Source organism: Hypanus sabinus, chromosome 31, assembly GCF_030144855.1.
Source record: "Hypanus sabinus isolate sHypSab1 chromosome 31, sHypSab1.hap1, whole genome shotgun sequence".
In the NCBI taxonomy this organism is placed as follows: domain Eukaryota; kingdom Metazoa; phylum Chordata; class Chondrichthyes; order Myliobatiformes; family Dasyatidae; genus Hypanus; species Hypanus sabinus.
Genome location: NC_082736.1, coordinates 9955946 through 10100124, shown reverse-complemented (window position 1 = coordinate 10100124; position 144179 = coordinate 9955946). Strand labels below are relative to the sequence as shown.

Here is a 144179-nt window from a genome sequence, read left to right as displayed (position 1 = left end):
TCTGCAGGGTAAATATTTCACGCAGAGAATAGCTGGTATCCCAAATGAGCTGCCAGAGGAGGTGGTGGAGGCAGAAACAAACAAAGTCTCTGTTGATGAACACTTCCCAGCAACCTGTCGTTACTGTGTTCATCCTGCCCTGGTTTAACTTCCCCGTGCGGGATCATTTGTCGTTTTCCATCTGTATTAATGATCTGCTGGAGAATGTGGTAAACTAGATCGTTATGTTTGCAGATGACACCAAGATTAGGGATGCAGTGTACAGGGAGGAAGGCTAGCAAATTTTGATGTGGGATTCGGACCAGCTTGAAAAATGGGCTGAAAGTGGCAGTTGGAACTTAATGCAGACGAGTATTACTTGTGTACAACAAGTTTAAGGAGAGGTGAGGGTGTGATTAAATTGGATCTGAGGAAAAACTTCCTCTCTCCCCAGAAGGGAACACACTGCCTACAGGGCCGGTGCAGGCTGGTATTTAAGGACCATCTGAATGAGCATTTGGATCACCAGTGCAGGGTAGGAGACAGACCAAGTGCTGAGTTACTGGAGACAGAACCTGGAACACTGAATTTCAGGAGGACTAAGTCTCTATTCATTAAAACTCACCAGGAAGCTGTCATTCGCTGTGTACATCTTGCCTTGGTTTAACCTCCCAAAATAGAGTCAGTGATTTATACAGAACTGAAACCGTCCCTTCGGTAAAACTCATCCACGCTGTCCAAGTTGTCTCCCAACTCGTCCCATCCGCCTACATTCCGCCCCTATCCCTCTCAAACTTTCCTGTCCGTTTAACTGTGCTTTAAATATTGTACTTGGCGCAGAGAGCCGGTGCGGTGAGGCGCTGACAGACACTCACTGTTCCGTGGGCAGGAAGAGCAGAGGCCGATTCCCACAGTGGAGACCGAGTCCACTTCACCGCAGACCCGCCATCGCTGTTCGTTTCCCGGGCAACGTCGTCTCTGCAGGAATGCACTCCATGACGTCAGTGCGCAACAGGTCGGCTTCTCGTATGTCACGTGATCGTGAGTCAATCAGTGGAGCCGCAGGGAAACTTTCGAACATTGTGAATAGAATGAGTATAGAGGGGAATATCCAGGAACGGTGACACCCCCACCCCCAATCCCACGGTAATTGACTGTGTTTCAAACTGCAATAATCACATTTTAATTTGACACCTACACGGGAAAATCTGCAGAATTTGACGCTCTACGGTCTTGTAAATACTTGATGTTTGCATTTCGTATATTTTTTTGTAAACAATCGTTTGCTGTTTTGGGGAAAACCCAACAAACACTGTCACAGTCAAAGTAAGTGATTATCAACATATGCATATGTCACTTTACACTACCTTAATATTCATTTCCTCTCAGGGATATACAGGAAAATATATACAATGGAATTTATGAAAACTATAAACAGTAAAGACTGACAGTCAACAAATGAGCCAAATAAAACAGATTGTGCAAATAATAAAAAATAATAATACTGAGAACATGAGTGGCAGAATACTTGAAAGTGTCTCTGTAGTTTATGGAATCAGTTCACTGAAGTTTTCCACACTGTTTCAACAGCAGGACTAATAACTCCTAAGGGTAATAACTCTTCCTGAAGATGGTGGTGTGGGTCGTAAGGCTCCTGTACGTCCTTCCCAATGGCAGCAGCGAGAAAAGAGCATGAAGTAGAGGAAGGCTGCCCTTGATGATGGATGTTGATTTCCTGTAGCAGCACACCATGAAAATGAACTCAATGATGGGAGGGCTTTGCCTGTGATGAACTGGGCTGTATCCACTATTTTATGTAGGCAATTTCTGTTCCTGGGTTTTGGTGTTTCCATATCAGGCCGTGCTGCAACCAGTCAGGATACTGTCCACCGTGCATCCATATAAGTTATATCAAAGTTTTGGATGTTATGTCGATTATACACAAACTTCTAAGTAGAGTCACTGCCGCACCTTCTTTATAGTGGCACTTACTGTCCGTCCCAGGACAGATCCTCTGAAATGATAATGACAGGGAATTGAAAGTAACCGACTCTCTACTCCAGTACCCTGATGATGACTGGCTCATGGCCCTCCTGTTTCCTCCTCTTGCAGAGAAGGATCAGCACTTTGTTTTGCGGATGTTGAGTCAGAGCTTGTAGTCGTGACTCCATTCAACCAGATCCTCCATCTCCCTCCTGATGGGAAATTTGTCACCACCTTTGAATCATTCAGCAACAGTGGTGTCATCTGCAAACATAAATATGGCCTTGGAGTTGTACTTAGCCACACCATCACCAAGCACCAGGCACACAGCCTTGTGGTTCACCAATGCTGATGGTCACTGTGGAGGTGGTGTTGACTTTGAATGTGAAGTCCTTAACCATGGCAGGGGTATAGATATTACAACTGTGGGAGAAGACTACATTAAAATCGGCAAAATATTAGACAGAAAATTACAACCCATTTCCAGAAAAGTTGGGATATTTTCCAAAATACAATAAAAACAATAATCTGTGATATGTTAATTCACGTTACCTTTAAATAAAACTTTAACTGACAAATGTACAATCAAACGATTTTCAATAGTTTTACTGACCAACTTAATTTTATTTTGTAAATATGCACAAATTTAGAATGTGATGGCTGCAACACACTCAACAAAAGTTGGGACAGAGGCATGTTTACCATTGTGTTACATCGCCTTTCCTTCTAATAACACTTTTTAATCATTTTGGAACTGAGGATACTAATTGTGTCAAATACCAAAGGACAGGTATTTAAAGTGAGAAGTTGTGGGTTCAAAGGGCATGTGAGAGGTAGGATTTTGACCCAGAGAGTGATGGATGACTGGAATGCAGTGTTCGTAACAGCTCTTAACAGATTTTTACTTACCAAATGGTTACCTGCTGTCTCCTGGACAGCTATGTTGGAATATGCATCTCAGACTTTCACAAATATCTTCCTGTGAATTGACAATAAACAAAGAACAGTGAATTCAGCTTGCAGCTCTGTTATCTCAGACGATTGACATTGTTGCACATGGAAGAATTCCTCAGCATGTTTTCCAGAGTGCTTTTGCACTGAAAAGGGTTCAGGTATGAGGACAGGTGCAATAAAATAGTTGAGAGAATGACACACTCCAATCCTCATGGAGGGATCAGAAATTAAGTGAGGGAGCTATTTTAAGTCCCTGGGTGTCAGTATATCCGAGGACCTAACCTGGACCCAACACATTGATGCAGCTATAAGGAAGGTATGTCGTCGGCTATATTTTAATAGGAATTTGAGGAGAATTGGAAGGTCACCAAAAACGCTATGCTTTTTTGGAAGCTTGACAAAGTTTGACATATTTTCTGAAAGACTGACAAATTTCTACAGATGTATGTTAGAAAGTATATTGACTGGTTTTATCGTGGCCTGATATGGAAGCATCGATGCCATTCTACGGGAGAGCCTGTAAGAAGGAGTACATTTGGCCCAGTCCGTCATTGGTAAACCAAACCCACTAATCCCTCCTCCCTAAGCCATGTCCAAATCCCTCCATCTTCATGTATCAGATCACCTCTCAGTCTCTGGAACTGCAGTGAAAACAACTATTTGATCACGCCTGTGGTGATAGTACACACCCTTTAAATGAGGCAGCATCTTGGTAAACATATTCTGAACCCTGTCGAAAGCCTCCACATCCTTCCAAGTGTGGGGTGACCAGAACTGTATGCAGTCTTCGAGACATGGCTCAACAAGAGTTTTACCAAGTTGGAACATGATTTTGAACTCAATACCTCGACTAATAAATGAAAGCATTCTGTAAGCCTTTCTGAACCAACATATCAACCTGTGTAGCAACTTTAAACTAGCAATGAACGAGGATGTCATGATCTCTCTGCTCAACAACACTCTAAAGGACCTTGCCCATAACGGTGTTCTGTCTCTTTGCATTTGCCCTACTGAGATGCAATTCCTCACATTTATCTGGGTCAAATTCCGTCTGCCAATTCTCAGGCTATATCTGCAACTGATCTATATTTTGTTGAATTTATTGCCACTCCCTTCTAATATCCACAGCTCCGTCAATCCTGGTATCGTTTACTAATTTACTACCGAACCCATCTACATTTTCATCCAGGCCATCTATATACATTACAAGCAGCAGAGATCGCAGAATAGATCCCTGTGAAACTTCACTAACCGAAGACCTCCAGCTACAAAAATTCCATTCAAACACTCCTTCTGTCTTTTATTGCGAAAGCCAGACAGCCAATTCCCTGCCGACCACATGTATCTGAATCTTCCGGATTACCCTCCCAAAGACAAAGACTTTGCCCAGCGCCTGACAATAGTCAATGTAGATACATGCACTGCCTACCCTTATCAAACTCTGTCCTGACCTTCGGAAAAATAGTTAACTATTTCATGCATCTATGACGTTATTTACTGAGTATAATTAAAATGACCTTATCAAACAAAATTAAAGTAAAAATTAAAGCTTGACAATAATTATTTCAGAAAGAATCAAAGACTCGGAAAGTTCAGATTTTCTCAGAAAGAACTTGACGTTGCTGTCTTTGAGCTGCTGTATCAGATTTTGTTCGGTTGTCCCCCTATGTATCGTGAGCCAGGGAGAGGAGACACCTGTAGTGGAGTATTCTGCAATGATGTAAATAGTTTCTATTTGGATAAACATTTTTGCCAAGAGTAATCAATGCACGGTGACCATGAACAAACAGTTCCTAACTCAGTGTATTCAACTGGGGATCGTAAGTCTTCACTGTCCTTGGGATCAATTCCACATATTTAACCATCAAATTTAACAGTATTGCTGCCAGGAGAAGTAAAAACCAAGATACACTTAAACCTCATCCATAACATGGACTCAAAATTGGCACCATCCACTGCAATCTGCGCAAACAGCCAATAGTTATGTATCTTATTCCTCACTCTGTTCTTAAAGAGTGGAGTGACATTTGTGATTTCCCAGTCCCCTGGAGCAATAACTGACTAATTATTCTTGCACTATTAATCCCTCCACATTCTCATCAGCCTGCGTTTGCTATACCCTTGGGTCATGTCCACCCACCTTCAAGAATTTCGACTCTCCAACTCTTTGTATGCACTATAATATTTACAATCACAATCAGGTGTATATATATTACTAAAAAGTTAAATAAGTAAGAAATCCGATGACAGATGGGAAGAGGCTATTCCTGAACCATTGAGTGTGTGCCTACAGGTTCCTGTACCTCCTCCGTGATGGTAGCAATGGGAAGAGGGCATGTCCTGGGTGGTGGCAGTCCTTCCTGATGGATGCTGCCTTTTTGAGGCAGCGCTCCTCAAAGATGTTCTGGATGCTATTATTTCATCCATACTTTTCTTTACTTCTATTGTAATTACTCAGCACATTATTCTACATCTTCTTCTGCATTATTATAGTTTTACCTTGTCCTACCTCATTGCACTTTGTAATCATCTGATCTGATTTGTCTCAACGGTATACATGCAAAGATTTTCACTCTATTGCGGTCCATATGGCAATAATAAAAACTTCCCATTTCCAATCTGTTGAACCGACTTCCCTGCTATTTAGTTAAAAAACTCTGTCTTCAGCCCGAGCTATGTGATTTGTCAGGACCTCAGTCCTAGCATGTTTCAGATGGAACCTGTCCAATCAAATCATATCCATCCCTCCCCAAAAGTGGAACCAAAGTAGCATGAATCTAAGCACTCTTCACTTCCTCCAGTCTTTCAGCCACACTTTCAACTCACCAAACTAATTGATCCTGTAACAAGCAGCATGCACTTTACATAACAATGCAGAGATTATTAACCTTTGATTCTGATTTTTATATTTATTTCTTAGCTGCTTAGCAGTCGCTTTTCCTTGTATATCCTACATCGTTGGTACTCTACCTGGACCAGGACCACTGTTTTTATTTTCGGTCCCACCAAATTCCTCTGCAGTTCAGATTTGATGCCCCAAATCTATTATTTACTTATTTATTGAGATGCAAAATGGAACAGGGACTTCCAGCCCTTCAAGCTGTGACACCTAGTAAACCATGATACAAGCTATGTAATCACAGGACAATTTGTAATGACCAATTCCCAAGCCTGTTGGTCCTTGAACTGTGAAAAGAAACTCGATCAGTCGGGAATATCCCAAGCTTTCCACACAGAGGATGTTCAGAGACTCCAGATATGATGGGACTGGAATTGTTCTCCAAATTCCAGAACGGCCCAGTCACCCCACTCTTTTTTTTAGAATATTTTTATTCAGATGAAAAAAAAAGATTTACAGAGAGCAACACATAGATGCATCTCAACATACCTTGTGTACATTCATATATTGTAATAAAATTGATCAAAATGTCATAGCATAACACATAAAGGTATACCACTCTGTAATCAAAAATTTAAAGATAGGTCATGCATCATAAAATAATTTTTTTTATATATAAAAAAGTCAACCCCCTACCAACTATCAAAGAAAAAAGCTGATGGATGACAAAGGATAATTAGAAAAAAAAACATATTCACTTAAGAAGAGAAGATAAAAATATACTTAAAAATCTGTGCACTGTTGAACTTTATAAATTGGAAAAGTAATTTAGGAAAGATCCCCAAATATCATAAAAAGATTCTTTCGAATTTAAGACTGAGCAGCGGATCATTTCTAAATTTAAATACGACATAATATCACGCAGCCATTGAAGATGTATAGGAGCGGTAGACTCCTTCCACTTAAGCAAGATTGCTCTTCTTGCTAAAAGAGAGGTAAAAACTAAAACCTGTAGGTTAGGAGTATTTAAAGTTATATCTTCATTTGCAATAGTACCAAACAAGGCAGTGAGGAGATTCGGGTCAAATTGGACCCTAAAATGTTGAGAGAAGGTGTGAAATACTTCCCGCCAAAACTTTTCAATTGTAAGGCAAAACCAAAACATATGAATTAAAGAGGCATCAGCAGAGTTGCATTCATTACAAATTGGAGAAACATTCGGGTAAAAACTGCAGAGCTTCTGTTTAGAAATGTAAGCTCTATGAAACACTTTAAATCGTAGAAGAGAATGACGAGCACAGAACGATGATGTATTAACCCGTTTAAGAATTTTATTCCATCTATCATCAGAAATTTGACAATTTAGGTCATCCTCCCAAGCTTTTTATATTTTATCTAAAATGTCTTGTCTAGTATCAATCAACAATTTATAGATATCGGAAATAGAACCATTAACAAAAGGTTTTAAACTTAAAAGATCGTCCAGTAAATTTTTATCAGGACCTATAGGAAAAGTAGTTAATTGGAAATGTAGAAAATCTCTAATTTGAAGGTATCTGTAAAAATGTGATTTTGGGAGTGCAAAATTATTTGACAATTGGTCAAATGAAGCAAGGGATCCTGAGATAACAGGTCCCAATACACTTAATACCTAATTCATCCCAATCTTTAAAGAGTTTATCAGTCAGGGAAGGGATAAAAAATAATTAAGGAGAATGGGAGATGATAATGAAAAATTCGGTAAACCAATTTTTTTTCTAAATTGAGACCAGATCCTTAAAGATTGCTTAACAATTATGTTACCTGTTGTTTTATTTGCTGAAAAGAAGAGTATGATCCAAGAAGAGAGACAATAGAGGATTCTTTTTACAGAATTATCTTCTAAGGAGATCCATGATGGGCAATCTTTACGATAAATATAATAGGACCAGAAAGTAATATTCCTTATATTGTCAGCCCAATAGTAAAACCTAAAATTGGGTAAGTCTAATCCACCCATCTCTGTATTTCTTTGCAGGTAAACTTTACTTAAACGAGCTTTTTTTTATGATTCCAAATCTAAGATGTTAAAATTGAATCTAAAGAATCAAAGTTGGTCTTAGGAATAAGAATAGCTAAATCCTCAAAAAGATACAAAAAATTAGGAAGAGTCTTCCTTTTAATCAGTTTAATTCGGCCAATTAGGGATAAAGAATGAGGAGACCATTTAGAAAGCGTCTTTTTCACATAATTCAGTAAGAGGTTTAAGTTTTCTTTAAATAAGTTTTAATAAATGAATTCCAGTTGGCCCTGGAAACTGCGGATGCATTGGTAATCATTTTCTAATGTTCCTTAGATTCAGGATTAGTTCCTGAGGATTGGAGAATGGCTAATGTTATCCCACTTTTTAAGAAAGGAGGGAGGGAGAAAGCAGAGAACTATCGACCTGTCTGCCTGACATCGGTCGTGGGGAAGATGATAGAGTCCACTATTAAGGATGAAATAGTGACATATCTAGATAGTGATAGGATTGGGCCGAGCCAGCATGGATTTACAAAGGGTAAATCCTGCTTGACTAATCTGTTGGAGTTTTTAGAGGATGTAGCCAGGACGTTAGACGGGGGAGATCCAGTGGATGTAGTGTACCTCGATTTTCAGTAGGCATTTGATAAGGTCCCACATAGGAGTTTGGTGGGTAAAATCAAAGCTCAGGGCATCAGGGAGAAGACATTGACATGGATAGAAAACTGGTCGGCAGATTGAAAGCAAAGGGTAGCGGTGAACGGGTGTTTCTCGGAATGGCAGTTGGTGACAAGTGGGGTGTCACAGGGCTCGGTATTAGGACCACAGCTGTTTACAATTTACGTCAACGATTTGGATGAAGGCATTGAAAATAACATCACCATACTTGCTGAAGATACTAAGCTGGCTGGCATGTGATGCGGATTTTAGGAGAATTCAGGGTGAATTGGATAGTCTGGGTGAGTGGGCAGATACTTGGCAGATGACGTTTAATGTGAATAAGTGTGAGGTTATCCACTTTGGGAGTAAGAACAGGAAGGCAGATTATTATCTGAAAGGTGTAGAGTTAAGCAAGGGAGAAATACAAAGAGATCTAGGAGTCCTTGTTCATCAGTCACTGAAGGTGAATGAGCAAGTGCAGCAGGCAGTGAAGAAGGCTAATGGAATATTGGCCTTTATTACAAAGGGAATAGAGTACAAGAGCAAGGAAATCCTCTTGCATTTGTACAGAGCCCTGGTGAGACCACACCTGGAGTATTGTGCACAATTTTGGTCTTCAGGGTTAAGGAAGGACATCCTGGCTGTAGAGGAAGTGCAGCGTAGATGCACGAGGTTAATTTCTGGGATGTCAGTACTGTCTTACGCAGAGAGGTTAGAGAGACTGGGCTTGTACACACTGGAATTAAGGAGATTGAGGGGGGATCTGATTGAAACATATAAGATTATTAACGGATTGGACAAGATAGAGGCAGGAAATATGTTCCAGATGCTGGGAGAGTCCAGTACCAGAGGGCATGGTTTGAGAATAAGGGGTAGGTCATTTAGGTCAGAGTTAAGGAAGAACTTCTTCTCCCAGAGAGTTGTGGGGGTCTGGAATGCACTGCCTCGGAAAGTAGTGGAGGACAATTCTCTGGATGCTTTCAAGAAGGAACTAGATAGGTATCTTATGGATAGGGGAATCAAAGGATATGGGGATAATGCAGGAAGCGAGGATTGATAGTGGTTGATCAGCCATGATCTCAAAATGGCGGTGCAGGCTCGAGGGGCCGAATGGTCTACTTTTGCACCTATTGTCTATTGTCTATAATTGAAGACTCTTCCTAAATTTTTATATCTTTTTGAGGCTTTACCTATTCTTATTCCTAATACCTACATTGATTCTCTAGGTTCAATTTTAACATCTTATTTTTGGAATAATAAACAAGTTCGTTTAAAAAAGTTTACTTACAAAGAAATAAAGAGATGGGTGGACTAGCCCTACCCAATTTTAAGTTTTACTATTGGGTTCCATTCTTAAGAAATGTGGAAGGCAGAAGATAGGAAACTAGGGGCCAGTTAATCTGACTTCAGTGGTTGGGACGATGTTGGAGTTGATTGTAAAGGATGTGATTTAGGGATTCTGGGAGGCACGAACAGCTTGTTGCAGGCACGGTTTCCTTGAGAAAATCTTGCCTCACTAATCTGTTGGAATTCTTTGAAGAAAGAAAAAAATAAGATAGATAGATATGTTGTTGTTGTCGACATGGATTTTCAGAAGGCTTTTGACAAGCTGCCAAACATAAGGCTGTTTAACAAGCTATAGCAACCAGCTTTAACAACCCATGGTATTGCTGGAAAGATACCACCACGGATCAAGCAGTGCTGATTGGCAGGAGGAAAAGAGCGGGGAGAAAGGGATCCTTTTCTGATTCATTGCCCTGACTATTGGTGTTCCTCATGGGTTTGTGTTGTGACCAATTATAATGTTGTTGTATGACAATGATTTGAATGATGGAATTGATGCCCCTGATCATCTTATATACCTCTATTATGTCACCACTCATCCTTCGTCGCTCTAAGGAGAAAAGGACAAGATCATTCAAACTATTCTCAGAGGGCATGCTCCCCAATACCGGGATCATCCTCGTAAATCTCCTCTGCACCCTATCTATTGTTTCCACATCCTTCCTGTAGTGCAAGGCCAGAAGTGGGCACAGTAGTCCAAATGGGTCTGACCAGGGTCCGATATAGCTGCAATATTAACCTCTCGGCTCTTGATCTCAATCCCACTGTTGTTGAATGTCAATGCACTGTATGTCTCCTCAACCACAGTCAACCTGAACAGCAGCTTTGGGTGACCTATGGACTCGGACCCCAAGATCCCTCTGATCCTCCACACCGCCAAGAATTTTACCATTAATATTATATTGTGACATCATAATTCACCTACCAAAATGAACCACTTCACACTTTTCAGGGTTGAACTCCAGCCGCCAATTCTCAGCCCAGTTTTGCATCCTATCAATGTCCTGCTGCGAACTCTGACAGCCCTCCACACTATCCACAACACCCCCAACCTTTCTGTCATCATCAAATTTACTAACTCCTTCTTCTACTTCATCATCTAGATCATTTATAAAAATCGGGAAGAGAAGAGCTCCCGTAACAGGTCCCTAAGGCTCACCGCTGGTCACATTCTATGCAGAATATGACCCGTCTAAAATGACACTTTTCCTTCGGTGGGCAAGCCAGTTCTGGATCCGCAAAGCAATGACCCCTTGGATCACAGGCCTCCTTAGTTTCTTAATAGGCTTTCCATGGAATGCCTTATGATTTGCATTGCTAAAGTCCATATAAACTATATCTACGGCTCTACCTTCATCAATGCGTTTACTCACATCCTCAAAATATGCAATCAGGCTCGTAAGGCACAACCTTCTTTGACAAAGCCATGCTTTCAATTTCTAATCATATTATACCTCTCCATATGCTTATAAATTCGACCTCTCAGGATCTCTCCATCAACTTACCAACCATCAACTGAAGTAAGACTCTCTGGTCTTTAATTTCCCGGGCTATTTCTACTTCTTTTGTTGAATAATGGAACAAGATCTGCAACACTCCAATCCTCCGGAACTACTTCTGTCCCCATTCATGAAGCAAATAACATTGCCAGGGGCTCCACCCCTCGCCTTCCACAGTCGCCTGTGTACCATTCACACTTATCCACTTATCCACCGGCACTCTTTGTTGGTCCTATTCTCTCACGTCTTTATTCACGTCCTTGTAGAATGCCTTGGGGTTTTCCTTAATCCTGCTCATCAATCCTTCATATGGCCGCTTCTGGCCTCAACCTTCTAGATCTCAATCATTATCTAGTCTTTTGAAACTTTCATGAGCTTTTCTTCTCCTCTTGACTAGATTTACAGGAACATTTGTACCCCAAGGTTCCAGTACCGTACCATCCTCTCCCTGTCTCATTAGAACACATTTCTTCAGTAATCCAGACAAATATCCCCTGAACATTTACCACATTTATGCCATACATTTCCGTGATAACCCTATCATCATATTTTGGCAATAAACTTTCTTGAACAAACCTAACAATGCCACCCCATCTAAACCCCTTGCTCTAGGGAGTTGCCAATTGATATTTGGGAAATTAAAATCGCCCACCATGTCAACCCTGTTATTATTGCATCTTTGATGTCCCTGTCATCTGAGTCACAGGGGCAGACTCTGTGCCAGAATTGCCACCATTGTTGCTTCCCCCATTGACTGTCTCCCCCAACAGTACTCTGCTTTTTCAAAGCATTTTCATAGCACCAGACATGTTAGACTGCCTCCAACAACATAGTACCCTCACACAACGACCCACATTTCTACTTCATATCCAAGATCCACAAACCCTCCCGTTTCAATGAATTTCTCCCAGAGCCATAAACAGTGAGATCTCTTCCTAAAGGTAAATGCCTTTTTAAAATACACTTGGTCTCTGTTTATTAACCCTGAGTTTTCCAGAGCCCAATTTATATTCAAAAGATTCAGAAGCAAAGTGGATCTACCTCAGTCTGCACAGGTGAATTTGACTTTCCTCCACTTGTTTAATTTGTGCATTGTTAACCTTCACCGAGAAATACACCACCTCAACAGGTTCTGTAACTCAAGATCAAGTACAGACAAGCAAATAAAGAAATGTTCCTCCAAACCATGGTGCACTCAGGAAACATATACCCAAAAAGCACAGCACGTAAAACACACCATTACCACAAATAAATGAATAAAATAAAATTCATAATGCATGCAGTAGGCGGCACAGGTAAACCGTAAAGAGTAAAGAGTAAACAGTAAGCAGCTCACTTTGCTCGTGATGAGACCTTTGTGGTGCGAGTATATTTATTAGTTTCTCAGCCTTAGGGAAGAGGTTGTTACCCAGTCTGGCAGTCGTAGTCCTGATGCTCCAACATTTCCTTCCTGAAGATTGTGGGTGTCAAAGAGATTGGCGGATGTGTGGTACGAGACCTGAACAAATTTATCTTTGTTATTTCACTAATGCTGCCCTCAAACCTTGTGAACGTTCGTTCTGTCGTTACTCCTTTGGCGGGTCCTGTCAACCAGCCAGTCCAGAATTCTTGCTGTCATGGAGAATGGGTGGGAACAGAAGCAGTTCTTGCAGTCTCCTTTTCTCTAAGTTCATCTTTCTCCCTTTATGATACGTCATTCTTACATCAGCTGAATAACAGTACTGAGGAGCACCAAGATAAGCAAGGCCACATGGTCGACAGGCACAAGTAGGACATACAAAGGGTGAAAAATATATATTGTTCATTCTATATTTCTTTATGACTGCACATACAATATATTGGAAGACAGTACTGAGGAACGGTGCACTGTTTTGATGTAAGTGAACAAGTGATGATGTGTAGAAGAGGATACATAAGGTCCTAATGTAAAAGTCTGGGTCAGTACGAGTTGTATTCAGATCTGTCACTGCGATGAGAGTACTGGAAATAAAGGTGCAGCAGATAAACACCGGTAAAATTATTAAACCTGATGTGGATATAAGACAAAGAACACAAGGAATTTATCAAGTTCAGACAGTGACCAGCCTCTGATCTCTGCTGGATGGTGGAACAGGTTTAGTAGTCCCACATGAAACCCTGAGGTACTAAAGTGTTTGAGATTATCACTCATCATTCACCCAAAATCTACTTTATGCCAACTGTCCTCTTGCTCCAATTGTTCTCTGGAGAACCTGCTCAGGATGGCCTAAGACAATTGTTCTGAGTATGTTTCCATCTTGGCCCACAGACACTTCATAACGCCAGTCCATGGGGTTAATTCAGTATTAAGCCCTGAAGCTGAGTGCTGCTTACTATATATAAAGTCACACTCTATAATGGAGTCTGCTTACAGGGGAGCTGGAAGCACTAGTGTCCGTAGATCAGTTTGACAATTGATTCTCTGCCCTGGTTTGCCAGTTGACTGCACATCAACTGGACTCAAAGAGCACAGGGCCAGTTACAGAGCGAGCAGCTGCTCTGCTGACAGAACAGCCTTTGGCAATCAGTGAGGAGCTTTTTCCACAAGCTCAATGTGAACAATACATCGGCTGAAAACACATGTCCACAATTACAACAAATAAAATGGTTTGAACTACTTAATAAAATAGATTTGGAGAAATATACTGCACAGAAAACAGGCACTTCGGCCAAACACAACCGCGCTGAGCAAGTTACCTGAATGAGCTTCTTATTTGCCCTCAATGACCCTCAAAACCTTTCTAATCAATGCACATGTCCAAATGTCTTCTAGATGTTATAAAAATGTCCATTAACTTAGTTTGTACTTAGTTAACCTGAGATCAGTTTAGCCAGAGGATTTCCCAACTTGTGAACTGGGAAAATCTATGGAAGGTCACTCTCTCTTTTTGGACTCTATGGAAAGACAATGGTGGAGCACAGGGGCCGTCGGCTGAGTCGAATGCAGGATTTACAGTTGTCCAGTTATGGGGATTTCCCTCCTCAGATACCTATTAGTCACAATGAGAGATCAGACTTGACATCTATTGCACAAAGGCCAGCTCGTTCAGTTCATACAAAGTCTGGAGGGTAACATAGCACTCCTCAGCTGACGAGAAATAAATCTCAATAATTTATTCACGATGCCTCATGACCTCCCTTTTTTCCCTTCAGGAGCTGGGGTTTGGGTGCAAAGATATTAAATGGTGTAAAGTGCTGACCAGTGATTTGCTATGTGGAAGTGGGTGAGATGATTCTGCATTTACAGAAAAGCTGAGGTCATCCATTCATGGAATTTACAGTTTTTAACTTTCCATTTGTTTTACAGTACCCTGTGAAAAGCATCCACTTTATGTGACAGAAACCATAACAGATCATAAGTCTGTTGGTTGTTCAAACTCTATCTGCATACCTAATAGAGAAATGCCATCCTTACCCATTCTGGTTTTTCATCACTCTCATCCCTACATCTAGACTTATGGCTCTTAGCTGCCTCTTGACAAGCATTTTGATAGAATCAAGTCTCCAGTAGCTTGTCAGGACGGGGACAGGATTGGACCCAAATGGCACTGAAGTACTAGGGGTAGGACAGGATGGGAATGCCACGGCATGGAGCGGTTTATGCAGGCGGGGCTGGATCCCCGAGTTCGTGGCAGGGCAGGATGATCCCGGAGCTCGTGGCAGGGCAGGAGGACCCCGGAGCTCGTGGCGGGCCGCATGGATCCCGGGCAGGGCCGCCTCCCAGGCTATGAACACGGAGGCCTGGGCAAGGAGCAGACACCTGGGCAGGTGCAGGGCACAGCCCTTAATGAACATTGGGTGGAAAGGGCAGAATCCCCGCCGGGCAGCGGCAGTCCAGCCGGGCCTGCCCGACGGAGGCAAGGGATCAGAAGGAAGCTGGGTCCAGGGTGAGCAGCAGGACTACCGTGATACACCGGCAAATTTGCAAGGGCAACCGGCAGCGTGACAGCGCAGGCAAGGCGACTAAGGCGGAACAGCGGGACCAGCGCACACGAGAGAAGCAGGGGAACAAGACCAGCCGGACAGAACAGATGCAGAACAGGCCGGCAACCAGGGCAAAACATGATTCCGAGCAGGCGGGCAACCAGGGAAGAAAAGGATTCCGAGCAGGCCGGCAACCAGGGAAAGTGCAGAATTCAGAGCCGGCAGCCCTGGTACAAAGCGGGTTAAACCGGCTTCGGAGTAGGACAACCCCACAGCCAGACTCAGTCCCCGAGCCCCCATAACAACCTGTTCCCTAATAGGCGACAGATGTGCCTCCTTAAGCCAAGACGATCCAAAGGCTCCGGGTGACAGGAGGGCTGGCAGCAAGGCCTAGAGTCGGGAGTGCGAAACCGGAGCAAGACCCGGAAGGCGGTCTCCGGGCCGAACCCTAATGTAGTTATCGAGAATGTTCGTTCTTCACTAAGGCTGTGGCAATTTAACAGCAGTTCTATTGGGATTTGAACTCATTCATTGCAGGGCCCGACGGCTGGATTACAGTATAGTAACTAACCCATTGTACTAAAACCCCATCGGACACAGCTCTGCTCAGGGTCACCTGCTTACTCAAGTCTCCACCTTTCAGTCAGAATACCTTGACAGGATGACTCAACTTTGGTACTGGCAGATCTAGTCCTTCCTTTCCAAAAAGCTGAAAGCTTTCTCCATGTCATATTTGAGAACACAATTAATCAAAACTTTGACTGTTTTTGCATCTTATCTTCATTTCTGTAACATGACGGGCATGATGTCTCAAACAGAATTACAGGACAATGAGTTGCAAGAAATTTGCAATGAAAGTCTACATTACACAATAATCCATTTTGCTTTGGTATCTCACTACAAACTTTCGCAATGTTTCTGTTGACATGTTACTCTTTATTATATGTTACTCCACAACATCTACATATCTATCGACCTTATTTTTGTTTCTTTTTTTGAAGGAATTCTCAAGGAAACCATGCTGAGGACTGGCAGTTCGTTCCTCTAAGGATCGCGAAAACGCATCTTTTAAAATCAACTCCGACATCTTCCCAACCACTGAAGGCACATTCACTGGTCGCTAATTCCCTTTCTTATGCCTCACACCTTACTTAAAGAGAGGGGCGACGGGGGCATTCTGGAGTGCGGAGAACAATTCCACTCTAATCATGTTCGGAGTCTCTGTGCATCCTTTGTGTGGAAAGCATGCGATATTCCCAATTGCTCGAGTTTCTTTTCACAATTGAAAGACCAATTGGCTTGTGAATTGGTCATTTCAAATTGTCCTGTGACTACAGGAGGTTTCATCAGAGTTAACTGGGTGACAGAGCTTGAGTGTCTGGAAGTCCCTGTTCCGTTTTGCATCTCAAAAATAATAGTAGATTTAGATCATCTGGTCTGATCTGCAGAGGAATTTAGGGTGGGACTGGAAAAAAAACAGTGGACCTGGTCCATGTGAGTACCAACAATGTAGGAAGAACAAGGAAAAAGCGACTGCTGAGGGAATATAAGCAGCTAAGAACTAATTTTAAAAACCAGAAACAAGGGTTAATAAGCTCTGCATTGTTTGGTAAGCTACATACAACTTGATACAAGATCAATCGGATTAGTGATTTAAAAGTGTGGCTCAAAGACTGGAGGAAGAGAAGAGTGCTTACATTCATGGTACATTGCTTCCACTATTGGGGAAGGATGGAGATGATTTGATTGGACAGGTTCCAGCTGAAAAATGCTAGGACTGAAGTCCTGACAAATCACATAACTAGGGCTGTAGACAGTATTTCACTAAATATCAGGGAAGTGGGTTCAACAGATTGGAAATTGAATGATTTTATTATTTCCATATGTACCGCAATAGTGAAAATCTTTGCATGTGTACTCGAGACAAATCCGATCATATCATTACACAGTGCAATGCGGTAGGACAAGGTAAAACAATAATAATGCAAAAGGTGTAGAATAATGTGCGGAATAATTACAATAGAAGTAAGGAAAATTATGGATGAAATAATGGCATACAGGACATCATTGAGGAGCCCTGCCTCAAAAAGGCAGCATCCATCATGAAGGACCACCACCACCCAGGACATGCCCTCTTCCCATTGCTACCATCACGGAGGTAGTACAGGAGCCTGAAGGCACACACTCAATGGTTCAGCGATAGCCTCTTCCCATCTGTCATCGGAATTCTGAACTATTTAACTTTTTTTATACTATTTTATAGACATCTAACTGTGATTTACTGGTTTTATTGTTATGTATTACGATGTACTGCTCAAGCGTAACAATTTCAAGACATATAGCGGTGATATGAAACCTAATTATTTTGGTGAATATTAAAAAAGGATACAAAGAGTACTTCCTCAGATGTATAACGAGTAAAAGAGAGCGTAGAATTTATATTCGACCACTGGGAAATGACACTGGAGAAATAGTCAGATACGCTGAAACGGCAGAGAACTGTACAGGTACTTTCTGACAATCTCCAGTATTTCCGACATTAAGAGCATGCCAGAAATTGAAGCCTGGGCCGCATTGAGTATAGTCACTTTTAATAAGGAGAAATTGCTTGGAGAGTTGTAATTCCTGAAAGTGGATGGACAAGATACTAGGGTTTAGCAGAAAGAGGCTGAAGCAATTGTGGAGGCATTAATAGTGCAAGAATAATTAGTCAGGAATTAATCCACGTGACTGGGAAATCAGAAATGTCACTCTACTCTTGAAGAACACAGGGGGGGGAAAAGATAGGAAATTATTGGCTGTTTACCAAGATTGCAGTGGATGGTGTACTTTTAGAGGCCATGTTACGGATGAGGTAAAAGTGTATATTGGTTATTAATTCTCCTGACAGCAAGAGTGTTCACTTTGATTTGTAAATATGTGGATTTGATCTCCAGGTACAGTGAGGACATAAGTCCCCAACTGAATACACCGAGATGTGAACTTTTTGTCCTTAGTCACAGTGCATTCATTACTCTTCACAAACATCTTTATGCAAATAGAAACTAATTGCGTCATTGCAGAATACTCCACTTGAGGTTCCTCCCCTCCCTGAATCACAATATATATGGGGACCACCACCGAAATCTGATTCAGCTGCTCAAAGAAAGCAACTTCGATTTCTTTGTCACAGGTAATTCTGAGTTTTCTGAGTCTTTGAGTCTTTCTGAAATAATTATTGTCAAGCATTAAATGTAGATGTGTTCATTGGCAAATAGGCAGATGATGAAACAATTGATGGAGCTGTGCATAGTGTAGAGGACTGGCAATAAATACAGCAAAATGTAGATCAATGGCAGATATAGGATGGGAAATGGCAAATGGAATTTGACCCAGATAAATGTGACGAATTGCACCTCAGTAAGGCAAATGCAAGACAGAACACTGTTATGGGCAAGGTCCTTTAAAGTGTTACTGAGCAGAGAGATCATGGCATCCTAGTTCATTGCTAGTTATAAGTAGCTACACAAGTTGATATGTTGGTTAAAAATAGGCTTACAACATGCTTGTATTTATTAGTCGAAGCATTGAGCTCAATAGTCATGTTCCTAATTTGTAAGACTCTCGTTGGGCGACATCTGGATTACTACATTCAGTTCTGTTCGCCCCACACTTGGAAGGATGTGGAGGCTTTAGAGATGGTGAAGAATATGGTTACCAAGATGCTGCTTCATTTAGAGGGTGTGTGCTATCACAAGAGGCGTAATAATATGTTATTTTTACTGGAGCTCCAAAGGCTGAGGGGTGATCTGACAGAGGATTACAGAAAGATGGAGGGATTTGGACATGGTATAGGCAGGAGGGATTAGTGATTGGGTGTTTTTGATTTGCTTTTTAGCTAGTTCAACACAACATTGTGGCCCAATTGGCCTGGTGCTGTGCTATACTCTTCATTGTTCTATGTTCTCCTTAGTTCTCAAAGCATTTTCATAGCAAACTGACATGTTCGACAGTTACTTTGCAGCTGTAGGTTAAATCCTTTGCAATTTACAATTTGCTATTTCTAAACTCAAGGTAAAGATTCCATTTAGAATTTTAATGAGCAAATCTCTCACAATATCATTGAACATTAATGTCTCCTAAACTACACTAGCAGCAATGATGTTAAATTAATTTCGACATGCCATGTTCAAGAGATGTTCTTCTGCACACTATTGATTTAACTTGTGGTAATTTGAGTTAATAACACCTTCCTGTCAGCTTAAACAGTCTGACATATCACATAAACAAAATGTTTTCACCCATAGAATTGCCAATGATCAGGTGACTTATCTTTAAACTCTGGAAACCCTTGTGCATGAAAGTCGCTGCAGGTTCTGAGATTCAAAAACCACCCTGCCTGGCACCAATAATCAATCCATGGTCAAAGTCACTAAGATCACATTTCCCTCATATACTGATGTTTGGTCTCAACAACAAATGAATCTCATGATCATTCCTGCATGCTTTTATGCATTAAGTTTCATCGACAGTATTGGATGATGAGATATCGGCACTAACAAGTGTAATGGGATGTACAGGTGTTCCTAATAATGTTGCCACTGAATGTATTATGCTCTGCTTGGGCTGTCCTGAACCATTTCTCTGCAAGTGAGGTATTTTAGAAGTAGAATTTCTGATAAATTGGAAACAGTGCAACCATCCTCACACATGCAGCAATGTTATGACAATGTGTTTGATAATGACACTGATAGAAAGCAAAAGGACTGAACACCAGGGAAAATTTGCCCACCTTTTCCAAGCTACATGGAAATCACTCAAGAGGCTTTAAAATCTCTGCCTGTATTCCCCCAGGACTGCATTAAAATAGCATCCTAGAATTTCAACTGTTCACTAGATTGGGCCTCGAACCCACGCTATAGACTCAAGGAAAAAATGACACCACCTGGTCACACTTGACACTGTTAAGAACTCAGCATAGAAACAAATTTACGGAAATGGAATACAATCAGCTCAGCAAAGGCAGCAGTAGAGGAGCTTGCAGCACATACTGAATGGAAACTAAAACTTCTTACTCTCTGAGATTAAAGAAGAGAATCGTAATTTTAATATTATTCTATCCACAATTTAAGAGTGTTCTAAATTAGTCTTCAAGGCTACCAGAGTCTGTACTTCTGCAGATAGTCTATTACCTTCAGAGACAGGTAACTGATTGTTCAAGACCATATGTGGGATCTGAATTCAGCACAGATATACTATAGCTATTGTTGCCTTTACAACTGATCTGGTTTACTGTCCCAGCTATCCGAACGTAAGCCATTGTTGTCATATAGTAGTATGTCTGTATTCTTTTTAACTATATTCTCAGTTTTCTGAAATATTCTACCTCTCAATTTGTAGTTTCCAAAAGTCATAGGAGTAGAATTAGGCCATTTAGACCCAACGGGTCTGCCCCACCATACCATCTTGTCTGATCTAATATCCCTCTCAGCCCCATTTGCTTCCCTTGATCTGGAACCTTTCACAAACATATTAATGAATAAACTATCAACCTCTGCTTTGGATATCCCCAATTACTTAGCCTTCGCAGCCATCTGTGGCAAGCAATTCCACCGATTCCCCACATTCTGGCACAAGAAATTCCTTCTCATCCCTCTTATAAAGGGACATACTTCTACTCCAAGGCTGCACCATCTGTTCCCAAACTCTCCCACCACAAAAGACATCCTCTACTTCAACTCTATCTAGGTATTTCAATATCCATAAGGTTTCAATGTCTTTCTTTTCTCTTTACCAGAGCTATCAAAAGTGAGATCTCTTTCACCAGATAATGGCCTTCCAAAAAACACTTGTCTCCCTAGTGTTTGTCCTGCTGATTGTTAATAGTGAGTTTTCCAAAGCCCGACCGGCCAGTCGTATTGATGCCAGATTCATCACTGAAGAAGAGGGACATTCTATACAGGTAGGATTGTCTTACCTCCAATACTTTAACATTGTTCAATGTTGAAATTGCCTGAAATCTCAACAATTGAACAGGGTCAGAAACTCAAGTTCAAATTCAAATTTCTTTACAGATATAGAACCAAACGAAACAACATTCCTCTGAAACTCGGTGCAACCACAAAACATTGATCGCACAAAGCACATAAAACTAAATATTGTCAAAAATAAGTGAATAAAATATAATTCACAATGCATGCAGTGTGAGTACATTAAAAAAAATAAACAGTAAAGAGATCACTGTCTTGTGATAAGACGTCGGGTGTGGCAGGGCATTCATTGGTTTTGTAACCGAATTTAAGAGGCAATTACCAGTCTAGCAGTCGTGGACCTCAAGCTCCAGTGCCTCCTTCCCGATGATTATGGGTCAAAGAGATTGTGAGCTGTGTGGCAGGGATCCTCAATGATGCTTTGGGCTCTTAACTAAATCAAATGTGTCAGATCATTAATATTCCAAACAACATTTTATTTAAAGTAAAATATCTATTTTTTTGAAATAATGAACATACTAAAAAGCGATACAAAACATTATTTTTTCCAAGTCAAATTGAGTTTATTCTCATTATCATAAGTTCATTGAGGTACGGGTTCAGTACAAAGGGAAATTTGCATGCAGCAGCATCACAAGGATGAAGGGACAAACAAAACAGAATATAGATTATGCATTAGCTCCATATTAAGTAATGTGATATGCAAAAATGTCCATTTGTCATCGCAAGTATATATTTTCAGAAGTTAATTGGCTGGAATAGGAATGAATGGGAGATTGGGTTGATTAGACAAAATAGATGAATGTTACTCTAAGCAGGTATGACCGGCAGTGCTGAAAACATTGACAATTACAATTTCCCATGAGAAGTTACTCACGGACAGTTATATAAAATCGTGTAGGTCTTGCAATGAAAATGCTCCCATGATACTTCAGGGTTTAATCATCGAGAAGATACTTTGATTCACATGTCGGGTGGGAGCTGGATGGGGTGGAACATGAATGTAAAAAATTCTGTGGATCTGACTGGTCAAAATAAATATTGAGAACTGGTACTGAGTACTTTGCAGTGTTCAATGGTGGGGCGGGTTTACCAATGACGGACTGGCCATATTTACAACTTTTTAGATGCTGTTCCGAACAATGGCATTGATGCTTCCATACCAGGCCAAGATGAAACCAGACAATATACTCTCGAACATATATCTGTCGAAATTTGTCAACGTTTCAGATAATATGTCAAATTTTGTCAAGCTTCTGAGAAAGCCTATCGTTTTTCGTAAAATTCCAAATCTCCTCAAATTCCTATTGAAATATAGCCGCGGTCTCACCTTCTTTACAGCTGTATCAATATGTTGGTTCCAGGTTAGCTCCTCGAACATACTGACACCCAGGAACTTAAAAAAAGTTCATTCACTGCATTTCTGATCCCTCCATGAGGATTGGTGTGTCTCATTCACTCAACTAGAGTTAGAACCTAGAGTTGAGATTTTTGATTGGAGAAAGGCTAAATTTGAGGAGATGCGAAGGGATTTAGAGAGAGTGGATTGGGTCAAGTTGTTTTATGGGAAGGATGTTATAGAGAAGTGGAGGTCATTTAAGGGTGAAATTATGAAATTATGAATCTTTATGTCATTTAAGGGTGAAATTATGAATCTTTATGTTCCAGTTAGGTTGAAAGGAAAGGTTAAAGGTTTGAAAGCACCATGGTTTTCAAGGGATATTAGAAATTTGGTTCGGAAAAAGAGGGATGTCTGCAATAGATATAGGCAGCATGGAGTAAAAGAATTACTCGAGGAATATAAAGAATGTAAAAGGAATCTTAAGAAAGAGATTAGAAAAGCTAAAAGAAGATACGAGGTTGGTTTGGCAAATAAGGTGAAAGTAAATCCGAAAGGTTTCTACTGTTATATTAAAAGCAAGAGGATAGTGAGGAATAAAATTGGCCCCTTAGAGAATCAGAGTGGTCAGCTATGTGTGGAGCCGAGGGAGATGGGAGAGATTTTGCACGATTTCTTCTCTTCGGTATTCACTAAGGAGAAGGATATTGAATTGTGTAAGGTGTGGGAAACAAGTAAGGAAGTTATGGAACCTATGACAATTAAAGAGGTGGAAGTACTGGCGCTTTTAAGAAATTTATAAGTGGATAAATCTCCGGATCCTGACAGGATATTCCCCAGGACCTTGAGGGAAGTTTGTGTAGAAATAGCAGGAGCTCTGACGGAGATCTTTAAGATGTCATTAGAAACGGGGATTGTGCCAGAGGATTGGCGTGTTGCTCATGTGGTTCCACTGTTTAAAAAGGTTTCTAGAAGTAAGCCTAGCAATTGTAGACCTGTCAGTTTGACATCAGTGGTGGGTAAATTAATGGAAAGTATTCTTAGAGATAGTATTAATAATTATCTGGATAGACAGGATCTGATTAGGTGTAGCCAGCATGGATTTGTGCGTGGAAGGTCATGTTTGACAAACCTTATTGAATTTTTTAAAGAAGTTACGAGGAATGTTGACGAGGGTAAGGCAGTGGATGTAGTCAATATGGACTTCAGCAAAGCCTTTGACAAAGTTCCACATGGAATGTTAGTTAAGAAGGTTCAGTCGTTAGGTATTAATGCTGGAGTAATAAAATGGATTCAACAGTGGCTAGATGGGAGATGCCGGAGAGTAGTGGTGGTTAATTGTTTATCGGGATGGAGGCCAGTGACTAGCGGGGTGCCTCAGGGATCTGTTTTGGGCGCAATGTTGTTTGTAGTATACATAAATGATCTGGATGATGGGGTGATAAATTCGATTAGTAAGTATGCCGATGATACTAAGGTAGGAGGTGTTGTGGATAATGAGGTGGGTTTTCAAAGCTTTCAGGGAGATTTATGCCGGTTAGAAGAATGGGCTGAACGTTGGCAGATGGAGTTTAATGCTGAGAAGTGTGAGGTTCTACAATTTGGCAGGAATAATCCAAATAGAACATACATTGTAAATGGTAGGGCATTGAGGGATGCAGAGGAATAGAGAGATCTAGGAATAACAGCGCATAGTTCCCTGATGGTGGAGTCTCATGTAGATAGGGTGGTGAAGAAGGCTTTTGGAACGCTGGCCTTTATAAATCAAAGCATTGAGTACAGAAGTGGGGATGCAATGTTAAAATTGTAAAAGGCATTGGTAAGGCCAAATTTGGAATATTGTGTACAGTTCTGGTCACCGAATTATAGGAAATATATCAATAAATTAGAGAGAGTGCAGAGTCGATTTACTAGGACGTTACCTGGGTTTTATCACTTAAGTTACAGAGAAAGGTTGAACAAGTTAGGTCTCTATTAATTGGAGCGTAGAAGGTTGAGGGGGGATTCGATCGAGGTATTTAAAATTTTGAGAGAGATAGATAGAGTTGACGTGAATAGGCTGTTTCCATTGACAGTAGGGGAGATTCAAACGAGAGGACATGATTTGAGAGTTAGGGGGCAGAAGTTTAAGGGAAACACGAGGGGGTATTTCTTTACTCAGAGAGTGATAGCTGTGTGGAATGTGCTTCATGTAGAAGTAGTAGAGGCTACTTCAGTTGTGTCATTTAAGGTAAAATTGGATAGGTATATGGACAGGAAAGGAGTGGAGGGTTATGGGCTGAGTGCGGGTAGGTGGGACTAGGTGAGATTAAGAGTTCGGCACGGACTAGGAGGGCTGAGGTGGCCTGTTTCTGTGCTGTGATTGTTATATGGTTTGTTATATAGTTAACTATTTTACCTGAACTCCTTTTCTGTCCAACTGCACTCTGGAAAACATGCTGAGGAATTCTTCCATGGGCAACAATGTCAAAGGTCTGAGATAACAGAGCTGCAAATTGAATTCACTATTCTTTGTTTCTTGTTAATTCACAGGAACGTATGGGCGAATGTCAGGGATGCAGATTCCGACGTAGCTCTCCAGCACATAGCAGGTAACTTTGTGGTTTGTTAGAAGTAAAGGTCTGTTAAGAGCATTAAGAACAGTGCATTCCAGTCATCCACCACTCTCTGAGTAAAATAAAACTACCCCTCACATGCCCTTTGAACCCACGCCTCTCACTTTAAATGCCTGCCCTTTGGTATTTGACATTTCAACCCCAGAAAACAGATACTCCCTGTCTAAGCTATGTATGCCTCTTTTAATCTTATAAACCTTTATCTGATCCCCCCTCATGCTCTGCTGCTCCAGAGGAAACAACTCACCATCCTTTCCAATTGTATCCAGTCTCAATTGTAAGCCAAGCTGACGCTGAGGAAATACAGCTCCAGAAATATGATTTGTTTTATTTCTGCAAGGATTATGTGTGTGTGGGCGTCACGTGATGACGTAGGGTCTAGACGTTGGGAATCCAGCTGCCTCGTAAAAAGTAATGAAATAGGGTTTAAGTGTTTACAGATACCTACTAGTAACTATTTATAAGCAACTCAGGATTATTTTTCGATATGGCTCCTAAATGAAACAAATAGTTGAGGAGTATTAATTGGGAGTAGAGACATTAATTATTTTCTTTTCTTTTTTCTTCACTAATATATATTTTTTCCTTTTTTTTGCGGGGGAGCTGGAGGAGCTCCTGATCGATGGCTGCGAGTTTCACGTGTACAATCATGGCGATTGCCATGATCCATAAAATGGGGGGGGGGGGAGGGTGGTAATGTTGTGTTTCTTTTTATTCGCAACATCAGTGGGGGGGGGATTTTGTTTTTTGTTTTTTTCTTATATATTAGTTATCTTTCTTCTATTTTTCTTCTTTTTTGCCTGGATGGTTGGGGAGAGACACATAGCAACATGGAGAATTTTAAAGAGTTCCCAAGGAATTATGAATAATTAATTTACTTATTTTTTAAGTTTTAATGTTAATGGACTTAATGGACCTATGAAAAGAAAAAGAGTTTTAACATATATCAAGAAAATGAAAGCAAATATAGCTTTTCTACAAGAAACACATTTAACAGAAACAGAACATAAGAAATTAAAGAGACATTTGGTTGGAAATGTCATTGCAGCTTCATTTAATTCAAAATCGAGAGGAGTTGCAATTTTGTTTAATAAAACTGTACCAATTAAAAGACAAAATGTAGTAATTGATTCTGTGGGGAGATATGTGATTATACATTGTCAGATTTTTTCAGAATTATGGACACTTATGAACATTTATGCACCAAATGAAAATAATGCAAAATTCATACAAGATGTTTTTTGGAACTTGGCTGATGCAACTGATAAAATATTAATAGATGGAAACTTTAATTTTTGTTTAGATCCAGTTTTGGATAGGTCAACTAAAGTTGCTACAAAATCAAAAGTAATAAAACTAACTTTATCATTAATGAAAGATTTAAATCTGATTGATACCTGGGGAAAAATTAATCCAAGAGAAAGAGACTATTCATTTTATTCAGATAGATATAAAACTTACTCAAGGATTGATTTTTTTAATTATCATAAAATATTCAGGATAGAGTGAAAAGTCAGATCATTCCCCCTTGATAATAACAATGATAATGATGAATAAGGAGGAATCGATCTATAGATGGAGATTTCATTCAATTTTCATAAAACGTCATGATTTTTGTGATTTTATGAAAATATAGGTTCAATTTTTTTGGATACAAATTTACATTCAGTTGATGATAAAACTGTATTATGGGAAGCGATGAATGCATATTTAAGGGGTCAGATTATAAGTTATACATCTAAAATTAAGAAGGACACGGCAGAAATAGTTCAATTGGAAGATGATATCATAAAGATAGAAAAATTTTCTCAAAGATATATGACAGAAATAAATCGAAGACAACTTGTTAATAAAAAATACAATATAATACACTCCAGACATATCGTACAGAAAAAGTATTAATGAGAACTAAACTGAAATATTATGAATTAGGTGAAAGATCACATAAGATTCTGGCCTAGCAGCTGAAAACAGAACAGGCTTCTAAAACAATAAATGCAATTAGAACAAGTGCAAATAAGGTTACTTATAAACCTTTAGAAATTAATGAAACTTAAAAAAAAATTATACTGAACTATATCAATCAGAATCACAAAATAACATTGCTGAGATAGATAAATTTTTATCAGAAATAACCCTTCCAAAATTAAATTTGGAAGAACAGAAAGGATTAGATATGCCCTTTACATTAAAAAAGGTTGAAGAAGGTTTAGGATCACTTCAGAGTAATAAATCCCCAGGAGAAGATGGTTCTCCTCCTGAATTTTATTTAAAAAATTAAATTTATGTAATTAATATATCAAGTGGAAAGAATGCATAAACTCCCACAATCTTTTTTTAACAGCGATCATAACTGTATTGCCAAAAAAAGATAGAGATCCTTGAAAACCAACATCATATAGGCCTATTTCTGTATTGAATACAGATTATAAAATAATATCAAAAAAATTATGTAATAGAATATCTAAATATTTACCAAAATTAATACATATGGATCAAACAGGTTTTATTAAAAACAGACTATCAATGGATACTATATCCCGGTTACTTAGTATAATTCATTTGGCACAAAAAAGAGAAGAAATGAGTGTGGCAGTTGCTTTGAATGCAGAAAAAGCATTTGATAAATTGGAATGGGATTTTTTATTTAAGGTATTGGAAAAATATGAGTTAGGAAAAAAATTATTCAATGGATTAAAACCTTAAATACTAATCCTCAAGCTAAAGTAGTTATAAATGGTCAGATTTCAACACCATTTTGCTTTACGAGGTCAACTAGTCAAGGCTGCCCATTATCACCTGCTTTATTTGTATTGGCAATAAAACCATTAGCAGAATTAATTAGAACAGATACAGACATTGGGGCTTTCGAGTTAATCAAGAAGAATATAAGATTAATTTAATTGCTGCTTATATTTTGATTTATTTAACAAACCCATTGCAATCTTTGCAAAGACTATCTTTTAGATTGGATGAATATGGGAACGTATCAGGGTCTAAAATAACTTGGGATAAAAGTGAAATTTTACCCCTTACCAAAGGAAATTAAAATCAATGTCGATTAGTAACTCAATTTCGATGGTCAATAAATGGGATAAACTATTTAGGTATTAGAGTTGATAATGATGTAAAAAAATATAGAATCAAAATTATTTGCTATTATTAAAAAAGAGGATCTTGATAAATGGATGATGTTACCAATAACATTAATGGGTAGAGTTAATGCTGTAAAAATGAATATATTTCATAGATTGCAATATTTATTCCAAACCTTACCAATACAATTGCCTCAGAAGTTTTTTTTCGAAAACTGAATAAATATGTAAGGAAATTTCTTTGGAAAGGAAAGATGTCAAGAATATCATTGTAAAAATTGACATGTAAATTTGCTTTAGGAGGGTTACAAATTCCAAATTTTAAGAATTATTATAAAGCAAATCAACTTAGATTTATTGCGTCTTTTTTTGATGACGAAAAACCTGCATGGATTAGAATAGAATTAGATAAGATAGGAGAAAACATACCAGAAGATTTTATATATAAATGGGAATCCAAATGGATACGGGAAAAAAAAAGAATCTCCTATATTAAGAACTTGATGGATTTATGGAATAAGGTAAATATGGACGATGAGATAAAGAAATCTTTATTAGCAAAAAGAACTTTAATTCAAAATAGGCTTATTCCTTTCACAATGGATAATAAACCTTTACATAATTGGTTCCAAAAGGGGATTAAATATATAGGTGATTGTTTTGAAGGAGGTATATTGATGCCGTATGATAAATTAAAAAATAAATATAAAATATCAAGCAACACTCTTTTCTGTTATTTTCAATTAAAGGCTTATTTACGGGAAAAGCTGGGTCAAACAATGTTAATGCCAAAACTTAGTGAAATAGAAATTTGAATTCAAAAAGGGAAAATTAAAAAAATTACATTCTGTATGTACAATTTGATTCAAAAACAGACAATTAAATCAGGAATTCATAAATCAAGACAAGAAAAGATTCTGATTTGAATATTAAAATTGATAGAAAAAGCTGGTCAAGATTATGTTCTGATAGTATGATAAATACAATAAATGTTCGACTTAGATTAGTGCAAAATAATTTTATACATCAATTATATATAACACCACAGAAAATAAATAGATTAAATTCAAATATGTCTGACCAATGTTTTCGATGAAATCAAGAAATTGGTACATTTTTACATTCTACTTGGTCTTGTTTTAAAATTCAATCATTTTGGATAAATCTAAGCCTTTTATTGGAACAAATTACTGGAGTGCAACTCCAACATAATAAAATATTATTTTTATTAGGAGACATTGAAGGGACAATACCGAAACTTATGTTGAATAAGTATCAGAAAAAATATAAAAAATTGCATTGGCAGTAGCCAAGAAAATTATCGCAGTTACTTGGAAATCTGATTTATACTTAACTATGGATCGTTGGAATAATGAAATATATAGTTGTATTCCACTTGAAAAAATTACATACAATCTAAGAAATGAATGTGATATATTTTTGAAAATTTGGCTCCCATACCTACAAAAGATAGGATTAAATACATAGGTCCTTTGAAGATAAAATTATAAAGTAATTGGGGAAAGTAAAAATAAAAATAAAAATTATTTTGAACTCCATGGAGCATGTGGGGATCCTTCGATATCCAGACAATCTTTCTCTTCTTTCTTTCTTTTTTCTTTTTTCTTATACAAGGGTTAAGGGGGGGGGGGGGGAGGGTTAATATTATTTTTCTCTCTCTTACTTTTTTATCATTACATTTAGTCTGTGTAATTTTCTTAAAATAAATAAATAAATAGATAGATGGATAGATAAATAAATAAATAAATAAATAAATAGATAAATAAATAGGTGGATAGATGGATAAATAAATAGATAGATAAATAAATAAATTAATATATAGATAAATAGAGAAGGAATATGTGTGTGTGGCAAATATCAATCAGCATTTCCTGTAGCATGATTCAGAGCACACGACTGATGATAAGAGGATGTTCACCATGACATTGGAGTAAACTCCAGATGTCTCCTTCTCCTGTGTAGTAAAGGAATTCAATTTTCTGCATCCTACTACAAGTTCTGAGTTCTCATAATTCGAAAATGAGCAATGGTAAAAGTCCAAGTGCAACTGATATATTTATATGTTCTGCCCATTATACTACTGGTGTTTTTGGCAGCAATAAAGGTCTTCCTCTCTGGCTGTGGCCAGGGCTTTCTTCATCGTGTCAGTACCATTCACGTAGCTTTCTCGACTGTCTAGTATGCATTTCGTGTGGAGACTGAGGAATACAGTTACACTCAGATGTAGAATTATTCTTCATTGCTGTTTCCAAACCAGTTTTGATTTATCAGTCGGAATTGTTATTGCTGAACTGAAACCCTGAATGGGCAGGACCCATAGACATCTCTTCGTCTGGCCGCTAATTATTTATCTGTTAGGTAAGGCTGATACTACCAAGAGCTAAAGCAGAAGGCCCTGACTCCAGACAACATAGAAGTCAGGGTCATTGAGGCACATGGTCCTCCAAACCTGATGACAAGGTTGTGGTCATCTTGCAGCCCTTTATTTATTGCAATCCCTAATTTCAAGCATTGGCACAATTTAACATTCATCATAAACCACTTCCTCTTTTTCCAAACCTTTATGAATCAGGTTTTTTATCCTATTTAATATTAATCATTTGTTGTATTACACGTTTTAAGGCACTATGCTTTCAGTAACAAATGAATATTTCTGAACTTGTGTTGTAGATTGGGAGTTGCCCAATTGGACATATCCAATCCACAGAAGCATTCTTTGGAAGATATTCAATCTGCCAGAGATCTTCAATCAGACTGACAGACCGACAGACATACTTTATTGATCTCGAAAGAAATTGGGTCTCATTACATTCACACTGAGTAGGAATTGTGTAGAAATATAGCAATATTTAACCATAAATAATTTATTAATTATAAGTTGTTATGCCAAGTAGAAATAATCAGTGATTCATAGTCACTTTATTTGTGACAACATTAATTCATCTCTGTTTTAGTCTATTCGTTTACTCTAATGATAATTCATATTACATGACAAGGTAAAGGTGCAGAAGTAGGCTTTTCGGCCCATCGAGTCTGCTCTGCCACTCCACCATGAGCTAAACTATTCTCCCATCTAGATCCAATTTCTGACTTTTTCCCCATATCCCTTGATACGCTGACTAATTAGATACCTGTCAATCTCCTCCATAAGCACCCTCAATGATTGGGCCTCCACACTGCATGTGGCAACGAATTCCACAATTCCACCACCATCTGGCTAAAAATATTCCAGCATCATCACCATCATATTTGACCTACCAAAATGAACCAGGCCACAATTATCTGGGTTGAACTCCATCTACCATTTCTCAGCCTAGTTTTGCATCTTATCTATGTCCCACCATAAACTCTGACAGCCCTCCACACTACCCATAACACTGCAATTTATTGACCCAACCCTCCTCTTCCTCATTTGGGTAATGTATAAAAATCACGACGAGTAGGAGTCCCAGAATAGATCCCTGAGGCACACCACTGTACTCTGGCCTCCTTGCAGAATATGACCCGTCTGCAAGCACATTTTGCCTTCTGGGGGTAAGTCAGTTCTGGATCCACAAAGCAATGTTTCCTTGGATCCCATGTATCCTTACTTTCTCCTGGGGTTGAGGAGATAAAACAAAGGATCAGCCATGATTGAATGGCAGAGCTGATTCAATGGGCCAGATTGTCTCATTCCGCTCTTATGTCATGTGGTGTTATATAATGTACAAGACTAAAATTAATTGTTTAAAATAATTTTGTGTTTAATGGGGATAAACTCCAGAGCACAGACATTAGGTATGGTGAATAAATGATGCCAATATCAATACTTCCTGTCTTACAATAAAAGCTAATGAAGAGCACGTTATCCAATGCTCTACCTTCATCAATTTATCAATTCCTAAAAAAACAGATCAATTAGAGCTATGAGGCATGAGCTGCCCTTCACAAAGCCTTGTAGACTATCCCTAATCAGATCAGGCTCCTCCAAATTCTCATCAACACTGACGTTAGCTCACTGGTGTATGATTCCGAGGTTTATCCCCATTCTTTTTTCTGAACAGAGGAATAACATTTGCCACTGTCAAATCTTTTGGTACTGCACCTGTGGCCAGTGACAAAGAAAATATTTCTGCCAAAGACCCAACAATTTTTTACATCACTTCCCATGCGAGCTTGGGGTATATCTTGACTTATTCGAGGGAGTTGTCTATGATAAAATTCTCAGTACATCCATCACATACGCTTACTGTGAATCGCCAAGTTCCAACTTATCATCCTGTTCTACGCTCAACACACATTGAACAAGATCCCCTTACTGATGAAGCAAATTATTCATTGTGGACCTCCCCTACCTCCTCCATAGGTTAAAATATCAGCTCTATATCATGGGAGGAAGGGATTGCATTCGGCTGGACTGTTCTATGTTCCTCATTCTAATATGATAAATTCCCAGCTATATCTGTAGTATGATTGAACTGTGGCGCAAATTGACCAGACATTCCTTTCAACTCAGAAACACTCAGCAGGTGAGGCAGTTGTGGAAGGAGAATCAGAGCAAGCACTGACTCCATGACACAGAGGATTTCGATGGAGCAGATTTTGTTAAGTGTATCCAAGAGGATTTTAAATCAACATGTGAGTGGTCCAGCAAGAAGAGGGACAAATTGGACCTGGTTTTGGGTCATGAGCCTGGCCAGGTGACCGACCTTTCTGTGGGTGAACAGTCAGAGAACAGTCTGACGACAACACTTTAACTTGGGCGTTGTGGGAGAACCATAAATTGGAGTTGAGCAAATAATGTGTGCATTAGGCAGGAACTGAAAAGTGTTAATTGTGATCTTCATTTCTCAGGCAAGTCCACACGAGCCATGTGGAGGATGTCCAAAGATCAATCGTACAGAGTAGCAGAAAGGCACCTTCGTGTTAGAAGCAAGGATGGGGATGGAAGGACAAAAGAACCTTGGATGTTCGGAGAGCTGATGAATTTAGTCAAGTATAAAAAGGAAATGTATGTTAAGCTTTGGAAGTTACGATTGTGTGAAGCACATGATGAGTATAAAGAAGCCAGAAAAGATCTGAAGGAAAGTAATTGGCAATTCAGATTAAGATAGCATTCTACACAAACATCAGAGGAAGAGAGCTAGCCAGAAGAAACCGCAGTATGATCAAAGACAGGGAAAGCAGACAAGCCATTTAACCCTGATTCCCCTCTCCCCCCGTGCCATTTTGGGGACTCTGAACTGATTCTTTCTCCTGGTTAATCTAATCGGAGCAACTGAATATGGACGTAGGAAGCTTCAGGTAATGATAGTAATGTGTATTGAAGGGCCTCTTAAAGAGTATTAATGTGTATGTTCCCAGGACTTGATGAGATTCACCCCAGGTTATTGAAGGAGGCAAGAAATGAGATTGCTAGGCCCGTGAACAGTATCGTTATGCCCACTCTATCCACAGACGAGGTCCTGAAGCACTGGCAAGCGTCTCAGTTGTACCTTTATTTATGAAGGGAACATGGGAAATTTCTGCATATATAGTTCAGTGAATCTCACGTCAGTTGCAGGGAAATTGCTGGAGAATATTCTTAGGGGTAGGATATGTGAGCATCTAAAAACGCATGGACTAAATAGGGAAGCCAGAATGGAATTTTGCATGACAGGTTCTGCATGCACACATTGATTGAGTTTGTTGATAAGGTGATGAGAGAGATTGATGAGTGTAGGATAGTGGATGATGAATACCGATTTCAACAGGACATTTGACAAAGTCGCCCGTGGGAGTGTGATAAGGGATATAAAGATGCATGGGACGCAGCGAATTGGCTGTTTGGATTCAGAACTTGCTTGCACATTGAAGACAGAGGATGGTGTTTGAAGGGACTTGTTTGAGCTGGAGTTCTTCAATTGGTAGAGCTCATTGGGAATCTGTGCAGGGACCTCTGCTGTTTGCTATGTATATGAATGACACGGATGAAAATGTATTTTGGTTGGTTCGTTAATTAGCGGATGAAACCAAGATTGGTAAAACTGTGGATAGTGTAGAAGACTGGCAAAGAATACAGCATGATACACAACTGTTGCAGATATGGGCTGAAAAATGGCAGACGGAGTACCCAGGAAAATGTGAGGTGTTGCACCTCATTAGGGCGAATCCAAGGAGAAAGTACACACTTCCGGTCAGGATTCTTAGCAGTGCTGCTGAGTAGAGTGATCTTGGGATCCAAGTTCATAGCTCCATGAAAGTGGCTACATGGGTCAAACAGGTGCTTAAGAATATTTCCTTTTATTAGTCAGGGCATTGAGTGCAAATGTCAGGACGTTATTTTGCAAATTTACAAAACTCTGGCTACACATGAAGCAAATGTATTAGAGGCTTTTTCGAGACTTTTGATAGTCTCATGGATGGAAGGAATACGGTGAGATCTAGACATGGTGCAGGTTGGTGCGATGAGAGTTTTGGTATCTTTGATTTGCTATTTAGCCGGTTTGGGGCTGAATATCCTGTTCCCATGCTGTAATGTTCTAAGTTCTATCTACTTGCAGATAAATTAAACTGAAGCTGCATTATCTGACTAAAACTAATTGAAATCATAGCAATGTTGTCTCCTGAGACATGGAACTGGAATTAATATCCATTTCAGATTAGTGAATAATCTAATTAGTAAAATAGAATAAAGAATATTGGAAATACTTGGCCACTTGGGCAGCAACCGCACTAAAAGTATTAATACTTCAGGTCCTTGCCTTTTTCCTCACAACAGGGAAAACTGAAAGTAAATGTTTGAACATTGCGCTGAGCCAGCACTGACTCATGTGAGTGGGCTAAGTGGCCTCATTAGACATCATAAGCATTTACGAGAATGACACCATTTGATTTCAAATACCAAAAAATCCTGCAGTCTCGTTCTTTCAGTTCCTCCAGCTGAGTGAAGATCATATAATTATTGGAGATGGTGTATGTTGCCGTATGTCGATTAGAATTATGACATTTGTGCTGTTCATTTATTTCAGACAGCTGCACCATGGATCCTAAATGTGACACCAGGAATATCTTCTCCGCAAGTTGCAGTGAGCATCTGGGTTAAATCTGCTCAACAGCACAAGTTCAGAAACTCAGTGTCACTTCCAAAAGATCCAGCCAATAGAAGTTCAACACTGTATATTGTGTTAAAGAAATCTGAAATAGTGCAACACTTGTAATAATAATTAACATTAAATGAAACATACAAACAACGTGCTCTTCATTAGCTTTTATTGTAAGACAGGAAGTATTGATATTGGCATCATTTATTCACCATACCTAATGTCTGTGCTCTGGAGTTTATCCCCATTAAACACAAAATTATTTTAAACAATTAATTTTAGTCTTGTACATTATATAACACCACATGACATAAGAGCGGAATGAGACAATCTGGCCCATTGAATCAGCTCTGCCATTCAATCATGGCTGATCCTTTGTTTTATCTCCTCAACCCCAGGAGAAAGTAAGGATACATGGGATCCAAGGAAACATTGCTTTGTGGATCCAGAACTGACTTACCCCCAGAAGGCAAAATGTGCTTGCAGACGGGTCATATTCTGCAAGGAGGCCAGAGTACAGTGGTGTGCCTCAGGGATCTATTCTGGGACTCCTACTCGTCGTGATTTTTATACATTACCCAAATGAGGAAGAGGAGGGTTGGGTCAATAAATTGCAGTGTTATGGGTAGTGTGGAGGGCTGTCAGAGTTTATGGTGGGACATAGATAAGATGCAAAACTGGGCTGAGAAATGGTAGATGGAGTTCAACCCAGATAATTGTGGCCTGGTTCATTTTGGTAGGTCAAATATGATGGTGATGATGCTGGAATATTTTTAGCCAGATGGTGGTGGAATTGTGGAATTCGTTGCCACATGCAGTGTGGAGGCCCAATCATTGAGGGTGCTTATGGAGGAGATTGACAGGTATCTAATTAGTCAGCGTATCAAGGGATATGGGGAAAAAGTCAGAAATTGGATCTAGATGGGAGAATAGTTTAGCTCATGGTGGAGTGGCAGAGCAGACTCGATGGGCCGAAAAGCCTACTTCTGCACCTTTACCTTGTCATGTAATATGAATTATCATTAGAGTAAACGAATAGACTAAAACAGAGATGAATTAATGTTGTCACAAATAAAGTGACTATGAATCACTGATTATTTCTACTTGGCATAACAACTTATAATTAATAAATTATTTATGGTTAAATATTGCTATATTTCTACACAATTCCTACTCAGTGTGAATGTAATGAGACCCAATTTCTTTCGAGATCAATAAAGTATGTCTGTCGGTCTGTCAGTCTGATTGAAGATCTCTGGCAGATTGAATATCTTCCAAAGAATGCTTCTGTGGATTGGATATGTCCAATTGGGCAACTCCCAATCTACAACACAAGTTCAGAAATATTCATTTGTTACTGAAAGCATAGTGCCTTAAAACGTGTAATACAACAAATGATTAATATTAAATAGGATAAAAAACCTGATTCATAAAGGTTTGGAACAAGAGGAAGTGGTTTATGATGAATGTTAAATTGTGCCAATGCTTGAAATTAGGGATTGCAATAAATAAAGGGCTGCAAGATGACCACAACCTTGTCATCAGGTTTGGAGGACCATGTGCCTCAATGACCCTGACTTCTATGTTGTCTGGAGTCAGGGCCTTCTGCTTTAGCTCTTGGTAGTATCAGCCTTACCTAACAGATAAATAATTAGCGGCCAGACGAAGAGATGTCTATGGGTCCTGCCCATTCAGGGTTTCAGTTCAGCAATAACAATTCCGACTGATAAATCAAAACTGGTTTGGAAACAGCAATGAAGAATAATTCTACATCTGAGTGTAACTGTATTCCTCAGTCTCCACACGAAATGCATACTAGACAGTCGAGAAAGCTACGTGAATGGTACTGACACGATGAAGAAAGCCCTGGCCACAGCCAGAGAGGAAGACCTTTATTGCTGCCAAAAACACCAGTAGTATAATGGGCAGAACATATAAATATATCAGTTGCACTTGGACTTTTACCATTGCTCATTTTCGAATTATGAGAACTCAGAACTTGTAGTAGGATGCAGAAAATTGAATTCCTTTACTACACAGGAGAAGGAGACATCTGGAGTTTACTCCAATGTCATGGTGAACATCCTCTTATCATCAGTCGTGTGCTCTGAATCATGCTACAGGAAATGCTGATTGATATTTGCCACACACACATATTCCTTCTCTATTTATCTATATATTAATTTATTTATTTATCTATCTATTTATTTATCCATCTATCCACCTATTTATTTATCTATTTATTTATTTAATTATTTATTTATCTATCCATCTATCTATTTATTTATTTATTTTAAGAAAATTACACAGACTAAATGTAATGATAAAAAAGTAAGAGAGAGAAAAATAATATTAACCCTCCCCCCCCCCCTTAACCCTTGTATAAGAAAAAAGAAAAAAGAAAGAAAGAAGAGAAAGATTGTCTGGATATCGAAGGATCCCCACATGCTCCATGGAGTTCAAAATAATTTTTATTTTTATTTTTACTTTCCCCAATTACTTTATAATTTTATCTTCAAAGGACCTATGTATTTAATCCTATCTTTTGTAGGTATGGGAGCCAAATTTTCAAAAATATATCACATTCATTTCTTAGATTGTATGTAATTTTTTCAAGTGGAATACAACTATATATTTCATTATTCCAACGATCCATAGTTAAGTATAAATCAGATTTCCAAGTAACTGCGATAATTTTCTTGGCTACTGCCAATGCAATTTTTTATATTTTTTCTGATACTTATTCAACATAAGTTTCGGTATTGTCCCTTCAATGTCTCCTAATAAAAATAATATTTTATTATGTTGGAGTTGCACTCCAGTAATTTGTTTCAATAAGAGGCTTAGATTTATCCAAAATGATTGAATTTTAAAACAAGACCAAGTAGAATGTAAAAATGTACCAATTTCTTGATTTCATCGAAAACATTGGTCAGACATATTTGAATTTAATCTATTTATTTTCTGTGGTGTTATATATAATTGATGTATAAAATTATTTTGCACTAATCTAAGTCGAACATTTATTGTATTTATCATACTATCAGAACATAATCTTGACCAGCTTTTTCTATCAATTTTAATATTCAAATCAGAATCTTTTTTTGTCTTGATTTATGAATTCCTGATTTAATTGTCTGTTTTTGAATCAAATTGTACATACAGAATGTAATTTTTTTAATTTTCCCTTTTTGAATTCAAATTTCTATTTCACTAGGTTTTGGCATTAACATTGTTTGACCCAGCTTTTCCCGTAAATAAGCCTTTAATTGAAAATAACAGAAAAGAGTGTTGCTTGATATTTTATATTTATTTTTTAATTTATCATACGGCATCAATATACCTCCTTCAAAACAATCACCTATATATTTAATCCCCTTTTGGAACCAATTATGTAAAAGTTTATTATCCATTGTGAAATGAATAAGCCTATTTTGAATTAAAGTTCTTTTTGCTAATAAAGATTTCTTTATCTCATCGTCCATATTTACCTTATTCCATAAATCCATCAAGTTCTTAATATAGGAGATTCTTTTTTTTTTCCCGTATCCATTTGGATTCCCATTTATATATAAAATCTTCTGGTATGTTTTCTCCTATCTTATCTAATTCTATTCTAATCCATGCAGGTTTTTCGTCATCAAAAAAAGACGCAATAAATCTAAGTTGATTTGCTTTATAATAATTCTTAAAATTTGGAATTTGTAACCCTCCTAAAGCAAATTTACATGTCAATTTTTACAATGATATTCTTGACATCTTTCCTTTCCAAAGAAATTTCCTTACATATTTATTCAGTTTTCGAAAAAAAACTTCTGAGGCAATTGTATTGGTAAGGTTTGGAATAAATATTGCAATCTAGGAAATATATTCATTTTTACAGCATTAACTCTACCCATTAATGTTATTGGTAACATCATCCATTTATCAAGATCCTCTTTTTTAATAATAGCAAATAATTTTGATTCTATATTTTTTTACATCATTATCAACTCTAATACCTAAATAGTTTATCCCATTTATTGACCATCGAAATTGAGTTACTAATCGACATTGATTTTAATTTCCTTTGGTAAGGGGTAAAATTTCACTTTTATCCCAAGTTATTTTAGACCCTGATACTTTCCCATATTCATCCAATCTAAAAGATAGTCTTTGCAAAGATTGCAATGGGTTTGTTAAATAAATCAAAATATCAGCAGCAAATAAATTAATCTTATATTCTTCTTGATTAACTCGAAAGCCCCAATGTCTGTATCTGTTCTAATTAATTCTGCTAATGGTTTTATTGCCAATACAAATAAAGCAGGTGATAATGTGCAGCCTTGTCTAGTTGACCTCGTAAAGCAAAATGGTGTTGAAATCTGACCATTTATAACTACTTTAGCTTGAGGATTAGTATTTAAGGTTTTAATCCATTGTATAAATTTTTTCCTAACTCATATTTTTCCAATACCTTAAATAAAAAATCCCATTCCAATTTATCAAATGCCTTTTCTGCATTCAAAGCAACTGCCACACTCATTTCTTCTCTTTTTTGTGCCAAATGAATTATACTGTAACCGGGATATAGTATCCATTGATAGTCTGTTTTTAATAAAACCTGTTTGATCCATATGTAGTAATTTTGGTAAATATTTAGATATTCTATTACATAAATTTTTTGATATTATTTTATAATCTGTATTCAATACAGAAATAGGCCTATATGATGTTGGTTTTCAAGGATCTCTATCTTTTTTTGGCAATACAGTTATGATCGCTGTTAAAAAAGATTGTGGGAGTTTATGCATTCTTTCCACTTGATATATTAATTACATAAATTTAATTTTTATAATAAAATTCAGGAGGAGAACCATCTTCTCCTGGGGATTTATTACTCTGAAGTGATCCTAAACCTTCTTCAACCTTTTTTAATGTAAAGGGCATATCTAATCCTTTCTGTTCTTCCAAATTTAATTTTGGAAGGGTTATTTCTGATAAAAATTTATCTATCTCAGCAATGTTATTTTGTGATTCTGATTGATATAGTTCAGTATAATTTTTTTTAAAGTTTCATTAATTTCTAAAGGTTTATAAGTAACCTTATTTGCACTTGTTCTAATTGCATTTATTGTTTTAGAAGCCTGTTCTGTTTTCAGCTGCTAGGCCAGAATCTTATGTGATCTTTCACCTAATTCATAATATTTCTGTTTAGTTCTCATTAATACTTTTTCTGTACGATATGTCTGGAGTGTATTATATTGTATTTTTTATTAACAAGTTGTCTTCGATTTATTTCATATATCTTTGAGACAATTTTTCTATCTTTATGATATCTTCTTCCAATTGAACTATTTCTGCCGTGTCCTTCTTAATTTTAGATGTATAACTTATAATCTGACCCCTTAAATATGCATTCATCGCTTCCCATAATACAATTTTATCATCAACTGAATGTAAATTTGTATCCAAAAAAATTGAACCTATTTTTTCATAAAATCACAAAAATCATGACGTTTTATGAAAATTGAATGAAATCTCCATCTATAGATCGATTCCTCCTTATTCATCATTATCATTGTTATTATCAAGGGGGAATGATCTGACTTTTCACTCTATCCTGAATATTTTATGATAATTAAAAAAATCAATCCTTGAGTAAGTTTTATATCTATCTGAATAAAATGAATAGTCTCTTTCTCTTGGATTAATTTTTCCCCAGGTATCAATCAGATTTAAATCTTTCATTAATGATAAAGTTAGTTTTATTACTTTTGATTTTGTAGCAACTTTAGTTGACCTATCCAAAACTGGATCTAAACAAAAATTAAAGTCTCCATCTATTAATATTTTATCAGTTGCATCAGCCAAGTTCCAAAAAACATCTTGTATGAATTTTGCATTATTTTCATTTGGTGCATAAATGTTCATAAGTGTCCATAATTCTGAAAAAATCTGACAATGTATAATCACATATCTCCCCACAGAATCAATTACTACATTTTGTCTTTTAATTGGTACAGTTTTATTAAACAAAATTGCAACTCCTCTCGATTTTGAATTAAATGAAGCTGCAATGACATTTCCAACCAAATCTCTCTTTAATTTCTTATGTTCTGTTTCTGTTAAATGTGTTTCTTGTAGAAAAGCTATATTTGCTTTCATTTTCTTGATATATGTTAAAACTCTTTTTCTTTTCATAGGTCCATTAAGTCCATTAACATTAAAACTTAAAAAATAAGTAAATTAATTATTCATAATTCCTTGGGAACTCTTTAAAATTCTCCATGTTGCTATGTGTCTCTCCCCAACCATCCAGGCAAAAAAGAAGAAAAATAGAAGAAAGATAACTAATATATAAGAAAAAAACAAAAAACAAAATCCCCCCCCCCACTGATGTTGCGAATAAAAAGAAACACAACATTACCACCCCCCCCCCCATTTTATGGATCATGGCAATCGCCATGATTGTACACGTGAAACTCGCAGCCATCGATCAGGAGCTCCTCCAGCTCCCCCGCAAAAAAAAGGAAAAAATATATATTAGTGAAGAAAAAAGAAAAGAAAATAATTAATGTCTCTACTCCCAATTAATACTCCTCAACTATTTGTTTCATTTAGGAGCCATATCGAAAAATATTCCTGAGTTGCTTATAAATAGTTACTAGTAGGTATTTGTTAATACTTAAACCCTATTTCATTACTTTTTACGAGGCAGCTGGATTCCCAACGTCTAGACCCTACGTCATCACGTGACGCCCACACACACATAATCCTTGCAGAAATAAAACAAATCATATTTCTGGAGCTGTATTTCCTCAGCGTCAGCTTGGCTTACAATTGAGACTGGATACAATTGGAAAGGATGGTGAGTTGTTTCCTCTGGAGCAGCAGAGCATGAGGGGGGATCAGATAAAGGTTTATAAGATTAAAAGAGGCATACATAGCTTAGACAGGGAGTATCTGTTTTCTGGGGTTGAAATGTCAAATACCAAAGGGCAGGCATTTAAAGTGAGAGGCGTGGGTTCAAAGGGCATGTGAGGGGTAGTTTTTTTTTACTCAGAGAGTGGTGGATGACTGGAATGCACTGTTCTTAATGCTCTTAACAGACCTTTACTTCTAACAAACCACAAAGTTACCTGCTATGTGCTGGAGAGCTACGTCGGAATCTGCATCCCTGACATTCGCCCATACGTTCCTGTGAATTAACAAGAAACAAAGAATAGTGAATTCAATTTGCAGCTCTGTTATCTCAGACCTTTGACATTGTTGCCCATGGAAGAATTCCTCAGCATGTTTTCCAGAGTGCAGTTGGACAGAAAAGGAGTTCAGGTAAAATAGTTAACTATATAACAAACCATATAACAATCACAGCACAGAAACAGGCCACCTCGGCCCTCCTAGTCCGTGCCGAACTCTTAATCTCACCTAGTCCCACCTACCCGCACTCAGCCCATAACCCTCCACTCCTTTCCTGTCCATATACCTATCCAATTTTACCTTAAATGACACAACTGAAGTAGCCTCTACTACTTCTACATGAAGCACATTCCACACAGCTATCACTCTCTGAGTAAAGAAATACCCCCTCGTGTTTCCCTTAAACTTCTGCCCCCTAACTCTCAAATCATGTCCTCTCGTTTGAATCTCCCCTACTGTCAATGGAAACAGCCTATTCACGTCAACTCTATCTATCTCTCTCAAAATTTTAAATACCTCGATCGAATCCCCCCTCAACCTTCTACGCTCCAATTAATAGAGACCTAACTTGTTCAACCTTTCTCTGTAACTTAAGTGATGAAACCCAGGTAACGTCCTAGTAAATCGACTCTGCACTCTAATTTATTGATATCTTTCCTATAATTCGGTGACCAGAACTGTACACAATATTCCAAATTTGGCCTTACCAATGCCTTTTACAATTTTAACATTACATCCCCACTTCTGTACTCAATGCTTTGATTTATAAAGGCCAGCGTTCCAAAAGCCTTCTTCACCACCCTATCTACATGAGACTCCACCATCAGCTGTTATTCCTAGATCTCTCTATTCCTCTGCATCCCTCAATGCCCTACCATTTACAATGTATGTTCTATTTGGATTATTCCTGCCAAAATGTAGAACCTCACACTTCTCAGCATTAAACTCCATCTGCCAACGTTCAGCCCATTCTTCTAACCGGCATAATTCTCCCTGAAAGCTTTGAAAACCCACCTCATTATCCACAACACCTCCTACCTTAGTATCATCGGCATACTTACTAATCGAATTTATCACCCCATCATCCAGATCATTTATGTATACTACAAACAACATTGCGCCCAAAACAGATCCCTGAGGCACCCCGCTAGTCACTGGCCTCCATCCGGATAAACAATTAACCACCACTACTCTCTGGCATCTCCCATCTAGCCACTGTTGAATCCATTTTATTACTCCAGCATTAATACCTAACGACTGAACCTTCTTAACTAACCTTCCATGTGGAACTTTGTCAAAGGCTTTGCTGAAGTCCATGCTGACTACATCCACTGCCTTACCCTCGTCAACATTCCTCGTAACTTCTACAAAAAATTCAATAAGGTTTGTCAAACATGACCTTCCACGCACAAATCCATGCTGGCTACACCTAATCAGATCCTGTCTATCCAGATAATTATTAATACTATCTCTAAGAATACTTTCCATTAATTTACCCACCACTGATGTCAAACTGACAGGTCTACAATTGCTAGGCTTACTTCTAGAAACCTTTTTAAACAGTGGAACCACATGAGCAATACGCCAATCCTCCGGCACAATCCCCGTTTCTAATGACATCTTAAAGATCTCCGTCAGAGCTCCTGCTATTTCTACACAAACTTCCCTCAAGGTCCTGGGGAATATCCTGTCAGGATCCGGAGATTTATCCACTTATAAATTTCTTAAAAGCGCCAGTACTTCCACCTCTTTAATTGTCATAGGTTCCATAACTTCCTTACTTGTTTCCCACACCTTACACAATTCAATATCCTTCTCCTTAATGAATACCGAAGAGAAGAAATCGTGCAAAATCTCTCCCATCTCCCTCGGCTCCACACATAGCTGACCACTCTGATTCTCTAAGGGGCCAATTTTATCCCTCACTATCCTCTTGCTTTTAATATAACAGTAGAAACCTTTCGGATTTACTTTCACCTTATTTGCCAAACCAACCTCGTATCTTCTTTTAGCTTTTCTAATCTCTTTCTTAAGATTCCTTTTACATTCTTTATATTCCTCGAGTAATTCTTTTACTCCATGCTGCCTATATCTATTGCAGACATCCCTCTTTTTCCGAACCAAATTTCTAATATCCCTTGAAAACCATGGTGCTTTCAAACCTTTAACCTTTCCTTTCAACCTAACAGGAACATAAAGATTCTGTACCCTCATAATTTCACCCTTAAATGACCTCCACTTCTCTATAACATCCTTCCCATAAAACAACTTGACCCAATCCACTCTCTCTAAATCCCTTCGCATCTCCTCAAAGTTAGCCTTTCTCCAATCAAAAATCTCAACTCTTGGTCCTAACTCTAGTTGAGTGAATGAGACACACCAATCCTCATGGAGGGATCAGAAATGCAGTGAATGAACTTTTTTTAAGTTCCTGGGTGTCAGTATGTTCGAGGAGCTAACCTGGAACCAACATATTGATACAGCTGTAAAGAAGGTGAGACAGCGGCTATATTTCAATAGGAATTTGAGGAGATTTTAAATTTTACCAAAAACGATAGGCTTTCTCAGAAGCTTGACAAAATTTGACATATTATCTGAAACGTTGACAAATTTCGACAGATATATGTTCGAGAGTATATTGACTGGTTTCATCTTGGCCTGGTATGGAAGCATCAATGCCATTGTTCGGAACAGCATCTAAAAAGTAGTAAATATGGCCCAGTCCGTCATTGGTAAACCCGCCCCACCATTGAACACTGCAAAGTACTCAGTACCAGTTCTCAATATTTATTTTGACCAGTCAGCTCCACAGAATTTTTTACATTCATGTTCCACCCCATCCAGCTCCCACCCGACATGTGAATCAAAGTATCTTCTCGATGATTAAACCCTGAAGTATCATGGGAGCATTTTCATTGCAAGAACTACACGATTTTATATAACTGTCCGTGAGTAACTTCTCATGGGGAATTGTAATTGTCAATGTTTTCAGCACTGCCGGTCATGCCTGCTTAGAGTAACATTCATCTATTTTGTCTAATCAACCCAATCTCCCATTCATTCCTATTCCAGCCAATTAACTTCTGAAAATATATACTTGCGATGACAAATGGACATTTTTGCATATCACATTACTTAATATGGAGCTAATGCATAATCTATATTCTGTTTTGTTTGTCCCTTCATCCTTGTGATGCTGCTGCATGCAAATTTTCCTTTGTACTGAACCCGTACCTCAATGAACTTATGATAATGAGAATAAACTCAATTTGATTTGGAAAAAATAATGTTTTGTATCGCTTTTTAGTATGTTCATTATTTCAAAAAAATAGATATTTTACTTTAAATAAAATGTTGTTTGGAATATTAATGATCTGACACATTTGATTTAGTTAAGAGCCCAAAGCATCATTGAGGATCCCTGCCACACAGCTCACAATCTCTTTGACCCATAATCATCGGGAAGGAGGCACTGGAGCTTGAGGTCCACGACTGCTAGTCTGGTAATTGCCTCTTAAATTCGGTTACAAAACCAATTAATGCCCTGCCACACCCGACGTCTTATCACAAGACAGTGATCTCTTTACTGTTTATTTTTTTTTTATGTACTGCACACTGCATGCATTGTGAATTATATTTTATTCACTTATTTTTGACAATATTTAGTTTTATGTGCTTTGTGCGATCAATGTTTTGTGGTTGCACCGAGTTTCAGAGGAATGTTGTTTCGTTTGGTTCTATATCTGTAAAGAAATTTGAATTTGAACTTGAGTTTCTGACCCTGTTCAATTGTTGAGATTTCAGGCAATTTCAACATTGAACAATGTTAAAGAATTGGAGGTAAGACAATCCTACCTGTATAGAATGTCCCTCTTCTTCAGTGATGAATCTGGCATCAATACGACTGGCCGGTCGGGCTTTGGAAAACTCACTATTAACAATCAGCAGGACAAACACTAGGGAGACAAGTGTTTTTTGGAAGGCCATTATCTGGTGAAAGAGATCTCACTTTTGATAGCTCTGGTAAAGAGAAAAGAAAGACATTGAAACCTTATGGATATTGAAATACCTAGATAGAGTTGAAGTAGAGGATGTCCTTTGTGGTGGGATAGTTTGGGAACAGATGGTGCAGCCTTGGAGTAGAAGTATGTCCCTTTATAAGAGGGATGAGAAGGAATTTCTTGTGCCAGAATGTGGGGAATCGGTGGAATTGCTTGCCACAGATGGCTGCGAAGGCTAAGTAATTGGGGATATCCAAAGCAGAGGTTGATAGTTTATTCATTAATATGTTTGTGAAAGGTTCCAGATCAAGGGAAGCAAATGGGGCTGAGAGGGATATTAGATCAGACAAGATGGTATGGTGGGGCAGACCCGTTGGGTCTAAATGGCCTAATTCTACTCCTATGACTTTTGGAAACTACAAATTGAGAGGTAGAATATTTCAGAAAACTGAGAATATAGTTAAAAAGAATACAGACATACTACTATATGACAACAATGACTTACGTTCGGATAGCTGGGACAGTAAACCAGATCAGTTGTAAAGGCAACAATAGCTATAGTATATCTGTGCTGAATTCAGATCCCACATATGGTCTTGAACAATCAGTTACCTGTCTCTGAAGGTAATAGACTATCTGCAGAAGTACAGACTCTGGTAGCCTTGAAGACTACTTTAGAACACTCTTAAATTGTGGATAGAATAATATTAAAATTACGATTCTCTTCTTTAATCTCAGAGAGTAAGAAGTTTTAGTTTCCATTCAGTATGTGCTGCAAGCTCCTCTACTGCTGCCTTTGCTGAGCTGATTGTATTCCATTTCCGTAAATTTGTTTCTATGCTGAGTTCTTAACAGTGTCAAGTGTGACCAGGTGGTGTCATTTTTTCCTTGAGTCTATAGCGTGGGTTCGAGGCCCAATCTAGTGAACAGTTGAAATTCTAGGATGCTATTTTAATGCAGTCCTGAGGGAATACAGGCAGAGATTTTAAAGCCTCTTGAGTGATTTCCATGTAGCTTGGAAAAGGTGGGCAAATTTTCCCTGGTGTTCAGTCCTTTTGCTTTCTATCAGTGTCATTATCAAACACATTGTCATAACATTGCTGCATGTGTGAGGATGGTTGCACTGTTTCCAATTTATCAGAAATTCTACTTCTAAAATACCTCACTTGCAGAGAAATGGTTCAGGACAGCCCAAGCAGAGCATAATACATTCAGTGGCAACATTATTAGGAACACCTGTACATCCCATTACACTTGTTAGTGCCGATATCTCATCATCCAATACTGTCGATGAAACTTAATGCATAAAAGCATGCAGGAATGGTCATGAGATTCATTTGTTGTTGAGACCAAACATCAGTATATGAGGGAAATGTGATCTTAGTGACTTTGACCATGGATTGATTATTGGTGCCAGGCAGGGTGGTTTTTGAATCTCAGAACCTGCAGCGACTTTCATGCACAAGGGTTTCCAGAGTTTAAAGATAAGTCACCTGATCATTGGCAATTCTATGGGTGAAAACATTTTGTTTATGTGATATGTCAGACTGTTTAAGCTGACAGGAAGGTGTTATTAACTCAAATTACCACAAGTTAAATCAATAGTGTGCAGAAGAACATCTCTTGAACATGGCATGTCGAAATTAATTTAACATCATTGCTGCTAGTGTAGTTTAGGAGACATTAATGTTCAATGATATTGTGAGAGATTTGCTCATTAAAATTCTAAATGGAATCTTTACCTTGAGTTTAGAAATAGCAAATTGTAAATTGCAAAGGATTTAACCTACAGCTGCAAAGTAACTGTCGAACATGTCAGTTTGCTATGAAAATGCTTTGAGAACTAAGGAGAACATAGAACAATGAAGAGTATAGCACAGCACCAGGCCAATTGGGCCACAATGTTGTGTTGAACTAGCTAAAAAGCAAATCAAAAACACCCAATCACTAATCCCTCCTGCCTATACCATGTCCAAATCCCTCCATCTTTCTGTAATCCTCTGTCAGATCACCCCTCAGCCTTTGGAGCTCCAGTAAAAATAACATATTATTACGCCTCTTGTGATAGCACACACCCTCTAAATGAAGCAGCAACTTGGTTATCCATATTCTTCACCCTCTCTAAAGCCTCCACATCCTTCCAAGTGTGGGGCGAACAGAACTGAATGCAGTAATCCAGATGTCGCCCAACGAGAGTCTTACAAATTAGGAACATGACTATTGAGCTCAATGCTTCGACTAATAAATACAAGCATGTTGTAAGCCTATTTTTAACCAACATATCAACTTGTGTAGCTACTTATAACTAGCAATGAACTAGGATGCCATGATCTCTCTGCTCAGTAACACTTTAAAGGACCTTGCCCATAACAGTGTTCTGTCTTGCATTTGCCTTACTGAGGTGCAATTCGTCACATTTATCTGGGTCAAATTCCATTTGCCATTTCCCATCCTATATCTGCCATTGATCTACATTTTGCTGTATTTATTGCCAGTCCTCTACACTATGCACAGCTCCATCAATTGTTTCATCATCTGCCTATTTACCAATGAACCCATCTACATTTAATGCTTGACAATAATTATTTCAGAAAGACTCAAAGACTCAGAAAACTCAGAATTACCTGTGACAAAGAAATCGAAGTTGCTTTCTTTGAGCAGCTGAATCACATTTCGGTGGTGGTCCCCATATATATTGTGATTCAGGGAGGGGAGGAACCTCAAGTGGAGTATTCTGCAATGACGCAATTAGTTTCTATTTGCATAAAGATGTTTGTGAAGAGTAATGAATGCACTGTGACTAAGGACAAAAAGTTCACATCTCGGTGTATTCAGTTGGGGACCTTATGTCCTCACTGTACCTGGAGATCAAATCCACATATTTACAAATCAAAGTGAACACTCTTGCTGTCAGGAGAATTAATAACCAATATACACTTTTATCTCATCCGTAACATGGCCTCTAAAAGTACACCATCCACTGCAATCTTGGTAAACAGCCAATAATTTCCTATCTTTTCCCCCCCTGTGTTCTTCAAGAGTAGAGTGACATTTCTGATTTCCCAGTCACGTGGATTAATTCCTGACTAATTATTCTTGCACTATTAATGCCTCCACAATTGCTTCAGCCTCTTTCTGCTAAACCCTAGTATCTTGTCCATCCACTTTCAGGAATTACAACTCTCCAAGCAATTTCTCCTTATTAAAAGTGACTATACTCAATGCGGCCCAGGCTTCAATTTCTGGCATGCTCTTCATGTCGGAAATACTGGAGACTGTCAGAAAGTACCTGTACAGTTCTCTGCCGTTTCAGCGTATCTGACTATTTCTCCAGTGTCATTTCCCAGTGGTCGAATATACATTCTACACTCTCTTTTACTCGTTATACATCTGAGGAAGTACTCTTTGTATCCTTTTTTAATATTCACCAAAATAATTAGGTTTCATATCACCGCTATATGTCTTGAAATTGTTATGCTTGAGCAGTACATCGTAATACATAACAATAAAACCAGTAAATCACAGTTAGATGTCTATAAAATAGTATAAAAAAAGTTAAATAGGTCAGAATTCCGATGACAGATGGGAAGAGGCTATCGCTGAACCATTGAGTGTGTGCCTTCAGGCTCCTGTACTACCTCCGTGATGGTAGCAATGGGAAGAGGGCATGTCCTGGGTGGTGGTGGTCCTTCATGATGGATGCTGCCTTTTTGAGGCAGGGCTCCTCAATGATGTCCTGTATGCCATTATTTCATCCATAATTTTCCTTACTTCTATTGTAATTATTCCGCACATTATTCTACACCTTTTGCATTATTATTGTTTTACCTTGTCCTACCGCATTGCACTGTAATGATATGATCTGATTTGTCTCGAGTACACATGCAAAGATTTTCACTATTGCGGTACATATGGATATAATAAAATCATTCCATTTCCAATCTGTTGAACCCACTTCCCTGATATTTAGTGAAATACTGTCTACAGCCCTAGTTATGTGATTTGTCAGGACTTCAGTCCTAGCATTTTTCAGCTGGAACCTGTCCAATCAAATCATCTCCATCTTTCCCCAATAGTGGAAGCAATGTACTATGAATGTAAGCACTCTTCTCTTCCTCCAGTCTTTGAGCCACACTTTTAAATCACTAATCCGATTGATCTTGTATCAAGTTGTATGTAGCTTACCAAACAATGCAGAGCTTATTAACCCTTGTTTCTGGTTTTTAAAATTAGTTCTTAGCTGCTTATATTCCCTCAGCAGTCGCTTTTTCCTTGTTCTTCCTACATTGTTGGTACTCACATGGACCAGGTCCACTGTTTTTTTTCCAGTTCCACCCTAAATTCCTCTGCAGATCAGATCAGATTATCTAAATCTATTATTATTTTTGAGATGCAAAACGGAACAGGGACTTCCAGACCCTCAAGCTCTGTCACCCAGTTAACTCTGATGAAACCTCCTGTAGTCACAGGACAATTTGAAATGACCAATTCACAAGCCAATTGGTCTTTCAATTGTGAAAAGAAACTCGAGCAATTGGGAATATCGCATGCTTTCCACACAGAGGATGCACAGAGACTCCGAACATGATTAGAGTGGAATTGTTCTCCGCACTCCAGAATGCCCCCGTCGCCCCACTCTTTAAGTAAGGTGTGAGGCATAAGAAAGGGAATTAGCGGCCAGTGAATGTGCCTTCAGTGGTTGGGAAGATGTCGGAGTTGATTTTAAAAGATGCGTTTTCGCGATCCTTAGAGGAACGAACTGCCAGTCCTCAGCATGGTTTCCTTGAGAATTCCTTCAAAAAAAGAAACAAAAATAAGGTCGATAGATATGTAGATGTTGTGGAGTAACATATAATAAAGAGTAACATGTCAACAGAAACATTGCGAAAGTTTGTAGTGAGATACCAAAGCAAAATGGATTATTGTGTAATGCAGACTTTCATTGCAAATTTCTTGCAACTCATTGACCTGTAATTCTGTTTGAGACATCATGCCCGTCATATTACAGACATGAAGATAAGATGCAAAAACAGTCAAAGTTTTGATTAATTGTGTTCTCAAATATGACATGGAGAAAGCTTTCAGCTTTTTGGAAAGGAAGGACTAGATCTGCCAGTACCAAAGTTGAGTCATCCTGTCAAGGTATTCTGACTGAAAGGTGGAGACTTGAGTAAGCAGGTGACCCTGAGCAGAGCTGTGTCCGATGGGGTTTTAGTACAATGGGTTAGTTACTATCCTGTAATCCAACCGTCGGGCCCTGCAATGAATGAGTTCAAATCCCAATAGAACTGCTGTTAAATTGCCACAGCCTTGGTGAAGAACGAACATTCTCGATAACTACATTAGGGTTCGGCCCGGAGACCGCCTTCCGGGTCTTGCTCCGGTTTCGCACTCCCGACTCTAGGCCTTGCTGCCAGCCCTGTCACCCGGAGCCTTTGGATCGTCTTGGCTTAAGGAGGCACATCTGTCGCCTATTAGGGGACAGGTGGTTTTGGGGGCTCGGGGACTGAGTCTGGTTGTGGGGTTGTCCTACTCCAAAGCCGGTTTAACCCGCTTTGTACCAGGGCTGCCGGCTCTGAATTCTGCACTTTCCCTGGTTGCCGGCCTGCTCGGAATCCTTTTCTTCCCTGGTTGCCCGCCTGCTCGGAATCATGTTTTGCCCTGGTTGCCGGCCTGTTCTGCATCTGTTCTGTCCGGTTGGTCTTGTTCCCCTGCTTCTCTCGTGTGCGCTGGTCCCGCTGTTCCGCCTTAGTCGCCTTGCCTGCGCTGTCACGCTGCCGGTTGCCCTTGCAAATTTGCCGGTGTATCGCGGTAGCCCTGCTGCTCACCCTGGACCCAGCTTCCTTCTGATCCCTTGCCTCCGTCGGGCAGGCCCGGCTGGACTGCCGCTGCCCGGCGGGGATTCTGCCCTTTCCACCCAATGTTCATTAAGGGTTGTGCCCTGCACCTGCCCAGGTGTCTGCTCCTTGCCCAGGCCTCCGTGTTCATAGCCTGGGAGGCGGCCCTGCCCGGGATCCATGCGGCCCGCCACGAGCTCCGGGGTCCTCCTGCCCTGCCACGAGCTCCGGGATCATCCTGCCCTGCCACGAACTCGGGGATCCAGCCCCGCCTGCATAAACCCCTCCATGCCGTGGCATTCCCATCCTGTCCTACCCCTAGTACTTCAGTGCCATTTGGGTCCAATCCTGTCCCCGTCCTGACAAGCTACTGGAGACTTGTTTCTATCAAAATGCTTGTCAGGAGGCAGCTAAGAGCCATAAGTCTAGATGTAGGGATGAGAGTGATGAAAAACCAGAATGGGTAAGGATGGCATTTCTCTATTAGGTATGCAGATAGAGTTTGAACAACCAACAGACTTATGATCTGTTATGGTTTCTGTCACATAAAGTGGATGCTTTTCACAGGGTACTGTAAAACAAATGGAAAGTTAAAAACTGTAAATTCCATGAATGGATGACCTCAGCTTTTCTGTAAATGCAGAATCATCTCACCCACTTCCACATAGCAAATCACTGGTCAGCACTTTACACCATTTAATATCTTTGCACCCAAACCCCAGCTCCTGAAGGGAAAAAAGGGAGGTCATGAGGCATCGTGAATAAATTATTGAGATTTATTTCTCGTCAGCCGAGGAGTGCTATGTTACCCTCCAGACTTTGTATGAACTGAACGAGCTGGCCTTTGTGCAATAGATGTCAAGTCTGATCTCTCATTGCGACTAATAGGTATCTGCGGAGGGAAATCCCCATAACTGGACAACTGTAAATCATGCATTCGACTCAGCCGACGGCCCCTGTGCTCCACCATTGTCTTTCCATAGAGTCCAAAAAGAGAGAGTGACCTTCCACAGATTTTCCCAGTTCACAAGCTGGGAAATCCTCTGGCTAAACTGATCTCAGGTTAACTAAGTACAAACTAAGTTAATGGACATTTTTATAACATCTAGAAGACATTTGGACATGTGCATTGATTAGAAAGGTTTTGAGGGTCATTGAGGGCAAATAAGAAGCTCATTCAGGTAACTTGCTCAGCGCGGTTGTGTTTGGCCGAAGTGCCTGTTTTCTGTGCAGTATATTTCTCCAAATCTATTTTATTAAGTAATTCAAACCATTTTATTTGTTGTAATTGTGGACATGTGTTTTCAGCCGATGTATTGTTCACATTGAGCTTGTGGAAAAAGCTCCTCACTGATTGCCAAAGACTGTTCTGTCAGCAGAGCAGCTGCTCGCTCTGTAACTGGCCCTGTGCTCTTTGAGTCCAGTTGATGTGCAGTCAACTGGCAAACCAGGGCAGAGAATCAATTGTCAAACTGATCTACGGACACTAGTGCTTCCAGCTCCCCTGTAAGCAGACTCCATTATAGAGTGTGACTTTATATATAGTAAGCAGCACTCAGCTTCAGGGCTTAATACTGAATTAACCCCATGGACTGGCGTTATGAAGTGTCTGTGGGCCAAGATGGAAACATACCCAGAGCAATTGTCTTAGGCCATCCTGAGCAGGTTCTCCAGAGAACAATTGGACCAAGGGGACAGTTGGCATAAAGTAGATTTTGGGTGAATGATGGGTGATAATCTCAAACACTTTAGTACCTCAGGGTTTCATGTGGGACTACTAAACCTGTTCCACCATCCAGCAGAGATCAGAGGCTGGTCACTGTCTGAACTTGATAAATTCCTTGTGTTCTTTGTCTTATATCCACATCAGGTTTAATAATTTTACTGGTGTTTATCTGCTGCACCTTTATTTCCAGTACTCTCATCGCAGTGACAGATCTGAATACAACTCGTACTGACCCAGACTTTTACATTAGGACCTAATGTATCCTCTTCTACACATCATCACTTGTTCACTTACATCAAAACAGTGCACCGTTCCTCAGTACTGTCTTCCGATATATTGTATGTGCAGTCATAAAGAAATACAGAATGAACAATATATATTTTTCACCCTTTGTATGTTCTACTTGTGCCTGTCGACCATGTGGCCTTGCTTATCTTGGTGCTCCTCAGTACTGTTATTCAGCTGATGTAAGAATGACGTATCATAAAGGGAGAAAGATGAACTTAGAGAAAAGGAGACTGCAAGAACTGCTTCTGTTCCCACCCATTCTCCATGACAGCAAGAATTCTGGACTGGCTGGTTGACAGGACCCGCCAAAGGAGTAACGACAGAACGAACGTTCACAAGGTTTGAGGGCAGCATTAGTGAAATAACAAAGATAAATTTGTTCAGGTCTCGTACCACACATCCGCCAATCTCTTTGACACCCACAATCTTCAGGAAGGAAATGTTGGAGCATCAGGACTACGACTGCCAGACTGGGTAACAACCTCTTCCCTCAGGCTGAGAACCTAATAAATATCCTCGCACCACAAAGGTCTCATCACGAGTAAAGTGAGCTGCTTATTGTTTACTGTTTACTCTTTACGGTTTACCTGTGCCGCCTACTGCATGCATTATGAATTTTATTTTATTCATTTATTTGTGGTAATGGTGTGTTTTACGTGCTGTGCTTTTTGGGTATATGTTTCCTGAGTGCACCATGGTTTGGAGGAACATTTCTTTATTTGCTTGTCTGTACTTGATCTTGAGTTACAGAACCTGTTGAGCTGGTGTATTTCTCGGTGAAGGTTAACAATGCACAAATTAAACAAGTGGAGGAAAGTCAAATTCACCTGTGCAGACTGAGGTAGATCCACTTTGCTTCTGAATCTTTTGAATATAAATTGGGCTCTGGAAAACTCAGGGTTAATAAACAGAGACCAAGTGTACTTTAAAAAGGCATTTACCTTTAGGAAGAGATCTCACCGTTTATGGCTCTGGGAGAAATTCATTGAAACGGGAGGGTTTGTGGATCTTGGATATGAAGTAGAAATGTGGGTCGTTGTGTGAGGGTACTATGTTGTTGGAGGCAGTCTAACATGTCTGGTGCTATGAAAATGCTTTGAAAACAAAGCAGAGTACTGTTGGGGGAGACAGTCAATGGGGGAAGCAACTATGGTGGCAATTCTGGCACAGAGTCTGCCCCTGTGACTCAGATGACAGGGACATCAAAGATGCAATAATAACAGGGTTGACATGGTGGGCGATTTTAATTTCCCAAATATCAATTGGCATCTCCCTAGAGCAAGGGGTTTAGATGGGGTGGCATTGTTAGGTTTGTTCAAGAAAGTTTATTGCCAAAATATGATGATAGGGTTATCACGGAAATGTATGGCATAAATGTGGTAAATGTTCAGGTGATATTTGTGTGGATTGCTGAAGAAATGTGTTCTAATGCGACAGGGAGAGGATGGTACGGTACTGGAACCATGGGGTACAAATGCTCCTGTAAATCTAGTCAAGAGGAGAAGAAAAGCTCATGAAAGTTTCAAAAGACTAGATAATGATTGAGATCTAGAAGGTTGAGGCCAGAAGCGGCCATATGAAGGATTGATGAGCAGGATTAAGGAAAACCCCAAGGCATTCTACAAGGACGTGAATAAAGACGTGAGAGAATAGGACCAACAAAGAGTGCCGGTGGATAAGTGGATAAGTGTGAATGGTACACAGACGACTGTGGAAGGCGAGGGGTGGAGCCCCTGGCAATGTTATTTGCTTCATGAATGGGGACAGAAGTAGTTCCGGAGGATTGGAGTGTTGCAGATCTTGTTCCATTATTCAACAAAAGAAGTAAAAATAGCCCGGGAAATTAAAGACCAGAGAGTCTTACTTCAGTTGATGGTTGGTAAGTTGATGGAGAGATCCTGAGAGGTCGAATTTATAAGCATATGGAGAGGTATAATATGATTAGAAATTGAAAGCATGGCTTTGTCAAAGAAGGTTGTGCCTTACGAGCCTGATTGCATATTTTGAGGATGTGAGTAAACGCATTGATGAAGGTAGAGCCGTAGATATAGTTTATATGGACTTTAGCAATGCAAATCATAAGGCATTCCATGGAAAGCCTATTAAGAAACTAAGGAGGCTTGTGATCCAAGGGGTCATTGCTTTGCGGATCCAGAACTGGCTTGCCCACCGAAGGAAAAGTGTCATTTTAGACGGGTCATATTCTGCATAGCAGTCTGTGACCAGCGGTGAGCCTTAGGGACCTGTTCCGGGAGCTCTTCTCTTCCTGATTTTTATAAATGATCTAGATGATGAAGTAGAAGAAGGAGTTAGTAAATTTGATGATGACAGAAAGGTTGGGGGTGTTGTGGATAGTGTGGAGGGCTGTCAGAGTTCGCAGCAGGACATTGATAGGATGCAAAACTGGGCTGAGAATTGGCGGCGGGAGTTCAACCCTGAAAAGTGTGAAGTGGTTCATTTTGGTAGGTGAATTATGATGTCACAATATAATATTAATGGTAAAATTCTTGGCGGTGTGGAGGATCAGAGGGATCTTGGGGTCCGAGTCCATAGGTCACCCAAAGCTGCTGTTCAGGTTGACTGTGGTTGAGCAGACATACAGTGCATTGACATTCAACAACAGTGGGATTGAGATCAAGAGCCGAGAGGATAATATTGCAGCTATATCGGACCCTGGTCAGACCCATTTGGACTACTGTGCCCACTTCTGGCCTTGCACTACAGGAAGGATGTGGAAACAATAGATAGGGTGCAGAGGAGATTTACGAGGATGATCCCGGTATTGGGGAGCATGCCCTCTGAGAATAGTTTGAATGATCTTGTCCTTTTCTCCTTAGAGCGACGAAGGATGAGTGGTGACATAATAGAGGTATATAAGATGATCAGGGGCATCAATTCCATCATTCAAATCATTGTCATACAACAACATTATAATTGGTCACAACACAAACCCATGAGGAACAACAATAGTCAGGGCAATGAATCAGAAAAGGATCCCTTTCTCCCCGCTCTTTTCCTCCTGCCAATCAGCACTGCTTGATCCGTGGTGGTATCTTTCCAGCAATACCATGGGTTGTTAAAGCTGGTTGCTATAGCTTGTTAAACAGTCTTATGTTTGGCAGCTTGTCAAAAGCCTTCTGAAAATCCATGTCGACAACAACAACATATCTATCTATCTTATTTTTTTCTTTCTTCAAAGAATTCCAACAGATTAGTGAGGCAAGATTTTCTCAAGGAAACCGTGCCTACAACAAGCTGTTCGTGCCTCCCAGAATCCCTAAATCACATCCTTTACAATCAACTCCAACATCGTCCCAACAACTGAAGTCAGATTAACTGGCCCCTAGTTTCCTATCTTCTGCCTTCCACATTTCTTAAGAATGGAACCCAATAGTAAAACATAAAATTGGGTAGGGCTAGTCCACCCATCTCTTTATTTCTTTGTAAGTAAACTTTTTTTAAACGAACTTGTTTATTATTCCAAAAATAAGATGTTAAAATTGAACCTAGAGAATCAATGTAGGTATTAGGAATAAGAATAGGTAAAGCCTCAAAAAGATATAAAAATTTAGGAAGAGTCTTCAATTATAGACAATAGACAATAGGTGCAAAAGTAGACCATTCGGCCCCTCGAGACTGCACCGCCATTTTGAGATCATGGCTGATCAACCACTATCAATCCTCGCTTCCTGCATTATCCCCATATCCTTTGATTCCCCTATCCATAAGATACCTATCTAGTTCCTTCTTGAAAGCATCCAGAGAATTGTCCTCCACTACTTTCCGAGGCAGTGCATTCCAGACCCCCACCACTCTCTGGGAGAAGAAGTTCTTCCTTAACTCTGACCTAAATGACCTACCCCTTATTCTCAAACCATGCCCTCTGGTACTGGACTCTCCCAGCATCTGGAACATATTTCCTGCCTCTATCTTGTCCAATCCGTTAATAATCTTATATGTTTCAATCAGATCCCCCCTCAATCTCCTTAATTCCAGCGTGTACAAGCCCAGTCTCTCTAACCTCTCTGCGTAAGACAGTACTGACATCCCAGGAATTAACCTTGTGAATCTACGCTGCACTTCCTCTACAGCCAGGATGTCCTCCTTTAACCCTGAAGACCAAAACTGTACACAATACTCCAGGTGTGGTATCACCAGGGCTCTGTACAAATGCAAGAGAATTTCCTTGCTCTTGTACTCTATTCCCTTTGTAATAAAGGCCAATATTCCGTTAGCCTTCTTCACTGCCTGCTGCACTTGCTCATTCACCTTCAGTGACTGATGAACAAGGACTCCTAGATCTCTTTGTATTTCTCCCTTGCCTAACTCGACACCTTTCAGATAATAATCTGCCTTCCTGTTCTTACTCCCAAAGTGGATAACCTCACACTTATTCACATTAAACGTCATCAGCCAAGTATCTGCCCACTCACCCAGACTATCCAATTCACCCTGAATTCTCCTAAAATCCGCATCACATGCCAGCCAGTTTAGTATCTTCAGCAAGTTTGGTGATGTTATTTTCAATGCCTTCATCCAAACCGTTGACGTAAATTGTAAACAGCTGTGCTCCTAATACCGAGCCCTGTGACACCCCACTTGTCACCAACTGCCATTCCGAGAAACACCCGTTCACCGCTACCCTTTGCTTTCAATCTGCCGACCAGTTTTCTATCCATGTCAATGTCTTCTCCCTGATGCCCTGAGCTTTGATTTTACCCACCAAACTCCTATGTGGGACCTTATCAAATGCCTACTGAAAATCGAGGTACACTACATCCACTGGATCTCCCCCGTCTAACGTCCTGGCTACATCCTCTAAAAACTCCAACAGATTAGTCAAGCATGATTTACCCTTTGTAAATCCATGCTGGCTCGGCCCAATCCTATCACTATCTAGATATGTCACTATTTCATCCTTAATAGTGGACTCTATCATCTTCCCCACGACCGATGTCAGGCTGACAGGTCGATAGTTCTCTGCTTTCTCCCTCCCTCCTTTCTTAAAAAGTGGGATAACATTAGCCATTCTCCAATCCTCAGGAACTAATCCTGAATCTAAGGAACATTGGAAAATGATTACCAATGCATCCGCAGTTTCCAGGGCCAGCTGGAATTCATTTATTAAAACTTATTTAAAGAAAACTTAAACCTCTTACTGAATTATGTGAAAAAGACGCTTTCTAAATGGTCTCCCCATTCTTTATCCCTAATTGGCCGAATTAAACTGATTAAAAGGAAGACTCTTCCTAATTTTTTGTATCTTTTTGAGGATTTAGCTATTCTTATTCCTAAGACCAACTTTGATTCTTTAGATTCAATTTTAACATCTTATATTTGGAATCATAAAAAAAAAGCTCGTTTAAGTAAAGTTTACCTGCAAAGAAATACAGAGATGGGTGGATTAGACTTACCCAATTTTAGGTTTTACTATTGGGCTGACAATATAAGGAATATTACTTTCTGGTCCTATTATATTTATCGTAAAGATTGCCCATCATGGATCTCCTTAGAAGATAATTCTGTAAAAAGAATCCTCTATTGTCTCTCTTCTTGGATCATACTCTTCTTTTCAGCAAATAAAACAACAGGTAACATAATTGTTAAGCAATCTTTAAGGATCTGGTCTCAATTTAGAAAAAAAAAATTGGTTTACCGAATTTTTCATTATCATCTCCCATTCTCCTTAATTATTTTTTATCCCTTCCCTGACTGATAAACTCTTTAAAGATTGGGATGAATTAGGTATTAAGTGTATTGGGACCTGTTATCTCAGGATCCCTTGCTTCATTTGACCAATTGTCAAATAATTTTGCACTCCCAAAATCACATTTTTACAGATACCTTCAAATTAGAGATTTTCTACATTTCCAATTAACTACTTTTCCTATAGGTCCTGATAAAAATTTACTGGACGATCTTTTAAGTTTAAAACCTTTTGTTAATGGTTCTATTTCCGATATCTATAAATTGTTGATTGATACTAGACAAGACATTTTAGATAAAATATAAAAAGCTTGGGAGGATGACCTAAATTGTCAAATTTCTGATGATAGATGGAATAAAATTCTTAAACGGGTTAATACATCATCGTTCTGTGCTCGTCATTCTCTTCTACGATTTAAAGTGTTTCATAGAGCTTACATTTCTAAACAGAAGCTCTGCAGTTTTTACCCGAAAGTTTCTCCAATTTGTAATGAATGCAACTCTGCTGATGCCTCTTTAATTCATATGTTTTGGTTTTGCCTTACAATTGAAAAGTTTTGGCGGGAAGTATTTCACACCTTCTCTCAACATTTTAGGGTCCAATTTGACCCGAATCTCCTCACTGCCTTGTTTGGTACTATTGCAAATGAAGATATAACTTTAAATACTCCTAACCTACAGGTTTTAGTTTTTACCTCTCTTTTAGCAAGAAGAGCAATCTTGCTTAAGTGGAAGGAGTCTACCGCTCCTATACATCTTCAATGGCTGCGTGATATTATGTCGTATTTAAATTTAGAAATGATCCGCTGCTCAGTCTTAAATTCGAAAGAATCTTTTTATGATATTTGGGGATCTTTCCTAAATTACTTTTCCAATTTATAAAGTTCAACAGTGCACAGATTTTTAAGTATATTTTTATCTTCTCTTCTTAAGTGAATATGTTTTTTTTTCTAATTATCCTTTGTCATCCATCAGCTTTTTTCTTTGATAGTTGGTAGGGGGTTGACTTTTTTATATATAAAAAAAATTATTTTATGATGCATGACCTATCTTTAAATTTTTGATTACAGAGTGGTATACCTTTATGTGTTATGCTATGACATTTTGATCAATTTTATTACAATATATGAATGTACACAAGGTATGTTGAGATGCATCTATGTGTTGCTCTCTGTAAATCTTTTTTTTTCATCTGAATAAAAATATTCTAAAAAAAAGAGTGGGGTGACTGGGCCGTTCTGGAATTTGGAGAACAATTCCAGTCCCATCATATCTGGAGTCTCTGAACATCCTCTGTGTGGAAAGCTTGGGATATTCCCGACTGATCGAGTTTCTTTTCACAGTTCAAGGACCAACAGGCTTGGGAATTGGTCATTACAAATTGTCCTGTGATTACATAGCTTGTATCATGGTTTACTAGGTGTCACAGCTTGAAGGGCTGGAAGTCCCTGTTCCATTTTGCATCTCAATAAATAAGTAAATAATAGATTTGGGGCATCAAATCTGAACTGCAGAGGAATTTGGTGGGACCGAAAATAAAAACAGTGGTCCTGGTCCAGGTAGAGTACCAACGATGTAGGATATACAAGGAAAAGCGACTGCTAAGCAGCTAAGAAATAAATATAAAAATCAGAATCAAAGGTTAATAATCTCTGCATTGTTATGTAAAGTGCATGCTGCTTGTTACAGGATCAATTAGTTTGGTGAGTTAAAAGTGTGGCTGAAAGACTGGAGGAAGTGAAGCGTGCTTAGATTCATGCTACTTTGGTTCCACTTTTGGGGAGGGATGGATATGATTTGATTGGACAGGTTCCATCTGAAACATGCTAGGACTGAGGTCCTGACAAATCACATAGCTCGGGCTGAAGACAGAGTTTTTTAACTAAATAGCAGGGAAGTCGGTTCAACAGATTGGAAATGGGAAGTTTTTATTATTGCCATATGGACCGCAATAGAGTGAAAATCTTTGCATGTATACCGTTGAGACAAATCAGATCAGATGATTACAAAGTGCAATGAGGTAGGACAAGGTAAAACTATAATAATGCAGAAGAAGATGTAGAATAATGTGCTGAGTAATTACAATAGAAGTAAAGAAAAGTATGGATGAAATAATAGCATCCAGAACATCTTTGAGGAGCGCTGCCTCAAAAAGGCAGCATCCATCAGGAAGGACTGCCACCACCCAGGACATGCCCTCTTCCCATTGCTACCATCACGGAGGAGGTACAGGAACCTGTAGGCACACACTCAATGGTTCAGGAATAGCCTCTTCCCATCTGTCATCGGATTTCTTACTTATTTAACTTTTTAGTAATATATATACACCTGATTGTGATTGTAAATATTATAGTGCATACAAAGAGTTGGAGAGTCGAAATTCTTGAAGGTGGGTGGACATGACCCAAGGGTATAGCAAACGCAGGCTGATGAGAATGTGGAGGGATTAATAGTGCAAGAATAATTAGTCAGTTATTGCTCCAGGGGACTGGGAAATCACAAATGTCACTCCACTCTTTAAGAACAGAGTGAGGAATAAGATACATAACTATTGGCTGTTTGCGCAGATTGCAGTGGATGGTGCCAATTTTGAGTCCATGTTATGGATGAGGTTTAAGTGTATCTTGGTTTTTACTTCTCCTGGCAACAATACTATTAAATTTGATGGTTAAATATGTGGAATTGATCCCAAGGACAGTGAAGACTTACGATCCCCAGTTGAATACACTGAGTTAGGAACTGTTTGTTCATGGTCACCGTGCATTGATTACTCTTGGCAAAAATGTTTATCCAAATAGAAACTATTTACATCATTGCAGAATACTCCACTACAGGTGTCTCCCCTCCCTGGCTCACGATACATAGGGGGACAACCGAACAAAATCTGATACAGCAGCTCAAAGACAGCAACGTCAAGTTCTTTCTGAGAAAATCTGAACTTTCCGAGTCTTTGATTCTTTCTGAAATAATTATTGTCAAGCTTTAATTTTTACTTTAATTTTGTTTGATAAGGTCATTTTAATTATACTCAGTAAATAACGTCATAGATGCATGAAATAGTTAACTATTTTTCCGAAGGTCAGGACAGAGTTTGATAAGGGTAGGCAGTGCATGTATCTACATTGACTATTGTCAGGCGCTGGGCAAAGTCTTTGTCTTTGGGAGGGTAATCCGGAAGATTCAGATACATGTGGTCGGCAGGGAATTGGCTGTCTGGCTTTCGCAATAAAAGACAGAAGGAGTGTTTGAATGGAATTTTTGTAGCTGGAGGTCTTCGGTTAGTGAAGTTTCACAGGGATCTATTCTGCGATCTCTGCTGCTTGTAATGTATATAGATGGCCTGGATGAAAATGTAGATGGGTTCGGTAGTAAATTAGTAAACGATACCAGGATTGACGGAGCTGTGGATATTAGAAGGGAGTGGCAATAAATTCAACAAAATATAGATCAGTTGCAGATATAGCCTGAGAATTGGCAGACGGAATTTGACCCAGATAAATGTGAGGAATTGCATCTCAGTAGGGCAAATGCAAAGAGACAGAACACCGTTATGGGCAAGGTCCTTTAGAGTGTTGTTGAGCAGAGAGATCATGACATCCTCGTTCATTGCTAGTTTAAAGTTGCTACACAGGTTGATATGTTGGTTCAGAAAGGCTTACAGAATGCTTTCATTTATTAGTCGAGGTATTGAGTTCAAAATCATGTTCCAACTTGGTAAAACTCTTGTTGAGCCATGTCTCGAAGACTGCATACAGTGCTGGTCACCCCACACTTGGAAGGATGTGGAGGCTTTCGACAGGGTTCAGAATATGTTTACCAAGATGCTGCCTCATTTAAAGGGTGTGTACTATCACCACAGGCGTGATCAAATAGTTGTTTTCACTGCAGTTCCAGAGACTGAGAGGTGATCTGATACATGAAGATGGAGGGATTTGGACATGGCTTAGGGAGGAGGGATTAGTGGGTTTGGTTTACCAATGACGGACTGGGCCAAATGTACTCCTTCTTACAGGCTCTCCCGTAGAATGGCATCGATGCTTCCATATCAGGCCACGATAAAACCAGTCAATATACTTTCTAACATACATCTGTAGAAATTTGTCAGTCTTTCAGAAAATATGTCAAACTTTGTCAAGCTTCCAAAAAAGCATAGCGTTTTTGGTGACCTTCCAATTCTCCTCAAATTCCTATTAAAATATAGCCGACGACATACCTTCCTTATAGCTGCATCAATGTGTTGGGTCCAGGTTAGGTCCTCGGATATACTGACACCCAGGGACTTAAAATAGCTCCCTCACTTAATTTCTGATCCCTCCATGAGGATTGGAGTGTGTCATTCTCTCAACTATTTTATTGCACCTGTCCTCATACCTGAACCCTTTTCAGTGCAAAAGCACTCTGGAAAACATGCTGAGGAATTCTTCCATGTGCAACAATGTCAATCGTCTGAGATAACAGAGCTGCAAGCTGAATTCACTGTTCTTTGTTTATTGTCAATTCACAGGAAGATATTTGTGAAAGTCTGAGATGCATATTCCAACATAGCTGTCCAGGAGACAGCAGGTAACCATTTGGTAAGTAAAAATCTGTTAAGAGCTGTTACGAACACTGCATTCCAGTCATCCATCACTCTCTGGGTCAAAATCCTACCTCTCACATGCCCTTTGAACCCACAACTTCTCACTTTAAATACCTGTCCTTTGGTATTTGACACAATTAGTATCCTCAGTTCCAAAATGATTAAAAAGTGTTATTAGAAGGAAAGGCGATGTAACACAATGGTAAACATGCCTCTGTCCCAACTTTTGTTGAGTGTGTTGCAGCCATCACATTCTAAATTTGTGCATATTTACAAAATAAAATTAAGTTGGTCAGTAAAACTATTGAAAATCGTTTGATTGTACATTTGTCAGTTAAAGTTTTATTTAAAGGTAACGTGAATTAACATATCACAGATTATTGTTTTTATTGTATTTTGGAAAATATCCCAACTTTTCTGGAAATGGGTTGTAATTTTCTGTCTAATATTTTGCCGATTTTAATGTAGTCTTCTCCCACAGTTGTAATATCTATACCCCTGCCATGGTTAAGGACTTCACATTCAAAGTCAACACCACCTCCACAGTGACCATCAGCATTGGTGAACCACAAGGCTGTGTGCCTGGTGCTTGGTGATGGTGTGGCTAAGTACAACTCCAAGGCCATATTTATGTTTGCAGATGACACCACTGTTGCTGAATGATTCAAAGGTGGTGACAAATTTCCCATCAGGAGGGAGATGGAGGATCTGGTTGAATGGAGTCACGACTACAAGCTCTGACTCAACATCCGCAAAACAAAGTGCTGATCCTTCTCTGCAAGAGGAGGAAACAGGAGGGCCATGAGCCAGTCATCATCAGGGTACTGGAGTAGAGAGTCGGTTACTTTCAATTCCCTGTCATTATCATTTCAGAGGATCTGTCCTGGGACGGACAGTAAGTGCCACTATAAAGAAGGAGCGGCAGTGACTCTACTTAGAAGTTTGTGTATAATCGACATAACATCCAAAACTTTGATATAACTTATATGGATGCACGGTGGACAGTATCCTGACTGGTTGCAGCACGGCCTGATATGGAAACACCAAAACCCAGGAACAGAAATTGCCTACATAAAATAGTGGATACAGCCCAGTTCATCACAGGCAAAGCCCTCCCATCATTGAGTTCATTTTCATGGTGTGCTGCTACAGGAAATCAACATCCATCATCAAGGGCAGCCTTCCTCTACTTCATGCTCTCTTCTCGCTGCTGCCATTGGGAAGGACGTACAGGAGCCTTACGACCCACACCACCATCTTCAGGAAGAGTTATTACCCTTAGGAGTTATTAGTCCTGCTGTTGAAACAGTGTGGAAAACTTCAGTGAACTGATTCCATAAACTACAGAGACACTTTCAAGTATTCTGCCACTCATGTTCTCAGTATTATTATTTTTTATTATTTGCACAATCTGTTTTATTTGGCTCATTTGTTGACTGTCAGTCTTTACTGTTTATAGTTTTCATAAATTCCATTGTATATATTTTCCTGTATATCCCTGAGAGGAAATGAATATTAAGGTAGTGTAAAGTGACATATGCATATGTTGATAATCACTTACTTTGACTGTGACAGTGTTTGTTGGGTTTTCCCCAAAACAGCAAACGATTGTTTACAAAAAAATATACGAAATGCAAACATCAAGTATTTACAAGACCGTAGAGCGTCAAATTCTGCAGATTTTCCCGTGTAGGTGTCAAATTAAAATGTGATTATTGCAGTTTGAAACACAGTCAATTACCGTGGGATTGGGGGTGGGGGTGTCACCGTTCCTGGATATTCCCCTCTATACTCATTCTATTCACAATGTTCGAAAGTTTCCCTGCGGCTCCACTGATTGACTCACGATCACGTGACATACGAGAAGCCGACCTGTTGCGCACTGACGTCATGGAGTGCATTCCTGCAGAGACGACGTTGCCCGGGAAACGAACAGCGATGGCGGGTCTGCGGTGAAGTGGACTCGGTCTCCACTGTGGGAATCGGCCTCTGCTCTTCCTGCCCACGGAACAGTGAGTGTCTGTCAGCGCCTCACCGCACCGGCTCTCTGCGCCAAGTACAATATTTAAAGCACAGTTAAACGGACAGGAAAGTTTGAGAGGGATAGGGGCGGAATGTAGGCGGATGGGACGAGTTGGGAGACAACTTGGACAGCGTGGATGAGTTTTACCGAAGGGACGGTTTCAGTTCTGTATAAATCACTGACTCTATTTTGGGAGGTTAAACCAAGGCAAGATGTACACAGCGAATGACAGCTTCCTGGTGAGTTTTAATGAATAGAGACTTAGTCCTCCTGAAATTCAGTGTTCCAGGTTCTGTCTCCAGTAACTCAGCACTTGGTCTGTCTCCTACCCTGCACTGGTGATCCAAATGCTCATTCAGATGGTCCTTAAATACCAGCCTGCACCGGCCCTGTAGGCAGTGTGTTCCCTTCTGGGGAGAGAGGAAGTTTTTCCTCAGATCCAATTTAATCACACCCTCACCTCTCCTTAAACTTGTTGTACACAAGTAATACTCGTCTGCATTAAGTTCCAACTGCCACTTTCAGCCCATTTTTCAAGCTGGTCCGAATCCCACATCAAAATTTGCTAGCCTTCCTCCCTGTACACTGCATCCCTAATCTTGGTGTCATCTGCAAACATAACGATCTAGTTTACCACATTCTCCAGCAGATCATTAATACAGATGGAAAACGACAAATGATCCCGCACGGGGAAGTTAAACCAGGGCAGGATGAACACAGTAACGACAGGTTGCTGGGAAGTGTTCATCAACAGAGACTTTGTTTGTTTCTGCCTCCACCACCTCCTCTGGCAGCTCATTTGGGATACCAGCTATTCTCTGCGTGAAATATTTACCCTGCAGATCCCCTTTAAATCTCCATTCTCTCATCTTAAAACTAATCCCTTTCGTTTTAGACACCCAACGGTAACAGTCTGTGTCTCTCTAAGCTCTGTATGACTTGGATAATTTTATCTGCCTCCATCTCCTCACTCTTCAGATCCTCTAAAACCACCTCTCTGTCACTTTAAAAATAACCCCTCCAGTTTTAGGATGGAAAAAGTGGCCCCGTCCATAGAAGTCCATGGGAGTGAGGTTTTCTCTCCACCCATCCCTAGCAGATGTCCCTTTGATCCATGAAAAAGGATCTCTGTCCACATTCATCAGTTCTATATTCATATATGAATATATGAATATATTAATATATATGAATATATTCTAGCAAATTTCCCTGAGTCCATGTGCCTTCTTGCTCTAACACATCTAATTCATCGTTCTATATCAACTGGGAGTGATACAGAGCTTACTACTCTGCAGGTTCTGCTTTTTATTTTCTCTCTTATTTCTGTAAATTATCTGTACAGGACCACATTCCCCCTTTTCCCTATGTTTTTAGTACTAACATGCACCATTTCTCATGATGTCCGGCTGATCAACCTTCCCTTTGAAATGTTCTGCAGCTGCGCCCGGACCATCGGAGCAGCTGGATTAGGCCATTTGTCCCATACAGTCTGCTGGGAATAAGTGGTCATGACAGGACTCTTATCCCTCACAACCCTGTTCTTGTCCCTTTTGTCCATAACTCCACAATCAAGAACTTCTGTCTACAATATATCCAATGGCTTGTCCACATCTGTCTGTGGCAATGAATTCCACAGGTGTACTACCCTTTACTAAAGTAATTTCTCCTTATCTCTGTCCTAAAGTGGTGTAATATTATTCTGAGGCAGAGCGCTGTGACTCTAGACTCCCCCAATATAAAAAAACATCCTCCCCATATCCACTTTTTCTAGGCCTTTCAGTATTGGAGTGGTTTCAATGAGATGATCCCTCATTCTTCTAAACTCCATTATCAATCCTCAGCTTCTGAGTAGTATATTCGTTCTGTATAATCATCCTTGCTTCTGTGTAGTCGTCCTCTCAAAATGAATGCTAACATTGCATTTGGCTTCCTTACCACCAACGCAAACACTATGTTTATCTTTAGGAAATCCTGCACATCTGAGATGTCCCTGACCCTGATACCATGGAGGTGACACACTATCCTGGCATCTCCCTTGCTGCCACAGAATCTCCTGCACATCGTGGTGGAGGAGAACATCTCCGGCACCCCTTCCATCATGGTGGTCACACAACAATCTGCAGCCTGACCTCACATGTGACCAACTCACTGAATCTCTGGTCTCAGCATCCTGGTTGATCCTGGGTCCATCCATCTCCAGCTCCATTTCCTTCACATGGGCAGTCACATTTTGAATATATTCTAGCAAATTTCCCTGAGTCCATGTGCCTTCTTGCTCTAACACATCTAATAGTTCCATAAACTTCAACAAGGTCTTCGTCAACCTCCTTCACTGCAGTCCCAGCCCATTCAGTCTTTCCTTGTAACTCAAGCCCCCAGTTCAGGCGACATTCCTGTGGTTATTTTCTGCAGCTTTCCAGCTTAATGACATGCTTCCTACAGTACGGTGTCCAAATCTGCACAGGGTCCTGTTGCTGTGACCTAATTAATGAATTTTAAGACTGTAATGTGATGTCCCAACTCCTCCCAGTGCCTTGGACAATAAATGTATGCAGGTTCTTCACCTTCTTCAACACTGTCTACCTATGTTGCTACTTTCAGGGAACTATATACCTGTATCCCAAATTTCTCCTGTTCATTCAGACTCCTTAGGACCTCTGCCATTCACAGTGTATGTCCAGACCTGCTTTAACCTCCCCAAATCCATCACTGTGCACAATAGAGTAAAGAGAATCACAGGGGTATGAGAGAGGAGCTGACCAAAATTGATCTGAAAAGAATACAGGCAAGTATGGTGGCAGAGCAACAATGGTTGGAATTTGTGAAAGCAATTTGGAAGGTATGGGATATATACATCAAAAAAAGGAAGAAGTATTCCAAAGTCAAGATGACACAAACGTGGCGAACAAGTGAAGTCAAAGCCAACATAAAAGTCAAAGAGGGGGCATATGGTAGAGTAAAAATCAGTGGGACATTTGAGGATTCAGAAGCTTTTCAAAGCGAGCATAAGTCAGCTAAAGTCATTAAGAAAGAAAATATGGAATACAAAGTTAAAGAGAGGCAAGCGTACATATTGGACCATTAAAAACTATGCTGGAGTGGTAGTAATGGTGGAAAAATTGATTAAGTATTTTGCGTCAGTCTTTGTTGTTAAAGGCACTTGCAGTGTGCTAGGGTAGGAACTGTGTGAGGTTGTCATTACCAGGGAGAATGTTGTTTGGAGATTCAAAGGTCTGAGAGTAGATACATCACCTGGAGTAGATGGTCTGGGCCCTGAGATTCTAAGAGAGGTGCTTGATGAGATTGTGGATGCATTAGTAATGATGTTTAAAGAATCAATTGACTCCGGCATGGTTCCAGAAGAACAGGAAATTGCAAATATTGCTCCAAGAAGGAAGAGAGACAGAAGAAAGAAAATTATAGGGCAGTTAATCTGACCAGGGTGATTGGGAAGATGTTGGAGGCAATTGTTATGGTTTTCGGGTACTTGGGCCAAAACCTCAAGGAATTTTCTCAAGGGAAAATCTTGCCTGACAAATCTGTTGAAATTATTTGAAGAACTAACAAGCAAGATAGACAAAGAAGAATCAGTGGATGTTAGGGAATTTGGATTTTCATAAGGCCTTTTACAAGGTGCCACACATGATGCTGCTAAACAAGTTAACTGCCAAAGATACCATGGGAAAAATATTAGCATGGATAAAGCAGAAGCCAATTGGCAGGAGGCAAAAAGTGGGAACAAAGGGAGCCTTTTTCAGTTTGTTGCCAGTAATTAGTCATGCTCTGCCCAGGCGTCTGTGTTGGGACGGCTTCTTTTTACCAGATATAGGAGCAGAATTAGGCCATTTGGCCCATCGAGTCTGCTCCATCACTTCATCATGACTGATTCAGTTGTCCTCTCAGCCCCACTCTCCTGCCTTCTCCCCGTAACCCTTCAGGCCCTGACCAGTCCAGGAGCTATCAACATATCAGTGACATGGACGATGATGCGAAGATGGCAGAGAGGCAGCAGATTTGATTCAGTAGAAAGGCTGGAAAGGGATTCAGACAGATTAGAAGAATGGGCAAAGAAGTGGCAGATGGAATACAGTGTTGCTTAAGTCTACGGTCATGCACTATGGTAGAAGAAATAAAGGTGTGGACTAGTTTCTAAATGGAGGGAAAATTCAAAAATCTGAGGTACAAAGGGACTTAGGAGACCTCATTCAGGATTCCCCAAAGCATAATTTGCAGGTCGAGTTGGTGAGGAAAGCAAATGCGATCTTAACATTCATTTCGAGTGGACTAAATAAAAAATCAAGGGTAAATATTGAGGTTTTATTAGGCACTAGTGAGGCACATTTGGAGTATTACGCACTAGATTTCAAAGAATGAGGGATGACCTCATTGAGACCTATTGAGTTTTGAAAGGCCTGAATGTGGAGAGAAAGTTTCCTAAAGAGTGGGAGTCTAAGAACTGAGGGCAGTCTTTTTGGAAAGGAGCTGAGCAGCAGTTTCTTCAGTCAAAGAGTGGTGGATCTGTGGAACAAAACACTTAATACTGGAGCAACTCAGCAGGTCAGGCAGCAGCTATGGAAAAGAGAGCAGACAACATTTCGAGCTGAGACATTTCAATAGGACTGGAGGGGAAAAAAGTATATTAAAAGATGGGGCTATGGGAATCTATGGAATTCCTTGTCACAGGAGGCTATGGAGGTCAAGTCCTTGGGTATTTTTAAGGCAGAGGTTGATAAATTTTTGTTTGGTCAGGACATGAAGGGATACGGGGAGAAGGCAGGAGATTGGGGCTAAGTGGCAAAATGTATCAGCCATGATGAAATTGCCGATCAGACTCAATGGTCCAAATGGGTAATTCTGCTGCTCTATCTTATGGTCTGACACTGTAACAACACTTGTCTGTTTCTGCATCAATAAATGTCAGTGCACTATTCACTTTCTGGACCTTGTACATGTCTGATCTAATGAACCTCCCGCTAAACCCATCTCTATTTTGTTGTGCAGGACACCTGCACTATCTCAATTTCCCACTTACAACTTCTCTGCACAATAATACTGTGAGAGGCCTCCTTTGGTCAGGGTAGACCATGTATGTTGTGTTGTAGCTGATCAGATGCACAAGCCTGGGCAGTATAATATGGAGAGCAAACTGTCGCCAATGTAGCGAGCTCCCCCTTTCTATGCATTGGATGAACTCAAAGGAACGGCAAAGACGGATACAGTTTGACACCAGCAGCGCCACTGGAGTTGCCAGTCAGTGTTGAACTGAATGTAGGACTGCCTGAGGGACTCCAGCTCCAGATTTTTTTCCTTGGGTTTTTTTCCTCCCAAAGTCTTCCCCATGAGTCGGTACAGCCATAATTCAGCAGAGATTTGAGATCAGAATTTTGCTTCTCCTACCTAAGCTGTCAACCACACGAAAGAAACCCCATCTGCCCAAAGAGACTGGTTTTAAGAAAACTGGTAAAAATGTTTCTGCTGAGCTTAATAGCTGAGGCGCATGTCATGCCCTGGAGCTGCACTTGGTTGTCAGAGGCTATTTGAGGTGCACATCATTGGGAGCTTTTAATATGTAGTGGGAATTGGTCCAATTACCACCTCTGTCTGTAACAACCTGAAGGAACCACATAAATTATAGTTTAATTACTCATCCTATATCTGCTCACACTATCACATGTTCCCACATTAAATTCCATTTACCAAGTATTCTACTCAGCCAGCTTCTCCCTATCCTCTTCCGGAGACCAAATATCCCATCGCATGTCCCCACCGCATTCCCCATTATTGACATCTTTGGATCCCTTACTCTCTGCCCCATCCTCCTGATCATTTGTATCAATAGTAAATAATTGACAGCACAGAAGTGGTCCCTGGGACACTCCACTAGTTACATCATCCCAGCCTGAAAAAAATCTGTTTATTCTGTTAGGTTCCTCTCAGCCTTCTTCACAGAATGTCCTGGACTTTTGTTTGGGAGAGCACCTCTGCACTCAACCAGGGCTTCTGGTGGGCTGTGAGATGACTGTTCTTGGGGTACCAATGTCAAAATACACTTAGAGATATAGTAGACAACGGATGAGACAAACTCCTTGAGGTCTGTGTCTGCTCTGTTTGTGGCAGCCTCCTTGAACGCCTCTCAGTCAGACTGTTTAAAAGAATACTGAAGCATGGAGATTAGGCCACACAGTGTTGTCCTTGACTGGTTTCTTAATTTTCATCCTCAACAGAGTTGTTTCCCAGGTCTGTGTGCTGAGACCATTCCTATATACTCTGCTCAAAGATGACTGCAGAGCCAAACACCCGAGTAATTACATTGCCATGTTCGCTGGTGAGAGGACAGTGGAGGGGCTCATCATCAGCAACGATGAGATTGCGTACGGAGGAAGTGGAAGAGCTTCAGGCCTGGTACCAGGCAAGTAACCTTTTGCTCAGTGTCAACAAGACATAGGAGGTGGTTCTCGACTTCAAGAGAACTCCCACCTCACACCTTCCTTTAGGTCGGCAGATCACTAAAATATGTCAATGTAGCAATGTACTACGTACAGAGCTGGAAACAACAACACACAGTCAGTAAGTCGTTTCGACACTATTTGATTCAAACTTCACGGCGCTGGCTTTTTAATCCCTTGCTCCTGCCCTCTCCGGGCAGAAATGACGTCAGAGGTGCAATACCAAAATCTTTCCCCACGAGTGGGCTATTTGTGAGCCAGTTCGCCTGCACAGAAAGTGGGTCGCTACATCAATTTCATTTGATCACATAAATCTTTACTAAATAACTTGTTATTTCTGCATTTATTACAGACTCCTGCACCTCACCAACCATAGATGTGAAGTTAACAGGACCACAGTTACTTGGTTTTGTCTTCCGCCCTATTTCAACAATGGATTTCCACTCCACTGAGAACTTCCTGGCACACAGTGAGTTTTACTACAATTTATCAGCACTTTCTTTCCAGCCACCCTCTGTGAAACCCTTGAGTGCAGGTCATTGGGACCTGGTAGTGTTTACTTTTAGTCCCATTAGATTTTCCCTCCTGATGGCAATTGTTACATATTATTGCACAATGTTGAAATGTCATCATTAAATATCTGTGGGATGCTTGCTGTGTCCCCACTATGAACACCAATGCAAATTATTGAGTCGACTTATCTGTTTTATCCTTGTTCTTTTTAGTTTTTGTTTCTCATCACTGGTTCCTGAAAAATTCACACTCGTCTAGTCTACCAGCAGCCGTTGCCTCTTCATCTGTTCTTCGATTTTGTATTTTCCTCTACTGTACCTGGTTGATTAGTCTAATCAATACATGGACTGAGGCAAACACAGACAAGATGCTGGAGGAACTCAGCAGAGACTTGATATTTCAGTCTGAGAACCTCCATCAGTACTACGACTAGGGCATACAGGACAGCAACAATTACAGGACAACATCACCTGACTGTGCAGGTGATGCTTCCCTCACAGATGCGCTGAATAACTTGTACGCCTGGGTTGATGCAGAAAATGACATGGTGGCGAGGATGTCCACCTCTTCTACAAATGACCAGGTGCTGTGTCTCACTGTGGCCGATACGAGAAGAGCCCTGTGCAGGGTCAACCCACAGAAGGCTGCTGGGCCAGACAACATTCCTGATAGAGTGCTCAGAGGATGTGCAGACCATCTGGCAGACATTCTCACTGACATCTTCAACATTTCACTGTGCAGCGCCACAGTTCCAACATGCTTCAAGGTCGCCACCATCGTCCCTGTGCCAGAGAAGTCTTCAGTGTCCTTCCCAAGTGACTACCATCCCATTGCACTTACATCCATCATCCTGAAGAGTTTCGAGAGGCTCGTCATGAGGCATATCAAGACCCTGCAGCCCCCCCACTGGACCCCCTGCAGTTTGCATACCGTCCCAACCGCTCAACAGATGACACCATTGCCACCGCCCAACACCTGGCCCTAACCCACCTGGACAAAAACGACATATATGTTTGGATGCTGTTCATAGACTTCAGTTCAGCATTCAACAAAATCACCCTCAGAAACTGATTGGAAAGCTAAACACCTCCCTCAGCAACTGGATCCTAGACTTCCTGACTGGAAGACCTCAGTCAGTCTGCATCTCCAACACCATCACACTGAATACGGGCTGTGTTTTCAGTCCACTGCTGTTCACTCTGCTAACCCACAGCTGTGCTCCAACACACAACTCGAACCACATCATCAAGTTCAGCAATGACAAGACCATGGTGGGTCTCATCAGCAAGAATGACGAGTCAGCTTACAGAGAGGAGTTGCAGCAGCTAATGGACTGGTGCAGAGCCAACAACCTGTCTCTTAATGTGAACAAAACAAAAGAGATGGTTGTTGACTTCAGGAGGGCGCAGAGCGACCACTCCCCGCTGAACATCGACAGGTCCTCGGTAGAGATCGTTAGGAGCACCGAATTTCTTGGTGTTCATCAGGCGAAGAAACTCTCCTGGTCCCTCAACACCAGCTCCAGAGCAATGAGAGCCCAGCAGCGTCTCTACTTTCTGCGAAGTCTGAGGAAAGTCCATCTCCCACCCCCCATTTTCATCATATTCTACAGGGGTTGTATTGAGAGCATCCTGAGCAACTGCTTCACTGCCTGGTTCTGAAATTGCACCATCTCAGATCACGAGACCCTGCAGTGGATAGTGAGGTCAGCTGAGAAGATCATTGGGATCTCATTTCCTGCTATCACGAATATTTACATGACACACTGCATCCGCAAAGCAAACAGCATTATGAGGGTCCCTGTGGACCCCTCATACAATCTCTTCTCCCTCCTGCCGTTTGGGAAAAGGTTCCAAAGCATTTGGGCTCTCACGACAAGACTATTTAACAGTTTCTTCCCCCAAGCTTTCAGACTCCTCAATACCCAGAGCCTGGACTGACACCTTGCTCTGTTGTCCTGTTTATTATTTATTGTAGTGCCTGCACCTTTTTTTGTGCACTTTACGCAGTCCTGTGTAGGTCGGTAGTCCAGTGTAGCTTTCTCTGTCTTGTTTATTTATGTAGTTCAGTCTAGTTTTGTACTGTGTCATGTAACACCGTGGTCCTGAAAAACATTGTCTCATTTTTACTATGTACTGTACCAGCAGTTATGGTCGAAATGACAATAAAAGTGACTTGACTTGACTTGACTTGAAATAAAGGGCAGAAGCCAGTGGGAGGGGGTGGATTACAAGGCAGGTGAGACCAGGAGAGGGGCAAGGTGTGTTGGTGGGGGGAGGGGTGGTGATGTGAGATGCTAGAAGGAGATTGGTGTAAGACCATAAGACCGGGGCAGAATTAGGCCTTTCAGTCCAACGACTCTGCCATTTCATTACGGCTGATCCCAGATACCATTCAACCCCTTACACCTACCTTCTCGCCATTACCGCTGGTGCCCTGACCTATGAGTAAACTTTCAATTTCCACTTTAAATATACCCACTGACGTGGCCTCCACCAGAGTCTGTGGCAGAGGATTCCATAGACTCACTACTCTCTGGCTAAAAAAAATCCTCTTTACCACCTATTTGAAAGGTTACCCCTCAATTTTGAGGCTGCACCCTCTGGACCTGGCTATCCCCATGATAGGAAGGAGCCTCCACACATCCACCTTATCCAGTCAATCTCTAATATAGTGCAGAGGTTTAGTGCACAGTTCACTTCAAAGTAATATTAATTCAGTTTAATTACTGCAGTTGAAACAATTCGTTAAACCTTCTTTGATCAATTGGACACAGTGATCCATATTCATATCTCAGAATCAATGCTATCAGCGTATAACGGCATCAGACATAGGAACAGTATTTTTTCATTCGGCCCATGGAGACTGCTCCTCCATTCTCAAGTCAAGTCAAGTCAGCTTTCACTTTCATTTCGACCACAGCTGCTGGTACTGTGCATAGTAAAAACGAGACAACATTTTTCAGGACCATGGTGTTGCATATCACCGTACAAAAAAAACCTAGACCGAACTACGTAATTAAAAAAAAACTGAACAACAGAACACAGAGAAAGCTACACGAGACTACAGACCTATACTAGACTGCATAAAATGCACAAAACAGTGCAGGCATTAGAATAAATAATACACAGGACAGTAGGGCAAGGTGTCAGTCCAGGCTTTGAGTGTTGAGGAGTCTGATAGCTTGGGGCAAGAAACTGTTACATAGTCTTTTCGTGAGCGCCTGAATGCTTTGGAGCCTTTTCCCAGATGGCAGGAGGGTGAAGTGGTTTTATCAGGGGTGCATGGAGTCCTTCATAATGCTGTTTCCCTTGTGGATGCAGCGTGTAGTGTAATTGTCCGTAATGGCAGGAACAGAGACCCCGAAGATGTTCTCAGCTGACCTCACTATCTGCGGCAGTGTCTTGCGATCCGAGATGGTGCAATTTCCGAACCAAGCAGTGATACAGTTGCTCAGGATGTTCTCAATACAATCCCTTTAGAATGTGATGCAGATGAGGGGGTGGGAGATGGACTTTCCTCAGACTTCGCCGAAAGTAGAGACGCTGCTGGGCTTTCTTTGCTATGGAGCTGGTGTTGAGGGACCTGGTGAGATTCTCCGTCGGGTGATCATCATCAGACATAGGAATAATATTATGTCATTCGGCCAATGGAGTCTGTTCCCCCATTCTATCATCAGACATAGGAACAGTATTATGTCATTCGGCCCCTGGAGTCAGATCCTCCATTACATCGTGGCTGATTTATTATCCCTCCTAATCCTGTTCTCCTGCCGTCTTCCCATAAAGTGTGTCACTCTTAATATTTAATAACTTACTTACGTCCGCTTTAAATATATCTAATTACTTTACCTATAGAGCCATCCGCTTTTAATATACCAAATGTCTTGGCTTCGTCAGCAATGAATTCCACGGATTCTTTTCTTGTATGTCAATACATAAGCTTTCCGTTTGGTGCCGTCTTCTTCCACAAACCTGTCCCAGATAATAAAGCTGCGGGCCTCAAATTTTTCGTCTCCTACACAACGGTGTGAAACAACAACCACGTCTCGCCCAATGGATTCCTCTCCCTAAAGTTCAAACTTGAAAGATTAATCTATATTTATTACCGAAGTATATACACATAACCACATGAAAATCCACAGTAAATACAACGAAACACAACAGAATCTTTGAAAGACCGCACTCAACAAAAACAACAAATGAGTAATCAAACGACACTGAGTAAACAAGAAAGAACAAACAAAATACTAATAATAAATCAATAACCAATAACATGAAATCAGCAGTTTTGAGAGGGGCTGTGGGAAGAGAGCATGACCTCCAGGGTCGGGGCCCTGTATTCCGTTTATATGTGCTCAGCGGTGGGGAGGCCTTTACTTGTGTAGGACGGGGTCCATTCATTAATTTCTGTGAGTTTTCCCGTAGAAAGGCACTGGTGGTTCCATGCCAGGTCCTCATGCCTTCAGTCAATGACTCTCCACCTACACATCTATTGAAGTCTGTCAAAATTTTAGATGACATGTAGAGCGCTGCGGTGCCTTCTTTGTAATAGGAGGTATGTGTTGGGCCCAGGAGAGATAACCTGAAATGATAACACTGAGGACTTTATATTTCCTACCTCATCTTTCCCTCCCTGCTACTCCCTCGTCCCTCAGCATCCGCACTGTGATCTCACTCGGGTTTTCTCATAGATTCCCTTCTCACTTCCTTCATTAAATTTCTTGAGCCGAGTTTGCCAATTCATTCCTATAATTCCAATTCATTGAAAGCTTAAAGACCTCAAAATGTTTCCAGTGTTTCTTACATTGTTGCTTTCCAGAGCGCCTTCTGTCCAAAGGCAGAACACGCTGCCAGGAGGTTATGGCCATCGTGTACTTATTGATGTCCAAATGCAACTAATATTTAGCCAATTCCTCTCGGTTATTTCGAGGCCTGTCTTTCGTTGAATATGCCCACTGTATTCTCATATTTACTCCTTCAGTTTTCCAGCCACAGCGTTTTCTGCATTTAACTCGTGTGTGTGTGTGTGTGTGTGTGTGTGTTTGTGTGTGTGTGTGTGTGTGTGTGTGTGTATGTGTGTTTGTGTGTGTGTGTGTGTGTGTGTATGTGTGTTTGTGTGTGTGTGTGTGTGTGTGTATGTGTGTTTGTGTGTGTGTGTGTGTCTGAGTGAGTGAGTGAGAGAGCTAGATTCACCATCTCATATAACATCACTTTAATGTTGGGAAATCATTCCCAGACAATAGAAACAACTGATATCAAGAGACTGCCTCTTGGAGGGAAAGGCTCCATTTCTGTAATCAAAAAAGGACTTTTAAATACATTTTCTACCATTTGCTTTGGTATGTGTTGATAGTTTTTATTCAAATAATCAATTTGGGTTTTATTTTTGCTATATAACAACATTTCTCTGAATACATACTTAATCAAAGATTTGAGGAGATGTTATGAGGAAGCAGATTCACTGGTTTCGTATGTGAGATAGAAGACACTGATCAACACTCACAAAGTTCTTGACGAACTCAGCAGGCCAGGCAGCATCAATGGAAAAGAGGATTCGGGCCGAGACCCTTCAGCAAGACTGGAGGAGACAAAAAAAGATGAGTGGTAGAATTAGAAGGTGGAGAGAGGAAAAGGAGAAGCAAGGCGATTGGTGAAACCGGCAGGGGCTGGGGTGAAGCAAACAGTTGGGAAGTTGTTTGGCAAAAGAAAAGAGGGAGTCTGATAGGAGTGGACAGATGGACATGAAAGAAAGCAAAGGGAGGAGGAGAACCAGAGGGAGGCGATGGGCAAGCAAGGAGATACGGTAAGAGAGGGAACAGGAGAAGAGGAATGGTGAAGGGGGATCCATACTGAAATTTCGAGACATCCAGGCAGGTTCGGACTGACTGGCGGAGCAAGCTGGAAAAGCTGGATAGTCCTTCTTTGTTCCTGAACTAAAAGCTGAAACTGCCGAAAATACTTCGCAGGCGAGGCAGCGTCTGTGGAGAGAGAAACAGAGTTCACAATTCAGATCGATGACATTTTACAGCTCCGAGCTCGCAGGTAGACGGACGGAGTCTCACCGAGTCTATGCAGGGTAGCCTGAGCTGGGTGAAGGCACGGATTTCCCTCGCACTCTCCTTTCTGACTCTGTTGTGTTCTCGCACAGGTGTAAAAACTCTGAACTAAACACCAAGTATAAACCGGGCAATGAGGGGCAATCCCAGTAATATTAACCGTTTACTGTTCACTCTTCCGCATTAACGTATGATGAAAACTGTTGATAGAACAATACAAAATATATACAGTATTTGTTTCCTTCTTGGCATCATATCTTCATCATAAATACTTGTAAAAAGAAAACTACAACAAACTATATTTGATTAAAGTACAACATACAGTCAGAATCTGCCTAAGCCATCAACTGTTTTAAATACAATTCAACACAAACTATCCGCAACTCATTAAATAACAAAGAACATAAAGATTATCAACCGTCATTACTTTTATGAGAAATAACAGTACTTTTTTACTTTTTACTTCAACATATCGATTATCTTATGAACTTACAGCGTTGCTTCTATGATGTTTCTAGTGCGTAGAAAGAAAACTTTTCTCGCGCTTATCCTGCACACATAAGCTCCCTCCTTCCTGATTCTCCAAATCGGTATTTTCCCACAGGATGCAGCGAAACTGGGTGTGACATCATCGAATTCCGCGATATAGCACAGACAATGAATTTACTTTCAACAACCTTAACTTTAACTAGAAAATTATTACAAACGAATTACTAAAGCGAAAATATAATACAATAAACGAATGCCTTCAGGGGAACACACTCCACACCTGTCCTTTGTAAGGTCACTAAGAACATAATACAAACTTCAGTCTCTAAATCAGTCCTTAGGTAAAAGTAGAATGACTTTTGCAACTGGCCATTGGTAAGTTTTCACATCACCTTGCTTAACCTTCCTGACATATTCATCCTTCCCAGGGAGTGTGGCAGTGATTCTAGCCATTGGCCAGCAGTTGCGGACGATCTGCTTGACTCTGAGCGGTACTAAATCTCCAACTTGAAGATTCCTGCGAGGCTCTGTCCACTTTTGTCTATGTTGTTTTACGTATTCAGGCAACAATAAATATATGTGTTCGGCAAGGGTTTCTTATAACAAACAATACGTTTATTAAACACAGAAAACAAACCCACCAAAAGTAAACAAACACTACCGTAACCGGAAACAGCTGCTGAGCGGCAGCCCAAACAGTTCTTAAAGTGATATTCCAAAAAAAGGAGTATTGTGAGCAATGCTGGACTCTTTATCCAAGGAAAGATGGTCCAGCGCAGTTCACAAGAATGACCCAGGGAACTATGGAGTGAGTGATCCCGGCTGAAAGTGGAGAGTGGGGTGGGTGGAAGGATGTGTTTAGTGCTGGAATCCCTTTGAAGATGGTGGACTTCATGCAGAATGTTGTGCTGAATACGAACACTCGTGAGGTGGTACGTAAGGGCAAGGGGAACTGTAAACCTGTTATGGCAATGAGAAGATGGGGCAAGGGCAAATGTCTGGAAAATGGGGGGATAGCTGAGGGTGAAAGCAGCAGCAATGAGAGAGGAAGGGAAACCTTGTTCTTTGCAGAAGGAAGTCATTGCTGTTATTCTGGCAAGGAAAGCCTCATCCTGGGAACAGATGTGGTGGCGACGAATAAAAGGATGACATTTGTACAGAAGACAGGGTGGGAAGAGCGGTAGTCAAGATAGCTGTGAGAGTCAGTAGGTTTATAGAAAGATATCACCAGACAGTCTGTCTCCAGAGACCAACTGCTGCTGTCTCCTTTTATACACAGTGTCCCGACCTTCCCGAAAATCGCGCAGAGAGAGGCGAGGAGGGGAGGAGACAGTCAGTATGACAGACAGAGCTGAAAGCGGCCTCTCGTCGTCCAGCTCCACGTTCACTCTCCCTCAACCACCAACTTCCAATGGTTTATCCGCAACAGAACAGAAACACAGCGCTTGGATAAACCTTCAGACGCACAGTGTTGGTACTGATCAGTCTGTAAAGTTTACACCTAACACTCTGGATACCTGACACATAAACTCTCTAAATTTCTGCTGAAATCTCCTAAAACTTAATAATGTTAATCTGGAACAATGATTGACTCAAAGATGGGAATTCTGACATTCCAGTAAAACACAGAGACAGCTGGAAACACACAGCATGTCAGGCAGTGCCCGTGGATAGAGAAACAGAGTTAACGTTTCAGGCCGAAGCCCCTTCATCATATACATTCAGTCCACATTCCGAATTCCGTCTGAGGCTGCGAATGGACTTTTGTGAATGATGCACCAGGTCTCCAAGTTCCCTCTGCACCACCAGACCCTGTTGCCTTTGAACAATTAGAGAATGTTCTGTATTAGTTATTTTTCCTGTCACACTGTACAAGTTCACATCCTCCCTCCCCCACAATATCCCAGCTGCCAGACCTGGGTCCAATCACATCACCCTTTGTAATACTCCTCACTGCTCTTCACAAATCATTTCCCATCTCTGTTTGTCATCAGCAAGTTTAACACAGTCTGCTCTCATTTTCCCCAACCCCCTGTGATGGAGCGGCTTATCAAACGTGTCCTGGACATCTCAGATCAGTGTGTCCCTGGGTCCCTTTATCCACAGTTGGTGTTACTGCTCCAACCACTCGATTGTACTTGTTAAACGTGCAATCACTTTCACCAAACCCTGTTGAGTTTGCCTGATGGTTTGAAGTTTAGTAGGTTTGCAATAATTTCCTGCTTTGTTACAGATCCAAATATTTTCCTGGTACAGGTGGTGATCTGACAGGTCTGGAGTTTCCTGTTTTCTGCTTTTGCTTCAGACTACAGAATCTGCAGCATTTATTTTAATTATTTTCTATTTGCTTATTTTTTTCCTACTTGGAATGAAGGACTTACTCAATTTGTTTTCTCTACAGACGCAGTCTAGTTTATTTTTCCTGACCATCCTCATCCAGGTCTGCCGTCACATTGAAGTTTATTGATACGGTTCATTTGGTCCTCAGTCTGGCTATTTAGGAAATTGGATCCAGAACTGTCTTTGCAATAGGAAACAGAGTGATGGCAGAGTGCGGTTTTGTGATCAGATACTGGTGACGTGCTGTTTCACTTCGATCTGTACTGGGACCTTTGCTGTTTGTGATATGGCTGAGTGATTTGGGAGTGGATGTAGGGACCGTGAGCAGTAAGATCACACTGAGTGTGAGATGGGTGGAGTTATTGCTGTGTGGAGGGTGGTCTTAGGCTAAAGGGTGACATCGATGTGGTGGTGAAATAGACTGAGAGCAAACAAGTAGGTCAGTTTGTGTGAGAGCTGGGATTCCCCATTAAACAATCCCAAAGCCCCGACAGGGAGAGGTCAGGGGGATAATATGTGTCATCTCTGCAATAGTGTAATGAGCAGGAAGAGACAACCCTTTCATCTGCCATATCAGTGGCTCTTAAATGAGCCTTTTGTTGTGTTTGGTGCTGAGGCCAGGCTTAGGCTAGCTTCTGGCAGATGCAGTGGGTCATCTGAATGTCTTTGGGCACAGGGGTGACTGGCTTGGTGTGGATGGTGCAAAGAGCCTCACCAGATAAGCCTCGATGGCCTCCTGCAGGCCTTTGATGGCTGAGCTCTGGAAGCGTGGATCGGTTTTGAAGTCTTGCGTGATCTTCTGCACCTGATGCTGGAAGGGAAGTTTGTGGATGAGCAGCTCGGTGGATTTTTGTAGCATCGCTTCCCCCTCAGAGTCACGGTGATGGGCCAGTAGTGCCCCAAGAATACGTACACAGACACCCAAGGATATACAGTGCTCCTTTACATTTAGCAATTATTTTACAGGGATCGGTATTTTACATGTTGCTTCCATGTCGGCTCATTAACAAGCCACATGCCACAAAATCGTACCACTGACACTCAGTCAAGAGTTTGACCATAAAATTTCAAATCAATTAATATTGAGGATGATATGGATAAATAAAGAGATGTATTGATCCTTTGTAAAACACATATATTTTAGCTACTGAAAGCTTAAACCTGCATCTATTCACCCGCTGTTCAACATTATTAATCACGAATCACATTCCATTTACAATTAAACTGAATTTTCTACCTCTAATCCATTAAGATCCATTCATCTGCAAAAATTGATATCCCCCCTCCCACCAGTACCTATCTCAGAGAAAGTATCAGTAGTCATAATATTAAAAAATAAGGACTACAATCTCATTCTCCAGCACATAGAAGCCCAAATGTACCTTAACCACCCTTACCTGCCTGGAACATACATAAAAAAACTTTGGAAAAAATGTACATCCTTCCTCTCACTCCAAATTTCCATAATTTAATCCTCTCATAACATATCATATGATTTTTCAATATCAAAATACTGCATTTTGCAACTTCCTTATTTACCTGTGCTTTCCTAATATCATCTTCCAAACATAATGTCATTCAGCTCTTTTAAAATCCGCACTGATAAAATGCTATATCACCTCTCTCTCCCAAAATAAAATTCAATCGTTCTATTACCATACGTTCTATTCAAGTTTACCCTAATGATATTGGGCTATAAATAGAAGGATCCTATGGGCCTTTCCAGGTTTTGGACCATTTTCTCTGAGGAACCAAGATGGCCTAAGCTCCAAATATGATCCAAAAATGGTAATATTATCTCAAGAGTTGTAAGCCATCTGTTGAAACATGCAATAACATATATCACCCTTTCCTGGAGCCGTCTGACCTGTACTATCAAAACCTTTCTTAAATTCGCACAAAAAACTATACATCACTATCACTGCTAAAGATGGCTTCCAATACATCAGCGTATTCACTTAAAACCTCATCCTTACATCATTTAGGCTCTTAAAATTAAATTATATTGATTATGAATTGCAGAAAATTACTAAGCCAGTGCTTAGCCTTCTCTAGATCAATACTGGAATGTTAATTCTATGAGTTAATAACACCCCCCCCCCCCCAATTTTCTTAATCGTTCCCCAAACATCTCTAAGTTTAATGTCGTGTCAACACTATCACAAGATAACCTCCAGTAAACCTCTTTCAGAACCTTGAACAATTTCCTCACCACACCCTGTGGCCTTTCATACTTAATAAGATCACTTGGAGAGTGATAATTCCCAACTCTCGCAACCACCTTATGTCTCTCCCTAATTGCCTCTGCACACTCCTCCATCCTCCATGGTACTGTATTCATCCTACCAATGCCATTTTAACAGGAGACACTTACACAGCAGTTTGATGAATAATATGACATAAACCATTCATTGCAGAAATCCATATAATCTTCGATGTTCAGCCCTGACCGACATTCATAACATAAAAACTCTCCCAATTTGATTTACCAAAATTCCAACTCGCAAAAGCAGATTCTGGTCCCCTATATAACTCCAAACACAAGCTTAAAAATATAGGATAATGATCACTCCCCAATGTTTCATCACCTATGACATCACTCACTCCAGCCAGAATGCTTGATACTGGAGTTAAATCTACAGCAGTTTTCAGCCTATTATAAACATTAAATCTCATAGCCCTCCTATCATTAAGGCACAAAGGTTAGAAATAACTAAAAATTCCTCTACCAACAAACCATTCCATGAATGGCCCCACAGTGAACTATGTGCACAAAAATCCCCACACCATACCATCCTTAGTGAGCTGGAGCTAGAATTGAATTGAAAATACACTTGGACTAAAATGTTAAGGGACCTGTGCTGTCACCAGTGGGATCATCAGTTGATCTGTCACCTCTCCTCAGGAGTTTCGGCCCGCTTATGATCAAGGTTCCCTCGAGGTGGCGGGCCGGCAGTGCTAAAGCACCACCTCCAGCTGGTAAGCTTAAAAACTTGGCAGCTGTCTCTCAGAATTGTTGGTCGCTTCGATCCAACAGATCGTCTACTCTTCAGGTGTCTATGCAACTACTGGAAGGTTTGCAAAAGATGGAAACACTGTCCGATTATCTGCCACTCCGGACGTCCACTCCCATGATGATCCTTTCTCTGCTGCCTCAGTGACAGCCCTGCTGGTTGACTTGATCTCTCTTCTAGTGAAGCCCGGGTCACGCAGCCACTTCTGGAAAGTGAACACAGTAAAGCCACAGCAACCGACTTCGAATGGATAACTTGAGACCTTTCACCCTCTGTCTCTACGTATACATTCAAACAAATCAAAGAAAAGCTTCCCACAAGAGATTTACCGATTTAAAACCCCTAACTGTTGAATCAAATACATCTACTACAAGTGCCTCACACTTTATTTACATCCAGAACTCTATGTCCGATCCCTTTCCTTATTAAACTTGCAACACCACCCCCTCTACCGATTAACCTAACACATCTAATTACAACATAATCCTGCAAAGGGAAACATAAACGTGGTAACAGTCAGGTTTCCTGAATAGATATGATATTGGGTGAAATTGATAAATCCGAAATAAATGTCTTAATGTCTTGACAATCAGACTTCTCGCGTTCCACTGCAATATTCTTAATCCCATTATTTATCCGCAGAAGGAGACTGAAGTAGAGATACACCCACCTATTAAAGCATCATTTACAGTTTCCCACATGACGCCAGTTATGAATAGACGCTTTTCAGCAGCTTTCACAATAACTTTAATTTTCTCTGAACGGTAACTGGGCAGTACAAATCACCACAGGCTTTATAAACATCACATGCTTCAGTGTATCAACAAGTAAAATATGTTTAGTAATGGAACTTTAGTAATGCGACATAAAGTCACTGATTTCACATTCTGTTTTCCAACTGGTAATACTTGATCAACATTTGGTTTAATTTTTCGCAAGGCATCTGCATAAGACACACTTTACTATAACCTTATCAACCAGCTGCCTTCTTAAGCACCTCACATCCTTATAAACTGCACTATGTTCTCCTCGCAATTACAATAATTAAACTTTCCAGCTTCACTTTCTTCATACTTATGTTCCCACTACACTCTCTACAACTTAGTTTCCCATGATATACTGCCACAATATGCCTAAAACTCTGACATTGGTAACATCGAAGCAGAGGTGGAATATAAGCTTGTCCATTACAACACATATATCAATGCAGTTAAACTCTCCATCCTTTATCCATTTCTATCAACTTGCAATCTCTTTACCTTCTCTACCTTGCCTCCCAGTAAATGAGATTTAATGATTTCATCTCCTCTATCGAAATCTCCACCAGAACACCGGTTGTAACACCACTAATATCTCTATTTTCATGAGGCAACATAGATTCTATCTTACTTTTACCCAAATAAAGCACTCAAATATAACGCCTTCTCACACTTTCTTATCTTGAGTCACGATTAGCACATCACCTCCTCTTCCTTTCTTTTTCAATCCTTTTATTACATTTCAAATTAATAAGGTTATCGATATTGATAATGGTACATAGAGATCAGGATTACATTAATAAAGGTTGACATGGAAAAACACATCCTTAAAATAGCAAATAGTGTTTAGCCTCCCAATCTCTCAGTAAATAACCATGAAAAAATATATATTTATAAAAAGGGAAGAAAAAAACCCAGACGAAGAAAAACTAAACTTTAAAAAGAACAAACAAAGAATGGGCTGCCATGTTTCATTGGTTAAAATTTTAATTTTTGTTAACTCTGCTCCTGTATACATGAACAAAAAAATCTAAAAAGAGGATGCAGACAGAGTCGAATTACATGATATGAAAATATGGAATAAACGGCCTCCAAGTTTCTTCAAATTCAACCGAAGGATCCATAGTACCACTGCTATTATTATCGCAAATTGAGATATCTTATCGTGTGGGAAAAACATTGAGGAGTGGTAGGAGGACTGAAAGCTTTCCATTTAAGTAAAATGGATCTTCTGGCTATTAATGTCACAAATGCAATTAAACGACAAGCTGATGAAGATAAGTGACTGGAGTCTATCACTGGTAGTCCAAAAATTGCCGTAATAGGATGAGGTTGTAAATCAAAGCGCAGAACTACTGAAATAATCCCAAAAATATCGTTCCAATATTTTCCTGGAAGAGGACAAGACCAGAACATATGTTTCAAGGAAGCTACTTCAGAATTACATCTACCACAAAGAGGATTTTTATGAGGGTAAAAACGAGCTAACTTATCTTTGGACATATGAGCTCTATGAAGCACCATCAATTGTATCAAAGTGTCTCTGGCACACATTGAAGAAGTATTAAATAGTTTATGAATTTTCTCCCATTTCTCTGCAGATAAAGTTATCTGAAATTCGTTTTCAGATTCAGATTCAGATTCAGTTTATTGTCATTTAGAAACCACAAATGCAATGCAGTTAAAAAATGAGACAACATTCCCCCAGAATGATAACACAAAAACATATGACAAAACAGACTACACCAGAAAATCCACGTAACGTTTGGCAATCCCCAATCCAGAGTCCGGAGAGGCTGCTGCGTATTAATATCGCGCTAGCGTTTAGCACGTTCCCCGGAAAGGAGCTCCAAAATCCACCAGACAAAAACAAGACCAAAAACTAAAGCTACGAGACCTGCACAAAACCACATAATTACAACATATAGTTACAACAGTGCAAACAATAGCATAATTGATTAAAAAAAACAGACTATGGGCACAGTAAAAACAGTCCAAGATGTTAAAGGTAAGTTCTGTAAGTTCAAAAGAAATCACTACAGTTTCCACAAGTCCCCAGGGTCCCGACAGACTCGCCATCCCAGTATTTCTTAGTTTTATCAGATGTATCTAGACGTATTTTCGTAATCAAATGAGAAGTAATTGCTATTAAACTCTTCTTAATGTTGAGCACAATCTATAATCCCTAAAGCAGATTTCAACTCTCTGGTTAAATTGCTGGAGGAAATCGGGGCTGATGAATGGTCTCGGCATGAATTATCGACTGAACTCTTTTCCATAGATGCTGCCTGGACTGTTGAGTGCCTACAGCATTTTGCGTGTTGCAACAGTTAATTTAATGGGATTGATAAAAGAAGGTTGTTCCGGGTCAAATTTAAACAATACTGTAACTTGAAGTTGAATTTCATTTTTTTTTTCAAAATATCCAGCCCTTCCTCTCGATCAGTTGAAATCATTCCCAGATTATGCAACTTTCTTCCGTTTTCCAGATCTAGATTCAACTTCATTCCAACCTTCACCCGCACTCACCAGACTCTTCAGTTCCGGTTCCTTTTCTAGACACTCGCCCCCCCCCCCCCCACCTGAACATACATTATTTCCCAACATTCCCACGCATTCACAACCAGCATCATCAACCGCCACTGTCAGCAACTCGAACCCTCTTCATGTGTTCTCCTATGAATCAGGTCTAGAGGCCGAGCCACGCAACCCGTGTTGTAAAATCGTCACAAAATTTAAGCGTACATTCCTCCAGTGCACTTTGTAAGCGTCTGTTCCGAGGTCCTGTGTTGCAGGAGGGGCTGCGTGGCTTTACGCCCGGCGGTAAACACGTCCGCATGGTATCGTTCTCTCCAAAGTGTTTCAGCTGTTCCTTTCTCTGTCTTCTCCACACAGTCACCCAGACAAACTGAGAGCGTCGGCAGGAGTGCTGGGAAAGTGCGGAAGTTCATATCTCACAGCAACAGCCCCTGTTTAATGTTTCGGAGTGAAGGATTTGGTCACCGAGTGTAACGCCGAACAGCGTTGTGATACAGTCACGATGAGGGATGACTGAAAAAAAAACGCTGAACAGAACGTTCTCGTTCTCGGGAAACTCTCCAGTTCCTGGCTATTTGCACACTAGATTGTCCCATCTTCTCATACCGGTTTCATGTGAAGCAGGAAAATTTTCTCCCCATCGGTAAATTTCACCCCGGTCTCCTGCGTGACAGGCGGGGATTGAACTAACGAGGTATAAACAAGAGTGTGGAATCTCATACGGATGTCAGGGTTCAGGAGAGTTCATAAAGTCACTCTGATGTTTGTCCGTTGAGTGCAGAGCTGGCGCTTTTTACTTATCCCCTCCTCACTGTGTGACTGGAGGAGTCTCAGCATTCTTCAGTGATTCAGTCATTTACTGAGTTCAAGGACTGGCCAAAGGAAGAGTTCCCATTAGCATCCAACTGCGTGTTGTTTGAACGGACAATTATAATCAGCAGTTGTTTCCCCCTTCCTGAAACGTGAAGCAGAAAACCATTTGCAGCCCTTCGAATCTCTCGGGTCGATTCTCCATTCACTCGGATCCCAGGTGCTGTGTTTCTCCGGTCTGTCGGAATGTCGCGATATCCAGTGATCAGAATAGGAACTGCAACGGAGAGAGGAATGATCCTTCAGAAAACAGCTCAGAAAATGATATTCGAGTGACAGAATCTTATAGCACAAGAGAACATTCTCGTTTGTATCGGGGTGCGATGGTGGTATAGTGGTGAGCATAGCTGCTTCCCAAGCCGTTGACCCGGGTTCGATTCCCGGCTATCGCAGGTCGTTCACTTTTAGAACTATGAACGCAGAATTCACGGGCAATTTGCTGTGAATGAAGTTCACTCCATTGGATCAGATGGATCCCTCATGTACGATGGTGGTGATCCCTCATGTTGGATGAGCCAGGACCCCAAACTGAATGAAAAACACAACATTAGACCCGGGAAGTCCGTTAGTTCCAAGGAATCGGCTCGAGGAAACGCACACTTTCTGGTCAAATCGAACAGGCAGAATCGTGATCAAAGACACAACGCGACCCGGATATTCTCTCGTTCCCCTCGTTCATCTGGCAGAAAGTACAAAAGCCTGAAAGCACAATTCACAGTCTCAGGGATAGTTTCAGTCCCACTGCTGTGTCTATTGAATGGTTTCCCGTTAGATCGGACGGACGCTTGACCTCACAATCCACCTCGGCATGAAGCTGCACATTATTATTTACCTACACCGTGCTTTCCCTTTCGCTGTTACACTTTATTCTGCATTTTGTTATTGCTTCACCTTGTTCTCTCCCAATACACTGTGTAATGATTTGATCTCTATGAACAGTGAGGATGAGAAGCGTTTAACTGTATTTCGGTATATGTGACCGAAACACGTAGAACAGATTCAAATCCCACTGAGCCTGTTGCGGCAGCAGTAGGGAGCGCCGGCCTCCGGACAGCGCAGAGGTACCCAGCTGAAAAAAAGAGCTGAGATCACAGAGGGGGAGCAGTGAGAAAGGGTTTCACTGAACTCTCATCGATGAGAAGATTCACACTTCTTCAGAGTAGGCATCCCCTATTGACTTCAATGGATCTGTGTTGAGAGGGTGAACGGCTTTCATTTCCTCGGCATACACATCAGCGAGGATCTCACGAGGTCTGTACACACCGGCTGCGTGGTGAAAAGGGCACAACAGCGTTTCTTTCACCTCAGACGGTTGAAGAAATTTAACACGGATCCCCAAATCCTAAAGACTTTCTACAGGGGACCATCCGGTATGGATGCATCACTACCCGGGATGGGAACTGTAATTCCCTCAATCGTAGGAATCTGCAAGGAGCGGTGCGGACAGCCTAGCTAGCGTGTCTGTTGATATGATCTTCACAGTATTCAGGACATTTACAGAGACAGGTGTGAAATAGGACCCGAAGGATCGTTGGGGACCCGCGTCACCCCAATCTCAAACTGTTCCTGCTGCTACCATCCGGGAAAGAGTACAGCAGCATAAAAGCCAGTACCAAAAGGCTCCGGGACAGCTTCTTCCACCAGGCCATCAGACCGACTAATTCACGCTGATACAATCGTATTCCTATGTTATATTGACTGTCCTGTTGTACATACTATTTATTACATATTGCTATGTTGTACATTGCACATTTAGACGGAGACGTAACGTAAAATGTTTACTCTTCAAGTATGTGAAGGACGTAATTAATAAAGTCCATTGAATTCCATTCCACGCAAGTGACTTCGCAGTGTAACAGTTGAATCACAGACGGGAATGTGTGTAGATGCAACATACACAAAATGCTGCAGGAACTCAGCACACAGGCTGCTTCGTGATCCTGAAGAAGTGTTTCGGCCTGAAAAAACCGACTGTGTATTTTATTCCACAGAAAATAAACCAGTGGATCACTAGCGTCCCTGGGTGGGCTCGAACCACCAACCTTTCGGTTAACAGCCGAACGCGCTGACCGATTGCGCCACAGAGACGACTATTTAAAAGAGTACGAATAAATGATAAATTCCAATTGAAATGCAATTTCTTGTTATAGGTGCATAGTGTTTTAAAAAACAAAGTTGAATACCAGCTGCCCCCAACAGAGAATATAGCAGAGGATGGTTTCGATCCATCGACCTCTGGGTTATGGGCCCAGCACGCTTCCGCTGGGCCACTCTGCTACAGAAAGTGTAATCAATTGTTGAACTGTGAATGCTGCGCTTTTTCGTGTGTGTGTATGTATGCATTCGTTTATGTCTCTGTCTGAATCTGTACATGCAAGGTCTGGGTCTGTGCCTGTGTCTGTACATGTCTGTGTCTGTATATGTCTGGGTCCATTCCGTCTTTTTCCCGTTTCATACTCACGTTCTTCAGTTTCTTTTGATGATTCCTTGTTTCTACTCTTTCTCGTTCTCTCCACCTTCCCTACTCTCTGACTCACCCAGTTATTATCTATCTGCCGATTATGCTCTATCTGTCTTGAACCTCGTTCCCGATATTTCGCCACTGAAATGCATTTTACATCATTTAAATATTCAGACGGACAATACATCCCTCTGGTCGGCTTTTTAAAAAATAAATAACGACGTTTTCACCCCAGGTGCCATTAACTTCTGTAAAGGGGGTTTCTTCCTTTTTCTTTGTTACTGTGCATGTAATCAAAAGGGCTTCTTTGTTTTGTTAACTAGCAGGAATGCTAATTTACTGATAACGAGAATTGTATTCCTTTGTAAATCAAATGGCGATTGATGTTCTTTCTTCTGAGTCTGTAAGCTTTTGTTGACGGGCTTTTGGGCAGATCAGCGCGAGGGGTCGCGAGAGAGGACGCAATGCTGTAAACTGGGCGAGAACGGACCCCAAGCGGGGGTCCGTGGCCTGGAGATACTCCGAGGGGCGGGGGGGATGAAGCTAGAAGTGCTTGGTTGACCACTTCGGAGGGTCCTGAGCTGCGAGTCGAGGAGTTCGGAGGGGATCGAATGGTGGCCAGAAGACTTCAGAAATTGAGCTCCAACGGTTGTGCACGAAGTGGTTTGGACTTTGATAAGTTTGGCGCCTTTTCTTTATTTTTTCTCTTCATATATACTGTATCGTTATTAATCACTTAGTTATAGTAATCTTTATAAATTGTACTCATTTAATCGCATATGGTGTACTGTCTGTTTTGGGGCGAGGCGGGGACATCACACAGCACCCACACCAGCTGATTACCCAGATTGGCGGGGCCGAAGGCTGCTCCCCCTAGATGAGAACGAGTGTGAGCGAGCCCGAGGTGACCCAAGGGGTTACACTTCCTTATACTGTCCTGATGATTGGATGTCTGCCCGAGTTCCTTCAGTGTTGAAACTGCAGATCAACTAGTGAAGCGGAACTCGCGCCATTAATGTACTGCAAACGCTGACATCAAATGCAACAATTCCTCCTCCGGGATTAACTGTTGGTGTCATGTTCAGACCATCACAGCCGGAACAGTTAGTGACGGATGGGGAGATGTGGAGTATCGCTGATGCTTCGCCCCTCCCTGCCACACGGGGGGAGGGGGGTTCCATTCCTGCACCAAAGCTGTGTGACTGACACTGTAAAGGTCGGGTTTCAACTATCCTACGTAGAACGGTGTGAATACAGACTGGCACTTGCTTATCCCGTGGCCAGTTGAGTTACTCCAGCATTTTGTGAATGTTGCTCTGAATTTCGCAATCTGTGATTTCCCGCCGATTTTTCAATTCACAGGCACCAACCTGGATTTCGTTACATGCAAGCATACGATTTCTCATTGAAATATATCCGGGTTGTCAAACGTACTTGAAATCTTCTTTCTGAGTCACCGAGCACAAAGAGCGAACATTGAAAGATAGAAAACACAAGTCGGAGGGGGTATCCAGCTTCTCCGGACTGCCCGCTATTCAATCCGATCCTGCCTTGATTTCTCGAACTTCCGGTAATGCCCCCTCCCCTTCAGAATTTCCTTTTCCTTCTCTCACCTTATCTCCTTGCCTGCCCACCGCCTCCATCTGGTGCTCCTCTTCCGTTTGGTTTCTTCCATGGCCTATTGCACTCTCCTTTCAGACTCCCTCTTTTCCAGTCCTGTATCTCTTTCGCCAAACAATTGCTTGCTCCACCCCAGCCCCTCCCAGATTCACCTAGCACTTTGCTGCTCCCTTTCCTCCCTCCACCTTTTAATTCTACTACTCATATTTTTTTTTTTCTCCAGTCCTGCTGAAGAGTCCTGGCCCGAAAAATCGACAGTTCACTTTTCCATAGATGCTGCCTGGCCTGCTGAGTTCCTCCAGCATTCTGTGTGTGTTGATCCGTGTCTTCTATCTCACTTACCAAACCAGTGAATCTGCTTCCTCGTAGCAGCTTCCCAAATCTTTGTTTAAGTATATATTCTGAGAAATGTTCTTATATTGCAAAAATAAATTTCGAATTGATTAATTGATTAAAAGCTATTAGCACATACCGAAACAAGCCACAGAAAATGTAAGTTAAAGACGCTTTTTGAGTAAAGAATTTTTTTTTTCCCTCCCAGAGGCAAACTCTTGATATGAGCTGTTTGTCTGGTCTTGGAATGAGTTCCCAAACATTAAATTGACATTATACCAGAGACTGACTGGTACCGAATGAAACCCACACTCTCACAATGTATCAGAAACTGACAGGTACTGGAGGAACCCCACCCTCACACTGTACCAGAGACTGACAGGTAAGAATTAAACCTGCACTCTCATACTGTACAGAGACTAATGTGTGCAAATGTTTTTGATTTGCCTATTTTGTGAACCGTACTTAAATTTACTGCTAAAGCCTCTTTGTTTCCTCTTGAATAAATCCACCCATCACGTGACCGTGACCAGTCTCTGCCTTTCTAACATGGGATTAAACTGTACCTGTGTCGTCTCAAAGTGAAAACTAACATTGTATTTGCCACCTTCCTCCCAACTCAGCTGCAAGCCAGCATTTGGGGAATCCTGTACAAGGACACCCAGCTTCATTAGTACCTCTAATGTTTGAATTTTCTCCCTATTTAGTAAATCAGTCACTTAGAAAATATATTGTTCGTTATATAATGCTTAATAATGGAGTCTGACGTCATGTTAAACACTGAAATCAGTCCATTTGACTGTTACCCACTTCTGTTCCTCAAAAATGTGTGGAGATATTTGCAATTTTCCAATGTCCGGAAACATTTCTATATCTAGTGATTCTTGAAAAGGAGCAACTAATGCTTCCACCACCCGTTCAGCTACTCTTTCATATCTCTGCCATGAAGTCCTTCTGTCCCAGATGAGCTGGCGACATTCAGATGCTTCCGCTTCCCAAGCGCCTCAGCCTGTTCAGTTATGGGAGGCTACGGGACGACACCCAGTGATTGGGGCGTGGTAGGCGAGGCAAAGGTGGATACGCGGGACAAAAATGTTCAAAAGACATGATTAACTTGGTTGTGGGATACAGATGTAGACACGGTGTCCCGGGCCATGGAGACCAACGACTTGCTCTTTCTTTCCGCAGGAAGTGAAATTAATAGCCAGCGCTGGACTGAGAATGATGAGCCGACATATTTTGATAGTTTTGCAGATTTCTCCCTGTGCCATAGACTGGGACACAAGTGTGCACCTTGATACATCAGAGACGAGGGACGCATGACGCTTTGATGATGAAAAGAATTTTAGACAACACATAAGAAAAAAATCAGGAGGGCGAAAGGAAAGTAGAAGGCTGCTCTGGCAGTCAAGGGGAAGGAGAATCCCAAGGGCATCTACAGATATATTAAGAACAAAAGAATAGCAAGGACAATATCAGCGTGGTCATCTGTAAATGGAGCCAAAGGAGACTGGGGAGAACTTAAATGAAAATTTAGCACATTTATTTTCCCAAGAAATGGACGGACAGTCTATATAACTAAGATAAAACAATACTGAGGTCATAGACACTATTCTGATTACAAACGAGAAGGCAAATCGTGGTCAAAACACCCCACGGCCTCGTAAGGTGTCCTCTTTGTCCTTGTTGAAGGTTAGTGCAGAAATTGCAGGGGCCATCGCAGATATAGTTCAAATATTCTTAACCACGGATGATGTCCAGAAGGTTTGTTGTTATGTTGTTTAAGAAAGATTCTATGAAATTAGACGTCGCTGAATCTGAAGTCAGTAATGAGTACATTATTGGAATATTCTCGAGAATCAGATATACACAATACGTATATTTGGATAGACAGGGCCTGATTAGAGACAGTCAACATAGCTTTGTTCATAGTAGGATTATGTGTAACCGGTCTGATAGAGTTTTTCGAGCAGCTTACACGAATGGTTGATGAGGAAAACTATCACACTGGATCTTTGGACACAATTGTAGTATCAAGCAGACTCAGAAGGAATAAACAAAACTAGGCGTGTTAATAACAAAAGAGACAATACTGCAGAACTTATAAGATCTTAGATAGGCCAGAATAAACTCGGCTGCAAATTCACTGGACAGGGATCAGGGCCACCAATACGGAATAGATTAACATTGCCATTTTACATACACTCCAGGCAGAAAAGAATCCGTGCCCAGCTATATAAAACACCAGACTCTTGACAGGCTTACAAAAAGCCATTCCGATAAAGAGACGGGTCCAAGGACACTAGATTTGACACCTGCAAAGTCTCGAGGGGAATTAACTGCAAGTATCCAAAGACTATTGCAAGTTATATGCAATCTAGAGAAGCTCTAACTATGACAGATACCACCCCGAAGCGGAAGATACCTTATAATTATAATTTTAAAAACGCAAAAATACAGGAAAACAACAGTAAAAAGCTCAGAGCCCTAAGAATACTCTACCAACGGTCCGACGTTGTGACAGATGGAGCTAGACAGACGTCCTAACTGGTCTTTCTGTCAAGAATGTACTGTCCTGTTACAGAGAAAGTTGTTGAGACCGAAAACATTTTATTCACCAGCGTTCTGGGATGATTGTGTTAAACGCTGAGCTGAACTGGAGATCAACAATGTCCAGGCAGCTGAGGAGCCATTTTCCAGATGGGGAAAGGTGCATTGAAGTTGAAAGGATATGGCATAATCAATGGACCGAATTGAGCGAACTGGAAACGGTTGAATAGTTTTAGAAAATGGAACTTAATGCGATACATAACCAGCTGCTCAAAGCATCTCATGTTAATTGAAATGAGCGCCACAGGACGATAGTTATTAATTCAGTTTACTGTCGCCCTCGTGTTCACCGGGATGATGGCGATTGTCTTGAAACCCGAGGGGACAGAACACACTTCTGAAGAGATGTTGAAGGTGTCTGTTTGAATCTCTGCTAACAGGGCTGCTTAGTCACTCAGCATCGGACGATCTATGTTATCAGGCACCGCAGATTTACGCGGGGTGATCTTTGCGAGGATCACCCTCACAGCAGCTGCGGCCAGAGACAGTGTCGCTCCTCCGGGAGACGGGGCTTTCTCGCTGCCACGTCGTTCTGTACATCGAACCGTGCATAAAAGTCAATCAGCCTACTACGCAGAGAGGCGTCCCGGTCGCTGACGTGCGAGTTAAAATTGCAGTCCATTGTGATCTGAATACCCTGTCACCTGCACAGGTCGTTCTGGTCTCCTTATCTGACTCAACGTGTCCGGGTTTTCAGAGGACGTTCACGAGTTTGCTCCGGAAATGAAGTTGTTACCGTATGACGGAGAGACTGAGTTGCCTTGGACTATGCTCGGCGGAATCCAGGCAATTCAGAGGAAATCTTATAGAAACACAGAAAATTCAGAGAAAGATAGATGGGATAGAAACAGGAAAGTTGTTTCGGCTGTTAAATGAGGACCAGAGCGAGGGGACATAGCTCAAGAACCGGAGGAATACAATTAGGATGGAGATGAAGAGAACAGCGCATCAGCGGAACGATGTGCCCAGGGAGGAAGTAGGATATAAGTGGTTAGGTACATTTAGACAGCATTTTGCACAGAAAGGAATTGAAGATAGGTGGAAAGGGTAAGTTCATGTACCTCAGGCCACGGCTAGGTACCCGTGATATTATTGAATGGCAGACTAGACTCAATGACATGATGGCCTACTCCTGCTCCTATTTCTTACCTCTTATTTCTATAATGTTTTATACTCTGCTTTATAATGCTTCGTTCTGTGTGTGTGTGTGTGTGTGTGTGTGTGTGTGTGTGTGTGTGTGTGTGTGTGCGCGCGCGCTAGTAGGATGGGGTGTGCGGTGTTCAATGCTTTTATTGTATCTTCATTACACAAAACCGAGCCAGAGGTTTTTTTGTCTCCAGGCGACAATCCCATGACATTATATTTTAGAATCTATGTTAGAAAAATATTTTGTATAGGGAGTCCCACTCCATGATTAGGCCCCTGTGAAACTGCCCGCCACCATTTGTTTTCGTTATTTTATTCCGGAATCAGTGCCTGATGAACATTTGAATGCGGAGCCCCATCCCTTTATTAGATCCCCATGAAACGTTGTCCACCGCCTTTGCTTTCTCATCTTTACAATCCCACGTTGGGATCTTCTCATCACTCTGGCTCATAAACCTGAAATTTCTCCGCCTCACTCCCCGGTTACCATGGATACGGGTTATTTCAACCCAAGTGACAAGGGTTAATTTGACTTATCAACATGATTGTCGCGTTGATTTTAAATCTGTAATATATGTTATCGTTATGCGAATATAACATATATTCACATATATGTTATCGTCCTTAAATTTTGTTGAAACGTGGCAAGAAAAAACACCCCCAGTCTTTAGTGCAGCGCCAGTTCTCGTTCGTTTGAAGGACCTATTTATACCCATGAAAGGCAGCAGTCGGAGCAGACTATTCGCAAATCCGCGGTAAAGAAACTATTTCTGATACACAGACATGGAATTGTTGATAACTGTGACAGGAAATATAGGAAATTAGCACGTTTCTGCCAAATAAGTCGGACATCAAATTCTCGCTTGATTGGTTTTGTTATTATAGCATTGGTAAAAATGGTTATATTTACAACATAGTAGCTTTCGATTCAGAAGGCAGAATGCCAACTAAGCATCTTTTTTATTGTGCTCTACACACGGTCTTCTGCACCAGACACTGCCCTCTCCTCAGTCAGCTCCTCAGTTACCCTCTCTGCAACACCTCATTTTACCTCTGTCCGGGCCCAATTTCTGCCGTAAGGTCCATAAACATATCTGGCCGGCCCATTGTCTGTACTGCTATTCAATTATGTCGGACTTATTACAACCCCATTCTGCAGCCTCCCCCTCTGGCGTTCTTAATCACGAAAAGTTGGGAAACCACAGCTACGATTCTGAACCAGCCCTCATATTAACTCTGCTGAACAAGTCCATTCATGGGTCTAACTAGGGCTTCGTTTGTCAGTCATTGGAAGGTACCACACGCTATCTGAACGAAAAGGCATTAGTCACATTGATTGCACTGGCACAATGGAAATTGCAGGTTTACCAGCTCACTTTAACTGACATCAGGTGTTCATGTCCAGGAATATTTCTCCAGCTGTCGCTGATATCCCTGGAACAATCGACAATCCTGTGAATGGGAATAGAATTTTACCATTGTAAGAAAAATCAGACTAGCTTCACATAATTTGTTGACCCATATTCCGATGTTAAAGGAAAGTTCTGAATAGACTTTTTGCTAATGTAACTATCACATGAGCTCCTCTTAATTGGTTGGTACGAGACCCATTTAATTACACTAACTATGCTGACTTCACTAGAAAAGGAAAACTACCGACATTCGCTCACTTGGCGTCACGAGTATAGACATATAAGCTATGTATAACTTTGTTTGAACTCTCGTCAAAGCTTTCAATTCGATTTGCATTTTATCCACAGAACCGGCCATCCAATGTAAACAGATGTTTGACGCCAGTCTTCATCTCCTCTCTGAATTTCCCCTGTGACAGAGTGTAGATACACGTGTTGGTGCAGGTACTGAGAAAATGCAACATGATCCCACACTGTTGCAGGATGTACCTCGGGGTATTCAAATATTGATCTGTGTAAAAGTAATTCTGAATTTGCCAGTTAGAAGTATATTCGGTAAAGGGGATCCGCAACAATATAACATTGGCTGATAGAGCGAACAACAAAATCATAGACCTTCGCCGGTTCCCTCGCTCTGTATTCTTATTTCCTCTGCTGATCCTGAGACCCCGGCGGATTCGGCTATAATATACCAGACTGTTAAAGCATTAAACAACAGAATCAAGCCGATTGGCAATAAAGGTGTAGTAATGGAGTTAAACAACCAGTATGATTTCCATACCGGTAAATTAAGGTAATCCGCTTTCAAAAGGCATCGCCGAAAGTACAATGGTACACGCCTCGCACAACTCCCCAAACCCACAATTATTATTATCACAGTCGTTGTCCTCTCGGTGCAGTATCGCTCCCGCTGCTTCTGACTACAAACTGCAATACAGCGATCGAACGTAAAAGCCACCGTGAGCCGAACAGAACAGTCCATGAATGCGACGCTCAGGCAAATGTCACGGAGCAAACCGATGGAATGAACAAAGGACCGGCATAAAAATAAGTATTATTGATCATTCGAGTACAAAACTAATGATAGTGCAGATTAAATCAGCTGCTGCTATTCCCACCAGATAACAGGAGATGCATTTGGAAAAATCATAGTTTCCACGAGACAGGATCGAAATCGCCATTAAATTAACTGCAGGAAAGCAGAGTTGTTTTCAGGAGCATAAACACTGATCCGTTTCACTTGGGAGCCATGCGGAGAGAAGCATTGAAGCGGATTGAGTGAACCTCATTTTCTGATCCTATGCCGGGACAGGCTGGTCTCAATTTGGATAGAGGAAATATAATTCGCTCGGGCTCAGTCACTGCCCTTCGATTGAAGGATTATGGTGGAACAGACCAATAGTTGTGCTGCAAATTTCCCGAAGTTGTCAGCAGAGATACCAGTGAGCGGGTTATCGAACGACTCATTTAAACGGACCCACCGTTGTAGCTGAGAACGCTGAAGGTTGTACTTATAGCGGGAATAAAATGGACACAGGGAGATTGCTTCTTCCGACACAACATATCGCAGTTCACGAAACTTAGAGCTAAAGGTATATTTCGATGCACAGCTACATCAAACTGTAATCTTGAATATTAACATTAAAACCAGCCAAAGAAGGAGAATGGGTAAATCGGAAGAGATCTGTGCGTTATTGTGGAGTTTTAAAGGACATTTAGACAAATGGAAAAATAGGTTTCTTGTTTTTGGCTTTAAAATAAAAGAGAAGGACCGTGAGTCGTCTAAAACCAGTGAGCTGGATGATAAAGGTGGACCGATGGAAAAGATTTCTTTTTTGTTTATATTAAGTTTTGAGTTTTTATGTTTATACCGAATTAGATTTGGAGCACATCATGCTGTTACTGCTTTGGAAAGTCGAGTGAAGTAAACACTGGAACAGTATCAATATTAACACTCATTAATTGCTAAAGTTGGATGTTAGAAATTATAGAAAAATAAACAACGTATGTTTAGTCCTGAACAGGCTAAAAACACTGATCACGTGAGGCACCATCTGTAACAGATTTTATATCTTCATTATGCCGTACCACAGATACAGTATGAAGAACAACAGCCAGCTCCTGTTTCTTACCAGGGATACCAATCGCTGCCAGTACAGGGTAGTCGATACTGGCTATGTAGTAAATTGCAGCATACTCCATTTTCCGTGCGATGCAGCGATCTGTTCAAAATGGTCCAACTACCGGAATCTACTGTTGATTGTTTTGTAAGTTATTATACGGGAGATGAAAGTGCATCTGATAATTAATCATTCCACCTCGTTAGTCACATCAGTGGCAGTCTATTTCACAAAATCCTCAGGTAAATAATTCATATGAGTCGTGCAATGAAAGTCGTTCCCAGGAACAATAAAAAAACACAATTGTTTATTCACCCTTTTGAAAACAATATTGTATATTCCTTGCCTGACGCTAAAGTTGCAGGTTTCAAATGTCTTCATATTTTTACAGTGGGAACTATCCACAAATAATTATCATTTGCAACAGTAGGCAGAACGCATTAAGATACTCAAATTTTTTTTAAAAAGGTATTTTTAGTTTGGCTGTTGAAATCGATTATCTTTTTTTCTGCGTAGGGAACGTTCACACCTGTTTGTTTTTGTTTAGATTTGGTTCCACAGTACTAGTCAATTTGGATGAGAAATTACTTCCTAAACGATTAGATTAGTTAAACGTGTATCTCGAAGGACATCACCACGCCCACGCTGATATGTGGGTCATCTGTGATTACTGTAGACTGACTGATTCATGAAACTAACTGTAACATATGGGAAGATTAAATATCTATATCCACTAGCAGAAAATAGAACTGTTTAGCCCAAGGAAACGCGATTTTCCCACTAACAGTGCAACCCATCTCTGATCTCACTATTCGTGTTGTGTGAAATTTCTTGCAAGTGTTTTATTTTCATGTGTTACACGCAGTGTTTTTTCCTTACCTTTTCAAGAATTTACAAGGTTCAGAATCCACGACATTTTTCATCAAGACTGAAGGAAACAACGTCTAAAAGTGTTGATCTATCCATAGATGATGTTAGTTGCAATATTCGCCCTACTGGATTTAAGACACTTGGGTATTTAAGCCAGAGTACATTGATAATTGTGAATAGAAAGTGACATAAAATGGCAATAAGTTATACTCGCACTGTGTTTGTGTTTGGGAAATCTCATGCCTCCATTAAATTTCCATAAATCACAGCCAGGCCAGTCTTTTTTCTTTCTTTCTAAGCAACAATCACACGTTATTTTATTCTAGAATCTGTGCCTGATAAGCACATTTTGTGGGAATTCCCACGCCTTGTTCTATCACTATGAAACACTGCACGGCCAGTCCTTGTGTCCCAGCGAAATAATCGATAATGAAATATTGGAATACTGAAATACTTGAAATATTCAAGTCAGACAGGATCCGTACTTTTACGGTTCCTTGTAGCGGATCCCATTCCCTTTTTTCCAAATGCATCCACCTCCTTGCTGATTTTAATATTTCATTTTGAAATTGTTTGTGGCAGACTACAACGCCAGCACAGGATCAAGGGGGATTATGGGCCAGTTGGCCAGTTATAGATCGATGATTGGGGGAGCGTTCGAGTCCATCATTCAGGAATAGGTTTTGGGATACCTGGAGACTAATGATGAAGTAAATCAAAATCAGCAAGGCTTCTGTGCAGGAAACTCTTGCCTGAAAAATCTATTAGACTTCTCAGAGGAAGTACGAAGCAGGCTGGACAAAGGTGAAGCGCTGGATCTCATTTACTTCAATATTCAGATGACATTTGATAAGGCGACACACATAAGTCTGCTAAACAAGATAAAACCCTTTGGTGTTACAGGAAAAATACTGGCTTGTCAGGCAGGAGGCTGCGTGTGGGAATGAAGGGGACGGTTTCTGGTTGGCTGCCAATGAATAGTGGCTTTCCTCAGGGGTGAGGATTGGGACGGCTACTTTTCACGTTGATTGTGAATGATTTAAAAGTGGAGTTAATGGGTTTGTGGCGAAGTTTGCGGATGATACGAAGATAAATGGAGGAGTGTGTCCTGCAGAGGAAGCACTGCGATTGGAAGAATTGGAAAAAAAGGTGGCAGATGGAAAACAGTATTCGGAAATGTATGATATTGTATTTTGGTAAAAGGAGTAATAGTGCAGCCGAATCTCTAAATGGAAATAAAATTCAAACATCATTGAAGAGTGCCCAGAGGAGGTTTCTAGGTATGAATTCGGGGGTTAGCATATCAGGTGTGTTTGGCAACTCTGGGCCTGTACCCACTGGAATTTAGAAGAATGTGGTGACTCTCATTGAGCCCAACCGAATCTTGAAAGTACTGGATAAGGTGGATATGGAGAAAATGTTTCCTCTAGTGGGGTTATCTTGACTGGGGGCACAGATTCAGAAGTGAGGGGCGAGCGTTTAGAACAAGGTTAAAGAGAATTATGTTTCGCCACCGCGAGGTGAATCTGTGACTGGCCAGGTGCTTGGTTATATCGAAAACGGAAAATATGAGGTTCCTGATTGGTCGGGTCATCAAGGGATTTGATGAGAGGGCAGGTGTATGGGGTTGAATGGGATCCCGGATCAGCCATGATGAAATGACGAAACGAATTCGATCGGTGACCTAATTCTGCGCCTATGTCTTATGGTCTACAAGCCGACTAACTATGGTTGTGATGAGAGGCCTGGAAGTTCAACCTAAAATTGGATTGGTCTAAACAACATTTCAGTAATTCTCGAGTTATTCCCGGATGGTTGGATTAAAATGTCTCGATCTGATCAGTTAGTCTTGGCACTACAGGTTTAGATATAGTGGGGAATGATATCAAAGTTTCTACCTGCCGTGCAAATAATCCTTATTATGCTGGAGAACGCATGGATGTCAGGATATGACAGCAAATGATCTTTAGGGACCATTATGTTTCCTATCCGGATCAGCCATACATTCATATAGTACACAGGAAGCAGGTGAGAACACGGAGATAGCCTACTCGAACACTGCTACTCCCCCTTCCGCAACGCTTACAAAGAGATCCTTCGCCCAACACCCACCCCGTTTGGATAATCAGATCACTCCTCTATTTCCTGGTGCCAAAGTACAGGCAGCAGCTGAAACAAGAGACGGCCATAGTTAGATGGGCCCAATGTTGGTCCGACCAATTGGCTTCCATGCGGCAGGACTGCTCCGATGACGTCAACTGCAATGTGTTTCCTGATGAGGATATCTTCAAGTTCACGGAATGGGTCCGGAAGCGCATCGAGGATGTTGTTCCCCAGAAATCAGTCAGGCTCTTCCCAAATCAGAAACTCTTGATCAACAGTTCCGTGCAAGAAGCATTTACCGCGTCAGATAGAGCTTACATTGCCGGTAATCAACAAGAGTTCAGGAAAAGCAGCTTTGATCTGAGCAAAGACATCAACGCAGCGAAATAACGACACGGAGACACGATTCAGATTCCACTTTCCACCATGTGTGATGCCTGTGTGAGAAAACTACAGCTCTTGATGAATACTACAGTTGAACCTTCAGTGCCATAATTCCCTCTAGGCTCGACAAGAAGCTCAGAGACCTCAGCCACGGATGTATTTGAACTTGTGTAGCCGGATCCTGGTCTTCCTGTCATGTGGCCGCTAGGTTGTAAAAGTGGGCACCCTCACCTCTGTCCCTCTGACTCTCAACATAGATGCCCCTAAGGGCTTTGTACTAAGCTGCCTCCTTTACTTTCTATATACTCGTGGGTGTATCGCCACCCACAGAACAGCGTGCTAATTAAATTTGCTGCCAACTACACAGATTGGCCTAATCTCAAATAATAATGAGACAGCCACGAATTATAAGAAGGGATGGAAAGAGTGTTCTTTGGAAGGTTATAATGTTGAAATTGGGAGCGTGAATATAGGATTCGCTGATGGAGGACGAACTTCATCTTAGCCATCCATATATCTGATAATGAAGGAGAACCTTGCAGCCCCATGAACTGATACGCATCGATATTTGTGAGGCTCTGTTCTTACTGAGTTGCATCAGTTCTGTCTATTGACTGGACACGAGTTGTGGAGAAGGCAAAGGAGACAATCCATCAATAGGCTAAGCATACGAATGTTATTAAAGCATGCTGATAAAGCAAATGAAATGTTGAACGTCCCAGACTCGTGGATTGAGTTTTGTAGTTCCGGATCAAATGTTCAATACATGATTGGATGAGGATACTATCGTATGCTGCGGTAATATCAATTTTATATCCGATGTGTATCACCTTAGACAGCTGAAGACTGCAGTTGTGCAAAAGGAACAGGCTGTCGGTCGTTTGGCTTGATCAGCGCTTTAAAGAAGACTTTTGATAATTCAGGTAATCCTTCAAGATCATTTAAAAAAAAAACGTTTCTTTGATTGAATACAATATGCGGGATTTTGACTGTTGTTGACTACATCTGTTCCACGTAATTCAGGACAGTTGATCATTTGAGAACAAAGAGCCATAAGTTGCCGATTGTCACTTCTTGAGAAGAAGACAGTTAATAAATGTTGGTCTGGGACAGAGACGATGAAAAGGTGTTAACATTTAGACACATGACCTACAGCCAATGAAATTCGAAAGGATTATGCGAATTGGACATATCCGCAGAACCTTTTATAATACTGGCGACGGTAACGATGTAAACGATCAATTATCGCGGATAGGACGTGCCCCACGGACTTCCGTTCAGGCAATAATGTACTTGTCGGTAAATACAGATTCTCCTCATATTCCAATGATCATTACTACAAGGGATTATTTTTTGTAAAATCACTTTGGAAAACTGAGCTACAAATGGTCTTGTTGTATGAGGCGGACATTGATGTCAGAGATTTGTTCAGTGATTTCACAGTTTACACCATTTGGATTCATCATCAACAGGAACAGGGACGAATGGAGATGAAATGTTCAACAGGTAATCTGAAAAAAAATCGTCAGGCATTCATTGCAATCATAGCACCATCGGGAAAATGAAGCCCATCATTGACGCATCATCAAATGTGCATTTACCTTACCTCAGGGTTAGAGGATCTGCAGGATTTACGATGTGTAATGCTCGCCCAATGCGGCAACTCTACTACAAGGGCAATGTCTGTATGTACACGCAATCTTCAGCACCGGACTGTTCCCGTGCAGGGTCATTCCGTCCTTAAATAGAAGTATATCATTCGTTCACCATTGTTTTTCGTTCCAAGTCTTTCCATCCATCGAGGTAAAAAGCAGCTAACCACTACATTCCCATGGATCAGTTTGAGATCGGTGATAAATGCCACCGAGGTAGCAACGCGCATAACCGTAATAAATCAGCAAATAAAACTAAAGGGTCACAAGGAGACCCTTCGGGAGGCCCGAAACGTCGACCGTTCTTTTTTTCCATAGAAGCTGCCCGGCCTGTTGAGTTTCTCCAGCATTTTGGGTGTGTTGCATCGCTATATAGAGTAGCGTTCTAGATCGGAGTCTGAATCTTGAGAAAAACTAGGAACTTTACCATCAAGGCATGTCAGCTCTTTCGGTGAAATTTCCAGTTGACTTTCGATACGCATGCATTTCATATTACACGTCAGCAAATCAGAACTCTTGTTTTATATCTGTTTTAATGTCGCCTCAATATCGTCAACAGCGTGTAAACCGTCCGGTATACCCCGCTGACATATGTTTACAAGTTTCAATTTTAAAGCTGTGGTTCTAGTTGCCGAACACTTTATGCTCAAAGGAAATGTCTCCGTGATTATTATGACTGTTCTCTTCACCATTTTCAGCTCCAATGGCGGGTCAAATGTCGATGACACGGGCAATCAGCAGCTCACTGGTACATTATAGTCTTCGAATTCCCCGCAGTAAACTGCTGAAGAGTTTTAGATTCAACTGTTCTCCCGGTGGGACTCCGTCTCGCAGAATGCAGATTCCGGACGTACAGTATCCTGGCACAAGGATTCCAAGGCAGCCATTTTAAAATCCGGGGGATGGGACGATTCTCTGATGTCTAGCGGAGTTATCAATTCAAGCGGATCAGTTTTGGCCTGGTCGAAATTGTATCCATGTCTTTCCGGTTGATTTAACAGCGATTGTGATCCTGTTTCGGAGAACGCGTGGTCTGAAATGGATCAATGTTACCTGGTGAAAAAAGGTAAAAACTGATCTCATGGGATTTGTCTTCGTTGCTATTGTGTAGCAGACTAATTACATCTACAATTATTCAAACTCTTGCTCATTATCCGATTTGTCTTCTGAAATGTGGCCCAATGATTGCAATTATTGATTTTTCCGTTCAGCTAACAGCGGATTTCAATTTCGACCTCCATATCGCACTTTTTTGTCAAAGGCTGCGGGATCGATACTACACCAAGAGAACAGACACTGTGGTTATAGTGACCGGGACTGCCGTGAGCTCCGCGAAGAACGGTCCGTTTTACTTTGCCCTGGAACCTGTCGTCAAACTTGAAAACGTACTGCGGGGCTATTTTCCCAGGGACGATGAATTCCTTTATCAGCGTGTAAAGAACACGAGTGACCAGACAGTATCTTCACTGTCTCCGCCTCTTTATTTCTGCTGTTCAGTGGGTTTGCAGTCAGATAGATCTTCGCGGCAAATAAAGTCGAAATGGGGACGTCGGAGCAAAAGTGGAAATCAGAAGGACGAAGAGGTGGTGAGCCAAAATTTTGTTGTTCGCTGTATCAGTTAATTCCCCTGTTATTCGGGATGACCTGTTGAGTATATTCTATGATCTGGCTTGTGGTCAATTCTACGCAGACAGATATTTGAATGTCCTGACATACATCCTGCAGCAGATCGCGTGTGTGTTGTCAGTAATGTGTATATGAAGCAACACGTGCATCAATGGACTAACGCAGAGAATGCTGTGAAAAGAGCTGAAGAATGAATTAACTGTGTGTTTGCATTAAGTCGCCTGATGTGTAGATCCAATCTCCCTAAATGCCCATCGGTTTCCACTGGTACTCTTCCCCCAACCCTTTCTTCAATGGCCTTCTGTCCTCTTCAATCAAATTTCTCCTTTTTCAGCATTTGATCTCTTTACCAATAGTCTTTCCAGTTATTTACCTCAAACCGCCCCCGCTCCAGGTTTCACCTCTCACCGTGTACATCTTCCTCCCTTTCCCCATTTAACCCTTACTTCTAATCTAATTTTTACTGTCCTAGTGAAGGGTATAGGCCGAAATGTCGACCGTTTTCTCGTTTCCATGGATGCTGCCTGGTTTGCTGAGTTCCTCCAGCATTGTGTGTATTATTTTTATTTCCAGTATCTGGAGACTCTCTTTTGCTTGTGATTTGGTCCTGACCACGGTGAGTCCCCTGTCTCCCACCACGTCTTTACTCCTGTCAACCACGTACACAGGGGCAGTTTCCCGCGGCCAATGGACGCAGCATCCAGCGCGACTTCTGTATGTCGAAGAAAACCGTTTGGATCAAGTTTTGATTCTCACCATTCAACAGTTGACCTCGCTGCCTGCTGTCCGCCATTTTCAATATCACGGCGCAGCAGTATTTTTCTGAGAGATTCTCAGACAGTCAGCCCGAGTCCACTGCCTCATACGCTACCCGATACTGGGAGTTTCATTGTCAAACGAGACAATGAAACCCCGAAATATTCAGCAGTGAGATAGAAAGCGCGGAACGAAAGATAAAACAAAATCACAAGTTGATACTGTGCCTTCAGAGCTCGCCAGTACTGATGTTATTGAATGAGGTTGTGAAACGAAATGATCCATGTCCGACCATAGCAGTGTTCCGGCAGGCAGGATTCACGGAACGATAACGGTAGTAACTGTTACGGGATGAATTATGCGAAAGCACAGTGCACCAACGATCAGGGTAAAGGAGCATCACCACAGCTCAGTTTTGTTGTGGAATCGAACAGGCAGAGTCATGGGCTTTAAACATAGACGCATTAGAAAGCAATGAGACGAAATCCGGTGCAGATCGCTCCGGCCACAAACGGTGGTGGTGGTGTTGAGGATGGTAGAGCAGGTGCTAGATCGGAGCCGATTGCGTTGTGTTGAAAATCGAGGAAAATGCTGCAGGGAAATGAGAATAAAAACCAAAACTGATGATGTTGGAAGCACACAGAAGAAAAAGAGACTGTCAGGGTCCCGACTGGCAATTCTCCATCTTGATATTACCTTCTTAATTGTGCTTTAATCCCGTCGTCTGATTTCCAATCATTCCCAGTTCCGCTAATTACAGCACACCGGGTTCCCTTTAGCGAACATAGGATAAAACTCGAGCGTCACAGCTCTGGTTTGCCGGTTCGTTGGTCGACGCTGGTGTGAGTAAACCTCGTTTCCTGATTCCTCAGGACTGTCGGTTCTCAGCTCCGCATCATTTCCTGGATATATCGTCGTAAACCTTGTCTCCGTGTAAAACTCTCCTGGGGACCGGTTCCTCGTTAGCGACGGTGCTAACGCCTCACGTCTCTGCCTTCGCGCCTGTGTCCTGCACTTGAGGTCGCCCTCAGCCTCATCCTTGCAACTGAGCGAACTGGCCAAGAGTGAACCCAGCAAACACGGACATCGTGCAACAGGCCCCCGCCAGCCAGGGCTACCTACTGGGCACCCACGACCAACTGTTCAGAGAGGTCACGGAAAACCTTCGTGTGTGTCCACGAATGTGAGGAAGGTCAGTTAGCAGGTTGACCGGGCATCCACTTCCCTTACTCCGTCCCTTCCAACAACCCCGACTGACCAAACCGCACAGTCTGGGATTTTCACGCCCCTTTGGTCGGCAACACAGTCCCCTGGAGAACTGTACATACCCGGGCCGGAATCCTACGCTGGGAACCTAGGGAAGTGGCAGGCCTTATATTACAAAGCTCTTTGGTCTTTGAGCAACAGCCACGTCCGTACACCTCGGACAGATCAAAGATTGTGTACATCATGGGGCTGCTACGAGGTGTTACCTTGGCATGGACCACCGCGACCTGGGACAACCAACCAGATGTCTGTTCCTCCTTCCCCTCTTTCGTCTCCGAAATGAGGAAGGTCTTTGAACACCCCATTCGCGGTAAGGACGCCGCTAAGGGCTTGATAACTCTCTGTCAGGCTTCGCGAAGCGTAGCAAAATACTCCATCGAGTTCCGAACATTGGCGGCCGATTCTGGGTAGAATGACGAGGCTCTACGGGAAATGTTTCGACAGGGCCTCTCAGATAAGACAAAAGATGAATTGGCAGCGAGGGAGGACGCGGACAGCCTGGACTCTCTGATCTCTCTAGCCAGCAGGAGGCAGGGAGCTGGGGATTTTGTCCATTGCGACGAGCCGGGACATTTCCAGGATCAGGTCCTGCGGCCAAAAGGGAGGGACCACTAGTAGAAAGAGGATCCAGGTGTGCCGGACGACACATCGTTCAGTCTCCGAGACCCGGATGCAGATCTCGGCTACTGTGAACTATCGACAAGTCCCTGTCCCTATCTGCCTTGGTGGATTCCGGTGCCGAAGGAAATCTGCTGGACGAGGACATAATCTCCCGGGCCAGAATAACTCGGGAGACGTTAAGTATCCCTCTGGAGACCCGGGCGCTGCACAAAAACTGCTGGCTCGGTTTACCCACTGTAGGCCAGCGCTGACCTTGATTCTGTCCGGAAATCATCGAGAGGAGGTATGATTCTGATTCAGCTTGGTGCTCCGCAAACGCCGCCGGACAACTGTTATAACGCGCAGTCGGTGTGAACGGCCTGAGAGTTAAATTGCAAAGTGAGCTTTGTTGACTCGATCCCCTAAATTGATTTGATTGAGTCTATATTTTAAAATATTAATGTAAGAAGTACTGCGCAGCTCTGGCGACAGAACATTCCACTCTCTTTTTGATTTGGGTAGTGTTAATCTCACCCATTCACATCAAGCCACTGAACTTCTAGGATGTCCCTGGCTGAACCACCACAACCCCTACATCGACTGGTCTAGCGGGAGTATAGCCAGCTGGAGCCAGTTTTGCCGCGCTACCTGTCTGCTGTCTGCTCTACCCATTATGGAGGTTCCCACGACCTCGCCTGCCTTGGAAGCCCTCGCCTTGTCCAGAGTCCCTGCAGAATTCCATGACCTGGGACGTATTAAGCAAACAACGGGCTCTTTCCCTGCCTCCGCACCTCCCGTATGATTGCGCTATCGACCTTCTCCCCGGAGCCTCGTTGCCCACCAGTCGTCTTTATTACTTATCCCGCGCGGAGAGAGAAGCCATGGAGAAATATATTAGTGGGTCCTTAGCGGCGGGCATTATTCGACATTCATCCTCCACGATAGGCGACGGTTTCTTCTTTGTAATGAAGAAGCATGAGACGAATTGTCCTTGTATTGATGACCGAGGACTAAACAATATAACAGTTAAAAAGAAGTACCCACTACCCCTCATTCACTCTTCACAGAGCCACCATCTTCTCGGAGGTGGAAAATCGAAGCGCCTACCATCTAGTCAGGATGAGGGACGGAGATGAGTGGAAGACGGCTTTTAATACACATTTCGGCCAGTCTGAATGCTTGTTCATGCCGTTTCGCCTCACCAATGCCCCCACCGTTTTTCAAGCCCTAATGAATCATATGCAGAGGGACTTTATTATTCCTTTCGGTTTCGGCTACCTAGATGATATCTTACTATTGTCTAGCAGCCCCCAGAACCATATTCACCATGACCGTCCAGCCCTCCAGAGACTGTGGGAGAACAAGTTATTTGTGAAGGCTGAGAAATGTGAGTTCCACGTCCCTTCGGTCAGCTTCCTGGGCTGCATCATTGAGAGTGGGCAGCTGAGGGCAGACCTCGAGAAGATCCGAGCGGTGGAAGAATGGCCCAAAACCACAACACCCAAGCACTTTCAGCGTTTTCTGGGGGGTTTGCAAAATGGATCGCCGATTTATCAGGGATTACAGTCAGGTGGCGGCGCCCCTTACCCGACGTACCTCGCCTACAATACCTTTTTGTTGGGATTCCGAGGCTGATTCGTCATTCACTCACCTGAGGAGGCGGTTCACAACCGCTTCCATGCTGGACCCTCCCGTCAGTTCATTGATGAGGTCGACGCCTCCGTCTCCGAGGTAGGGTCAGCCCTATCCCAACGATCAAGTACGATCTCAGCCTCGTTCTGGAAAAGGGAGCATTAGCTTGTTGATCAGAGTGGATGTAAAATATGAAAGAAAGCGCAGAACTCGACGGATCAGGGATAGTGGAAGCAGACATATCAATTGTCTTTGTTCCAGCCATGTGATTGGAGATGGAGGCTGACATTTTGTGAAACTGTTTTACATTCTCCGTTTTGTGAGATGGAGTTGCTGTGTTTTCTGTATTTTAAAGTAGACACAATGATGTTTCAGGAAATTTAGTGGACGGGAGATCTGTGAGGTGTCGTTTGATATATCAGAAGATGCGGGTTTGTGGGTATCGGTGGCTGCCTGGAGTGAGATTCGAGCTGCTTACTGAAGAGAACAAACAGCCATAAATTGTAGACTATCAGTTGCTGGGAAGAGGGTAATAAATGAATGCTGGCCTGGAGCAGAGCTAATAAAATGGTATAAACGGTCAACCAAATGACCTACAGCAAGCCAATGACTCTGGAATGTAATGTTTAGTTGGTAACAGGGATAAATGTGGACACTTCGATTGTGCTGTCAGTGACAACTCCGGAGAATCCCCATCGCGAGGAAGAACCCACACGCCAGGGGCCGGAGAGGAAATGATCAAATGTTTGGCCCACGAAGATCCCCCTACTCCGGTGCCATAAACTGGACAAGTTGTCTGAGTGAGTATTGGCACAGAGGGAACAGTAGAATTCACTTTCCAAGTTGTTGGCCCGGAGTCAGCATCGTTAGGCTGTTGTTTGTGCAGAGACAATAAAGCGTGACCTTCGACTAATTATGAGTTCCGTTAATGAACATAGAAATATAGAAACATAGAAAACCTACCCCACAATACCGGCCCTTCAGCCCACAATGCTGTGCCGAACATGTACTTACCTTAGAAATTACCTGGGGATGACCAGAGCCCTCTATATTTCTAAGCCTCATGTATCTACCTTCTTACAAGACCCTATTGTATCCACCTCAACCACAGTCGCCGGCAGCCCTTTCCATGCACTCACTACTCTTTGCGCACAAAAATACCTATTCCTGACATCTCCTCTGTACCTACTTCCAAGCAGATTAAACGGTCCACACTCTAACACTCACAGCAAACTACCCGTGATTTACTGTGAGTCGACTACATGGCCCCCCGAATTCTGAGCAGGTGATGTTCTGAAACAAGTTATTTCTAGATTGAAGATTGAATTAGCAGGGGAAAAGTAATTTACTGAATAAAAGACCAACAGTCGACGCAAAAGAGAAAAAAAATACAAATCATGTAAACAATTGAAGCGAACAACAATTTGGAGTCGGCCGAAAGTCTCCCTTATCAGTTCATCATAATAGCGGGCACGGTGCACAGCAGCCGGGGGCAGTCTTCTCAGGCTCAGCGCCATAGAGATGACTATCGCGGAGATAAAGAGAAACCGGCTCTCGTCGCGACCAACAAGAAGTCTTCAGTCTGTCTGGGCCGGCGTTTAAATTGATTGAATGACGGAACTGCACCATGGAGAGAGGAGTAAAGATCACGGAGAGCGAGGGAAGTCAGCTCACGCCTCCGATCAGGCCGTCGTTTATATAGTCTATACAGTGTATGATACCTCTCATTAGGACCCGGGCACCGGGCCCAGACCAAGTTGGCAAACACTTTGTTCTGGGCCCAGATTCCTTCACCAAACGCGAAGCCGTTTTCATGCACCACAGAAACAAGAGAAAAACTGCAGATGCTGGAGTTCCAAGCAATAAACACACACACACACACACACACACACACACACACACACACACACACACACAAATCAACAGTCCAGGCAGCATCGATGGGGAAAAAGTTCATTCTACGTTTCGGGCCTAGACCGCTTGGCAGCTGTAGAGAAACAAAGATGAGGAGTGGATTTAAATGGCGGGGGAGGGAACAGGGTGAGATAAGGGGTTGGAGAAGGGGGAGTTTGATTTGTAGGGATAGAAGGCCTTGGATGAAAGAAAAAGGTGAGGAGTACCAGAGGGAGGCGATGGACAGGCAAAGAGATAAAGTGAGTGACGGAAAAAGGGAAGGGGACTGATGAAGGAGAGAGCGGGTGGGGTGGGGGCATTAATGAAAGTTCGAGAAATCAATGTGCATGCCATCAAGTTGCAGGCTGCCCAGACGGAATGTAAGGTGTTGTTCCTCCATCCTGAGTGTGGCCTCATCGTGACAGTAGGAGGCCATGGATTGACATATCAGAATTGGAATGGGAAGTGGAAATACAATTGGTGGCCACGGATAGATCTCACTTCTTCAAGCAGTAGGTGCTCGGTGAAATGGTATCCCAATCTTCGTCTTATTCACCAATATACAGGAGGCCACACCGGGAGCACCAGACACAGTATATGATCCCAAACAAACTCGTAGGTGAAATGTCGCCTCACATGGACATTGAAAACCAATGAGGGACGAGGTGCAGGGGCAGGTTTAGCACTTGCTCCATTTGTAGGGTTAAGAAACAGGACAGAGATCTGTGGGGTCGGGCGAACGAACAAGGAAGTCGCATAGGGAGCGGTCTGTGTGGAATCATAAAGTGTGTGGGGGTGTCATATTGCAGAGGAGGGAAAGATGTGCTTCGTGATGGGATCCAATTGGGGATGGCGGAAGCTACAGATAATTATGTGCCGGCCACGGAGGCTGGTGTGGTGGTAGGTGTGGACAAGCGAAACTATGTCACTGGTGACGTAGAGGGAGGATGGTGTTCGAGCAGAAATGCTGGAAACGGAAGAGATGCAGTTGAGAGTTGAGTTGATGGTGGAGGGAGAGACGCCCTTTTGAGGGCATCTCCTTTGTTCTAGAATGAAAACCTGATTCTGAGAGCAGATGCAGCGGAGACGCAGAAGCTGAGAGAAGGAGATATCTGTAACGAACAGCCTCATCCTGAGCGCCCAGGACTTAACCCGGTAAAACTTCTCCACACACATCCTGGTATAATCCTGTCCTCTCCATAATGTGGCCATGAGGAGCCGGTGCTATCCGAGTGCATCCAGGTGCTAAAACACATTATCAACGGACCAAAATCAGATTCAAGGAATAAAATATTCCCGACAACCACCACAGCCACCCCCACCCACCCCCGCCACACCGAGGCTTGATGCCCAGTCCATGCACATATAAGTCAACAAGCGCATTCAGAATATCAGTAAAATACATCGACTCGGAATGTGTATGTTCATAGTCCAGACATCCCAGCCCACCGAGCTCATCTCTCAACAGGCTCCCAACGACCATCCCGGCGCATGACAATGCCGTGGCTTACAGGCGCAGTCCTCAAACATGCAGGCTCATATCTAAGTGTTATTTCTTTTTTACTGCTATCTATCTATTTATTATTAATTTACTTATTTTCACATTGGTTGTTTGCCATTCTGCTTGTGTGTAGTTTTTCGTTCATTGACGTTGTTGTATTTCTCAGATCCACTGTGTAGGCCAGCAAGTAAATAAACCCCAGAGTGCAATATTGGTAATGATATTACTTTGAACTTTAGATGTGCTCTCAGAGTTCCCATTCCTCATTATTTATTGTTTACTCTCTGGCTTTTTCTCAGATTATGGAAGCTGGGAGCACACAGCTCCGTCCTTACAGCGTTTTTCAGGACCATGGTGTTACAGGACACAGTACAAAAACTAGACTCAGCTATGTAAAAACAACACAGAGAAAAACAAACAACAACTACACTAGACTAAAGTCCTACCCAGGACTGCATAAAGTGCACAAAAGAGTGCAGGCATAACAATAAATAATGAACAGGACAATAGGGCAGTAAGGTGTCAGTCCAGGCTCTGAGTATTGAGGAGTCTGACAGATTGGGGGAAGAATATAGTCTGGTCGTGAGAGCCCGAATGCTTCGGCGCCTTTTCCTAGACGGCAGGAGGGAGAAGTGTTTGTATGAGGGGTGCGAGGGGTCCTTCATATTCCTGTTTCCTTTGTGGATGAAGCGTGTAGTGTAAATGTCCGCGATGACGGGAAGAGAAACCCCGATGATCTTCTCACCTGACCTCACTATCCGCTGCAGGGTCTTGAGATCCGAGATGGTGCAATTTCCGAACCAGGCGGGGATGCAGCTGCTCAGGATGCTCTCAATACAACCCCTGTAGAATGTGATGAGGACGGGGTGTGGGAAATGGACTTTCCTCAGCCTTCGCAGAAAGTAGAGATGCTGTTGGGCTTTCTTTGCTATGGAGCTGGTGTTGAGGGACCAGGTGAGATTCTCCGCCAGGTGAACACCAAGAAATTTGGTGCTCTTAACGATCTCTACAGAGGAACCATCAATGTTCAGCGGGCAGTGGTCGCTCCATGCTCTCCTGAAGTCATCAACCATTTCTTTTGTTCTGTGCACATTCAGAGACAGGTTGTTTGCTCTGCACCAGTCCATTATACTCTGCACCTCCTCTCTGTAAGCTGGCACGTCATTCTTGCTGATGAGACCTACCACGGTCGTGTCATCGGCGAACTTGTTGATATGGTTCGAGCTGTGCGTTGCTGCACAGTCGTGGGTCAGCAGAGTGAACAGCAGTGGACTGAGCACACAGCCCTGGGGGGCCCCGTGCTCAGTGTGATGGTGTTGGAGATGCTGCTCCCGATCCGGACTTATTGACGTCTCCTAGCCAGGAAGTCTAGGATCCAGTTGCAGAGGGAGGTTTTCAGGCCCAGTAGGCTCAGCTTTCCATTTTCTGAGGGATGATTGTGTTCAATGCTGAAGTCTAAGAACAGCATCTGACCATATGTGCCTTTTTAGTCCAGGTGGGTTAGGGCCAGGTGGAGGGTTGATTGGCAATGTCATCGTCTGTTGAGAGGTTCGGACGGTACGCAAACTGCAGTGGGTCCAGTGATGGGGCTCGCAGGGTCTTGATATGCCTCATGACGAGCCTCTCGCAACACTTCATGATCATGGATGTGAGTGCAACGGGACGTTGTTATTTAGGCAAGACACTGAAGACTTCTTCGGCACGGGGACGATGGTGGCGGCAGGGTATCCTGAACAAGGGCTCCTAAATTCCCTGTGCATCCCTGCATCTTTGAATTATCTCACCAGCTAAATAGTATTCTGTCCGTCTATTTCTTCCACCAATGTGCATGACCATACCCTTTCCAATATGTTATTTCATTTGCCACTTCTTTGCCCATTCCTTTAAACTATCTAAGTCTCTCTGCAGGGTCTCTGTATTCTCAACACCACCGACTCCTTCACCTATCTTTGTATTATCGGCAGATTTAGACATTAATTGATTAATCCCATAGTCCAAGTCATGGACATACATCATAAGAAGCAACTGTTCCAACACCGAACCCTGTGGAACACCAACAGTAACGGGCAGCCAGCCAGAATAGTATGCATTTATTCCACTCTCTGCTCTCTGCCGAACAAGCAATGCTCCCCCCATGCTAGTTACCTGCCTGTTATTTCAGGGCCCTTATCTGTCTGAACAGTCTCCTGTGCAGCACCTCGTCAAATGCCTTCTGAAAATCCAAGGGCACCACATCCACTGCATCCCCTTTGTTACCCTGCTTGTAATTTCCTCGAAGAATTGCAGTAAGTTAGCCAGGCAGCATTTTCCTTTCAGGAAGCCATGCTGGCTTTGGCCTATCTTATCATGTTTCTCCAGCTACTCCGGAATATCATCCCTAACTATCGACTCCAACAACTTTCCAACCACTGATGTCACGCAAATTGGTCTCTAGCTTGCATCCTGCTGCCTCGTGCCCTTCTTAAATAGGAGAGTAACATTTGCAATGTTCCAGTCATCCAGGACAATGCCAGAATTTATCAAGTCTTGAAAGATCATTGTTAATACCTCCACAATCTCTCCAGGTACTTCCTCCAGAACCCGAGGTTGCATTCCATCAGGTCGAGGAGATTCATCCACCATCAGACCACTAAGCATACCGAGCACCTTCTCGGTCGTAATTTCCACTACACATACTTCACTTCATTGACACTCTAGAATGGCCGGTATACTGCAGCTGACTTCCGCTGTGAAGAATGATGCAAAATACTCATTCAGTTCCTCTGCCATCTCTGCATCTCACATTAATATATCTCCAGCGTCATGTTGTATTGGTCCTATATATACCCTCAACTCTCTTTTATCGGATGAAGAACTTCATGCGGATGGTGTTTGGAAACTGGAACCCATGCTGAGTGACTGGTGGAGGCAGGTACACTCACAATATTAGAGAATTGTCCGGACGAGCACTGGAATCCTCAAGATACTGGAGGCAATAGCTGGTAAGCGAGCTCTTTTCTGGTGTGATCGGTAGTTGATTGTCAACATGGACACTGTGGGCCGAAAGGCCTGTGTCAGGGTTGCATGATACTTTGATTCCATATTATACTTGTTAATCAGAATAAAATGTTAAATTTATTGAGCAAACATGAGGAACTCTGCAGATGTCAATAGACAATAGGTGCAGAAGTTGACCATTCGGCCCTTCGAGCCTGCACCGCCATTTTGAGATCATGGCTGATCATCTACTATCAATACCCGGTTCCTTCCTTGTCCCCATATCCCTTGATTCCCCTATCCATAAGATACCTATCTATCATGTCGTAATGATGGGGCCGGGGAATGAGGAGAGAGATGCCACAGGGTATAATTACACAGAGTGGGTGGTGAGTAGACTGACCCACTCAGTGTGAACACATCATCCGACACGTTTTGATGTGTCCTGGTTTGTTGTGGGAACCTGGATTGGAGTGAGAACAGGGAGCTGTATTGATCGGTTCACCGGGGAAAATGTGAGGGACAGCAAATCCATCCATGATCCACCGGCCAGCCTAGGGTGAACAGTAATTTTACACCCACTCAGATATTTAAATAATTTCGGGAGTTCGTACGCCAGTTGGCAGGGTTAGAGCACCCGGACGCTAGAAGTCTGCACGGATTGGATTCTGTGAGTGGTTTACATCTGACAGTTTCGATGGAAGAAGATCAAAAGTCTACCAACTACGATCGTCGGAAATCGAATCTGCGTCAATTACCTGGAAGACAGCTATGTTCAGCATTATATCACAATCGTTCTATTATTCTGCGGGGGACTCGGGTCCTGAACCGTCTCCAGTAGTGTATGACCGTGGCTGGGACTGGTTTCAAACTCTGGTGACTCTGATGCATCACTCTGCTGCAGTTCCTGATATATCCAGTTTAGGTCGCCGTTCTCCGTCCGCCCGGATATACACATTTTTCAGTGAAGTGTTTGGTTGAAGTGGATTCGATGAGCTACAAATCGTTTCCCTGCTGAACCATAACAAAATCTGATATATATACTGTGATTAAAAATGATCTTTGCAACAACACGGAGTTGGGCTCGAATGAGAACGGTACGTTTCACTAGTCGTTGAACACAAAAAAGTGACCATATCGCTGGAGAAATAGCGATAATAGCGAGATAGCGAGAAAACTGAGACAGTGTTGTGGGAAGGACACGAGTGAAAGGCTCCAGTATTACAATCAATAAACAGCAAGACAAATCTATTTATCTTCGTGTACTCTTGAATACTTATGCCAAGAGGTTTCATTTGCAGTTCTTTGTTAGTATAGTGGTTAGTATCCCCGCCTGTCACGCGGGAGACCGGGGTTCAATTCCCCGACGGGAGAAGTAAAACTTTTGCAGCATTCTTCAAGAAGAATATTGTCTTAATAGGACAAATAAAAGCGGACAAAGAACTTGTGTTTACGCGATCAATTCATTGGGCATTGGGAAGGTGGAATAACTCAGGCTGCTGTGAGCCCAGGACGGTAGAGTCTTCCGAGAAGAAAGGGGCGTTCACTCTCTTTCCTCATCTGTCCCCTGAGAATCTGTATCTCATCACCGTTCGTTGTTAAACTCTGTGATAGATTCCATCACTCCGAGCACATTAAACCGGGGCTTTGTTGCCAGCTATAAACTCCCACCGAGTCCCACCGAGGTGTAAGTAAGTTAAAGGACCAATATCAGTCCTGCTCAAGGGTGCCGGTCCGAAACGTCGACTGTTTACTCTTTTCCATTGATATTTCCTGGTCTGCTAAGTTCCTTTATCATTTTGTGGGTGTTGCTCGGATTTCCAGCATCTGCACATTTCTCTTGCTTGTAACCAACGTTAACTGTCAGACTGGAACTCCTCGTGTGCATCCTCATCTTGTTTTGGTGCTCAAAATGGCTCCAGTCCCCTGCTGTGCACAGGGACACTAAGCTCTCAAAGACCATTCTTGTCTGGGTTGTCTGACATTCTCTGTAAACTTTCCTTGCCAAATTCTACATTCACTTGACTTGCTGTAACTTCCACGCTCTCCGCATCCCTTTTGTTTTGCAAAGGAAAACATGGATTGTGGCTGCTGTTGAATTGCATAGAAAATTCGGCTCTCCACAGTGACCCTGTCATCATCTATCTGAAGAGGACTGCTGAAAGATAGGAGGCAGCTGTTCTTTGGATCATCACTCCACACATTGCACCCAGTAAGAAATTTAAACAAGTTTCAACATCAGCGGGAGTATAAACCCCCTTGCCCACTGTACACTGGAGTGACACAAACATCCTTGCAGGGAATGAGGCTAATGAAGTAATGGCCGCGCCGCATTGTTTGGTTGCTTGTCGTCGTCTATTGCCGTTCCTGGAAATCCAACCCCCCCCCCCCCCCCGCCCCCACATCCCATACCGATTCTATTTACAATTCTCACATGTTTTCTTGTGGCTGCACTGATTGACAGCTCCTTTTGCCCCACCCAGTCACGTGATTCAATCTTCACCGAACACAACGAGCTGACGTCACATCGTCAACGACGTTGTTTCCCTGGAAACAGTCCAGGGCGGGGACGGGGCGAAAAGTCCGTATATGGAGTCGGACTCTATTTGTTGGGGTTTCGGCTCCACTGTGGGAATCGGCCTCTCCTCTTCCTGCCCACGGAACAGTGAGTGTCTGTCAGCGCCTCATCGCACCGGCTCTCTGCCTCAGGTACAATATTTAAACCATATTTGCACAGTTACATGGATAGGAAAGGTTGAGAGGGACACGGGCCTAATGCAGGCGGATGGGACGAGTTCAGATCGACAACTTGGTCGGCGTGGATGAGTTTTACCGAAGGGACGGTTTCAGTTCTGTATAAATCACTGACTCTATTTTGGGAGTTAATTCAAGATTCCAGCTGTTCTCTGTGTGAAATAAATACCCTTCAGATCCCCTTCAAATCTGTATTTAAACCGTTTTGTACAATTCCAATGAGAGGCAGTTCTTTGGCTGATAAGGCAAGTACAACACACAACCCTGTCTACCTCTGATGCCACATACAGGGAACTGTGTAACAGTATAAGAGACAGATGCACAGGTACTTCAGTGAGCAAGGCTTGGAGGGATATGAAATTAATGCAGGAAAGTGGGATTAGTATAGCTGTGCGTGATGAGGAGGATAAATGTGATGGGCCAGAGGGTTTGTTTCTATCCTGTACAACCCTGACGGCAGCAGTCCTCCACTGCAATGGGTTTGTTACCTTCATTCTCAGCTATGAGCCTGTTCCAGTAAACCCCTTATCCTCTGAGAAGATATCTGTACCCTCACACTGTGATGAAGCTGTCAGCCATCTCTCCTAATATTATCCAGAGGACTTCACCAATTTCCTATATAAAGCACTGTTACTGGTGCACAGGGAATGGGAGCATTTTAGTCACCTTTTGAGGGTTTTGGTTTACTGTGTGACCATTAATACTTTTGTTCAGTAACAAAAGTATTGTCCCTCGTCCTGGGTTCTGAGTGTTTTAGGTAAGTCCATCCTGAAGTCTGTGTTCCAGGTTCCCACTGCACTTTCAGTGGATTCTGCATATCTATACTGACCATTGAGAATCTGCCTCCACTAACTCAGCCTTGGGTCTGTCTTCTACCCTGTCCTGGTGATTCAAATGCTCATCCAGATGGTCATTAAATACCAGCCTACACCACCTCCTCAGGCAGTGTGTTCAAGATTATAACCAATTTCATTTTGCCACCTGCTCCACATCTGATATCAAGATTTTCTAGCTGCCTTTGCTGTCCATCACACCCCTAAACTTGGTGTCATCTGCAAACTTGCTGATCCAGTTTACCACGTTCTCATCGAGATCGTTAATACAGATGGAAAACAACAATGGACTCAACACCTGGAAGATCAACCAGGGCAGATTGAACACAGTAATGACAGGTTCCTGAGAAGTGTTCATGACCAGAGACTGTGTGTTTCTGCATCCAACACCTCCTCTGATGGCTCACTTGGAATACCTCACTGTGAAATACTTACCCTTCAAATTCCCTTTAAATTTCCGACCTCTCACATTAAAACTATTACCTTTAGTTTTACACCCATATCAAGAGAAACTGTCTCTGTCTCTCTCACCTCTGTATGTCTCACATAATTTTATCCACTTCCATCACCTCACCCTTCAGGTTCTCTTTAAACCTCCAACCTGTCACGTTAAAACTATTCCCTGCAGTTTTAGGAGGGAGAAAACTGTTCCTTCCCATGAAGACCCTAGGGAGTGAACAGTTTCTGTCAATCATTCCTAGTAGTTATCCCCATTGATCCATGAATCTGAATCTTTGTCCCCTGCACCAGCTCATCAGGCACACATTCATCAGTGGTATCTGTCTGTATCTCCATGCGCTAACAAGTGTCACTGGGAGTAATATAGAGACTACTTTTCAGTTTCTGTCTTATTTCTCTAAATTCACTGCACAGGACCACATTCCTCCTCCTCCCTACGTTGCTATAACCAACATGCACCATCCACCACAATGTCCGGCTGCTCAACCTTCCCTTTGAAATGTCCTGCAGCTGCTCCTGGACCATAAGACACAGGAGCAGAATTAGGCCATTTGGCCCATCCTGTCTGCTGCCCCATTCTGCCTGGAATAAGAGATCATGACAGATCTCTTAACCCTCTCGAACACTCTTACCCTGCTCCCACAATCAAGAACCTCATCATTCAATATACCCAATGATTTGGCCACATCCGTCTGTGGGGATGAATTCAGAGTCAGAACCAGAATCAGGTTTATTACCACCGGTTGGTGTCAGGAAATTTGTTAATTTAGCAGCAGCAGTTCAATGCAGGACGTGATAATATAGAAAGAATAAGTAAATTATAGAATGTGTGTGTATATGGATATTATGTAGATTAAATATAGTGCAGAAACAGAAGTAAAAAATAATATATCAAATACATCTGTATCAGGTTTTGAGTGTTTTAAAGTGACAAACCAAATATCCTCAAACTCCTGATGAAATATCTCCACTGTCTTGCTCTCTTTATATTGTTGCTGCATCGATATGTTGCGACCAGGTTAGATCCTCAGAGATATTGACACCCAGGAACTCAAAATTGTTCCCTCACTCCACTTCTGATCCCTCTGCGGACTGGTTCATGTTCCTTAGCCTTACCCATCCTTCAGTCAGGTCTTTTGTCTTACTGACATTAAGTGCAAAATGCACTGAGGTGGAGTGTGGCAAGAAACAGAGGATAGTGATTTCCTGAATTTGAAGAAATCAATGTTCATGACTTTGAGATTGGAGGCGACACAGTCGGAATGTGAGGCGTTGCTCATTCAACCTGTAGTTGGCCTCATTGTAGTAGGAGAGGAAGCCATGGACAGACATGTTGGTGATGGCCCTCCACTGGTCAGGGTCGACCATGGATATTCTGCCCTCACTGTGAAAGTCAATATGCAAGCCAGGGTAGTAGAATACGTAAAGCAAGCTGTTGCCCATGCAGGGGCTCCTTCTCTCCACGCAGCTGATGAATCCATCGCAACAACAAAGACCAATGCAGTCAGGCACCGGCTGTGTCACAGGATTGCCCGTCTGCATTGAACATCGGACTGACAGGGAATCCAGTTCTGGATTTTTCCTCGGAGTTTACTCCCAATACCTTCCCCTTGAATGGGTCCAGCCTCAAGCCAGTGGGGGTCTGGGATCAGAATTTTCCTTCCACTGGATGAGCTGCCAACTGTGGGTGACAAGCCCCATCTGCCCTAAGCAGTTGGTTATATGATCCCAGTAACACATTTGCACCTTCCGCTGACACTAGAAACAGTTCCATCGGGCTTAGTAGCTAAGCCATATGTAAAAGCCAGGAGCTGGATTTGGTTGACAGATGCATTTTGAGGCAGCATTTGATAGAAAGTGCCAGCTTGACCCCATTACCACCCTGGCACCGGTTAAGACAGCTGTAAGGCACCGATATGTGGGTATGGGAATAGGAAACAGAACTAGAATAGGTTGCCACTGGCAGGTCATGGTTGTTGCAGCTCACAGAGCAAAGGTACTCAGTGCAGTGGTATCCCAATCTGCTTCTGATTAAGTCTCTCATAACAATCACAATTCTATTCTCATCTCTCTTTGATATCCTCCACATGTCTACTTTCCCTTCCCCCTTTCCCAATCACTATCCCCACATGTAAGGTGCCTATGAAAAGTATTCATGCCTCTTGAAAGTTTTCATGTTTTATTATTTTGCAGTATTGAAACACTGTGCATTGAATTTGGGTTGTTATGATACTAATGAATGGAAAAAAAGACTTTTTTTGTCAAAGTGAAAACAGATCTTTACAAAGTGCTCAAATTTAATTGCAGATAAAAAAAAACACAAAATATTTGCCTGTCTACGTATTCACCCGCTTTAATATGACTCACCAGATCAATACTGGTCCAGTCAATTGGTTTTAGGAATTGCATAATCAGCTAAGTGGAGATCACCGTGTGCAGTCAAGGTGTTTCAATTGATTGTAGTAAAAATACACCAATATCTGGAAGGTCCAGCTGCTGGTGTGTCAGTATCCTGGGAGAAATTACACCATGAAGTCAGATTAACACTCCAAACAACCTCTGAAAAACGGTTATTGAAAAACACAATTCAGGAGATGTATAAAAAATTCAAGTCACTGAATACCCTTGGAGTACAGAAATAGAAAGAACATGGCAGAGCTGTAAATCTGCCAAGAGCAAGACATCCTCAAAAACTGAGTGACTGTGCAAGAAGGGGCCAGTAAGGGAGTCCACCAAGCGACCTGTGACAACTCTGGAGAAGTTACAGGCCGCAGTGGCTGAGATGGGAGAGACTGAACATACAGCAACTGTTGCCTGGGTGTTTCACTGTCACAACTTTATATGAGAGTGACAAAGAGAAAGCCACTGATGGAAAAAAAAAACTCTCATGAAATTTCACCTGGAGTTTGTCAGAAACCTTGAGGGGGGACTCTGAAACCAGCTGGATAAAGGTCCCATGGTCTGATGAAACCAGTGTTCAACTTTTTGGCTATCTGACTAATCACCAATTCTGGTATAAGCCAAACACTGCACATCATCAAAAACACACCATCCCTACCGCAAAGTACATTGGAGGCTGCATCATGCTGTAGGAATGCTTCACTACAGCATGTCCTGGAAGGCTCATAAAATTAGATGATAAAATAAATGCAGCAAAATGCAGGGAAATCCTGGAGGAAAACCTAATGCAGCCTGCAAGTGATCTCTGAGTTAGAAGGTTTATTTTCCAGCAAGACAATCACCATAAGCATAAAAACAAAGCTACACAGGAATGCCTCAAAACAAAGTTAATGTCCAGGAGTGGCCAAATCATAGTCCAATTGAGAATTTGTGGCTGGACTTGAAAAGGTCTGTTCGATCATGAACCGCGTGCAAACTGACAAAGCTTCAGCAGTTTTCTAATATGGAAAGGAGAAAATTTTCAGTGTCCAGATGTGCAAAGTGGATAGAGACCTATCCACACAGAGCGAACTGTAATTACTGACAAAGGTGCATCAACTAATGACTGAATTGGAGGTGAATACTAATGCACTGAATTATTTTGTGTTTTATATTTGCAATTAATTTAGATGACTCTGAAGAGATCTGTTTTCACTTTGACACCACAGAGTCTTTCGTGTTGATCAGTGTCAAAAAAGCCAAATTCAACGTTCCAAAACAATAAACTTGAAAACCTCCAAAGCAGACTGAATACTTTTGATGGCACTGTATCCACCCCTTCACCCGCACGTTTTAAACAAATCTACCCTGCTCCTTTCCATTTTGCTGATTCCATGTGGAACATCAAACATGTAGGAATATCAAATTCGCAGTCCAAGTCTCTGTAACCATGTCCCTGCAGTAGCTGTTAGATAAAGCACAGTACACAATATGGAACAGATGGCAACCTGCCCTTTGGCCCACAATATCTGCACCAATCATAATAATGTACTGTATAAAGTACTGGTGCGATCTCACTGTTGTGAGCTGTTTTGGGTCCTTTATCTCTGGAAGGATGAGCTGGATGGGTTACAAAGAATGTTCTCGAAAGTGATTCCAGGATTAAACAGCTTGTCATATGAAGAGTGTTTATTGGCTTTTGGCCTGTCTTCACTGGAATTTAGGAAAATGAGTGTTGACCTAATTGAAATTAAATGGTGAAAGGCCTTGATAAATTGGATGTGCAGAGGATGAGCATCTACCTCTTGCCCAACCCTCTCCTGACTGTTACCCACTTACCTGTCTCCCCAGGCCCCAGAGTGACTACCTGCCTATAGCTACTCTCTATCCCCTCCACACTTTCCCTGACCAGATGAAAATCATCGAGCTGCATCTCCGGTTCTCTAACATGGTCCGTAAGGAGCGGCAGATCCTGGATTCTTGTTATTTACCTTCTTGATCAAAGCTGCAACATTTGCAACACACCAGCACTGTGGGACCTCACATGTGGTGATCTAGGACACACTGGTCCTTGTGAAATCCCCAGCCATGTGCTCACTTGCTTCTTTCACTATTGTCGGATATATGCCTTCAAGTCCTGGAGTCTTATCCATCTTATTGCTTTCCAGACGTCCCAGCACAACCTCCTCCTTAATCTCAACAAGTCTCTGCACATTAGCCTGCTCCACTCTGTTTTCATTGACATTCAATTCCTTCTCCTCGGTAAATATTGACACAGCATACTCATTTAGTACCTCAGCCACTTGGTCTGACTTCATCCACATCATTCATCCTTTAATCTTGAGTAGACCTTTCCATTCTCTGGTTAGCCTTGTTTTATTAATACAAATCAAAAGGCCTTGGGATTATCTTTGGTCCTACATTGCAAGTAGAGTTTGTGGTGCCATTTGGCCTTTCCTATCAGCTCCTTTAGCATTTCTCTGCTATCTTTATATTCCAAAGTTTCCCAGTCTGATTTTAGCTTCATAAACCTTCCATATCTTTCAATGTAGGATCTTTCCACTTATGTGAAGTTCCCTTACCTTACTATCCTTGTCCTTGCTCCTTACAGGAACATGCTGATCCTGAACTCTGAGCTGCTGATCATTAAAAAACTCCCGCATGTCAGATGTGGACTTGTCTGACAGTGGCTGCTCCCAATCAATGCTCCTTGACTTCTGTCTTACTCCGTCCTAACTTGCCCTACTGCAATTCAGTACCTTCATACAAGATCTGATTTTATTCTTACTCATAACCAAAAAAAAATTTGCGATTACTGTTCCCAAAATGTTCACTGACACTTAGCTGTCACCAGGCCTGGCTCGTTTCCCTAAACTAATTCCCGTATGTTCTCTTCTCTGGTTGGGCTCTGTACATAATATTTCAAATACTCCTCGGATTCACTGAAGAAGTCTTGTGCATCTAAGTATTGAGAAAGATCTAATTAATTCTATGGAAAATGAAGTCCCCCACTAAGACAACCCTGCTCGGCACCTCTCCATAAACATAAACATCTCCGTTCCTGCACCTCCTGGTGGTAATTGGGGGCCAATACGATAATCCCATCAGTGTAACTGCAGATTGCCTCTGCAGGCAACTGACAATGGTTTTGTTTGGCCACTTGGTCAGCATGGATGTGTTGGGCTGAAGGGCCTGTTTCTGTGCTACATATATCAGTGACTACGTCTGCGGCTGTGGCAGAGCGGGAGGGACAGTGTCAGTTGTGAGAAGATTTGGGGGATGTCAACAGGAGAGTGAATGGTTGAGGATGGGGCAGATGGAACAGAATGTGGGGAAATGTGAGATCACCCATTCCCAGGAACAAACTGTAAGAGTTATTTCCACATGGGGATGTTCAGAGGGATGTGGGTGTCGTTGTAAACAAATCACTTGATTTAACATGCAGATACTACAGGTAATGAGAGAGCAAACATTATTTTGCCTGTGATCCAGGAGGAGTGGAGAAGAGGGGTACAGATGTCTCACTGGAATTCTATAGGGCCCTGGTGAGAGCACACCTTGAATGTAGTGGGTTTGGTCACACTTCCTCAGGAAGGATAACCGTGAATTAGAGGGAGCGCAGTGACTGTTCCCCACACTGACTGGGCTGGTTCCAGGGATGGAGGGTTGGTTACGTGAGAGGAGAGTGAGTGGGTTGGGTCTGTATTCCCTGCAGTCAATGTGAAAATGAGGAAATCTGTTAGATTCTTTCAGGATGTGACAGGCAGTAGACAAGGGGGATCTTTCCCCCGAATGAGAGCTCCATAACTGAGGAAAACACCCTCAGAATTAGACATAAATCACAAACATGAGGGAATCTGTTGATGCTGGAAATCCAAATCAACACACACAAAATGCTGAAGGAACTCAGCAAGACAGGCAGCCTTTATGGAAAAGAGTAAACAGTCGACACTTCGGGCAGAGACCCTTCCATCAGTTCTCGTCCTGGTGATGATTCTCAGCCCGAAGCATCGGCTCGTTACTCTATTTCATAGATGCTGCCTGGCCTGCTGACTTCCGCTAGCATTTTGCGTCTGTTGCTCAGAATGAGATGACAAGCATTCAGGGTGGAAAAGAGATGATATTTCTTTAATCTGAGCAGAAAGGACTTCTGCATTCCATATATAAGTAATCTGGAGCCTCAGGTGCTGTGTTGAGTCAAAGCTGAGATCAGCAGTGTCTGGGAGAATTTTAGTCACTGAATGAGTCCATAAGACCATCAGATATAGGAGCAGAATTCGGCCATTTTGCCTGTTGAACCTTCTCTGGCATTTCATCATCACTGATCATATTTTCCTCTTAGTCCCAATTGCCTTCCTTCCCTTGTATCCCCTCATTCCCTGACCAATCAGGAATTCATCAATCTCTGCCTATACCCAGTGATTTTTGCTTCCAGAGCTGCCTGTGGCAAAAAAATTCCACCGATTCACCACTCTCTGCCTGAAGAAACTCCTCCTCATCTGCATTCTAAAAGGATGCCGCTCTATTTTGAAGCTGTGTGGTCTGATTGTAATAAATAAAGACAGGTGTAAATTTAAAGTAGGGAAGTTGAACCTTACTAGGAGGTAAAGCCTGATTATAAGCCTCAGAAGATTGTACTACCCAAATGGTCAAAATAAGGCCAAGTAACAAGGTCTAAAATATCCACAACATGTAGGATTACATGCCTCTCATTATCTTGGCCAATGGGATAAACACAAGCTTGGCCTGATCAACCCTGCCTGGTTCGCCTGGGTGAGGAAGTCTCATGATTAAAGACCGGAAACCCACAGTGACCCAGGTTGCATTGCTAATGATGTGTCCCTTTGTTCATTAAGCCAAGTGGTGTCGGACCACATTAATGAAAGGCATCGGCTAGATCAAAGTGGCTCCACTACACGACCCGATCCACCATAGCCCCACGTATCTCACCATACTAATCTCCACAGCTTTATCTCTCCCAGCCTCACAAATACATGCACCAGCCCTACCCTGAAACCTAATCCTCAGGTCCAAGGGGGCACACACCCCGATTAACCAAACCCCCACAAACCCAATGTGTAAGGAGGAGGGAAATACAATAAAGGCAAGAGTTGGTCCTGGTTAGTGAAGGGATGGGCGGGATCAAAGTGGCAGCGTTGCGTGACGCTTAATCGAGAGTGACGAGATGAAGAAGCACAAGAGGGGTGATTCTCCAACTGTCCGCACGGTTTCTTTGTTATTTTAATTTTATTCTGATAGTCCTCTGTCTGTTTGAATATTTTGGTATAATTCATATTTAATTTCAGTTTTTTTTGTCAACGTTGTGTCTGATGCAATGTGTCTGTGATGCAGCTACAAATACGTTGTTCCTTTCTCCTGGGCACAAATAAACTCGATTTGAACTTTACATTGAAATGTCCAAACCTCTCCTTCGCTCTCTTGCTGCCCTGTGTCATGAACTAAACGTTTCAGTCTTTAATTTTACTATATTTCATCTGATTTTATTTGCATTGTACTTTTGAAATTTGCGTTTCCCTTTTCAATTTCAGCCCGCACCCCCGCCTGTCTCTGCCCTTCTGTACTTCTTCCCGCATTAAACGACAGCGGTAACCGCCACACATTGGCGCCGCTTCCCATCCCCCAGCGTTCCGATTGGTGATTCCTTTCTCCAAACAGCCAATGGGAATGCTCAGCATTCCCATCATTATTAACATTCCACTTTGGGCACTGCCTATTTAATCCGGGCTGCGAACAGCTTCTGCTTATTATTGTGTTTGAAACCGACGGGGAAATGCCTGATCCACCGAAACCCGCTCCCAAGAAGGGCGCCAAGAAAGCTCTGTCCAAACCGGCGAGCAAGTCTGGCAAGAAGCGCAAGAGGACGAGGAAGGAGAGTTACGCCATCTACATCTACAAAGTGATGAAGCAGGTTCATCCCGACACCGGCATCTCCTCCAAGGCCATGACCGTCATGAATTCATTCGTGAACGATATTTTCGAGCGCATCGGGGGCGAGGCTTCCCGTCTGGCCCATTACAACAAGCCGTCTACCATCAGCTCCCGGGAGATCCAGACCTCCGTGCGCCTGCTGCTGCCCGGGGAGCTGGCCAAGCACGCCGTGTCCGAAGGGACAAAGGCGGAGACCAAGTACACCAGCTCCAGTAAAGACAAAACAAACCCGAAAATCAAAGGCTCTTTTAAGAGCCACTCACGGTTTCATTAAAAGAGTTATTCAATGTTGAGACATGGATTTGAGGTAAATTTGTAAATTTTTTGTTGATGCGCTCATTCAGAATCTTATTTCCGTTACTCAGAACTTGCTGTCCAATCTTCAGTGTAATCCCGATTTCCCTGTTAATTCCTGCCCTCTGCACAGACACGGAATAGTTACGCACCCCTTCCCCGTTGTTACTTCTAGGTCATCAAATTTCCCTAACGTGACACTAATTGTTTCTGGTTTAGTTTCTGCGGGGAATGCGGTTCATTAAGTTTTGTCCCATTTTGTTTACTTCTCTTAACTACATTCCAACGCGAGTGCCGTACACTGTCACGGTTCGTTCAGAGTATTTCTGAAGCCCACTTTCTGGAGGGCGACCCGATGGTAAACTGACTTGAGTCTACACAATGACCGACCGCGAATAGACGCTGACAATCGGTTTTATTCTGATCATTTATCAATTGATGGAAGTCGGTGAACTAAAATACCAGACACCATCGCAATATTGACTCTACTTGGTTTAAATATTTCGGTCTTCAGTAACGTGGGTAAAGGGGAGACAAACAAACCTGTTGTGGTTTAATTTTAGCAACAAAGGCGTTTGTGGCGGTGTTTTGCAATTTTGAGTTTATTTCGGCGGTTAGACGGTTATTTTTCGCGCTTCTGTCGTTGCTGTCTCTTGATTGGAAAAAAAGCAGCTCCCTGATTGGAATATTTGCTCTTTCCAATCAGATCAGTCACAGATTCACCAATCATTAACATCCCAGTACATTCCCCCAGACTCTAGAAGAAGGGCGCTTTATAAGAAACGCTTTCCGAAGCCTGATTTCTCATGGTCAAGACCTCAAGTTAATTTCTGAAAATAAAAATCAAATCTATCTGATGTTGTATGTATTCAGGAAACCTGGTTGCTACCACATTTAAGTGCTTCTTTCCAAGATTATATTGTAATTGGGCATTGTGTTGCATGTTTCATAATGAGAGGGCTTAAAGTTTTGGATATATATGAAATGTATGAGGCATTTGAAGACATATGTTTTTCCACAGGTAGGGGCTTTAAAGTGGTATATTATTATAACCATTGTGGAAAGCTTTTGATTGATTTGTTGGAGAGTATAAGTTGGAGTCCATTATCTCACTAAGGGCCGTATGGTGTGGGGATTTTAACACATAGTAAACTGTGGGTTTGTTCTCAGAATGATGGTGATGGTTTGATTGTAGAGGAGTTTTAGATATTTCACATCTTGTGTGTTTTAATGGTGGGAGAGGAACAAGATTTAATGTGCACAATAGTTAGGAAACTACTGTAAATTAACTTTAGTTTTGAACATTGGAGTGAGTCGTGAGATGTCATGGGTGATGAAGCATTGGGAAGTGTCAATTTCCCTATATTTGTAAGCTTGGGTTTGGATTTATAACAGGGGCAGGAAGCCACTTTTAGGAGGTGGAACTTCAGTAAAGCAAATTGGGAGACATTTTAATGATTTATGTAGTGAGCATCTGTATGAGCTGAATGGTGAGAATGATGTGGATTTCTGCAAAGAAACGTCATGTTATTCATCAAACTGGGGTGGATGAGATTCATATTAAAAAGTGCATTAATAGAGAAAGGCTGTACCATGGTGGATGGAGGAGTGTGCAGAGACAAATACTGAGAGAAAGTTAAGAAGTACTGTATCACTCTCCGAATGATCATATTTAGTGTAACAGGTCACAGGCCGTGATGAGGAAAGTAATGAAGGTTGTGAAAAAGATTTACTGGAGGTCATATTGTGATAGTATTGGAAGGACTATTAAACTTGGAGATGTTTGGGGAATGATTAAGAAAATGGGAGTGTGGGATTCACAGTGTTCCCAGTATTGATTGAAAAAGTTAATACAATTGTTCCTGAAAGAGAGAAGGTTGAGTACTGGCTCGGTCATTTGCTGCAATTCATAATCAAAATTGGTTCAGAGACTAAACAATGTAGGGATAAGCTTTTAAGAGAATACCTTAATATATTGGAAACCAGCTGTAGAAATGATAGTGATGTAGAGTTTCCTTTGTGTGAATTAAAGGAAGCTATTAATAGTACAGGTCAGATGACTCCAGGAATGAATGATACATGTTATTGCATGTTTAAATGTATGGCCAACAACTCTTTTGAGATAATATTGCACTTTTTGAATCATACTTGGACTTCCAGGCCATCTTCCCTCCTCATGGAAAATGGCAATTGTAGTGTCTTTTCTAAAACCTGGGAAACCCCTGTTGGATACTTCTAGTTATAGACCAATATCACTGATGTCCCATTTGTGTAAAGTTATGGAATTTATGGTGATAGAATGGTTGAATAATATTTTGGAAAAGGGAGGTGATGTGCTGTTGTTAATATACTGGATTAATTTGAGGGGCAAATGCTGGTTCAATGCCACATGTCCCAAAAGCTGTCAATGTTTTTATGCAGAAAACTCAGCATCTACTTCAACACAGCAAGCTTCCACAAACAACATAATCAATGGAAATGTCAATCCATGGCCTCCTATACTGTCCCAATGAGGCCACACTCAGGTAGGAGGAACAACACCTTGTATTCCACCTGGGTAGCCTCCAATCTGATTGAATGAACATTGATTTCTTCATCTTCTGGTCATGCCTCCCCTCCATCATCATTCCCCATCCCCTTTTCACATTTGTTACCTGCCCATCACCTCCCTCGAGTGTTCCTCCCCAATCTTCTTACTTCCATGGCCTTCTGTTCTCTTATCAGACTCCACCGTCTCCAGCCCTGTATCTCTTTCACCACTCAACTTCCCAGCTCTTGACTTCATCTGTCCCCCCTCCGAGTTCCACCTATCACTTTGTGTTTCTAGCTCCCCTCCCCCATCTTTAAAATTTACTCCTCGTTGTTTTTTCAGCATTTTTTGTTTCTCCAGCATTTTGTGTGTGTTCCTTGGATTTTGAGCATCTGCAGATTTTCTCCTGTTTCTCAATGACAACGGGAAGTTTGTGTGACAAAATGTCTAAGTCCCACTCACTTAGAAATGTAGATTTGAAACTTGAGGTTCAGCAGATGCTGAGAATAATCTGCAAAGTACCACACACAAAGTACTGTGGGAACTCAGCAGGTCAGGCAGCATCTAAGCAGAGGAATAAACAGTCTAGATAGGATGAAGTGTCTTGGCCCATAATATTCACTATTTATTCCTCTCCATAGATGCCGCCTGGGCCACTGAGTCCCCCCAGCATTTTGCAAATATAAACCTCCTTTTTTAGTCAATCAGTTGCCAAATGTTTCTGAACTTTCATTTGTAGCCTCATCCTCCTGGTCTGAATCCTTCCTTCTACACCCTGTAAACTTGAGGCTCCATCACGTCTGGAGTCCCAAAGCCCTCATTAGTGTAGAGCTCTCTTGTTTCTGCTCCATCGAATATTTAACCACCATTCTGCTCATATTTCAGAGGACAGCATTGTATTGCAACAGCCTGGCTGTGTGAGGCACAGCCCTTCAAAATCAGTGAAAATGACCCAAAACAATGAATAGAGCAGAACACGAAGATTTTAACCACACAAGACGTCATCCTTGGTCCAGAGCTGTGAGGAATGAAGACTATTTGGGACAAAACCCTAGTGAATTCATCTTCTGCAGTTTCCAGAAAGTTATGGATTTAATTCAAAGTAAACCTCTGTATCACAAGCTGAGCAGTTGCAAAATGTATATTATAGGGTGAGTGACAGGTGAACAGCAGTGATGGATTTGAAAGCTCTGGGGTAGAAAAGGAACAAAAGCCGGTACCAGATGAACTGAGTGGCCTTTCTACTGTACATTAGCTGTGTGACAGGCAGGAAGCTCCTGAGACACAAGATTTGAAATAGAGCTGATTAATTTGTCACAGATCCACAACATTAATGCCAGAGTATTTTCAGACTAACTTCAGCAGAACAAACACTCCAATGCTCAGTGACCAGGGTTCAGTCACAATATCTGCAAAATCTGATATTGACAGTCTCACATGAACTTCCAACTAGATTCAGTCATCATGATGGTTAAAATGTTCACCTAGAGCTTTATTAAACTTCCTCCCTGATGTGAAGTTGCCAGTGTTTCTGCAGGTGGGATGACTGAGTAAATTTCTTTGCTGACACAAGACCGAAGTGTGTCCTCTATGTATTTTAAACTTGCTGGAGCCTCACAAAATGGGTGAACTGAGTGAATCTCCTCCCACGCTTGGAACAGGTGTGAAGCTATACTGAGAGACAGAGACAACTGAGCCAAGTCTAGCTGCTCACCGATGTGACCCGGCTGATGGAGTAAGAGCTCATGTGACTGAATGAATCCTCTCCCACACACAGAGCAGGTTAATGCCCTCTCCCCATGTGAACTGGCTGGTGTATCTGCAGGTTCAGTGGCCTGGTGAATCCCTTGCAAAATGAGAGGAAGTGAATGTCAGCTCAGCGGTATCAACTCTGTGGCCATTTATCAGGTCAGATGAAGGACATGTCCACGTATTGGGGTTCTCCTTGCTCAGACTGGTGGGCAGTCTTCTCAACCATCTCCTCCTTCACATTCAATGATTAGTAGTATTCAAATGTCAGGGAACTGACAATCACATGAGTCCAGACACACTGTTGCGTTTGAGATTCTCAGACATAAATTCTTTGCCTTTTCTGCCCTGTAAAATGTTTGCAAAGAAGACCAATAGGTGAAAGACAACATTTCAGCTGAGATTATTTAGTTTTTTTCATTGATGTCTGATGTCACACTGTTAAGGAGAGGCTGAACACAATTTGCTGGATCAACATTTCCAGCTGAGAATAGTTCAGGCATAAGGACACAACATCAGATTCTCTGTTTTCCTCTCTGCCCTTCATCAAGCTGTGACTTGGCTCAGTTTGTCTCTCTCCATTCGTACAACTTCACATTCTGGGTATCTCCCACAGACCTACTAAGAACACACATTTGTTGGCATTTGGCAGTGGTAAACTCGGAGTCAGCAATGCCATTGAACCTGAAGAGAATGTGATCAGGCTTTCTCGTTGCAGACTGACACTGTGGTATTCTTGTAGTGTGAATGCTACTGGTACCCAGTATGTTATTGTGGGTTTTTACAAATAAAATGGCATGAGGCATTTTATGTTTAGTGACAACTGTAACAACTCATTTATTATCCTCCAAACACAGAAACAAAGCACAGTTTAAAATAAAATGACATAATTACATCATAACATCTGTCCAGCCTTTTAAAGAGAAACACAACTCAATGTTGGTGGTTGTTAATTCTGCATGTTTCCACCCATTACATTAATCTACACAGACACCCCTCCCCCCCCCCCAGTCCTCTCACTGCTCCCCCTCTGTGATCGTTATAGCAGTTTATTTCCTTTCAATGTCAGTACTGTCCATTTGACAACCTTCCTCACCACCCACAACTGCACCAACATTCATATCAACAGTGATCTGATCAGCCCGTGTGTATTTTAATCTGATCATACAGAGGCCCCATCATTGATCACTGTGTGGACACACTGGTTACATATCTACAGTTAAAATCATTCTCAATTCCATCACTCCAAATGTTGCTACATGATACTCAATACATACCCTGTAACTGGGTGTCTTACCAGCAAAGACAGGTATCCATTCGAGTCTGGTGATACTATTTTCAACAATATTTATTAGCAAAAATATACAAAATAATAGCAATGCAAATATACGTTAACAATACTAAACTTAAAAGTGCGAGTATAATAATAATCACTAGTGAAACAAGCTCTATCGTTGTCTAGGGGATAATGAATTGTCAGATGAAAATATAAAGTTCCGTTCAGTTCATGCAGGTTGCGGTAGTTGTTTGTCACGGTGTTTCAATTGTTGAGAGAGAGAGAGAGAGAGAGAGAGAGAGAGAGAAAATGTGTGAACAGTAACAGCTATTATGTGAATGGCCACAACAACAACGCATTGCCAACCTTCATTTACCATTTTGATCCGTCAATGCGTTGTTGTTGTGGCCATTCACATATGACCCCTCCATCCTTTAGCTAGACTGTTCTTCCGTGGTGGACTCAGCACCCAGGCAAGGGTGGACACACACACAAGCCCCCACCGGTCTCGCTACAAAACACTCTGAGTTAAAAATTACCAATCCTTCATTCAGTCTCCGATATCCCACCCTGTCTCGTGGGGTTCTAATGCTCACTAGCATTTCTCCTGGTGTGTCTGAGGGGTGTTACCCCAGACCTCACTTTTATCCCCACTCACAGGGTCTCAGGTGTCAGTCAGGTTGGGATGATCTACCCATCAAACCAGCCCACTCTGGTTGCCCCCTGAGGGGTTTCAATGAATAGAACTGTACCAAGTAAACAATCCTTCTCCACAAGACAATAGCAGTAAATCAATGGCTTTTGTCAGTAGGAGACGTTCCATCTTAGCTGTGTCTCTCATTCTCTTTCATGAGCTGTTATCAATAACAACTGCTCTGGCAGCTTTCCTTTATCTCTCTTACTTCCTTGATAACAGCATCCAAATAGTAGCGATTTGCGATTCTCCAAAAGTGGGGGGGGGGCGGGCATGGGCGCTTTTGCACCCTTCTGCCCAACAGAGTTGTTCATCCTTCGTAACAATACGCACCATTCAAACCCTCACACACAGAACTCGAGGGAAGTTACATATTTATCACAAGCCCAGAGTTGGATTCAATGGTCTGGTCTTGTTGCTCTGGATGCTCTGCTGCAAAGTCCATTCAGAGTAGTTCAATGTAACCAGATACATCATCCCCGAGATACCAATATACAACACTGTGTCACAAACAAGAGAAAATCTGCAGTTGCTGGAAATCCAAGCAACACACGCTGAGTGCTGAAGGAACTCAGCAGGCCAGGCAGCATCTGTAGGACAAAAAAATACAGTCAATGTTTCAGTCCAAAAACATTCGGCAAGACTGGAGACAAAAAAGATGAGGAGTAGAGTTAAAAGCTGGGGATAAGGGAGAGAGAAAACAAGGTGATGGGTGAATCTTGAAAGGGAGGAATGAAGTAAAGAGCTGGGAAGATTGGTGAAAGAGAGCGAAGGTCATGGAAGAAAGAAACGAGGAGGGGGGGAAGAGCACACGGGGGAGGGGATGGGTGGGCAAGGTGAGAGAAGAAAAAGGGGAGGGGAACTAGTGAGGGGGGCATTACTAGACATTCAAGGATTTGATGTTCATGCTATCAGTTTGGAAGCTACCCAGATGAAAATGTTGTTCTTCCAAGTTAAGTGTGGCCTCATCGCATTGTATGATTTTATTTAAGAAGCAAACTTGATCTAATCAGCGTTCAATAGTAAGACTGAATCTGAAAGAACTTAATACATTTACACTGCATGAGAAACTGGAAGATACAGTGTGAAGTCCAACTGCCACACTGTACCAGACAGTGACAGGTACAGAATGAACCCTGCACTCTCACACTGTACCAGAGACTGACAGATACAGAATGACCCCACACTCTCACACTGTACCAGAGACTGACAGATACAGAATGAACCCCAAGCTCTCACACTGTACCAGAGACTGACAGATATAGAATGACCCCACACTTTCACACTGTACCAGAGACTGACAGATACAGAATGAACCCCGCACTCTCACACTGTACCAGAGACTGACAGATACAGAATGACCCCACACTTTCACACTGTACCAGAGACTGACAGATACAGAATGACCCCACACTTTCACACTGTACCGGAGACTGACAGATACAGAATGAACCCACACTTTCACAGTCTACACTTTCACAGACGGGTACAGACATTCTGTGGTTTAACAAACATGGACAACCCTCATCACCACCTCAGTAGCACCACTTTACAATGCAATTGGCTCTTGTTGTAATTCTGTTACCTCTTTATAATTCTGTAGAGTATGATTTTATTCTGTGAATGTTTTGTCTCCGATACTGTGAGTCTTTGAATCTGCTGTAAGCCAGTTGTATATAACAATAAACAACTTTCACCCTCACTCTGAAATGGGTCTCTCATGATGACTTTCGATCTCCTGCTGCCATGTTTCATTACATAAACGTTTCATATTTTCAAGTGTGTGTTTTTCTCATTCGATCTGCTTTTCTACCAGATACAATAGGTTGAATGGCCGAATACTGCGCCTGTAATTTATGGTTCATTTTGTATTTTCGATTTCCTTGCTGCCGAATTACCCAACAGCGGCAACTCCCAGTGATCAGCACCAGTTCCCAGTCCACGGTGTTACCCAAAGCGACAATGGGCAGTGGAGAGAGACAAAGCAGGTTCACCCCGATACTGGCATCTCCTCCAAGGCCATGAGCATCATGAACTCGCTCATGAACGATATCTTCGAGCATTTCGCGGGTGAGGCTTCCCGCCTGGCACATTACAACAAGCGGTCAACCATCACTTCCCGGGAGATTCAGACCGCCGTGCGCCTGCTGCTGCCCGGGGAGCTGGCCAAGCACGCCGTGTCCGAAGGGACAAAGGCGGTGACCAAGTACACCAGCTCCAAGTGAAGCTGTCCAGTGAGATGATCGAAAACACAACGGCTCTTTTAAGAGCCACTCACAATTTCAATGAGAGAATTGTACTACCATTTAGATAATAAATTATACATATTTTATGTCCGGTGACTTTTACAAGAGCTAAGTCACGGTTGGCATAAACTCCCACTGCAGTGAAAAGGAATCGTTACCTCCCCTCCACATCAGTCCGTCCCACTCGGTATCCACGCCAAGCGGAGGATTGCTGCCGTTGTTGTTTTATTTCTGGCTTCAGGAGTTTATTGGTTGCAGTTGGCTAACACCTGAATCTCATTTTAACACAAGCCTGGAAGACCTCATGACTATTTCATAGAACAACTTTTTAAAATTGCAGACTAGACGCTGGTCACAATTTGAGAAGAGCCGTTTGTCTATAACCTGATAACGTTCACACAGTGACCGACTGTGGGCAGAAGCTGAGGGTCAGTTTTTTTTCGGTTCATGGAAACATAGAAAATAGGTGCAGGAGTAGGCCCTTCGGCCCTTCGAGCCTGCACTGCCATTCAGTATGATCATAGCTGATCATCCAACTCAGAACCCCGTACCTGCTTTCTCTCCATATCTCCTGATCCCTTTACCCACAAGGGCCATATCTAACTCCCTCTGAAAGATAGCCAATAAACCAGCCTCAACTGTTTCCTGTTGCAGAGAATTGCACAGAACCACCACTCTCTGTTTGAAGAAATTTCTCCTCATCTCGGTCCTAAAAGGCTTCCCCTTTATTCTTAAACTCTGACCCCTTGTTCTGTACTTCCAGAACACCGGGAACCATCTTCCTGTCCAATCCCTTTAGAATTGTATACGTTTCAATAAGATCCCTCCTCAATTTTCTAAATCCCAGTGAGTATAAGCCCAGTCGATCCAGTCTTTCTTCAAATGAAAGTCCTGCCATCCCAGGAATCAATCTAGTGAACCTTCTTTGTACTCCCTCTATGGCAAGAATGTCTTTCCTCAGATTAGGGGACCAAAACTGCACACAGTTTTGAAAGGTTTGAAAGGAATCAGAGAATTGAGTTCCCAGACACTCCAATATCAACTACATTTGTATTAAATGGGCCCTGTTTCAGTAACAGAGGGAAATGCGAAGACCCAATCTTAAAACAGGTCTGGAATTATTTAATTTCAAATTATATTTTAATAATAGTTTGATTTTTGGCGGGCTTTTTCCAAATTTCAGTGCACTTTGATGAGACGTTTACTATGCGCGCTTCTGCTTTTACGGACTGCTGATTGGTGATTCTGGCAGTTCTTCGATTGGGACGTTTCTCTTCACCAATGAGAATAAGCAGGATCACACCAGTCACAAACATCAGATTCTATTCTCAAAGAAGGTATAAAAAGGGCGAGTTGGAGCGGGGTGAACATTCCTTTATTTTGTTTTGAAGTTAGCAGTTGTTGTGACTGTGGAAATGTCTGGACGTGGAAAAGGCGGCGCTGGCAAAGCTCGGTCCAAGGCCAAATCTCGCTCGTCCCGGGCTGGACTACAGTTCCCTGTCGGCCGGGTTCACAGACTCCTAAGAAAGGGCAACTATGCTGAGCGGGTGGGTGCCGGAGCCCCGGTCTATCTGGCTGCTGTGCTCGAGTATCTGACGGCCGAAATCCTCGAATTGGCGGGCAACGCGGCCCGGGACAATAAGAAGACCCGCATCATCCCCCGACACCTGCAGCTGGCCGTCCGTAACGACGAGGAGCTGAACAAGCTGCTGGGAGGGGTGACTATCGCTCAGGGCGGTGTGTTACCCAACATCCAGGCCGTACTGTTGCCCAAGAAAACCGGCGCTGCCAGTAAGTGAAGTGACGTAAGCTGAACCTGTTTACCAAAAGGCTCTTTTCAGAGCCACTCACAATGTCCATGAAAGGGCTGAGCAGCGGGTGATCTCCGTCCGTTTGATATCCTGTATCTGTCACAGCCTCGACATGTTTCTTCCGGGAGGTCAACTGATATAAGTCTGCACAGAAACCGGTTCGCTTCAGTCCCGACTCATTTTCTCCCCTCAGCCGGCTGATTGGAGGTCTCTCCCCCTGCAGAGTGTCAGCGGATCACTAGGCGCAGGGTCGTGAAATAAACTTTCGGAGTCGGCCCCGGGAGGGTGAATTTAATCTCCGACCTCTGAACGACTCCGCTTTTGATCACCTAAAACCGCGTTGTCTGGGTTCCACATTACGGTTTTACCCCGGACCGTTCCGGTTTGCAGCAGGCGGGAACATCGCCTGTTCGTTGCTTCATGAGCGATTCCCATCGCCTCACTGAACAATATTTGCGACTTTCATTTCAAAATCAAGTTTATTATCACCGGCATGTGACGCGAAATTTGTTAACTTAGCAGCAGCAGTTCAATGCAATACATAATCGAGTAGAGAGCGAAAAATACTAGTAAATAAAACATAAATACACATGTATATTGAATAGATTTTTTTTAATGTGCAAACACAGAAATACTGCAAATTAATGAACGCTGCGTTTATGTGACTCCGCTCCCTACAGATGTCCTGGGTACTATCAGCAGCTTCTTTCCGTCCTGTGCAGTAGTCCCTCCATACCAGACAGAGATGCAGCCTGTCAGAATGCTCTCCGCGGTCCGGCTATGGAGTCTACAAAGGCACATTTACCCTGTGAAACTGACGGTATCAATTGAAAAAAAAACTCGTCCTCCAAGGCCTCTGAATATAAATGAACAGTTTGCGAAAGCAACGGTCAGTTTGGTCAGATCTCCCGAGAGGCTCCCTGTGTGAGGTCGTCAGAGATCAGACTTTGGTTTGTGCAGGGTGGGTGGATCCAGTTCTTCAGCACCGTAGTACCAGTCACTTCTCTACAAATTCCTGAGTCTGTCTAATACTTCCCTGAATACCCCTGTGCTCTCTGCCTCTGCCACCACACCTGACAGTGCAATCCAAATCCCCACCACTGCTTTCTTCACATTCTTCCTCCGATCTTAAATACATGTTTTCTTCTAGAAGACATTTCACCCCTGCGAAAAATATTAGACTGTCCTTGTAAATGTCACCTCTGGAGCAGAAGAGGTTCCAATGATCCAGAATCCTGAAACACTTTCCCTGCACCAGCTCCACAGTCACTCACCAGCACTCCAGCCGTCCCAGTCAACATGATGTAATTTGTAATGTCCCTCTATTACAACCCTATTGAGTCCTCTATTCCTGCTGACTGTTTGATGTCCTATAATACAATCCATGAGAGCATTCATTCCCCTGTGCTCTCTGCCTCTGCCACCACCCCTGACAGTGCATTCCGTCCCCATTTCTCTCCTTCCTTCACTTTCTTCCTCTGACCTTAAACACATGCCTTCTAGTAGAAGACATTTCACTCCTGTGAAAAATATTACTGGCTGTCTACACTAACTATGACAAGCAAATTTTTATAATCTTCTATAAAATTTCTTCTGAGCCAATACCATCAGATGAAAAGGTTCCAGCATGTCCACCCTCTCCTCACCACACACCTCCTCCAGACATCCTGGTAAACCCCCTCTGCCCCTGCTCCTGAATCTCCACATGCTTCCACATACAGTGTTCAGTACACTGTACTCTCACTGTGGCCTAGCCAGCATTTTGTAAACCTGTAACATTATATCCTGGTGTTTGAACTCAATGTCTTGTCTGATGAAGGCAAACATGCCATACACCGACTTTTCCTCGATGTCAACCTGTGCTCACAGTCAATCTCAACATCCTTCTCTTTGCCAATACTATTCATGTTCCTACCATTAACTATCTAACCACCCTTAATGTTGGATCTCCCAAAGTGCACCCCTGGGTATCCTTTTCAGCAGAATGAATGTCAGAATGCAATGGGATTATCATTAATTCTACTCACCAGAGATTTTTCTTCGTTGTTTCTAGCTCTCTAAATGTTCTTGAGTTCCCTTCTGTTTTCTAAATATAGTCCTCAAACACCCTGGTTGATTCCAGCTTCCTAAGCCTTACATATGCTTCTCACTCTTCACTGACAAAATGTGCTTCCTCTCTCATCATCCATGGTTCCTGAACCTTGTCATCCTTGACCCTCCCTCTTACTGGAACAAACTGGCCCTGAAACACTGTGCAGCTGATCTTTAAACAAACTCATGTCAGATGTGTATTTGTCTCAAAATCAATCCTTACAGTGCTAAGCATTAAATTTAGCTTCAATCTCTCCATTCAGTGACTGGTGTTCTGGTTCACATCCCCGTCAATCTAATTTCAACCCTCTCAGGGAGCAGCAATAAACCTCATGATACAGACCCCCCTCCAGTGAAGGTGCAAGCCATCCCTCTTGTAAATGTCACCTCTGCACCAGAAGAGGTTCCAATGTTCTGGAATCCTGAAACCCTGTCCCTGGACCAGCACCTCAGCCACACATTCATCTGCTCTAACTTTCTGTCC

The 144179-nt window shown here is 41.9% G+C and overlaps 2 protein-coding genes and 2 non-coding genes across 7 annotated transcripts; 3 read left to right on the top strand and 1 right to left on the bottom strand.

Moving 5' to 3' along the window:
- Positions 1-89989: 89989 nt before the first annotated feature.
- On the top strand, positions 89990-90061 carry trnag-ccc (transfer RNA glycine (anticodon CCC)). Its single transcript has one exon. It is a non-coding gene; the product is annotated as a tRNA-Gly (tRNA).
- A 1622-nt stretch (positions 90062-91683) lies between these two features.
- Positions 91684-91757, bottom strand: trnan-guu (transfer RNA asparagine (anticodon GUU)). The gene has a single exon. It is a non-coding gene; the product is annotated as a tRNA-Asn (tRNA).
- A 29430-nt stretch (positions 91758-121187) lies between these two features.
- LOC132383858 (late histone H2A.2.2-like) lies at positions 121188-142799 on the top strand. Of its 4 annotated transcripts, XR_009508784.1 has the most exons (3): positions 121188-121339; positions 133720-133823; positions 134714-137181. XR_009508784.1 is itself a non-coding variant. In XM_059955057.1 (2 exons), the coding sequence occupies exons 1-2, from the start codon at positions 141209-141211 to the stop codon at positions 142530-142532; spliced, it is 624 nt and encodes a 207-aa protein (XP_059811040.1). In that variant the 5' UTR covers positions 141183-141208; the 3' UTR covers positions 142533-142799. The 4 variants fall into 4 exon arrangements, 1 of the variants encoding a protein (XP_059811040.1); XR_009508786.1 differs by lacking the exons at positions 133720-133823; positions 134714-137181 and adding an exon at positions 142285-142421; XR_009508785.1 differs by lacking the exon at positions 133720-133823.
- Positions 130776-131583, top strand: LOC132383869 (histone H2B 1/2-like). The gene has a single exon (XM_059955069.1). It carries the CDS (start codon positions 130847-130849, stop codon positions 131276-131278), a length of 432 nt encoding a protein of 143 aa, XP_059811052.1. The 5' UTR covers positions 130776-130846; the 3' UTR covers positions 131279-131583.
- Positions 142800-144179: the final 1380 nt, after the last annotated feature.

Coding starts and splice junctions, on each gene's coding strand:
- LOC132383869 (XM_059955069.1), top strand. CDS start 130,847: ATGCCTGATCCACCGAAACCCGCTCCCAAGAAGGGCGCCAAGAAAGCT.
- LOC132383858 (XM_059955057.1), top strand. CDS start 141,209: ATGTCTGGACGTGGAAAAGGCGGCGCTGGCAAAGCTCGGTCCAAGGCC. Junction 141,585..142,284: donor CAAGAAAACCGGCGCTGCCA/GTAAGTGAAGTG, acceptor CGCTCCCTACAG/ATGTCCTGGGTACTATCAGC.